Here is a 144179-nt window from a genome sequence, read left to right on the forward strand (position 1 = left end):
GGCTTTCTGAAATGCCATGGAACAACCATGCTGTTTTCTAACACCTTTCACTCAAACCACACGTCTCTCATACTTTTCTTTTCCACCCCACAAACATCCATTTTCACTGCAATGCAGAGAAAGCGGGAGAGAGAGAACATAAAACATCTACGAGCTGAGTCATTAGCTACCTCGTCATTAGATGTCAGTGTCATACAGTTTGTGGGTTAGTAATTATTTGCTCATTTGGTGCAGACAGACATTGAATTAGTCAGTTATATGTGTGGTAAATGACTGCCCAGCCACAGTGGGAAGGGAGTCTTCAATAACACTGCATGTCAATGAAATTCAAGCTGTATGATCTTTTACTGCAGAAGTGTGCTGCCTCCTCCTCTCTGTTCTCCAAATCAATCAGCAGGTTAACCAGGAAACAGCCTCTTAATGACATCCAAATACACACATTCAGGCTTTGATTTGTACTATTGACATCTGTTGTTGCATTTTCCATGTAGATCTTATCCTATGTCCAACTGATGCCAACTTTTCACATGGTACATTGACTATATTACAAGTGTGATCAGTGTGAATAGAGATAGATAGTGATCTTTCCTAACAACATCACTGAGAATTCCTTAGACCATCCATCATTGCCATGTAACAATCAGTTGATCTTGGGCACAACGGCACGGCACGGTCGATGCCAAGATATGACGTTCCACAGCAGGCATGTCCAATGTTTTGTTTTGTGGTGTTGGATTGTGTATTTATTGGATTTGTGTATTTAATTATTTTCCTATAATTTTTCTCTCTGCGTTGTTGGGTAGGTCCTGTAAGTAAGCATTTCACTGTTAGTTTACCCCTGTTGTTTACGAAGCATGTGACAAGTACAATTTGATTTGGATCAAATGGATGTGTTGAGAGCCCTCTGATCTCACAGACAATTAGGAAATGACTGGGGTTGTTACAGTAGAGCCGATTTAGACATATTTTAATAAAAGACAGGGCTCAATGTACAGTACTTGTGTGTAAATATATGAAATATGAATGAAATATTATGTACGTACCTTTATGATTTATATTTACCTGATTGAGATATATTCCTTTGTTATTAATGTAACTTTGTTTTTGCCCCTCCTCTTGCCCATTCATTGTACTGTGGGAAGAGTGTAGATATAACAAGAATAAACCTTTATGTTGCACCATATCCCTGGATCTCATTGAATGTTTTTGCTGTTTGGGAACTTCGAATGTGGACTGTATATATCCGAAACAACCCCACTTCAGGCATGGGCATGTTGACAAAAGCCCCCACAAGGCTTTAAAACAAGCAGGTTGTAATTTAGAGGCTCACAGTTTAAGATCATGCTTTGTGGTTCCTGTTTGCTATATTAAAAACAAGCTGTAGTCTAAATCATGCTGTCATTGCACTGGCTGGCACTACTCCACTTACCACGGCTATTTACAGCACTTTCACAATCAATTAGCATAATGTCTCCTGTCATAAAGACTTAGTTTAGATGTCATTTATTTCCCAGTGAATATAAAGAAACAGTCTCACTGCATGACATGTCTCTAGGCAGGTTAGTGAAATTGAAGCTTTATTCAGGTTTTGGCTGAGGGAAAATGGAACCATATGTTGTTCCAGGCAACATTGTGGAAACTGATGCTGATTAGCTTTTTTACCACCTTTTATGGCAATAATGGAAAAGTGAATACTTTGGCATGCAATATTCAGTTTACAGCATAGCAAGGCCCGTGTATTACAGTAAAGTTAACAGTATCTGTAGGTGTTGGTCTAATGTAGACTTTTTCACCACGCACCAGCTTTCACAAGTTAGAAACCAAGGTACTGGAACATCCAGGTTTTATAATGCTACCGCAGTATTCACTGGGGAGGTATTTTCAGTGGTTTGCTTGATACACTAATTCAGGTACACAGTACCTCAAGCATCTACAATGTACTCTTCCCACAGGGAGGCTATTTGTTTCTATTTACTTGATGGCAACATAAGCGAGGCCCTTAAGAGCCAGCATAAATAGCACTTCCGCTTGTTCTAAGAGTCAATGTGGTCACCAAAGCATCCTTTCACCAAACGGCTCTCACAGCTTGCAGAAGAAAGCTGTACAATGGGATTCAACGCCTACATGGTGGCACAGTACATGTACTGTATACTGCTGAATCAACTGCAAGGCCAACCATCTGAAATGTTTAGGATATTTTACATTTCTTATTTGGTACTGAAAATGTAATTTCTTGCATTCATTTCAATGCATTTCTTGCTTTTATTGACCAGTCAAAATGTCTTCTCCACTGTGGAAATATTTGACCAGTCTAGAATGTTTAGTTTTAAGGGGTGACAGAGTGGTGACATTGACATTAGGCCAATTTGACCAATTATGAGGCTTGGCTTAATCCTGACGTCCCTGCAGTTGGAAGACTGGCATGGTGACATGAGCTGGTAAACCAGACAATAGCATGCAGTTATAGCAGTCACCTCAATGTCAAGGGCCTTTTCAATTAGAGTCAGGCAAATGTCAGACAGGTCATATTGTAGCTCAGAGTAGCATCTCCATTGTCAGTTACAGAGATTCATTGTGCTAGCTGTCCCTGTATGTCTGTATGTGCAGAATGGCAAGTGTTTAGACAGTCGAGGCAGAGCCTAAGTCTGGTGTGGCTGGTGGGCCATTTGGTTTGGCAACAGCCAAATCTGTGTGTTTCCAGTAGGTGGTTTGGTACACCATTGTTCCTCATCATCTCCCTGAGACCAGTAGAGGTGTGTGCCCACATTGGACTGTCACAGTCTGTCACCTAGGAACCTGGGCGATGCTCGCTGCTGTGGGGAATATCCTTCTTTTATCATATCACTGGTACTACTGAGCTAACCCTGAGACGTGGCTGTAAACTCCTATGGCGATACCAGGGTTAATACTGAGCATGATGGAATGCATCTCTCTGAAGGGTGTGGATACTGGATAGGGCAGTTATGGTGGACTTCTCTTCTCCACTAAGATTCTCTCAAGGCTAACATGTATCAGAAAGCGCTGTTCTGCTTGATCAGAGAACAAGACTAGACAGACTGAGACTGTCACTCTCCACAGATCTTCTCTCCCCCCACCAGTCTTTTTAACCTTGACTGCTAGAAGCTGAGGGAATTGATTACATGCAGCATAGGTACTTTGTAGGGTTTGAATGTATTTTTCACGATGTGTTGCCAGGAACAAAGGGACACCATCAAAGAGCTTTTATATCATCCTCCAAAACTTTTAATTGAAACCCTCTGAGGAGAGAGACGAGTGTTGGAAATGAACGGATCGGGAAGTAATTGGCAGCGTGTCAGAAAGCGTATTTACATTTTGTTATTTTAAAGACGCAATTAATTACAACAGATGAAGAAATCTGTGGAGAGATGAAACATGTTGCACTTGTTCACTTATCCCCCCATCCTCCTCTCCCTCCTTCCTCTCCTTTCAACACTCCTTCGGCGTTGTGAGGGGGTGTATTCAGGCTTGCCAATTAGCATTCAGCCTAAAAAAAGATCCAGTGCTCCACTGTTTCAGCAGGTAAAGGCCTGAGATTTAAATTGGCTGGGAAGAAATGTGAGAAGTGCCATAACAAGCAGACGGCTAGGTCCTACTAGTTCACATGCTCTTTTCCATGTGGTGCTCTAAGCTTCAAATAAATGAAAGCATTCTTTTTTAAGGGTTTAAAACTCAGAAAGAACACAGTCTAAATCGAATCAAATTAGTTGCCTTTATCTCCCAAATAAGTACTTTTTCTCTGAAACTTTTGCACTGCACAAACTTTTGAATGTTACTGGTCAAATAATGTATACACTAAAATCTAAACCGATAACTTCATGTTTCACCCTGAAGTCATCTTACTGCTTCCTTAAGACATGATGGCTAATGGGAGTTGCCCTTCAGAGCCCTGAAGTAACCAATAAGATCCATAACCATGTATTATATTCACATATTGTATTGGGGGGAATGTGATGTCGGTGTACAGTTGTATTATGTGGAGGTGAGGATCCCCCTGAAGCCATAGAATGATGAGGGGACTTTTAAGACGTTTCCACCCTCTTTCCCCTCCAGCATCCAAAAACAGAGAGGCAGATTCTAGAGTTGCTGTGGAGAAACTTTGAAAAGAAACGGTAACATATGCTTTTGTACTGGAAATGCATTAGTCATAAGAGAAGGCAAAAGGAAGAAGGGCCCTGATTGAAGTTTAGGAATAACAACTTTAATGCCCCATATTTCCACCCCAGTGACTATGGAAAAGTTGGGAGAATAAAGAGAAAGTTTGATGGCGGAACATAAAAAATAATAATGTAAAATACCTAGAGAGCTCTTGTTTCTCTGCTTGTGTTTTTGTGTAGAGGACCAAAGAGGGTATTTTAAAAACCTTGTATAATTGAAGGCATTTACAATCAACTTGGTAACCCAAATTCATGGAAAGGGGTTGCGCATTTATTTATGATAAGGACTTTTTGTACCTCTGAATGATTTTGAATAGCTACATGTGTTATGACGGTTGTTATGAATGCCTTATGTATACCCCCTTCAAGTAAGGTGTTATTCTATTCTTCTTTAACCCGTTCTGCAGTCTTTGCCATCACCTGGACAAATAATCCTTTGAACAATTAAATGACAGAGAGAGAAGCAAAGCTGGATAAACACTGACTAAATTAAGAGATTGATGGGTCAATTTGGGTCCCACATCGTCCACATTGTTGGTGGTGGCATTCACATTGATTATGTTCACCATGGACAGCGTCCAAAACAGTCTTTGAAATGAACACGTCGTTTGGAGTGTTTTCCATTAGTTTCCCCATCCTAGCCCAACAGACAGATGGCTCCCAATGCTGGAGAGATCCATATTAATAGCATGATTACAATGCATTACATTAAGGTCTCGTCATTAACGCAGTGATTTTAAAAAGCTATTATGGTTTTTGATTATCATCAGCCAGTGGGGCTTTAGAAAATCAAAACGGCAGATTGATTTCCTATTTCCTCAGTGAAGATGCTGCTCGGCGTTTTGAATAGCTCTCCTCAACTGACTAACACTTAATGAGCTGAAATAGCATTAGCATAATGTTTTGAGGATCGAAGAGGGGAAAATGGCTCCAAGGAGAAGACTAAAAAGTAAATATGGTTAGGCTCATGAATGCATTTCTATGTTACAGATGGAGCTGGAGTCCTACATGGAGGTATTGTGAGGGCTTCTAGCCCCAGGTCGGCCCAAACTGTCCCATTGGCAGCCTGCATCCATCTGGCTGGTGGGGTTGAATCCAGACGCGCCTCTACCATTGGAGCTGTCTGCACTGTATGGAGCATGACCAAGCATTGGATTCACAGGTACATCCATTTGATAATGACATTGCTGATAAGGGTTACATATTACATTAGTGCTAAAGTAGTTATATGATTATGATTTAAAACTCCTTGTCCTACTAGATTATAACGCTCTTCCAAAATCTCTAACACTAGCAACAACAGAGTGACCCACAAACAGAGCATGAGGATTTGAATTCAGCCTTCACCAAAATTCAAAGGCACTCGCACATCTGAGTCATCTCTGTTGCAGGTGCATGGTAACAGTAGAATAAGATGAGAACAAGAAGAAACCCGCACACTGCTCTTGATAGTATCACTGCTCTTTAATAAGCTTTATGTATCGGCCTCAAGGCCTTCGTCAGAGCTTTTGAGCCTTCACCCCAATGTAATTCCATAAGTAGGAGGATAAAAGGATAAGAGATGAATAAGGAGTAAGTAAATGTAAGATATTTTGTTGCTGTGTTAGACCTGGTGTTGGTTTAAAACCCAGCTGAGGGGCATAGCCCACTTCCTAATGAAGAGAATCAGCTTCTCTGTGCGTGAGAATTTGATCCCAGCTTTGATGTGGTTGGTTATTATCTCAGATGTGAAATCCTCTCTTCCAAACACTGTCGAACCGGGTGGGCGTGCTCAGCTGTGAAATTGTATATTTTCTATACCCACTCCCTCCCTCCCTCCGTCCCCCTCTACCCCTCTCCTCTGACAGTGAGGTAAACTGCTCTCCCCTCGTAAAAAAAAGACATATACCGCTGCGATACTAAGCTATTGCATTCCCTCCCACCACTCCTATCACAAACTATGAAACACCCGAGGTGCGTCAAAACCACAACCACTTCAAACTGCCGGACACAGTGTCAATGGGTGATGTTTTCACCTTTACAAGTGGATGGGTTGATCTTGCATGTGCTCATGGGAAATGAAGTCTTGAGCATAGGTGGTGAATTGATCAGATAATCCATCCATTACTTTCAATGGACATTGATAGATATTGTTTATATGGAGTCCCTCCATCATGGAGGATGTATTCTGGCCATATCAACAGAATGAGGTGTGAAGCCTATATACTCTGTTCATTCTGGAGGCCATTTGGTGGTTTCCTATCTTGACGACAACAATGTCCTACTATCTCTGTGTAATCCACCAAGAGGCCCAGCAGATTGCCCACACACCCTCACAATGCTGCCAGCAGGGCAGAGAGGCAGTATGTCTGGCCTGCAGCACTCTGGCTCTGTGGCTCAGAGACTGTTATGTGCTGGTGAACAATGACATACCAGCCTAGTGCAGCTTCAACCATGGCTGAACAACCATGGGCATTGGCTTTACAATGCTTGTGTTCTAGCTGGTAATTCAATATTTATAACAAGCATACATAGTTATATTCCTTGGTGAAGAGACACAGGTTACCAATGGCCCTATGACCAATAGCTAATGCTTCTAAAATGATAGTGAAAGTGAGTATTTTCCGCAAAGAGGATTTCATTTTCTGTTGCGCGTGCTGTAATTTAACGCTCATCAAATTAGAGATGGAATTAAATGAGAAAATGAAAAATAATGCATTTATCAAAAGCAGGTGTTTATTTTCTGAAACCCAATGAAACACTTATGAAGAGAAAGGGTCGAGAAGATATTCTGCACGAGCTGTTTGTGTACTGTAATACCACTGGGCTATATTTCATAGTCTACTCACATAACCATAACAGGTCAGTCCATGAAGACATCTACTATCAATATTTAAGATTCATTCATTGATTTTATTTTTCCAGACACACTCTCTATCAAACTATAACATTTTATTTTGGAGAGAGTCAGGTTACGAGAGCCACCCCACTGGGCACAAAGTTGTTCAGTCAAAGTTGATTCAACATAATGTACATTTTAATGTATTGTGATGTTGAAACTATGTTTGAAAACACATTTGGATCTGCAAAAAGTCATCAACCAGTTTTCATATAATTTCAACCACTGTTACAAATATTGAAATGAGGGTAAAACTTCAACTTAAATACAATGGCTAAACCTGACTGACAGGTTGTTACATCAATCTAATTTCAACGTAATCATCAACACTATGTATATGTTGAAACCTGCCTCCTACCCTTCATCTACACTGATTGGAGTGGATTCAACAAGTGACAAGTCACCTGAATTCACCTGGTCAGACTATGACATAGAATAGAGGAGGTGTTCTTAATGTTCTGTATACTCAGTGTATATTGAATATTGGATGAAAAACAGATGTTGATTAAACAGTGAGAATATGCGAAAATGTCAACATCTAAAATATGATGAAAATGCGACGTGGATCTGATGTTGCATGTTCACATATTTACAACACCACATGACATGAATTGTGTTGCAATTTCCACTTAGATTCTACGTGAGATTTTCTTAACCATTCTACGTGACATCAATAAGGGATCCCGGACGACGCTAAGCCAATTGTGCGCCGCTCTATGGGACTCCCAATCACGGCCAGATGTGATTCAGCCTGGATTCGAACCAGGAACTGTAGTGTTGCCTCTTGCACTGAGATGCAGTGCCTTAGACTGCTGCGTCACTCGGGAGCCCACAGTTAAGGAATTCAACCTGAACGAGACAGAGGAAGATTTACTAAAGATGGAAGAGCAGCTAATTGAGAATGATTTTTTAAAATAAATGGTGAGAAATTAATGTTTCATTGGTATGAGTTGAATGACATTATATTGCCATGTAGTACTGGATAAAAAAATCCTGCACATATGTAATGCATTAGTCCTTTTGTAAAATTACAGATATCTCAGATCTCAAAACCGGTGGAGAAAGACATCCCGGACCAGGTCAAGAGAGCAATGCACCGGTAAACTACCATATTTATTTAACTTTTAAATTAGATCATGGTGTGTTGCTTGTAAAGTACATATGTTGTGTTCTATACAGAACCCTGACAAACAGCCTCATGTCAACGATGAATATGAAAGGAAACAAAGGCAAGAGGACCTTACAACGTCATTATAGGTACAGTGCAGTCCAAATCATGACATTTTCCATGACATTTGAATACGTTCTCTAGCTAATATTTGTCTTCCCCTTTTACAGCCGGTGTGTCTTTGACGAATCAAAGGCATAAAAATATACATCTGAACGCAAGGAGGGCAGTGGAAGAGGACGAAAGAGTTCTTAAGAAGTTAAAAGCATCAAAGCCTGTCCCTACAGTGCCTTTTTTTGTTGGTTTATTGTATATCTGATTTGTGTTTCCAGAAGCCTGTGCCAGAAAGGGTATTTATTTATTGGGCTTGTATCTATTTTGTGGTGTAATACATTTTCATTTCAACTGTTCTTGACTTTTTACACAAAGGTTTACACAATGCTGTTCCAAGTTACTACTCTAATTGTGTTAAACAGAATGACAATAGCCAACCGTAGTCTAGACCCTGAGTCTGGAAGATACAATTTGCACAATGAGTAGAATTGTATTATACATATCAAATCAAACTTTATTTGTCACATGCGCGGAATACAACAAGTGTAGACTTTACCGTGAAATGCTTACTTACAAGCCCTTAACCAACAGTGCAGTTCAAGAAGAAGAAAATATTTACCAAGTAGACTAAAATAAAAAGTAATAATAAAAAGTAGCACAATAAGAATAACAATAATGAGGGGGCACCGGTACCGAGGGGGCACCGGTACCGAGTCAGTATGCAGGGGTACAGGCTAGTTAAGGTAATCTATACATGTAGGTTGGGGGCGAAGTGACTATGCATAGGTAACAAACAAACAGCGAGTGGCAGCGGTGTACAAAAGGGGGGGGGGGGGGTCAATGTATTTTGTCTGGTGGCGATTTTATGAATTGTTCAGCAGTCTTATGGCTTGGGGGTAGAAGCTGTTGAGGAGCCTTTTGGTCCTAGACTTGGCTCTCCGGTACCGCTTGCCGTGCGGTAGCAGAGAAAACGGTCTATAACTTGGGTGACTAGAGTCTCTGACAATTTTATGGGCTTTCCTCTTACACCGCCTATTATATAGGTCCTGGATGACAGGAAGCTTGGCCTCAGTGATGTACTGGGCTGTACGCACTACCCTCTGTAGCCCCTTATGGTAATATGCAGAGCAGTTGCCATACCAGCCGGTGATGCAACCAGTCAGGATGCTCTCAATGGTGCAGCTTTAGATCCTTTTGAGGATCTGGGGACCCATGCCAAATAATTTCAGTCTCCTGAGGGGGAAAAGGTTTTGTCGTGCGTTCTTCACAACTGTCTTGGTGTGTTTGGACCATGCTAGTTCGTTGGTGATGTGGACACCAAGGAACTTGAAACGCTCGACCCGCTCCACTACAGCCCTGTCGATGTTAATGGGGGCCTGTTCTGTCTGCCTTTTCCTGTAGTCCACGATCAGCTCCTTAGTCTTGCTCACATTGAGGGAGAGATTGTTGTCCTGGCACCACACTGCCAGTTCTCTGACCTCCTCCCTATAGGCCGTCTCATTGTTGTCGGTGATCAGGCATGTTGTCAGCAAACGTAATGATGGTATTGGAGTCGTGTTTGGCCATGCAGTCGTGGGTGAACAGGGAATACAGGAGGGGACTAAGTATACACCCCTGAGGGGCCCCAGTGTTAAGGATCAGCGTGGCAGACGTGTTGTTGCCTACTCTTACCACCTGGGGGCGGCTCGTCAGGAAATCCAGGATCCAGTTGCAGAGAGAGGTGTTTAGTCTCAGAGTCCTTAGCTTAGTGGTGAGCTCAGTGGACACTATGGTGTTGAACGCTGAGCTGTAGTCAATGAACAGCATTCTCACATAGTTGTTATTTTTGTCCAGGTGAGAAAGGGCAGTGTGGAGTGCGATTGAGATTGCGTCATCTGTGGATCTGTTGGAGCGGTATGCGAATTCGAGTGGATCTAGGGTGTCCGGGAGGATGTGGTTGATGTGAGCCATGACCAGCCTTTCAAAGCACTTGGCTACCAACATGAGTACAACGGGGCGGTAATCATTTAGGCAGGTTACCTCGCTTCCTTGGGCACAGGGACTATGGTGGTCTGCTTGAAGCATGTAGGTTTTACAGACTCGGTCAGGGAGAGGTTGAAAATGTCAGTGAAGACACTTGCCAGTTGGTCCGTACATGCTTTGAGTACACGTCCTGGTAATCCGTCTGGCCCAGCAGCTTTGTGAATGTTGACCTGTTTAAAGGTTTTGTTCACATCGGCTACCGAGAGCATTATCACATAGTCATCCAGAACAGCTGGTGTTCTCGTGAATGCTTCAGTGTTGCTTGCCTTGAAGCAAGCATAAAAGGCATTTAGCTCGTCTGGTAGGCTCACGTCACTGGGCAGCGTCTGGGTTTCACTTTGTAGTCTTAATAGTTTTCAAGCCCTGCCACATCTGACGAGCGTCAGAGCTGGCATAGTAGGATTCAATCTTAATAATCCTGTATTGACACTTTGCTTGTTTGATGGTTCATCTGAAGGCATAGCAGAATTTCTTATAAGCGTCCGGATTAGTCTCCCGCTCCTTGAAAGCGGCAGCTCTAGCCTTTTAGCTCGATGTAGATGTTGCCTGTAATCCATAGCTTCTGGTTGGGATATGTACGTACGGTCACTGTGGGACAACATCATCTATGCACTTATTGATGAAGCCGATGACTGAGGTGTTGTATTCCTCAATGCCACTGGATGAATCCCGGAACATATTCCAGTCTGTGCTAGCAAAACAGTCCTGTAGTGTAGCATCCGCTTCATCTGACCACTTCCGTATTGATCGAGTCACTGGTACTTCCTGCTTTAATTTTTGCTTGTAAGCAGGAATCAGGAGGATAGAATTATGGTCAGATTTGCCAAATGGAGGGAGAGGGAGAGCTTTGTATGCATCTCTGTGTGTGGAGTAAAGGTGGTCTAGGATTAGTTTTTCCCTGGTTGCATGTGACATGCTGGTACAAATTTGGTAAAACTGATTTGTTGCCTGCATTAAAATCACTGGCCTCTAGGAGTGCCGCTTCTGGGTGAGCATTTTCTTCTTTGCTTATGGCCTTATAGAGTTGTTTGAGTGCGGTCTTAGTGCCAGCTTCACTTTGTGGTGGTAAATAGACGGCTACGAATAATACAGATGAAAACTGTCTTGGTAGATAGTGTGGTATACAGCTTATCATAAGGTACTCTACCTCAGGCGAGCAATACCTCGAGACTTCTTTAATATTAGACATCACGCACCAGCTGTTATTGACAAAAAGACACACCCCCACCCCTCATCTTACCATAGGTAGCCTCTCTGTTCTGGCGGTGCATGGAAAATCCCGCTAGCTCTACATTGTCCGTCTCTTCGTTCATCCACGTCTCGGTGAAACATAAGATGTTACAGTTTTTAATGTCCTGTTGGTAGGATAATCTTAATCGTAGGTCATCAATTTTATTTTCCAATGATTGCACGTTAGCAAGAAGAATGGAAGGCAATGGGAGTTTACTCGCTAGCCTCCGGATTCTCAGAAGGGTGCCAGATCTGCGGCCTCTTTTCCGGCATCTTTTCTTCACGCAAAAGGCGTGGATCTGGGCCTGTTTCAGTGAAAGCAGGATATCCTTCTCGTTGGACTCGTTAAAGGAAAAGGTTTCTTCCAGTTCGTGGTGAGTAATCACAGTTCTGATGTCTAGAAGTTATTTTTGTTCACAAGAGACGATAGCAGCAACATTATGTACACAATAAGTAAAAAATAAGTTACACAAAACGCAAAAAAAAGAACAAAATAGCACAATTGGTTGGGAGAATGTAAAACGTCAGCCATGTTCTTCAGCGCCATCAGGGTGCTTTTCAAGTGTAAAACATCAGAAAGCACATGGGTGATAGTTTGATTTCCTGTTCTTAGCTCAGGCTCTTATTCTTGTTTAATGTAATGAAGCCTACATCACAAAATGGCAACTACTTCTATATATCTAGTCAACAAACTTCATGAATTGGTGATAATCCCTGTTGAATTCATGGTGTGTTTTGGTCAAATTAGATCACAATGGGTTCTCAACCTCCCTCCAATATTTAAATGTAGTTGATTATTAGTCAAGTATATAGTTTTCAAACTAGATAGTAATGAAATAAAATAACAGTTGGCTGTCTCCTTGAGTGGGTGAATTAAGGTTGAAATCTCATTGATCAACGTCTCAACCAAATATTTCCACCTTGAAATGAAGTGATGTGCTCAGTGGGAGAGTTGATTAACAGTGTGTTTGATCCCCTCCTACTGTCTGTCGAGCTGTGTGGGGTAAGAAAGAGAGGGGATGCTTCTAGAATAACTCAACAGAGCCAGGGAGAGAGAGGCTATAGCGAGAAGAAAAGACAGAGCCCTCCACTAGAATCCTGGAGGGCCCTGTAACTATCCACTGTTGTCCTTCCGACACCACCCTTACTGACAATAGATTATGGGCCTCTGAGTGATTATACAATTCAGCTCTACCCATCAAACCAAGGTGCAATCACTCAAGCACTCTCTTTTTTGTAATAAATGATAGACTGTCTAGGAAATAAACAAGCACATGAGAATGGACTTAGAGAGAAATAGGAAGAGGGGGAGGAGGGCAGAGAGAGCTAAATAAATATGGCACAGCTACCTTTTCATATACTCTGAAACATTTACATTGTCCTCATATTAAAGTGCTGGGCGTGGTGTCAGCTTTTGATGCGGCAGGGCATGGAGGAGACATGAACAAGCCATAATGGAGTACCACAGTATCATAATACCCATAAAACCTAGCAGTCAAACAAGGAAATGGTTTCAATCATTTTTATACCGTTCATTTTTCCTATAAGGGATTTTAGAAACACTTAAATGAAGGGCTGTGTTTCATGTAGACTTACCCTTTTGTGACGTTTTGATAACCGTGTAAATCTTTCTAGGACAAGGTGACTTTTATCAATATATTATCGACTGTATTCACCCCCAAAAATGAAATGCTAATTAGCTGCTAATGTGGCTATCATAAAGAACTACAAATACCATAATGATCTGGACGAGACTGCCAAATCGAGGAAAAATGAAGAATCTCTGGATTAAGTATCTAATGTTAGCTAAATTTAGTCATGAATAAATTGGCAATTTTCTTTCAATTGACAATTCTGTGAACTGTCTTGTGCAAGTTTTAAATTGACTCAATACCTGTTAGAAAATGTGTCAGCTGGAGATGACGTGCAGGAGCTCGCAGGGACTTGTAGTTTTGCATGATGTCTACTTTTATGCTAATTGGCTTTTCGAATCTGAAAGTTAAGAGAGCCGAATATATTGATAAAAATGACCTTGTCCAAGAGAGATTTACACGGTTATCAAAACGTCACGCCAGGGTAAGCCTACACAAAACACAGCCCTCATTTTATGTGTTTCTAAAATCCCCTATGGGAAAAATGAATGGTGGCAAAACGATTGGAACCATTTCACTGTTTGACCGCTAGGTTTTATGGGTATTATGACTCCTCCACTGTGGGGCTCTATTGCCTCGTAGGTCGCTTGAATTTGTAACTAGGCAGCCTGACATTTTCTAACAGCCTTGATTCTGAAGCGATCAGGACACCCAGGCAGGCGCACCAAAGGCTTTTTATTCTAAGCAGCATTTAAGTAAGAAAGCTTCAACCTTTGGGTGGAATAGAAAAACAATATTTTTATTATCATCTCATGTATGAATAGAAATCTGATGTACGCATCTGTCCCTTGTAGACATGCAAGTGCACATAGACACACACACACACACACACACACACACACACACACACACACACACACACACACACACACACACACACACACACACACACACACACACACACCAGGTGGCCTTCTTGATTTAATTAGCACTGCTTCCAATTAGCTGCGATGCTAAATCAGATGGAGAGGTTTCATCACAGCATGGTGCGTTAGATAGGATAGATAGATCTGTATCTCTTCTGTCTGCACCAGGGTGGGTAGATGATTACAGAGGTAATGGATGGATAAAGGTTGTGTAGATGGCCTAGATGAGGCCTAAGTATCTCCAGATCCACCATGCATCTGTGCAGTTCAGACACACCTCCATCTCCCCCCCCCCAATTTTGTGGCATCCAATTGGTAGTAGTTACAGTCTTGTCTCATCGCTGCAACTCCCGTACGGACTCGGGAGAGGCGAAGGTCGAGAGCCATGCGTCCTCCGAAACACAACCCAACCAAGCCGCACTGCTTCTTGATACAATGCCCATCCAACGTGGAAGCCAGCCGCACCAATGTGTCAGAGGAAACACCATACACCTGGCGACCTGGTCAGCGTGCACTGCGTCCGGCCCACCACAGGAGTCGCTTGTGCGCGATGAGACAAGGATATCCCTGCCAGCCAAACCCTCCCTAACCCGGACGACACTGGGCCAATTGTGCGCCGCCCCGGCTGCGACAGAGCCTGAACTCAAACCCAGAATCTCTAGTGGCACAGCTAGCACTGCAATGCAGTGCCTTAGACCACTACGCCACTCGGGAGGCCCAGACACACCTCCATCATGACTCCAGTTGGCAAATCCTGGTAAAGCATTTAGACATTTTCCAGAACAGAAATAGTCTGAAAGACTATCCAGAACCAAAATGACTGTTTCAGTCCTGGATCATCTTGTGCATGTTGCTTGGAGTAAGGAGGGTTCAAGGAAGAGGAGGTTTGTGGTGTTGTAAAGGTTCAGGAAAGCAGACTAGCTAATTCAATTATTGTTGTTGGTGTAATCAAACTCTGTTAATCAGGTTCCTAACCATGCTTGGCATTTGTCTTCATGAATCCGTCCAGCGTGTAATTGCTATTTTCACACAGACCTCGCTGCAGTGAGCTTTAATTCTCTGCTCCTTCCCTGACTGCACCTAAAGTATACCGAACAAAAATATAAATGCAACATGCAACAATTTCAATGTGTTTTACTGAGTTACAGTTCATATAAGGAAATCAGTCAATTGAAATAAATTCATTAGGCCCTAATCTATGAATTTCACATGACTGGGTAGGGCGCAGCCATGGGTGGGCCTGGATTCCAAGTGGATGGGCCTATGCCCTCCCAGGCCTACCCATGGCTGTGCCCCTACCCAGTCATGTGAAATATTCCCACTGGGGAGCCAGGCCCCAGCCAATCAGAATGAGTTTTTCCCCACAAAAGAGCTTTATTGCAGACAGAAATACTCCTCAGTTTCATCAGCTGTCTGGGTGGCTGGTCTCAGATGGTCCTGCAGGTCAAGTATGGATGTGGAGTCAAGGATGTGGAGATCCTGGGCTGGCGTGGTTACACGTGGTCTGCGGTTGTGAGGCCGGTTGGACATACTGCCAAATTCTCCAAAATGACATTGGAGGCAGCTTATGATAGAGAAAGGAACATTATATTGTCTGACAACTCTGGTGGACATTCCTGCAGTCAGTATGCCATTTGCACGCTCCATCAAAACTTGAGACATCTGTGGCATTGTGTTGTGTGACAAAATTGCACATTTTAGTGGCCTTTTATTGTCTCCAGCACAAGGTGCACCTGTGTAATGATCATGCTGTTTAAACAGCTTCTTGATATTCCACACCTGTCAAGTGGATGGATTGTCTTGGCAAAGGAGACATGCTCACAAACTGCACAACATTTGAGAGAAATAAGCTTTTTGTGCGAATGGAACATTTCGGTGATCTTTTATTTCAGCTCATGAAACATGGAACAAACACTTTACATGTTGTGTTTATATTTTTGTTCAGTATATTTTTTTACAGCTTCTCATATCCCAAAGCCCTGCAGTTGGGAATGGGAATGACAAAAAGAGGGAAAGACTAATAATCATAATCTTACCAAATTATATCGGTAAACAACAATCTATTTACATTGTTGTTGGCCTTTTCTTTCAAATGTGTTGAGGGAAAATGTCTGAAATGCTATTACGGATTATATTATTGTCTAATTATTGGAAGTGACACTGTTGTGCTAAGGAGTTATCCTGAAAACCACTGGAAACACATGATGTTCCAGGAGGTAGCAAAGGACACACACCCACACGCACACGCACACACACACACACACACACACACACACACACACACACACACACACACACACACACACACACACACACACACACACACACATACAGTGAAAGCATAGGGGAGAGGTAGTTATATACTTGTCAGTGGTGCTTTAGTGTACTGGCTCTATGTGCCCTCTGGGGTGTGATGAATATATCAGGATATGTCAAAACCCACCTCCCCACAGTATCCAGGTAACCCCGACTTGGCCCCACAGCGGCCTATCAAAGTAGGCCAGATGAAAGCCTGACCCGGGGAGGCGTGCTCACTTAACCAAACAGTGGCATATGCTGCTGAGTCTCCTCACCGTACAGAGGAGATGAATGCCTAGCAGATGGAGGCCAGGCTGGCTGGGTAGTAGGGGCTATGGCAGGGGGGTTAGAGAGGGCTGGGCAGTAGGGGCTATGGCAGGGGGGTTAGAGAGGGCTGGGCAGCAGGGGCTATGGCAGGGGGGTAGAGAGGGCTGGGTAGTAGGGGCTATGGCAGGGGGGTTAGAGAGGGCTGGGTAGTAGGGGCTATGGCAGGGGGGTTAGAGAGGGCTGGGTAGTAGGGGCTATGGCAGGGGGGGTAGAGAGGGCTGGGTAGTAGGGGCTATGGCAGGGGGGTTAGAGAGGGCTGGGTAGTAGTGGCTATGGCAGGGGGGTTAGAGAGGGCTGGGTAGTAGGGGCTATGACAGGGGAGTTAGAGAGGGCTGGGTAGTAGGGGCTATGGCAGGGGGTTAGAGAGGGCTGGGTAGTAGTGGCTATGGCAGGGGGGTTAGAGAGGGCTGGGTAGTAGGGGCTATGGCAGGGGGTTAGAGAGGGCTGGGTAGTAGGGGCTATGGCAGGGGGGTTAGAGAGGGCTGGGTAGTAGGGGCTATGGCAGGGGGGTTAGAGAGGGCTGGGTAGTAGGGGCTATGGCAGGGGGGTTAGAGAGGGCTGGGTAGTAGGGGCTATGGCAGGGGGGTTAGAGAGGGCTGGGTAGTAGAGGCTAGTAGAGGGGGCTGGGTAGTAGGGGCTATGGCAGGGGGGTTAGAGAGGGCTGGGTAGTAGAGGCTATGGCAGGGGGGTTAGAGAGGGCTGGGTAGTAGGGGCTATGGCAGGGGGGTTAGAGAGGGCTGGGTAGTAGAGGCTATGGCAGGGGGGTTGGAGAGGGCTGGGTAGTAGAGGCTATGGCAGGGGGGTTAGAGAGGGCTGGGTAGTAGGGGCAATGGCAGGGGGGGTTAGAGAGGGCTGGGTAGTAGAGCCTATGGCAGGGGGGGTAGAGAGGGCTGTTTAGTAGGGGCTATGGCAGGGGGGGTAGAGAGGGCTGGGTAGTAGAGGCTATGGCAGGGGGGGTAGAGAGGGCTGGGTAGTAGGGGCTATGGCAGGGGGGGGTAGAGAGGGCTGGGTAGTAGGGGCTATGGCAGAGGGGTTAGAGAGGGCTGGGTAGTAGGGGCTATGACAGGGGGGTTAGAGAGGGCTGGGTAGTAGGGGCTTTGGCAGGGGGGGTTAGAGAGGGCTGGGTAGTAGGGGCTATGACAGGGGGGTTAGAGAGGGCTGGGTAGTAGGGGCTATGGCAGGGGGGTTAGAGAGGGCTGGGTAGTAGGGGCTATGGCAGGGGGGTTAGAGAGGGCTGGGTAGTAGGGGCTATGGCAGGGGGGTTAGAGAGGGCTGGGTAGTAGGGGCTATGGCAGGGGGGTTAGAGAGGGCTGGGTAGTAGGGGCTATGGCAGGGGGGTTAGAGAGGGCTGGGTAGTAGAGGCTATGGCAGGGGGGTTAGAGAGGGCTGGGTAGTAGGGGCTATGGCAGGGGGGTTAGAGAGGGCTGGGTAGTAGGGGCTATGGCAGGGGGTTAGAGAGGGCTGGGTAGTAGGGGCTATGGCAGGGGGTTAGAGAGGGCTGGGTAGTAGGGGCTATGGCAGGGGGGTTAGAGAGGGCTGGGTAGTAGGGGCTATGGCAGGGGGGTTAGAGAGGGCTGGGTAGTAGGGGCTATGGCAGGGGGGTTAGAGAGGGCTGGGTAGTAGAGGCTAGTAGAGGGGGCTGGGTAGTAGGGACTATGGCAGGGGGGTTAGAGAGGGCTGGGTAGTAGGGGCTATGGCAGGGGGGTTAGAGAGGGCTGGGTAGTAAAGGCTATGGCAGGGGGGGGTTAGAGAGGGCTGGGTAGTAGGGGCTATGGCAGGGGGGTTAGAGAGGGCTGGGTAGTAGGGGCTATGGCAGGGGGGTTAGAGAGGGCTGGGTAGTAGGGGCTATGGCAGGGGGGTTAGAGAGGGCTGGGTAGTAGGGGCTATGGCAGGGGGGTTAGAGAGGGCTGGGTAGTAGAGGCTAGTAGAGGGGGCTGGGTAGTAGGGGCTATGGCAGGGGGGTTAGAGAGGGCTGGGTAGTAGAGGCTATGGCAGGGGGGTTAGAGAGGGCTGGGTAGTAGGGGCTATGGCAGGGGGGTTAGAGAGGGCTGGGTAGTAGAGGCTATGGCAGGGGGGTTGGAGAGGGCTGGGTAGTAGAGGCTATGGCAGGGGGGTTAGAGAGGGCTGGGTAGTAGGGGCAATGGCAGGGGGGTTAGAGAGGGCTGGGTAGTAGAGCCTATGGCAGGGGGGGTAGAGAGGGCTGTTTAGTAGGGGGCTATGGCAGGGGGGGTAGAGAGGGCTGGGTAGTAGAGGCTATGGCAGGGGGGGTAGAGAGGGCTGGGTAGTAGGGGCTATGGCAGGGGGGGTAGAGAGGGCTGGGTAGTAGGGGCTATGGCAGAGGGGTTAGAGAGGGCTGGGTAGTAGGGGCTATGACAGGGGGGTTAGAGAGGGCTGGGTAGTAGGGGCTTTGGCAGGGGGGGTTAGAGAGGGCTGGGTAGTAGGGGCTATGACAGGGGGGTTAGAGAGGGCTGGGTAGTAGGGGCTATGGCAGGGGGGTTAGAGAGGGCTGGGTAGTAGGGGCTATGGCAGGGGGGTTAGAGAGGGCTGGGTAGTAGGGGCTATGGCAGGGGGGTTAGAGAGGGCTGGGTAGTAGGGGCTATGGCAGGGGGGTTAGAGAGGGCTGGGTAGTAGGGGCTATGGCAGGGGGGTTAGAGAGGGCTGGGTAGTAGAGGCTATGGCAGGGGGGTTAGAGAGGGCTGGGTAGTAGGGGCTATGGCAGGGGGGTTAGAGAGGGCTGGGTAGTAGGGGCTATGGCAGGGGGTTAGAGAGGGCTGGGTAGTAGGGGCTATGGCAGGGGGTTAGAGAGGGCTGGGTAGTAGGGCTATGGCAGGGGGGTTAGAGAGGGCTGGGTAGTAGGGGCTATGGCAGGGGGGTTAGAGAGGGCTGGGTAGTAGGGGCTATGGCAGGGGGGTTAGAGAGGGCTGGGTAGTAGAGGCTAGTAGAGGGGGCTGGGTAGTAGGGACTATGGCAGGGGGGTTAGAGAGGGCTGGGTAGTAGGGGCTATGGCAGGGGGGTTAGAGAGGGCTGGGTAGTAAAGGCTATGGCAGGGGGGGTTAGAGAGGGCTGGGTAGTAGGGGCTATGGCAGGGGGGTTAGAGAGGGCTGGGTAGTAGGGGCTATGGCAGGGGGTTAGAGAGGGCTGGGTAGTAGGGGCTATGGCAGGGGGGTTAGAGAGGGCTGGGTAGTAAAGGCTATGGCAGGGGGGGTTAGAGAGGGCTGGGTAGTAGGGGCTATGGCAGGGGGTTAGAGAGGGCTGGGTAGTAGGGGCTATGGCAGGGGGTTAGAGAGGGCTGGGTAGTAGGGGCTATGGCAGGGGGGTTAGAGAGGGCTGGGTAGTAGAGGCTATGGCAGGGGGGTTAGAGAGGGCTGGGTAGTAGGGGCTATGGCAGGGGGGTTAGAGAGGGCTGGGTAGTAGAGGCTATGGCAGGGGGGTTAGAGAGGGCTGGGTAGTAGGGGCTATGGCAGGGGGGTTAGAGAGGGCTGGGTAGTAGGGGCTATGGCAGGGGGGTAGAGAGGGCTGGGTAGTAGGGGCTATGGCAGGGGGGTTAGAGAGGGCTGGGTAGTAGTGGCTATGGCAGGGGGGTTAGAGAGGGCTGGGTAGTAGGGGCTATTGCAGGGGGGGTTAGAGAGGGCTGGGTAGTAGGGGCTATGGCAGGGGGGGTAGAGATGGCTGGGTAGTAGAGGCTATGGCAAAGGGGTTAGAGAGGGCTGGGTAGTAGGGGCTATGGCAGGGGGGTTAGAGAGGGCTGGGTAGTAGAGGCTATGGCAGGGAGGGTAGATGGGGCTGGGTAGTAGAGGCTATGGCAGGGGGTTAGAGAGGGCTGGGTAGCAGAGGCTATGGCAGGGGGGGTAGAGAGGGCTGGGTAGTAGAGTCTATGGCAGGGGGGGTAGAGAGGGCTGGGTAGTAGAGGCTATGGCAGGGGGGTTAGAGAGGGCTGGGTAGTAGGGGCTATGGCAGGGGGGGTAGAGAGGGCTGGGTAGTAGGGGCTGTGGCAGGGGGGTTAGAGAGGGCTGGGTAGTAGGTGCAATGGCAGGGGGGTAAGAGAGGGCTGGGTAGTAGGGGCTATGGCAGGGGGGTTAGAGAGGGCTGGGTAGTAGGAGCTATGGCAGGGGGGTTAGAGAGGGCTGGGTAGTAGAGACTATGGCAGGGGGGGTAGAGGGGGCTGGGTAGTAGAGGCTATGGCAGGGGGTAGAGTGGGCTGGGTAGTAGGGGCTATGGCAGGGGGTTAGAGAGGGCTGGGTAGTAGAGGCTATGGCAGGGGGGGGTAGAGAGGGCTGGGTAGTAGAGGCTATGGCAGGGGGGTTAAAGAGGGCTGGGTAGTAGAGGCTATGGCAGGGGGGTTAGAGAGGGCTGGGTAGTAGGGGCTATGGCAGGGGGGGGTAGAGAGGGCTGGGTAGTAGAGGCTATGGCAGGGGGGTTAGAGAGGGCTGGGTAGTAGGGGCTATGGCAGGGGGGTTAGAGAGGGCTGGGTAGTAGAGGCTATGGCTGGGGGGTTGGAGAGGGCTGGGTAGTAGAGGCTATGGCAGGGGGGTTAGAGAGGGCTGGGTAGTAGGGGCAATGGCAGGGGGGTTAGAGAGGGCTGGGTAGTAGAGCCTATGGCAGGGGGGGTAGAGAGGGCTGTTTAGTAGGGGCTATGGCAGGGGGGGGTAGAGAGGGCTGGGTAGTAGAGGCTATGGCAGGGGGGGGTAGAGAGGGCTGGGTAGTAGGGGCTATGGCAGGGGGGTTAGAGAGGGCTGGGTAGTAGGGGCTATGGCAGGGGGGGTAGAGAGGGCTGGGTAGTAGGGGCTATGGCAGAGGGGTTAGAGAGGGCTGGGTAGTAGGGGCTATGACAGGGGGGTTAGAGAGGGCTGGGTAGTAGGGGCTTTGGCAGGGGGGGAGAGGGGGCTGGGTAGTAGAGGCTATGGCAAGGGGGTAGAGAGGGCTGGGTAGTAGAGGCTATGGCAGGGGGGGTAGAGAGGGCTGGGTAGTAGGGGCTATGGCAGGGGGTTAGAGAGGGCTGGGTAGTAGGGGCTATGGCAGGGGGGTTAGAGAGGGCTGGGTAGTAGGGGCTATGGCAGGGGGGTTAGAGAGGGCTGGGTAGTAGAGGCTAGTAGAGGGGGCTGGGTAGTAGGGACTATGGCAGGGGGGTTAGAGAGGGCTGGGTAGTAGGGGCTATGGCAGGGGGGTTAGAGAGGGCTGGGTAGTAAAGGCTATGGCAGGGGGGGTTAGAGAGGGCTGGGTAGTAGGGGCTATGGCAGGGGGGTTAGAGAGGGCTGGGTAGTAGGGGCTATGGCAGGGGGTTAGAGAGGGCTGGGTAGTAGGGGCTATGGCAGGGGGGTTAGAGAGGGCTGGGTAGTAAAGGCTATGGCAGGGGGGGTTAGAGAGGGCTGGGTAGTAGGGGCTATGGCAGGCGGTTAGAGAGGGCTGGGTAGTAGGGGCTATGGCAGGGGGGTTAGAGAGGGCTGGGTAGTAGAGGCTATGGCAGGGGGGTTAGAGAGGGCTGGGTAGTAGGAGCTATGGCAGGGGGGTTAGAGAGGGCTGGGTAGTAGGGGCTATGGCAGGGGGGTTAGAGAGGGCTGGGTAGTAGAGGCTATGGCAGGGGGGTTAGAGAGGGCTGGGTAGTAGGGGCTATGGCAGGGGGGTTAGAGAGGGCTGGGTAGTAGAGGCTATGGCAGGGGGGTTAGAGAGGGCTGGGTAGTAGGGGCTATGGCAGGGGGGTTAGAGAGGGCTGGGTAGTAGGGGCTATGGCAGGGGGGTAGAGAGGGCTGGGTAGTAGGGGCTATGGCAGGGGGGTTAGAGAGGGCTGGGTAGTAGTGGCTATGGCAGGGGGGTTAGAGAGGGCTGGGTAGTAGGGGCTATGGCAAAGGGGTTAGAGAGGGCTGGGTAGTAGGGGCTATGGCAGGGGGGTTAGAGAGGGCTGGGTAGTAGGGGCTATGGCAGGGGGGTTGGAGAGGGCTGGGTAGTAGGGGCTATGGCAGGGGGGTTAGAGAGGGCTGGGTAGTAGAGGCTATGGCAGGGAGGGTAGATGGGGCTGGGTAGTAGAGGCTATGGCAGGGAGGGTAGATGGGGCTGGGTAGTAGAGGCTATGGCAGGGGGGTTAGAGAGGGCTGGGTAGCAGAGGCTATGGCAGGGGGGGTAGAGAGGGCTGGGTAGTAGAGGCTATGGCAGGGGGGGGTAGAGAGGGCTGGGTAGTAGAGGCTATGGCAGGGGGGTTAGAGAGGGCTGGGTAGTAGGGGCTATGGCAGGGGGGGGTAGAGAGGGCTGGGTAGTAGGGGCTGTGGCAGGGGGGTTAGAGAGGGCTGGGTAGTAGGTGCTATGGCAGGGGGGTAAGAGAGGGCTGGGTAGTAGGAGCTATGGCAGGGGGGTGAGAGAGGGCTGGGTAGTAGAGACTATGGCAGGGGGGGTAGAGGGGGCTGGGTAGTAGAGGCTATGGCAGGGGGTAGAGTGGGCTGGGTAGTAGGGGCTATGGCAGGGGGGGGTAGAGAGGGCTGGGTAGTAGAGGCTATGGCAGGGGGGGTAGAGAGGGCTGGGTAGTAGAGGCTATGGCAGGGGGGTTAAAGAGGGCTGGGTAGTAGAGGCTATGGCAGGGGGGTTAGAGAGGGCTGGGTAGTAGGGGCTATGGCAGGGGGGGGTAGAGAGGGCTGGGTAGTAGGGGCTGTGGCAGGGGGGTTAGAGAGGGCTGGGTAGTAGGGGCTATGGCAGGGGGGTTAGAGAGGGCTGGGTAGTAGGGGCTAGGGCAGGGGGGGTAGAGAGGGCTGGGTAGTAGGAGCTATGGCAGGGGGGTTAGAGAGGGCTGGGTAGTAGGATCTATGGCAGGGGGGGTTGAGAGGGCTGGGTAGTAGGGGCTATGGCAGGGGGGTTAGAGAGGGCTGGGTAGTAGGAGCTATGGCAGGGGGGTTAGAGAGGGCTGGGTAGTAGGGGCTATGGCAGGGGGGTTAGAGAGGGCTGGGTAGTAGGGGCTATGGCAGGGGGGGGTAGAGAGGGCTGGGTAGTAGGGGCTATGGCAGGGGGGTTAGAGAGGGCTGGGTAGTAGGGGCTATGGCAGGGGGGTTAGAGAGGGCTGGGTAGTAGGGGCTATGGCAGGGGGGATAGAGAGGGCTGGGTAGTAGAGGCTATGGCATGGGGGTTAGAAAGGGCTGGGTAGTAGGGGCTATGGCAGGGGGGTTAGAGAGGGCTGGGTAGTAGGGGCTATGGCAGGGGGGATAGAGAGGGCTGGGTAGTAGAGGCTATGGCAGGGGGGGTAGAGAGGGCTGGGTAGTAGGGGCTATGGCAGGGGGGTTAGAGAGGGCTGGGTAGTAGGGGCTGTGGCAGGGGGGTTAGAGAGGGCTGGGTAGTAGGGGCTATGGCAGGGGGGTTAGAGAGGGCTGGGTAGTAGGGGCTATGGCAAGGGGGTTAGAGAGGGCTGGGTAGTAGGGGCTATGGCAGGGGGGTTAGAGAGGGCTGGGTAGTAGGGGCTATGGCAGGGGGGTTAGAGAGGTCTGGGTAGTAGGGGCTATGGTAGGGGGTTAGAGAGGGCTGGGTAGTAGGGGCTTTGGCAGGGGGGTTAGAGAGGGCTGGGTAGTAGGGGCTATGGCAGGGGGGTTAGAGAGGGCTGGGTAGTAGAGGCTATGGCATGGGGGTTAGAAAGGGCTGGGTAGTAGGGGCTATGGCAGGGGGGTTAGAGAGGGCTGGGTAGTAGGGGCTATGGCAGGGGGGATAGAGAGGGCTGGGTAGTAGAGGCTATGGCAGGGGGGGTAGAGAGGGCTGGGTAGTAGAGGCTATGGCAGGGGGGGTTAGAGAGGGCTGGGTAGTAGGGGCTATGGCAGGGGGGTTAGAGAGGGCTGGGTAGTAGGGGCTATGGCAGGGGGTTAGAGAGGGCTGGGTAGTAGGGGCTATGGCAGGGGGGGTAGAGAGGGCTGGGTAGTAGGGTCTATGTCAGGGGTTAGAGAGGGCTGGGTAGTAGGGTCTATGTCAGGGGTAGAGAGGGCTGGGTAGTATGGGCTATGGCAGGGGGGTTAGAGAGGGCTGGGTAGTAGGGGCTATGGCAGGGGGGTTAGAGAGGGCTGGGTAGTAGAGGCTATGGCAGGGGGGTTAGAGAGGGCTGGGTAGTAGGGGCTATGGCAGGGGGGTTAGAGAGGGCTGGGTAGTAGGGGCTATGGCAGGGGGTAGAGAGGGCTGGGTAGTAGGGACTGTCTGTCTGTCTGTCTGTTTCTCTCTCTGGTCTGTCTGTCTGTCTGTCTGTCTCTCACTCTCATCTGTCTGTCTCTCTCTTTCGTCTGTCTGTCTCTCTCTTTCGTCTGTCTGTCTGTCTGTCTGTCTGTCTGTCTGTCTGTCTGTCTGTCTGTCTGTCTGTCTGTCTGTCTGTCTATCTCTCTCGTCTGTCTGTCTCTCTCTCTCTCTTCGGTCTGTCTGTCTGTCTGTGTCTCTCTCTCTCGTCGGTCTGTCTGTCTGTCTCTCTTTCTCTCATCTGTCTGTCTCTCTTTCTCGTTGGTCTGTCTCTCTCTCTCTCGTCGGTCTGTCTCTCTCTCTCGTCTGTCTGTCTCTCTCTCTCGTCTGTCTGTCTCTCTCTCTCTCGTCTGTCTGTCTGTCTGTCTGTCTGTCTGTCTGTCTGTCTGTCTGTCTGTCTGTCTGTCTGTCTGTCTCTCTCGTCGGTCTGTCTTTCTGTCTCTCTCTCGTCGGTCTTTCTGTCTGTTTGTCTGTCTCTCTCTCTCGTCAGTCTGTCTCTCTCTCTCGTCTGTCTCTCTCTCTCTCTCGTCGGTCTGTCTGTCTGTCTCTCTCTCTCTTCGATCTGTCTGTCTGTCTGTCTCTCGTCAGTCTGTCTGTCTGTCTCTCTCTCGTCAGTCTGTCTCTCTCTCTCATCGGTCTGTCTGTCTGTCACTCTCTCTCGTCGGTCTGTGTCTGTGTGTCTGTCTTTCTCGTCTGTCTGTCTCTCTCTCTCTCTTCGGTCTGTCTGTCTGTGTCTCTCTCTCTCGTCGGTCTGTCTGTCTGTCTCTGTCTCTTGTCGGTCTGTCTCTCTCTCTCGTCGGTCTGTCTGTCTGTCTCTCTCTCTCGTCGGTCTGTCTGTCTGTGTCTCTCTCTCGTCGGTCTGTCTGTCTCTCTCTCTCTCTCGTCTGTCTGTCTGTCTGTCTGTCTGTCTGTCTGTCTGTCTGTCTGTCTGTCTGTCCCCCAGATAAGGGGCTGTGGTTTGCCAGATGTTGTACTTACTGTAGCATAACTGTAAGGTTGTAATGAGGTCTGCTCTTCTCTCTCTAGACCTGTTGGCATGCTGAGCTGAACTAACTGGTCATTGATATTCATATCTGGTTTCTGCTGGACCAAGGTGATGATGTCCTGCTTAACGACCCCAACATTATAATCAGGTCCTACTCACTGTATGGTTCCAGTCCGAGCGGTTGCCGTGGCAACAACCAGTCTACCCACACAACGTTGCATCACTGTGGAACATTTATGACTGGATGAACTGTAGATCAAATGTCTATCCATGATATTCCTTGTAGGAGGATAGTGACCCTTTGTTACATCAACACTTACAGAAATAGACTTAAAAAACATTTGCATGTCAATCAATGGAAAGAAATGACCCTTTCATCAGATAAGGTCAAGGGTTCGTTTGATCTTTCTGTCTGAACAGTGAGAAGGATGAATAGTGTCTGAGTTCAACAGTGGACGGAATGAGAGGAGAAGGAATGGAGAACGTGAACAGGAGTGGAGGAAGGGAGAGGGAAATGGAGGAATACACTGAATTTTACCGTGAGTTAGCTGAATGTTGACATAGATGGAGTCCTTGTCTATAATTCTACTGCTGATGAATATACTGCCAGAGGCTAGTGTTGTTTGGAAGGATGTCCTTGATACATTTGTCCATGACACAAACACAAGGTACACTTTATTGTGACACAGCCATAGGGCCAATCCAGAGAACAGGATGTGATGTAAATACAAATGTGGATATCTACAGTGTCTTCAGAAAGTATTCACACCCCTTAGTTTTTTCCACGTTTTGTTGTGTTACAGCCTGAATTTAAAATGGATTACATTGAGATTTGTATCACTTATATTCACCCAGTTCCCCATAATGTCAAAGTGGAATTTTGTTTGTTGAAAATGTTCGATATAATACAAATTAAAAGCTGAAATATCTTGAGTCGATAAATATTTAACCCTTTTTAAGCCTAAATAAGTTCAAGAGTAAAATTTTTTTATGTGCTTATCAAGTCACATAATAAGCTGCATGGACTCATTCTGTGTTCAATAATAGTGGTTAACATGATTTTTGAATGACTACCCCATCTCTGTACCTCACAACTACAACTATCTGTAAGGTCCCGCAATCGAGTAGTGAATTTCAAGCACAGATTCAGCAACAAAGACCTGGAAGGTTTTTCAGTGACACGCAAAGAACGGCACCGTTTGGAAGATGTGAAAAAAAACTGCCGCTGAATATCCCTTTGAGCAAGTTATTAATTAGGCTTTGTCAATACACCCAGTCACTACAAAGATACAGGCATCCTTCTTGCTATGTAACTACTGTGAAGAAAAGAAAGAGAAGTGCCTTGTATGTCAAATGTGAGTTTAATGGTTGTGATGTAAGAAAAGCGAGGATGGATCAACAACATTGAATTTACTCCACAATACTAACCTAAATGACAGAGTGAAAAGAAAGAAGCCTGTACGGAATACAAATATTCTCAAACATGCATCCTGTTTGCAACAAGGCACTTAAGTAATACTGCAAAAATAATTCACTTTGTGTCCTGAATACAAAGCGTTATGTTGGGGGCAAATCCAACACAGCACATCACTGAGTGCCACTCTCCATATTTCCAAGCATGGTGGAGTCTGCATCCTAGAAGGAAACCTGGTTCAGTCTGCTTTCCAACAGACACTGGGAGACAAATTCACCTTTCAGCAGGACAATAACCTAAAACACAAGGCCAAATCTACACTGGAGTTGCTTACCAAGACAACATTGAATGTTCCTGAGTGGCCGAGTTACAGTTTTGAGTTAAATCGACTTGAAAATCTATGGCAAGACTTGAAAATGGCTTTCTAGCAATGATCAGCAACCACCTTGACAGGGCTTGAATATATACAAAAATAAAATAATTGGCACATATTTTACAATCCAGACGTGCAATGCTCTTAGAGACTTACCTCAAAAGACTGACACCTGTAATCACTGCCAATGGTGATTGTAACGTGTATTTTCTCAGGGGGTGAATACCTATCTAATAAAGAGCTACTGTATTATTCTTTGATTTTCCATAATTTTTTCATAAACGTTAGAATTTTTCATCTACTTTGACAAAGTATTTTATGTAGATTGTTGACCAAAAATTACAATTAAATCCATTTTAATCCCACTTTGTAACACAACAAAGTGTGGGAAAAGTAAAGAGGTGTGAATACTTTCAGAAGGCACTGTATTTGTATTTCATATTCAATTATTTTTGTGGGTCTGCTGGGTCAAATAGTATTTGAGGAATCTGCAAGAAATGTGGACAAATAATTTCTGGCATTTGGATAAAATAACCAATATGGCAAGAATAGACTTTACCTGATGTGTCACAGTATTTTCCTGTCCTGTGGTATTCTGGGAGTTTATTTAGAAAGAAAGGCTTACAGAAGTGGAAATTATGTCATGCTCCATTTCTCTCAGCCAGTGAAAAAAGCAATTTAAGTGGGCACACATTTCTTAAAATAATTTGTAATGTTTTTCCAGCTCCTTCGACCTGTTTTCTCAGTCTGCTGAGGCTGTGTGGGCTCTGATTCAGAAGAATAAAAAATGATATTCCTTCCACTTTTTCTCTGTGTAAATTAAACACTATCAGAATGACAGGGTGGATTATTTTCCCTCAAAATAAGTTTTGTGACCCAAGGATATCCTATCTGTTTTTACCTTGTTTAAACCTCCACTTTCTTGTTGCAGGCTCCAGTGAGCTGGCAAAAGAGAGGGGGGATTGTATTTGTGTGATTTGCCTTTTCAAAGCTGCCTGTTTCCTTTGGCACAGCCACAGAGTGGTTTTTTCTCTACTTATTAACTGCCTCCTGGGTCTCCTAACTTTTTCTTGGAGCCCTGTTTCGCCAACTTTAACGATCTCGTTTTTCATCAACATGATTTTGTTTCCAGAGGTTACAGTGTGCCGGGGGACCTCAGGGCCTCCTCTCTGTATCGCCAGGGTTCCTTCCTGCTGGTGGAATTTCAACGCTCTGTCTATACATTGGGTATTTAACAATGCTATTTCAACACTTTTCACTGTTGAAAAGGGAGGAAGGAGTTTCCACTCAAGTGTGGTTTCAGTAATGTTATTACGCTATCATAAACGGGGAATATTTGAAGCTTTAGGAGTTGTTACTTACAGGATGGTTGGAACTCAGCCAGCCAGTAGAATGGAGTTTGTAGTTACAAGCTGATGAAACTTGCAGTTCCATGACCATGTGTAAAATGTAATGCATAGAGGACATACCAGCATACAGGCATGAACTCTCCCCACAGATGTTCCTCTGCACAGTCACAGTCACAAGCACAACGCCAGAGAGACATGCACCGTGTATATGTACAACATCTCAGCTATTCCGATTAGAACCAGATGCAAAGTACAAGCTGTTTCCACAAAGAACCTTCTGTTCACTGGAGACATCCAGATGAAGGATATCAGATAACAAGACTAGAACACACAAACCAACTCCCAACTTCAGAAAACAAACCGACTACAATAATCCTTACATCTGTGACTGGTTACATTTACATAGCCATCCGTCTTTGATATGAGGCATTGAGGCACAAAGCAGTTTGATTTGACCAGAAGGAGCGGAAAACATTTCTATCAGTCTCAGTCTCAGCTCTGCTTTCTAAACAAGGCCAATTAGGATGACAAATAACTTGCACCTTGGCAAGCATCCCACGAGAGGGTAAATCTACAACTGGGATAAGAACACAAACAAACAAAAACACAGACAGACTGGCAAAGAACTGGAATGATTCAGCTTTGGAATCCCCCTTCAGTTTATCATCTCCGACACAATGTTCTATTTGAGGAGATTTCTAGCAGGGGGTTTAATGTATAATGGATGACGGCTGAATGGAAGCAGTGTGTTATGGGATGATTGAGGCGAGAAGGAGAGGAGCAATGCTTCTGCTGATTGCCTCTTATTGAGCACAGCTGCCTCTGGGACAGTAGTGACGAGGCGCTCTGCCGTGCTCCAACCAAAAGTACCCCCTCGGGGCCATACTACCACTTGCCCATACAACCCAGTCCCACGCCATGTGACAGCATCACCCAATCCCCATACACACCCACCAGTCCCGTGCCATCGCTCCATACCCAGTTCCCCAAACATCCAGGGTATAACCCATGGGACCACGAACCCATCCCCATACACCATCACCCAGTCCCATGGTATTCCCTCTGAATTCCCAAGGTTCATGTATGGAACCTGAAGTAGATCAAAATGGAACAATGTCTTCTCTCACATTCACAATCTACTCTATTGGCTATATATGGAGTGTGAAAATGAATTCATTTATCTTGCCACATTGTTCCATTATGCTCAATTATGCTATGACCCTCATCTGTGCAACAGTATAATGTTCTCACATATACCATTAATTCATTACATCTAAACAGACAGAAAATCCAATATAGCATAACGTAGCTGAGAGTACTTTATAAATCTGTTAAGAAAACTCATTAATAAGCACATACCCTGAGGACAGAATTAAGATATCATTATCTTTTTTTGTGAGTCTATATTTATAAATTAATTTCCCCTAGGTCAAACGCAGCCTTGGGGCTCACTAATTTGTTTCCTCTGTTGTAAATCAGGATGATAATTATGTTGAATGGCAGCAAAATTCATCATCATTTTTTAGGACTTGTATATTATGTGTATGTGATAGACATCATTAATATTTGTTCAGAATTGTAATTAAAAATCCTCCCTTTGTCTCTCTCTTGCTCTATCACTACCTTGCCCTCTCCCTCCCTTCTTTCCTCCCCCCGCTCCCTCTCTCCATCGTTCTCTGTCTCTCTCATTCTCTTTTTATTATGGTATGGTATGTGGTTATCAGTGGTTGAGTGGCCCGTAGCCTACGCAAGGTCTACTGAACCCAGGCTCTGATAAAAAAAAAGAGTTATGGTCAGTGATGAAAATAATTGATTTCCAATTTCCTCCACAATGACTGCATCATTGCCAACGACTCAGGCAATTTGGCCTACATTACGGTGCCAGCACGGGGCCGTAGATCAGGATGACAGCTGTCTTAACCTGGAGGGGTGCTTACATTGAGGAGAAATTAAGAGAGATATTCAGTGGGAGATATCCTTTCACTGCTGGTGTGGATCTTGGAAATAGGCCCTGTTCTGTGGAGAATTGCTTGGTTATCACAAAATAAAAATAAAGAATATGTGTGCTGCTACTCTCGTGTTTAGATTTTAGCTTGTATTTCTTTGTGCTGACTGCCCTGTGATGTGGGGACAGAAGTGTTTTGTAGCTCTGACCGTGCTTTCCTACCTTGGAATGCGTCTGTTTTTATTCCTCAATAAATCAATAGAAATCCATGGAGCTACAGTATTTTCTGCTTTTTAATACATGAAGAATAGCATTTCTTCCCAGTCTAATGGAGTCTCACTCTGACCCTTGCCTTAGTCTGCTACAGTGGGCTTGTGTGATACCTGGGTTACATTAATTAGGACACATCGTAGCAAAACGTTTTGCAACGAGAAAGGCTTTGTTCAGGTAGCCCCTCCCCATTTCGTGTCTCTAGCTGGAGGTTCCTGATGACACAGGGGCCTGTCGTGTGTGTGTGTGTGTGTGTGTGTGTGTGGGTGGGGAGGGTTGCGTCGCGAGAGACAGTGAAGCAGGTCAGACAGACTGACAGGACCCAGGTTGGTGGTGGGGAGGAGAGAGCCTTTCATCATCATGCCTCCTTCCTTCACCCGTCAGCCCTGTCTGTGTGTGCCCGCCAGCTCCTGCCACCGCTGTCATCACTATAAATGTCACCCTGGCCACAACGCTGGGAGGACGAGGGCTGTTTGTTTTTACTCAGACAGACCTTACACACACTTGGTTTGTTTTTACTGGCTGTCTTCCTGGTAATTGACACCAGGGATGGAGGCTTGTTTATCTGCTGCTGAAAAAGCTGCTTCTCAGTGGCACCTCACTGTTGGATGGTGTTGGGTTGCTCCCAAGTTTTCGGGGTTGTGCGCGTGTGTGTGTGTGTGTGTGTGTGTGTGTGTGTGTGTGTGTGTGTGTGTTTAAGAGGTTGGGGTTGCCTACGAGCTGCTTTGAAAGCAATAGCATTTTACAAAGCCACAGTTCTCCTGCAGGTCACAGTATACAGTGATTCCAATGAGAGACTATCGACACGCCGATCAGATCGTGACAGTGGGAATAGAAGTGGTCTTAGACTTAGGTGTTGCCTGTTTGAAAGCTATCATCAATTCTTACCTCACATCATGCACTTATCCCCAAAATCTATTTTCTCTCTCTATTCATTATCTGTAAAATGGAGTCTATTAGCTGACAGGTTCCTATTACACTGAAAAACAATAAACACGACATGCAACAATTTCAAAGATGTGACATATAAGGAAGTCAGTCAATTGAAATAAATTCATTAGGCCCTAATGTATGGATTTCACATGACCGTGAATACAGATATGCAGCACCAGTCAGTATCTGGTCTGACCACGATTTACCTCATGTAGCACAACACATCTCCATCGCACAGAGTTGATCAGGCTGTTGATTGTGGCCCGTGGAATGTTGTCCCACTTCTCTTCAATGGTTTCTGGATATTGGTGGGCCTCAGGATCTCGTCACGGTATCGTTGTGCATTCAAATTGCCATCAATAAAATGCAATTGTGTTTGTTGTCCATAGCTTATGCCTGCCCATACCATAACCCCCCCACCACCATGGGGCTCTCTGTTCACTAAGTTGACATCAGCAAACCGCTCGCCCACACAACGCCATCTGCCCGGTACAGTTGAAACCGGGATTCGTCTGTGAAGAGCACACTTCTCCAGCGTGCCAGTGGCCATCGATGGTGAGAGTTTTCCCACTGAAGTCGGTTACGACGTCGAACTGTAGTCAGGTGAAGAGCAAGCAGATGAGCTTCCTGTTCATGCAGATTATGCGGTTTTATATTGGGGAGTTTTTGTTGAGTAGGCTACTAGCATTGTGATTACTGGTCTAATGAAGCCAGAGAGTTGATGTGTTTGTTTCATGCATGTGCATGTTTTGTATTTTTGCATTAGTGCGGCATCGACATTGTATATTAGCCTATAGATTGTTTGGCTGACAACGTCACGAAAACGATGTGCGTGCTTCCATGGGGTAGAAGTCAGCCTGTTGTTGTGTTTCTGGATGGCCAGATTGCTAGCAAGAGTGACAAGAAACTGCCATGTGGAGCTTGTTTCAGCTTGTTTCATCATGTTATTGATACCACGTCTTGTTTTGAGGTGTTTGACTGACTGTTTTGACTGTAACAATGTATTTGAGAGACAACATGTGGTTATTGTGCAAATGTAAACGTTTTCAATAAACAAAATATAGCATACATTGTTGTCAACAATCTAAGCCAACCTCAGGAATCGGGAAGGAGCTAAGTCTGGAAATCTCGGGATCCCTGTTATCGCCGTTAAACCCTAGATAGGAAGGTACTGCCTCAACATCTGTAGATGGACCTGAAATGAAATAAAACCCCAAATTCCAAAATTAAGACTTGGTAGAGGATCCATATTGGGACATCCTCAGCCCTCGCTGTCTCACCTGTGCACTAGTGAAGCAGAACTGAGGACAGATGATATCCTAATAGGGATGCCGTACACCAGTGGAAATTAGTTTTGGTTCACACATCACCTGGTCCATGGAGGGAGGTGTGATTAAACCAGTCCCAAGGTAGCCATCACCTTTTATATTACTTCCATCTAACTGCCAATAGCTTTACACATTATTTAAATTAGGCCAAAGTGGTAGTTAACCGCTCCATGAAATGCTACCTTTTAAACCCCGTCATAAAAAAGCTGTTCCCTAAATGTTGCTTTGTTACATCTACTTATATAAACCATACACACGCTAGACAATCTGAACCCACCCTTACTATAATCTTTTCACCATAAATATTCCAGAATGCAAATGTTTAACCCCACATCCGCTCCACATCAAAATTCACATTGTTGCGATTCTCTATTCCTAATTGACTGGTGATTTAGCTCATCTCCAGCACATGGCGGATCGATGTAGAATAGAGTCTCTGACTGTTTGGGGATAAATGAGACTGCGCTCCTCGCTGCTCAAAGCTTCTTTGGCTGCTGGCTGAGAAGAGATCCGCCAGCAGCCATTAGAGCCCTGTGATTAAACAGTAGAAAAAAGAAAAGAGAAAATCAATGGTTGAATCCCTCAGATCCCTAAGCGCGATGTATTAGTGTTGTTAAGCACATTCCACTCAAGGTGGCAGATGAACGCTCTCTCAGATGCATAAAATGACTCATCTTTTAAATCCTCTTTAATGGTGTGTCTCCAATAGCCATTAAACGCTGCCTGCCAGATCGTCATTAGGCCACATCTCATTTCTTGTCAAATGGGCTTGTCAATGGCATTGATTCATACCTATAGACTTCAAGTGAGAACTTTTATTTTCCATCCGGGAGCGAACAAGGCAAGGCTAGATTCACATAAAAGGCACTACAGGGTCTTCAACATCCATTCAAAGTTTCAAAGCCCCTTTTTCTCCCTCTTTGTTCCGGCAAAATGTATTTTACAGTTTAATGAAAGCGCATAACTCACACTGCGAGCAACAGAGTGCCTCTATCACTAAACAAGATTATGCAGTCAAACTGAGGAAATGATCTCATGTCTTATTCAGAGGCCTGCTCCATGAAGGACTGTTAGGATTAATTGAATAGATTTGTCTTATTTTTCGTAAAAAGATGTTGCGCACGTCTGCATTTATGCTGCAGGCCAGTGAGAGCTTTTACAGCCAAGATCTACATAGATTGGCTTAAACCATGAAAGCCAGTGTAGTCTAGATCTAGTGCTCAATACTTAGCAACTACTGAGTAAGCCAAGATGTACAGTATGATGTCTTTGGTGTTTTCATGAGAGTGTCACGACTGGTGGATTTGTCCATCCGGTTGGATAACCTGCTGGTCACCCACAGACATCCAGAGGGGGCTTTGTCGGTTCCATCTTCCAGCATCCCCGCTCCGGTGCCCGTGGAGTTGGGAGGGGCTGCGCGTAGGGAGGCTGGAGGAGGGGCCATCATGTGCACCATCTGTGGCCGCAGTGGGCACACTGCCGGTCGGTGCCGTGTCAGTCCCTCTGGGAGTTGAGGCAGCAGGCAAGGCACTCTGGCGTCACCCCAGGTGAGTCTGCACCACACTCATCCAGAGTCCTATGTTGACCACCTGTTTGTACCTGTTTCCCTGAGTTTTCCCCGCATTCCCAGCATATGGCGCTCGTCAATTCAGGCGCAGCTGGGAATTTTATCGACAGAGCGTTACCCCTTAGTTTAGGGATCCCCATTATTCCTGTAGTTAGACCTTTCCCGGTACACGCTCTGGATAGTCGACCATTAGGGTCCGGGCTAATCAGGGAGACCACCATCTCCCTGGCCATGGAGACGCAGGGGGGGTCACGAGTAGAAAATCAGTCTCTTCCTCATTGACTGTCCTGCATTTCCCGTGGTACTAGGCCTTCCCTGGTTGGCTCATCATAACCCCACCATTTCCTGGAAACAGAGGGCTCTCACGGGGTGGTCGCGAGAGTGCTCGTGGAGGTGTGTAGGAGTTTCTGTTGGTGCTACCACAGTGGAAAGTCCAGACCAGGTCTCCACCGTGCGCATCCCCCCAGAATATGCCGATTTGGCTCTCGCCTTCTGTAAAAAGAAGGCGACTCAATTACCACCTCATCGACGGGGGGATTGTGCGATAAATCTCCTGGCAGACGCTGCGCTTCCCAGGAGTCACGTGTATCCCCTGTCACAAGCGGAGACGGTGGCTATGGAGACATATGTCTCTGAATCCCTGCGTCAGGGGTACATTCGGTCCTCCACTTCACCCTCCTCCTCGAGTTTCTTTTTTGTGAAGAAGAAGGTTGGAGGTCTGCGCCCGTGCATTGACTATCGAGGTCTAAATCAAATCACGGTGAGGTACAGTTACCCGCTACCTCTTATCGCCACGGTGATTGAGTCAATGGATTGGGCGTGTTTCTTAACTAAACTGGATCTCAGGAGTGCGTATGACCTGGTGCGTATCCGGGAGGGAGACGAGTGGAAGACAGCGTTTAGTACCACCTCAGGGCATTATGAGTCCCTCGTCATGCCGTATGGGTTGATGAATGCTACATCAGTTTTCCAATCCTTTGTAGACAAGATTTTCAGGGACCTGCATGGGCAGGGTGTAGTGATGTATATCGATGAAATTCTGATATACTCCGCTACACGCACCGAGCATGTGTCCTTGGTGCGCAGGGTACTTGGACGACTGTTGGAGCATAACCTGTATGTCAAGGCCGAGAAATGCCTGTTCTTTCAGCAGGCCGTCTCCTTCCTAGGGTATCGCATTTCCACATCAGGGGTGGAGATGGAGATTGACCGCATTGCAGCCGTGCGTAATTGGCCAACTCCCACCACGGTAAAGGAGGTGCAGCGCTTTTTAGGGTTTGCCAATTACTACTGGAGATGTATCTGGGGTTTTGGCCAGGTGGCTGCTACCATTACCTCACTGTTGAAGGGGAATCCTGTACGGTTGCAGTGGTCGGCTGAGGCAGACAGGGCTTTTGGGCACCTAAGAGCTCTGTTTACCTCGGCTGGCCCATCCGGATCCCTCTTTGGCGTTCATAGTGGAGGTGGACGCCTCCGAGGCTGGGATTGGAGCCATGCTCTCACAGCGCTCGGGTACGCCACCGAAACTCCACCCCTGTGCATTCTTCTCGAAGAAGCTCAGCCCGGCGGAGCGTAACTATGATGTGGGGGACCGGAGCTGTTGGCTGTGGTTAAAGCGTTGAAGGCGTGGAGACATTGGCTTGAGGGGGCTAAACACGCTTTCCTCATCTGGACTGACCACCGCAACCTGGAGTAGTGCCGGTCATGTGGGAGCTGGACGCGGACATTGAGCAGGCGTTGCATACAGAGCCCGCTCCACTCGTGTCCCGTCGGGCGTAGGCATGTTCCGTCTGCTGTCCGTGATCAGTTGATCTATTGGGCCCACACGTCACCCTCCTCTGGTCATCCGGGGATCGGTCGGACGGTGCGCTGTCTGACTGGGAAGTACTGGCCCACCTTGGCAAAGGACGTGAGGGTTTATGTTTCCTCCTGCTCGGTGTGTGCCCAGTGTAAGGCTCCGAGACACCTGCCCAGAGGTAAGCTACATCCCTTACCCGTTCCACAACGACCTTGGTCACACCTGTCTGTGGATTTTTTAACCGATCTACCTCTTTCACAGGGAAACACTACTCTCTTGGTTGTTGTGGATCGTTTCTCTAAGTCCTGTCGTCTCCTCCCTCTGCCCGGTCTTCCTACGGCCCTACAGATTGTGGAAGCCCTTTTTACTCACGTCTTCCGGCACTACGGTGTGCCTGAGGATATAGTGTCTGATCGGGGTCCCCAGTTCATGGTGAGAGTCTGGAAGGCGTTCATAGAACATCTGGGGGTCTCAATCAGCCTCACCTCAGATTTTCACGCCGAGAGTAACGGGCAGATAGAGAGAGTCAACAAGGATGTGGGCAGGTTTCTGCGGTCCTATTGCCAGGACCGGCCAGGGGAGTGGGCGGCGTTCGAGCCCTGGGCCCGAGATGGCGCAGATCTTCGCCACTACTCCACTAACGTCTCCCCCTTTCAGTGCGTATTGGGGTACCAGCCGGTTCTTGCACCGTGGCATCAGGGTCCGACTGAGGCTCCTGTGGTGGACGACTGGTTCAGGCACTCGGAGGAGTCATGGGAGGCCGCTCATGTTCACCTCCAGCGAGCCGCGCTGCGCCAAAAGACCAGCGCGGACCGTCACCGCAGTAAGGCCCTGGTGTTTGCACCGGGGACCGGGTCTGGCTCTCGACCCAAAACCTGCCCCTTCGCCTGCCCTGCCGAAAGCTGGGTCCGCAGTTTGTGGGGCCATTCAAAGTCCTGAGGAGGGTGAACGAGGTGTGTTACAGTTTACAGCTTCCCTCCGATTACCGTATTAACCCCTCGTTCCATGTGTCTCTCCTCAGGCCGGTGGTGGCTGGTCCGCTCCAGGAATCTGAGGTGCGGGAGGTTCCTCCGCCCCCTCTGGACATCGAGGGGTCTCGGCATACTCCGTTCGTTCCATCCTGGATCCGTGGAATCGGGCGTGTGGCCTTCAGTACCTCGTGGAGTGGAGGGGTACGGTCCGGAGGAGAGGTGCTGGGTTCCGGTTGCGGATGTTTTGGACCCTGAACTGCTGCGGGAGTTCATCGTCGCTGGCCGGATTGCCCTGCGCCTCGCCCTCCGGGTTGTCCCCGAGGCCGGTGTCGGTGCGCCGCTGGAGCCGTGCATCAAGGGGTGGGGGGGGGGTACTGTCACGCCTTCCGCCGAAGTCGGCTCCTCTCCTTGTTCGGGCGGCGTTCGGCGATCAACGTCACCGGCTTTCTAACCATCGCCGCTCCATTTTTCATATTTCCATTTGTTTTGTCTTGTTCCATACACACCTGGTTTTCATTCCCTAATCACACTGCATGTATTTAGTCCTCTGTTCCCCTCCATGTCTTTGTGTGAAATTGTATTTATGTTATGTGGGTATTGTTACGCGCTATACTTTTGTCTATGTTCCGTATTTGGGCACATTTATGTACTTTTGTGCTTTCGTTGGACTGGAATAAAAAGGGTGCCTGTTCACTACACTCTGCTCTCCTGCAACTGACTTCGCCTCCAGTACACACCCTAAACAGAGAAAGTATTACCGTGTATTGCTCTAGCGTTAATCTTGAATCTCACTAGTTCATATCCTCAATTCCAATCGTTTATATTCTTGTCATTTTTGTGTGGTCTAACTTTCCATTACAACCATCCAGAAAAGCCTTTGACACCTCAACCCCAGCTGGCAATTAAGCGACCGTTAAAATGTGTATCATTCCAGTTGTGAAGGTTAATTCATTTCACAAGTAATTGCACTTCAAGGTCCTTAATTTTAACGAGATCATTTAATCATTCAATTCCACGGCCATATCAATAAAGGCTGTCAGAATTTTTCTTTATTAACCTTATAATCGTCAAACGTCATTACAGTCAATGGGCTCTAATGACGAGTTGAACACAGGTAATGATGGGCAGGACATAATGAAAGGATAGAGCGTTTAATTCCTCCTTTTGTGCTCGTCACAAAGTCAATTATAGGCCTCAGGTGGAGCGAGAAAGCTCTGTCGTTTCCCTCCTCTGCCACAGAGACAGACTGCAGTAAATCCTCATCAAAGTCAGACTGAAAAGCTGCAAACCTTTGAATGAGTCACAGTGTGATAAGAACATTCTCCTATCTGCGGCCTGCTGTTTCTCTCTCTGTAATGGTTGGTTAGTCTATGGGCTTTTGATGCACTGCTATATTATTTTCTCAGAGCTAAAATGTTGATAATATTAATATTATTTTGGTTGATTTAATCTCACCTGATATACATTTAATGGGCATTTGGCATTCGTCATAGGACATTTTGTGGAATGTCCTACTCGTCACATTCGAGGAAGCGCAATACAGACCATGCTCTGGTAAAAGGTCAGCTGTGTCGAAACCACTGTCAGTAATGCCATTTTATATTACGTGTGGAGAAACAAAGTCTTGGTTCAGTTAGAAAGACTGTGTATTACTGAGCCCTATAGCTATTCACATTCACACACACACACACGCACACACGCCCGCACGCACGCACACACACACGCACACACACAGACACACACACACACACACACACACACACACACACACACACACACACACACACACACACACACACACACACACACACACACACACACACACACACTGAAGTCTAGGCCTATCCCTGACAGATATTGTGTTTACCTCTCATGACAGTAGAGAAAAAACAGCTTGTGACAGTTTCTGATCAGCGCTGGTTCTGTGTTGTGAATATTTTAGTATTTAGATTACCTTCCGCAGGCTTGACTGAAGATTTGTCGGAATAGCTCAGACATGAGTCTAACGCTAAAACAGAGCAGGTGGGTTTTAAATAAAAGATGAGCAGTGAGTCTTTAGATAAGGACTTCAGCATGCATTTTTGATCAGAATGCTGTAGCTGAGCTGACACTGTGGGAGTGCTAGTAGTGGGCCTGTGGAATAACCAAGCTCGAGCACCGGGTGGCGCTGTTTGCCAATCAATGTGCTCCAATGGCCTGCACACACCAACCTCAGCCCTGCCTGCCTGCTTGGGTATTCCTGTTATGTTCATAATGAAGTAACTAGCTACTGAGCCATATGGGGCTATTTGTGCATTGCAAAGATAGAATCAGTCAGCGAGATTATGATCACCAGTATATCTGTCACTCCTGTCTTGAACTAATATCCTCACTGGATATGGATCTATTATGGTGTTGTGTGTGATGATGAGTCTGAGGAATATAAAAAGGTAACAGAAGGTATCCTTCAACCTTTATGCAACTCCAATAACACTCCTGTTTAAATATCAGAGTTGATGTCATCAATCAGGGAAGTACTGATGTGTCCTTATGAGAAAACTTCATCAAATTTCTCTGCTTTGTCTGTAGACTAAAGCCACAACCACCACACTCCTCTTTCCTCCACAGTCTTCTTTAGGGGTTTATTGGGACTTTATATGGACTCCGCTCATGTCTGTTGGCAGAACAGACTGCAGTGTAGTAGGTAAGGGGTCATCCAGTGGAGAAGCAGGGGCCTGGGAAAAGGATGGATGGTTGCAGGGCTGTTGAGCTGCTTGTCTTGGCAATGCCTGGGAAGTTTGTGTTGGACAGAAAAGTGGTATATCAGACACTCTATTAACCAGTTGTGTGCGTGCTGTACCATCTCATGTTAGTTCAGGGAATTTTTCAAACAGGACACAGACAGATGAGCATGCGCTGCACCTGCCATTCCTGTCCCATTCGTCTGGCTCAGTTTCACTGATTCCCTCTTTTCTACCTAACACGCACACGTGCACAAGCACATGCCCACACAAACACATGCCCATACACACGCACACGGTCTCCTCCATCTTTCAATTGCACTCGCTCATTAAATCCCGCTCAGCCTGAAAGCTGAATGTAAACAGACACGGTTGGATAAGCCTCTCTAAATCCACATTAAATCCAGCCGTGTGAAGGAGCTTCAGTCTCACCGTATGTTGTTCTTCTACTCCCCTCTCGGTGCACTAACCTCCATCACAGTGGCTTCATGGGGAGATTCTCATCAACTCCATTCTAAGTTAAATGCATTGATCAACAATAGGGGGATAAATTATTATATATATTATTAATATATATATATTATTACTGATTATTAGTTTATAGATAGTTTATAAATTGGAAGCATCCACCTCTCTGTGCTGTGTGTATATATGATGGAGCCAGCAGCAGTCCCAGGGCTCTGCCCCACCAGGAGAGCTCAGACCCAGGGCTCCCTTCTCCCAGCTCTGTGATTAACTGACTCCAGTGTGTGTCTGGAAGCACTCCCTAAAAGCAGCCCCTCTCCCAGGCTGCTCTGCAACATGCCAAACCACGCTCTAGCTCTCTCAACACAGCGTGACAACAGCCCTTGATTTAGGTGCTCGGTTGCCTTTTCCGGGCACATTCTTTCTTTGGCGCGGCAGCGCTTTTTGTGTTGTGTGTGTGTGTTGTGAAGTCCCCCTCTGCTCGTAAGTTTTAAGTATGGCATAGCATTAGCATTTGTACATTTGCTCATGCAAGAGAGTCTGTTGGAACGTATTCCCCAGCAGTGAACTAACGCTGTGGATCTTTCCCATGGTGCAGTTCAAAGAAAAAGAGAGAAGCGGCCAGATGGACTGTGGAGAAGTTCAGGCCTGCCAAAGCTGTCTCTCAACCACCTGCCACCACCTCTGCCAACACAGTACATCTCCATATGCATCCAGCCATTTTAATTTGCATAGTCAAGCAACAGAGATGGCTGCTTCACTGTGGCACAGCGTTGACACAGTAAGGTGTCTTTTCTGGGATGCACTTTATTTTGCTGTACAGAAATGATCAAGTATGTACGAATAAATTGCATGGTAAAATTGTAGCTAATTAAACTGTAATAATATTTTTTTGTGTGGGGGGGTCTTGTAAGTATCTTCCCAATCATGAAAATCTTCCTGTAGTGACTTAACAGTGCATGCCAATGTGGTTTGAGAGATGTTAAAGAGAGAGTGAGAGAACGAAAGAAACATATTTATTTATCACAGTGCCGACAGATTTGATGTTCAAACAGACTACTTTATTTTAGAGATGGGCTCGATCTGCCTGCCAAGCCAGGTCTTTACAAACTCCGCTCTAATCGAGAAGTGCTTTTCAAGCCAGACGAATCAATACACACTGTGAAGATTTGGCACCAACAAGGATTCAACGATTACTGAGGATCACACAGCAGATTTTTGTCCACTGTTAAATTTAATAAATATTTCTTACTCTGGTCCTTATTTTAAAATCTGAAACCGTATTTGGTATTTCATATATATGTTTCATGTAATGATTTGTGCAACAAGAAAATGTGTCTTGTTTCTGTTGTCAGAAAAGAGACATGACTCAGGAGTGCTCTGTTATCCTCAATGCCAAACTTGTCAATTCAAATCTATGCTATTGAGTGAATGTTTAGTTTGCAAACACATCAGGCTTGGTACACTAAGGTCATCAGTCAGACTTTATTACCTAGCAGTTCCTGGAGAACATGGTAATCGCTCTCTCTCTCTCTCTCTCTCTCTCTCTCTCTCTCTCTCTCTCTCTCTCTCTCTCTCTCTCTCTCTCTCTCTCTCTCTCTCTCTCTCCCCCCATGTGCCCCCTAATCTAGCTGTTTGTACATGAAATGAATCTCCTGGGTCTTATTGATGAACTGTAAGTTGTTCTGGTAACAGTAGCAGTGCTCTGTGGCCTCCCTGAGCCAGGCACTCATAAATCAGTCATCTCCAAATCCCTCTGCATAATGTCTGTCATCCCATCCAGTTCAGTTCCATGGACATCTAATTGATATTGAATGAGTGGCGATGTACTGGCTGGTACTAAGCAGCAGAACAGGTCCAGTGGAGGCTACTGTTCTGTACCACCACCAGGCCAGCCCTGTGGCTCTGGCCCTGGCTCCACTACAGGCAGAAGGCTCATCAGCTTTGTCCAAAGGCAATTCTTCAGGCGTATAGAAAGGGAAAAAGAGAGGGAGAGAGAGATAGAGGAAAGGAGGTGTGGAGGGCTTTAGGACTGGATCCAGCCACCATCTAAACATAATTCATTGTTGGTCCTCTCTGCTTATGAATGCAGTTCCCTTCCAGGATAAATGTTATTTCCACCCCCGGGCTGTGTGAGGCAGTGAGTGAGTAGAAAGCAGCAGCCGGGAGGAGGCCAAAGCTGTTGACAGACTGAGCTAACAAAGCAGAGCCACAGCTGGGATCTGCAGATCCAAATACTATGTTGTTACACTGGAGTATTTCAAGAAATAGCCAGTCAATGGTTGTAAGCTTGTAACGCTAATGTCATGGCACATGCAAACTACTCATTTTCGAAATGCACTCATTGAAAATATCCCCTGCAAGCTCCTTTTAGCTAGCTACCGGAAATGTTTATGGCAAAGCTCTGGATGGATTTTCCAGCGCCCAACTCCACCCTTTTCTCTCTGCCAAACTGACGTTGGTTTTAGTACAGGCATGTATGCTGCATCTGGAACATTGGTGCTTTGTGGGAGGCAACCAATGATTTAAATATACACACTAGATAACAGACATGGGGTGGTGTTTTGAAGCCACAGCGCCTCCATCTTGGCACTCCCCCATCGTTGTACAAATATTTTGGAAGCTATAGAAATGTATTTATTAATGTCTACATTTGTTTTTGCCACATTTATTATATTACAGACACTTTAATGCATACTTTATTTTATTTTATGCTGAACAAAAATATAAACAGAACATGTAAAGTGTTGGTTTCATGAGCTGAAATAAAAAATGGCAGAAATGTTCCATATGCACAAAAAACGTATTTCTCTACAATTGTGTCCAATTTCTTTTACATCCCTGTTAGTGAGCATTTCTACTATCCACCTGACAGGTGTGGCATATCAAGAAGCTGATAAACAGCATGATCATTACAAAGGTGCACTTTAAAATGTGCAGTTTTGTCACACAACACAATGCCATAGATGTCTCAAGTTGAGGGAGAGTGTATTGGCATACTGACTGCAGGAATGTCCACCAGAGCTGTTGCCAGAGAACTGAATGTTAATTTCTATACCATAAGCCGCCATAAAGTCATTTTATAGTATTTGGCAGTACGTCCAACCAGCCTCAAAAGTGCAGACCACGTGTAACCACGCCAGCCCAGAACCTCCACATCCGGCTTCTTCACCTGCAGGATCGTCTGAGACCAGCCACCCAGACAGCTGATGAAACTGAGGAGTATTTCCGTCTGTAAAGTCCTTTTGTGGGAAAAAAATAATTCTGATTGGCTGGGCCTTGCTCCCCAGTGGGTGGGCCAGTCTCCCAAATTGGTGGGCCTATGCCCTCCCAGGCAGTGCCCCTACCCAGTCCATAAATTAGGGCCTAATGAATTTATTTAAATTGACTGATTTCCTTATATGAACTATAACTCAGTAAAATATATTTTTGTTCAGAATATTATGTGAGCTAAACATAAAACCTTTAAAATAAAATAAAATGTATTAAAACAAATCCTTGAAGTATATATTTTTAGTATATATACTAATGTTATTTTCCCCACTACAACAAAATAATACTTAAATACATGCAATTTTGTCCTTGAATTTAACTGAAATAATGTAGAAATCAATGTATTCCTATTGAGGACTGCTTCTTCTGAGGAGTGCCAATATGGCCGACCGGTGGCTTCAAAGTCTCTCATTGGCCAATTCATAGTATCAGCAATCCAAGGTTTCTATACATCATTGGAGGCAACCCATCTGTCTAGAGAGATTAATATGACACAGAGACCGAGACAGACCAAGACTGATAGTGGTGTTTGGATTCTGCTCAGTGCTTTTCAATATCATATCATATCATTAATCATCTGCCTTTGGCAGCTGATGTGCTGTTGTTTCGTGTGCTGCACTAATACAGTGAGGGAAAAAAGTATTTGATCCCCTGCTGATTTTGTACGTTTGCCCACTGACAAAGAAATGATCAGTCTATAATTTTAATGGTAGGTTTATTTGAACAGTGAAAGACAGAATAACAACCACAAAAATCCAGAAAAACGCATGTCAAAAATGTTATACATTGATTAGCATTTTAATGAGGAAAATAAGTATTTGACCCCCTCTACATCAGAAAGATTTCTGGCTCCCAGGTGTCTTTTATACAGGTAACGAGCTGAGATTAGGAGCACACTCTTAAAGGGAGTGCTCCTAATCTCAGCTTGTTACCTGTATAAAAGACACCTGTCCACAGAAGCAATCAATCAATCAGATTCCAAACTCTCCACCATGGCCAAGACCAAAGAGCTCTCCAAGAACGTCAGGGACAAGATTGTAGTCCTACACAAGGCTAGAATGGGCTACAAGACCATCGCCAAGCAGCTTGGTGAGAAGGTGACAACAGTTGGTGTGATTATTTGCAAATGGAAGAAACAAAAGAACTGTCAATCTCCCTCGGCCTGGGGCTCCATGCAAGATCTCACTTCGTGGAGTTGCAATGATCATGAGAACGGTGAGGAATCAGCCCAGAACTACATGGGAGGATCTTGTCAATGATCTCAAGGCAGCTGGGACCATAGTCACCAAGAAAACAATTGGTAACACACTACGCCGTGAAGGACTGAAATCCTGCAGCACCCGCAAGGTCCCCCCTGCTCAAGAAAGCACATATACATGCCCGTCTGAAGTTTGCCAATGAACCTCTGAATGATTCAGAGGACAACTAGGTGAAAGTGTTGTGGTCAGATGAGACCAAAATGGAGCTCTTTGGCATCAACTCAACTCGCCGTGTTTGGAGGAGGAGGAATGCTGCCTATGACCCCAAGAACACCATCTCCACCGTCAAACATGGAGGTGGAAACATTATGCTTTGGGGGTGTTTTTCTGCTAAGGGGACAGGACAACTTCACCGCATCAAAGGGACGATGGACGGGGCCATGTACCGTCAAATCTTGGGTGAGAACCTCCTTCCCTCAGCCAGGGCATTGAAAATGGGTTGTGGATGGGTATTCCAGCATGACAATGACCCAAAACACATGGCCAAGGCAACAAAGGAGTGGCTCAAGAAGAAGCACATTAAGGTCCTGGAGTGGCCTAGCCAGTCTCCAGACCTTAATCCCATAGAAAATCTGTGGAGGGAGCTGAAGGTTTGAGTTGCCAAATGTCAGCCTCAAAACCTTAATGACTTGGAGAAGATCTGCAAAGAGGAGTGGGACAAAATCCCTCCTGAGATGTGTGCAAACCTGGTGGCCAACTACAAGAAACGTCTGACCTCTGTGATTGCCAACAAGGGTTTTGCCACCAAGTACTAAGTCATGTTTTGCAGAGGGGTCAAATACTTATTTCCCTCATTAAAATGCAAATCATTTTAGAACATTTTTGACATGCGTTTTTTCTGGATTTTTTTGTTGTTATTCTGTCTCTCTCACTGTTCAAATAAACCTACCATTAAAATTATAGACTGATCATTTCTTTGTCAGTTGGCAAACGTACAAAATCAGCAGGGGATCAAATACTTTTTTCCCTCACTGTAATGCATGAGAGGCTGAGTGATCTGAGCCTCCCCTTTATAATACACAGTAGTCCTGTTGACGGCTGACAGCTGCTTTCATCTCCCGGAACATTCCGCCACGTTGTGTTACTGTCAGAGGAAGCTGAGAAAAGCCTGTTTGATTTCTCATTTACTACAGAGAGGGTATCTGGAACCCAGAATGGAAGTCATTAATTCCAGAGATTTGCCAGTCAACGTTTTTTCTCTCCAAACCAGATGGAACATAAACAAACACAATCACTCGCAAATGAGTCCAAATGAGATGTGACAGTTGTATTGAGCTTCATTTATTAGCAGTGATTATGTGGGCCCTGCTTTTCCCTGGCAGCACGCGGGCACAGCAGAGATGACTAAGCCTAAATAAAAAAGGAAATCAGTGGGTTTATGAAAAGTGGATATTATTAATAGTGATGGTAGAGCTGGTGGCATGATGAGATTCATGTAAGTGCTTTATGCAAGACATTGTTATTTTGTGTTACACTGAGCACTAAATTCAAGCTTCTTGGGCCCTATATTTTCCAAGCACTGCTGCTCCCATAGACTTCATAGACTATTGTGACAGCATGGCATTAATGTACACAATGAATTTTAATGTGCCATTTTGGGGGTTTGGTAATAACCATAATGAGAAAATATGAGGACAGTCGCTGGTATGTTTTGATCTACAAAATGTTTATCTATTTGGAGTTGGTGTAGAAAGATCATTGGAAAATATACTTTATCCAAATCCCTTATAAAAATGCATGAAATTACTTCCTTTAATCAAGACACAGGGGACATTGTATAGAAAGGAAAATGTAATGTCATGGCTTAAATCAATCCTTGCCAATACATCACTTTCATCCACCATCACCCTAGTGACGTCACGATCTCTTTAAAATGGAATCTGCATTGCTTTTCCATGTCATTAACTAGCACACTGACACTCACAGATTGCAGGCAGTAACACAACATCGGCCCTGTTTCTATAGGTCTTGACATAGCCTCAAACACAAGCACACCAGTGTGCGCGTGAAGCTATGAAAGGAAAACGCAGTAGCTCAGTGAGCGCATCCTCAGGCACATACTGCAGTCTGCAGAAGCTTTTGAGCCGTTTCCCACACTCCACTTGAGCTGAGTCCTGTTTACCACCTCAGCTAAGCTAGTCACCCTCTACACACACGCCTACACAGTTCCTCGGGAAGGAAGACACTGATTGACTGGCTGACTGGTGGTAGAGCAGTCAGACATGATGCCAGTTTGCTTTGCCTCAGTCTCAGCATGGACTCAAGCGGTTAGGCTAGTTGTTCCCTCTGTTAAGCAGCTATATTTAGAACTGAATATAAATAGTCAATCTAATAGATTATCTTGGTTATTTGCAGGCGCCACAATGTTGACTCATAGTTGAACTAACCACATTTCTAATAAGGCCAACAGCATGATGATCTGATAATGGAAAGGTTATTTAATGAACGTGAACAGCATGATTAGCCTACTTCTTATCAACAGTGCAGTACAAACCATGCTACTTGATTATCAAGTACAGGTTTGTACAGGCTCTCACCATTTCTCATCTCCTGAGGTGCATGTTTGATGACTGCGATCATATACCAATAACCTGCATTTTATGCATCTGCATGTATGAGGGAGCGAGGGAAAGACGAAGAAGGGAGAGAGACTGAGGAGAGAGAATGGCATTGATGTTGATCTCTGTTTACACCTGGCTGACAGATTGTCATTAATCTTGTGAGGCAGCGTGGAGAACATTGAGGAACCAGATTTCATAGCACATTAGCATGGAGGGGTTCACCTGTCACCTGAGTGAGGCAGAGCTGTATAATCATGGAATTCGTTTAAATGCCTGGATCAATATTGAAAGCCTGGAATGGCTGATGGCTGGGGGTGAAAGGGCTGCTCCTAGTGATTAAATTAGTTGCTTGGTTGGTTCCTTCGTCCTGGGTTTGTCAGTGATTCCCTAGGAGTACGGTGAAGTTGCCCATATAGATGCTGATCTATAGGGGCAACTTTACACACTAATGGTGAAGGTTAGGATTGGTGGAGGGAAAGCTTATCCTAGATCTGTACCTAGGGGAAACTCGAGATACAATACACAGAGGTGAGAGGTCAGAGGTCAGAGGAGAAAGGGAGGGAAACTGGGCAGAATGGCTGATATCAATAATTAAACTTGTTATCCCATGTGCTCCAGTCTATGACCTGTGTGGCATTTTTTATGCAGGTTGGCATTTATTGAGAGGCAGCACTGCAGAGTGGTCATTAGCTGGCACAGCCGCAAACAGGGTTGGGTAGGTTACTTTCTAAATGTAATCTGTTACAGTTACTAGTTACCTGTCCAAAATTGGATTACCCAAACTTTGGATTACCCAAACTAAGTAATGTAATCGAATTGGATTACCTTACCCTTAAGAACCATTAGAAGAAGACAAAAATGCCTAGCCCTAACCTTCATTTTTGTCTTCATTAGTTTTTACGATATAGCATATTTTGACTTTGCAGCTGGCCCATTTAGCGTAAACGGCTCAGTTCTGCCTCCAGGACAAGACTCATGACTTGAACGTCAACCTGCATTCTTTTGGTATTGCTGATGCCATTATATCTAGCGTAGTGGTGAAAAAATATTATTGATAAGCGTTTCTCTATTAGATAGTTGAGAGCCATGGATAAACGATTGGAGGGTTGAAGCTTATTGACTAAGCTTCATTAATCAGTGAAACCACTTCCGTTTTCAACAATCTTGGTCTTTTTCCAACTTTTACTACTCCACATGATCCGTCCTTTGCACAGGTTTGTTTTGCAAGCTGTGTAATGGCCTCGATTACCATAATTTGCATATTCAAATTGAAAACAATAGACAAGAACAACAGATGAATAGTGTTAATTAGGCTGTTTGAAGAAGCTCTGTAATTGTGTTAGCTGTAGCGTTAAGCAGAGTAGCGTGTTCAGGGTTGTGTGAGGCAAGCTGTCAGCCTGCCAGGCTGGTGCTCAGGGCCCAGTTTTTCTAAACTTTTAATCAGGATCAGAATGATCCGGATTCTCTAATCCTCTTTTTTGCTGTCCAGGATCAGATCGATCTGGCTGGTTTTTGAGCCGTTTTTTTCCAGAAAATAATCGGATAGGATCCCCCTGATTCAGATCCCACTATCTGAAGATCACAGGATCCGGATTTTCAGTCCTTTGAATAGGCATACACCTTGCCATCTACTGGACAGGTTGTGGTACTACTTCTACACTTTCATTGTGAAACAGATATGAGACAATCTACATTAATAAATGTACCTAGATTAAAAAGAGTCTGCATATCACTTATAAGTAAGTATATGCATTTATTTGACACTTCTCAATATAACAATTGACCACATATGGTCAATTTAACATACTGAACCTTTGTTTTTTTTTAACCTTGTCACCTTAGTTACATTGAAATGTATTGGTTGTAGTGCCTTTCACCGTTCTAAATCCACCCTGAATCCACCCTTCCAGTGGGATCAACATAATCCTGATTTTCAGCATCAAAACTATCCTAATCACCTTTGAAAAACGCAAAAATAAAATTGTATCCTGATTAAAGTTCAGATTGGATTACAAATCTGATCCCCCCCCCCCTATCCGGAGGATCAGAATCAAATTGTTCAGTTTTGAAATACCCAATTCTAACATTTAATCCTATGTGATTGCCAAAATCCGATCAGATAACTTTTGAAAAACTGGGCCCTGCGGTGGAGATATCAGGTGGAGATTGGGATCAAGATCCAGGATCAGGATACATGATCAACACAGGTAAATAACAAGTCAGGATCAACACAGCTCAATGACGATCCAGTATCAACACAGCTCAATGACGATCCAGTATCAACACAGCTCAATGACAATCCAGTATCAACACAGCTCAATGACGATCCAGTATCAACACAGCTCAATGACGATCCAGTATCAACACAGCTCAATGACGATCCAGTATCAACACAGCTCAATGACAATCCAGTATCAACACAGCTCAATGACGATCTAGTATCAACACAGCTCAATGACAATCCAGTATCAACACAGCTCAATGACGATCCAGTATCAACACAGCTCAATGACGATCCAGTATCAACACAGCTCAATGACGATCCAGTATCAACACAGCTCAATGACGATCCAGTATCAACACAGCTCAATGACGATCCATTTGTATTACCTACCCGGTTGGTATAGTTCATTATTTTCAAGTCATTTGCTCTCAAGTCACTGACGAGTGCGTCACTACAGCCTTGAAATCCGTGACACGATCTGATTGTGTCAATCTAATACGCTAATTGAAAGCAACCCGTAGCCACTTTTCATCAGTGAAGAGAGACTGCACCCGTGAACTGATTCTCCTATAATTAGAAGGCGGCTTCAATCACAAGAGGCAAATATTTTCCCTCTCATTAAAGTGTGCATTAAAGATAGACACTGTGGCATTGAACGAGACAATCTCTAAGATTTTCTAGAAGTGGTACACAGCACAATTCCCTTCCTGTGATCCAGGGAGACCTCTCTCCTCTCTCCTCCTCCTTCTCCGCAGTAAAGTGAGTCTAAAGAGACCCCTTTGATATCACATCATTTCTTCAATCCTCCAGCCTGAATTTAAATCGAAAGGCCTGACTATTTTTAAGAACAAAGCTCGGTTCTTGCTGATCAAGGAGAAATAATAATTTGGTTTTCTTTCTCTACTATTATTCAGTGTGAATAAAGTTGGTTGCACCGAAGGAAGGGTGCCTGTTGGGATGTGTGTGCTGTGTGGATAAAATGGGGTTTATTAAGGGCTGAAGGATGTTTTCCATAGCCGATTCATCTGGATATACTGTGTTTAGTGTGTGGAGAAACTCTCATATGCTTAGCATTGGTTATAAATATAGCCTTCACTGTAGCTCAGTTGGTAGAGCATGGTGTTTGCAATGCCAGGGTTGTGGGTTCAATTCCCACGGGGGGCCAGCCCAGGAAAGAAAATGTATGAAATGTAAGTCGCTCTGGATAAGAGTGTCTGCTAAAATGTAAATAAATATATACAGTTATATGCATATACAGTGTAGCTTCTTAGCTAGACTAGTAGTACAACTTGCATGCAGTTAATTTCTTCATCAGCACAGTGAACGCTAGTTGGAGTTGGACAGTTCACAGTTTTAGCCTTGGGATTGTTCAGTTGGACAATGTAGAAAGATGCTTGGTGTTTGGTGTCTTTTAGCTTTCCAGGCCAGATCTAACATGAGCTACATTTGATGAGGCAGACAAACACCTCCTCATCCCTGCATATCTATCTTGACACACAGTGGCAGTTACAACACTGAAGTAAAACTGACTGGGAATGGGTCACACCCCAACCTCCACCCACACGCACACACCTACTAGCCTTTGGGAAATAGGCACACACATGATAATAACTTGTGAGCGCATTTCCCCAATCCCCATCTCTCAGAGAGGAAATGCGATAGAAAGGGACAGCGAGCGTCAGAGCTATTTCCACTGAGGGTGTGAGACATGCAGCCATAATAACATGGAGATGTCACTTAGGCACTGAGGAGGGCTGTGGGGCTGAGGGAATGCTTACTGGGCGCCTGGGTGGTCTGGAATACAGTATAACAGTCACCACCATGTTCCTATTGAAGCAAAGGTCTCTCCCCCCATTTACAGTGTAGTATAGTATTAATGATATAGACCGGTTAGCTGACGAAGTTACGAAAATGATGTGCGTGCTTCAATGGGGGCAGAAGTCCATGTTATTGTGATTCTGGATGGCCAGATTGCGAGCATCAATGACAAGATGTGAGGAATCATAGGTGGCTCATTTCAGCTTTTATCTTGTTGTTGATACCATGTCTTGTTTCGAGGTGTTTTGACTGGTCAGTTCTATGCTAATATGTTTAAAATTCACTAGCTAGCTGAACAACAATAATGTATTTGAGAGACAAGTGCTCATTGTGCAAATGTATTTACTTTTTTAATAAACATTGGAGATGACACACAGTATATACTGAACACAAATATAAATGCAACATGAAACAATTTCAAAGGTTTTACTGGGTTACAGTTCATATAAGGAAATCATTAGGCTAATGTATGGATTTCACATGACTGGGAATACAGATATGAATCTGTTGGTCACAGATACCTTTAAGAAAAAGTAAGGGCGTGGATCAGAAAACTAGTCAGTGTCTGGTGACCACCATTTTCCTCATGCAGCATGACACATCTCCTTCGCATAAAGTTGATCTGGCTGTTGAATGTGGCCTGTGGAATGTTGTCCCATTCAATGGCTGTGCGAAGTTGCTGGATATTGGTGTGAACTGGAACACATTGATCCAGAGCATTCCAAACGTGCTCAATGGGTGACATTGAGCATGACAAAATTTGGACTTTTTCAGCTTCCAGAAATTGTGTACAGGTCCTTGCAACATGGGGCCGTGCATTATCATGCTGAAACATGAGGTGATGGCGGTGGATGAATGGCACGACAATGGGCCTCAGGATCTCGTCATGGTATTTCTATGTATTCAAATTGCCATCGATAAAATGCAATTGTGTTCATTGTTGGTAGCTTATGTTTGCCCATACCATAATTCCACCGCCACCATGGGGCACTCTCTTCACAATGTTGACATCAGCAAACCACTCGCCCATACGACACCATACACGTGGTCTGCGGTTGTGAGGCTGATTTGACATACTGCCAAATTCTCTAAAACGACGTTGGAGGTGGCTTATGGTAGAGAAATTAACATTAAATTCTCTGGCAACAGCTCTGGTGGACATTCCTGCAATCAGCATGCCAATTGGATGCTCTCTCAAAACTTGAGACATCTGTGGCATTGTGTTGTGTGACAAAACTGTAGATTTTAGAGTGGCCTTTTATTGTCCCCAGTACAATGTGCACCTGTGTAAAGATCATGTTTAATCAGCTTCTTGATATGCCACACCTGTCAGGTGGATGGATTATCTTGGCAAAGGAGAAATGATCACTAACAGGGATCAATTCATTGAAATAAGCAAACCAGGTTTGAATCTGAAATCCATTTAATGGACTATATTTTCATGGCATAAACTGAGCATTAGTTGGAATTTCCCTCTTAGTCTCTTTTGTTCTCTAATTACTGTAATAGTGTGCTATTGTAGAGATGTTTCTGGAGAGTAATTCCCCAGGAGGATGTAGAATAAAACAAACACCACATGAGATATATTCACATCAAGCATACAGTAGTCTTCCACTGTTACAGTCAGAGATATTAAATCCCTGGCTTGTCCCCCTTCAGCAATAGCTTTCATATATAGCTGGATGATTATCCTTCCAGTTACACCCCCTCTGCTGTGTGCTTGAGTGCATGTGTGACCAACCTTGGATGGTCACGGTTATTTGGGACTATGATTGGGGTAAAACTGAAAGAACAGAGTAGCGTTCAGACTCCGCATTGTTTTCTCTGCTCTGACTGGGTCATGGCTTGCTTCCAGCAGCTTGTCAACATGAGTAATCTCCTGAACGCTCCACTCTGAGGACCTCAGGAGGAGGATGTGGTATTTTGTTGATGTTACTGCTAAGAGGTTTTCAAGTGCTCCCAGGACATGCATGAACTTGCGTCCACATCTCTTTCTATGGCTGATCCTGTCTGCCTGCCTGTCTTGCATTTGTCTATCTATCCTGCTTTCTCTCGGTCTCTCTTTACTTCCTCATGTTCAGCTATATTACCTCCTTTACTGATGATTTTTCAATGTCAAATTACATTAAAAGTTGTTACTTCACTTTTTCCGGATTACCATGGTTATTCTCATTTCGACGCCAAACCCACCACTGTCAAGGGTGTGTACGGGAGGCGAAGTCAGGTGCAGGAGAGCAGAGTGTAGTGAACAGGCGCACTTTAATTCCGTTCCACAAAATACAGCACATAAAAACAATAACGTGTCAAAAACACGGAACATAGCAAAAGTAAAGCGCTGACAATAATCCACATCACAAACAACCAATTACACACAAAGACATGGAGGGGAAACAGAGGACTAAATACATGCAGTAATTATGGAATGAAAACCAGGTGTGTAATGGAACAAGACAAAACCAGTGGAATATGAGAAATGGAGCGGCAATGGCTAGAAAGCCGGTGACGTCAATCGCCGAACTCCGCCCGAACAAGGAGAGGAGCCAACTTCGGTGTAAGTCGTGACAGTGCCCCCCCTTGACGCTCAGCTTCAGCGGCGCGCCGACACCGGTGACGGTGAAACTCCCGCAGCAGTTCGGGGTCCAAGACATCCGCAACTGGAACCCACACCTCTCCTCCGGATCATACCCCTCCCACTCCATGAGGTACTGAAGGCCCCCTGCCCGATGCCTCAAATCCAGGATGGAACGAACGGAGTACGCCGGGGCCCCCTCGATGTCCAGAGGGGGCGGAGGGACCTCCCGCACCACACACTCCTGGAGCAGACCAGCCACCACCGGCCTGAGGATAGACACATGAAACGAGGGGTTAATACGGTAATCAGAGGGAAGCTGTAATCTGTAACACACCTCATTCACCCTCCTCAGGACTTTGAATGGCCCCACAAACTGCGGACCCAGCTTCCAGCAGGGCAGGCGGAGGGGCAGGTTTCGGGTCAAGAGCCAGACCCGGTCCCGGTCTCACTGCGGTGACGGTCCACGCTGTTCTTCTGGCGAAGCGCAGCTCGCTGGAGGTGAACATGGGCGGCCTCCCATGTCTCCTCCGCTCGCCTGAACCAGTCGTAAACCCCAGGAGCCTCGGTCTGACCCTGATGCCATGGCGCCAGAACCGGCTTGTACCCCAATACACACTGAAAGGGGGAGAGGTTAGTGGAGGAGTGGTGAAGCGAGTTCTGTGCCATCTCGGCCCAGGGAACGAATACCGCCCACTCCCCCGGCCGATCCTGGCAATAGGACCGCAGAAACCTGCCCACATCCTGGTTGACTCTCTCTACCTGCCCGTTACTCTCGGAGTGAAAACCCGAGGTGAGGCTGATTGAGTCCCACAGACGTTCCATGAACGCCTTCCAAACTCTCGATGTGAATTGGGGATCCCGATCAGACACTATATATCCTCAGGCACCCCGTAGTGCCGGAAGACGTGAGTAAACAGGGCTTCCGCAGTCTGTAGTGTGAAGGTGAACGGAAAGGCTGGAGCAACGAACCGCCCTTGCTGTCTCTGCCTTGCCGGTTCCCCTCTTTCCACTGGGATTCTCTGCCTCTAACCCTATTACAGGGGCTGAGTCACTGACTTACTGGTGTTCTTCCATGCCGTCCATGGGAGGGGTGCGTCACTTGAGTGGGTTGAGTCACTGACGTGGTCTTCCTGTCTGGGTTGGCGCCCCCCCCTTGGGTTGTGCCATGGCGGAGATTTTGTGGGCTATACTCGGCCTTGTCTTCGGACGGTAAGTTGGTGGTTGTAGACATCCCTCTAGTGGTGTGGGGGCTGTGCTTTGGCAAAGTGGGTGGGGTTATATCCTGCCTGTTTGGCCCTGTCCGGGGATATCATCGGATGGGGCCACAGTGTCTTCTGATCCCTCCTGTCTCAGCCTCCAGTATTTATGCTGCAGTAGTTTATGTGCCGGGGGGCTAGGGTCAGTCTGTTTCATCTGGAGTATTCTCTTGCCTTATCCGGTGTCCTGTGTGAATTTAAATATGCTCTCTCTAATTCTCTCTTTCTCTCTTTCTTTCTTTCTCTCGGAGGACCTGAGCCCTAGGACCATGCCTCGGGACTACCTGGCATGATGACTCCTTGCTGTCCCCAGTCCACCTGGCCATGCTGCTGCTCCAGTTTCAACTGTTCTGCCTGCGGCTACGGAACCCTGACCTGTTCACCGGACGTGCTTGTTGCACCCTCGACAACTACAATGATTATTATTATTTGACCATGCTGGTCATTTATGAACATTTTAACATCTTGACCATGTTCTGTTATAATATCCACCCGGCACAGCCAGAAGAGGACTGGCCACCCCTCATAGCCTGGTTCCTCTCTAGGTTTCTTCCTAGGTTTTTGGCCTTTCTAGGGAGTTTTTCCTAGGGAGTTTTTCCTAGCCACCGTGCCTCTTTCACATGCATTGCTTGCTGTTTGGGGTTTTAGGCTGGGTTTCTGTACAGCACTTTGAGATTTCAGCTGATATACGAAGGGCTATATAAATAAATTTGATTTGATTTGATTTGATTTGATTTGTAGGGCCATAGGAAGACCGGGCAGAGGGAGGAGACGACAGGACTTAGAGAAACGATCCACAACGACCAAGATAGTAGTGTTTCCCTGTGAAAGAGGTAGATTGGTTAAAAAATCCACAGACAGGTGTGACCAAGGTCGTTGTGGAACGGGTAAGGGGTGTAGCTTACCTCTGGGCAGGTGTCTCGGAGCCTTACACTGGGCACACACCGAGCAGGAGGAAACATAAACCCTCACGTCCTTTGCCAAGGTGGGCCACCAGTACTTCCCAGTCAGACAGCGCATCGTCCGGCCGATCCCCGGATGACCAGCGGAGGGTGATGTGTGGGCCCAATAGATCAACTGGTCACGGACAGCAAACGGAACGTACATACGCCCGACAGGACACTGGAGGGGAGCAGGCTCTGTACACAACGCCTGCTCAATGTCCGGGTCCAGCTCCCACACGACCGGCGCTACCAGGCAAGAGGCCGGGAGTATGGGAGTCTGATCCATGGGCTGCTCCTCTGTGTCATACAGCCGGGACAGTGCGTCTGCCTTCGTATTCTGGGAACCTGGTCTGTAAGACAGGGTAAACACAAAACGGGTAAAGAACATGGCCCATCTTGCCTGACGAGGATTCAGTCTCCTCACTGCCCGGATGTACTCCAAGTTGCGGTGGTCAGTCCAGATGAGAAAAGGGTGTTTAGCCCCCTCAAGCCAATGTCTCCACGCCTTCAACTCTTTAACCACAGCCAACAGCTCCTGGTCCCCCACATCATAGTTACGCTCCGCTGGGCTGAGCTTCTTCGAGAAGAAAGCACAGGGGCGGAGTTTTGGTGGCGTACCCGAGCACTGTGAGAGCACGGCTCCTATCCCAGCCTCGGACGCATCCACCTCCACTATGAACGCTGTCATGACGTTGGCCTGTGGGTAAGGTTTATGACCCCCCCATAAATATCTTTCTCCCTTCCCTCTCTCTCTGACTCTACTGAAGGACTCTTGAATAGCCTTTGTTAAACATAGAGACACAAATACATGGAGGGAAAACAGAGGACTAAATACATGCAGTAATTATGGAATGAAAACCAGGTGTGTAATGGAACAAGACAAAACCAGTGGAATATGAGAAATGGAGCGGCAATGGCTAGAAAGCCGGTGACGTCAATCGCCGAACGAACAAGGAGAGGAGCTAACTTCGGTGTAAGTCGTGACAACCAGTGTGTGGGTGGCCAAAGAGCTCTATTTTCATGTAATTTGACCAAAGCACCAGTTCCAATCCAAGTTCCAATGCCGTTTAATAAACTCCAGGAGCACACCAGTGGTGGATTTGGCGTCGAAATGAGAATGTATGAGCAGAAAATTACCCCATACCTATTAGAAAATATGGTGGTGGATCTTTGATGTTATCGGCCTATTTTGTTTCCACTAGTCCTGTGGCCCTAGTTAAGGTCAATGGCATCATGGACTTTACCCAGTACAAGGATATTTTAGCCAAAAACCTATTTGCCTCTGCCAGGATGCTAAATTTAACCGAAAGTGGATCTTCCAGCAAGAAAATAACCCTGTTATCTCGCAAGGTGAGGTATTGAAAATAGAGGTGTCAAAATCTCTTTCTCTGAACAATTACATTAGTGTAAAATAGTTTAATAAAAAAAACTAAAATATACCTTACTGCCCTTTCCCACTTGGACAAAAGGAACACCTACGTGAGAATGCTGTTCATTGACTACAGCTCAGCTCACCTCTAAGCTAAGGTCCATGGGACTGAACACCTCCCTCTGCGACTGGATCCTGGACTTCCTGACGGCCTGCCCCCAGGTGGTGAGGGTAGGCTACAATATATCTGCCACACTGACCCTCAACACTGGGGCTTAGTCCCCTCCTGCACTTCCTGTTCACCCACGAGTGTGTGGCCAGGCATGATTCCAACACTATCATTAAGTTTGCAGGCGACATGACGGTGGTAGGCCTGATCACCGACGAATAAGAGACAGACAACTTATAGAGAAGAGGTCAGAGATCTGGCAATGTGATGCCAGAACAACAACCTCTTTGTTGGTAAGACAAATTAACTGATCGTGGACTATTCTCCCATTCTTCTCTGCAGATCCTCTCAAGCTCTGTCAGGTTGGATGGGGAGCGTCATTGCACAGCGATTTTCAGGTCTCTCCAGAGATGTTCAATCGGGACATTCAGACTTGTCCCGAAGCCACTCCTGCGTTGTCTTGGCTGTGTGCTTAGGGTCGTTGTCCTGTTGGAAGGTGAACCAAGTCAGAGGTCCTGAGTGCTCTGGAGCAGGTTTTCATCAAGGATCTCTTTGTACTTTGCTCCGTTCATCTGTCCCTTGATCCTGACTAGTCTTCCAGTCCCTGCCGCTGAAAAACATCCCCACAGCATGATGCTGCCACCACCATACTTCACCGTAGGGATGGTGCCAGGTTTCCTCCAGACGTGACGCTTGGCATTCAGGCAAGTTCAATCTTGGTTTCATCAGACCAGAGAATCTTGTTTCTCATTGTCTAAGAGTCCTTTAGATGGCTTTTGGCAAACTCCAAGCGGGCTGTCGTGTCTTTTACTGAGGAGTGGCTTCTGTCTGGCCACTCTACAATAAAGGCCTGTTTGGTGGAGTGCTGCAGAGATGGTTGTCCTTCTGGAAGGTTTTCCCATCTCCACAAAGGAACTCTGGAGCTCTGTCAGAGTGACCATCCGGTTCTTGGTTACCTCACTGACCAAGACCCTTCTCCCTCGATTGCTCAGTTTGGCCAGGCAGCCAGCTCTAGGAAGAGTCTTGGTGGTTCCAAACCGCTTCTATTTAAGAATGATGAAGGCCACTGTGTTCTTGGGGATCTTTAATGCTGCAGAATCTTTTTTGTACCCTTCCCCAGATCTGTGCCTCGACATAATCCTATCTCTGAGCTCTACAGACAATTTCTTCGACCTCATGCCTTGGTTTTTGCTCTGACATGCACTGTCTGTCACACCCTGATCAGTTTCACCTGTCCTCGTTATTGTCTCCACCTCCTCCAGGTGTCACTTGTTTTCCTCAGTGTATTTATCCCTGTTTTTTCTGTCTCTCTGTGCCAGTTTGTCTTGTATGTTCCAAGTCAACCAGCGTTTTACCCATAATCCTGCCTTTGCTATTCTCTTTTTCTAGTCCTCCCGTTTTGACCCTTACCTGTTCTGGACTCTGTACCCGCCTGCCTGACCATTCTGCCTGACTTGACCACGAGCCTTTCTGCCACTCTGTACCTCCTGGACTCTCCTGTCCACGACTATTCTCTTGCCTACTCCTTTTGGATTATTAAACATTGTAAGACTCTGCCTCCTGTGTCTGCATCTGGGTCTCGCCTTGTGTCATGATACTGTCAACTGTGGGACCTTATATAGACAGGTGTGTGCCTTTCCAAATCATGTCCAATCAATTGAATTTACCATCAATTGAATTTACCACAATCAAATTGTAGAAACAATGGATACAGGGTTCACCTGAGCTCAATTTCGAGTCTCATTGCAAAGGGTCTAAATACTTATGTAAATAAGGTATTTCTGTTTTATTTTTAATAAATGTGTCAACATTTCTAAAAACCTGTTTTATTATGTGGTATTGTGTGTAGATTGATGTGGGAAAAAATTATGTAATCAATTTTAGAATAAGGCTGTAACGTAACAAAATGTGGGAAAATGGGTCTGAATACTTTCCGAATGCTTAAGAATACTTCCGTAGATTATTTTAGTAGGTCTACGGTACATGGCTAATTCTGTTATAGGCCTATTCATTTACAGCGGGGTGCTACTTAGTGGTCAACAGTATTTACTCAAGTCTTTTCATGGAAGAAACAATTTTAGCATTATAAAGGCTTATTCCTGCCTGGGTTTTAGCCTGTATGGAAAAGCCTGCTCTTTTTTTTTCATTGTTGCCCTTTTCAAAAAGACATCACACGTCAGAGGAAAGGTCATTTAGCTCTAAATAACATTAGAGATCCTCACAGCCTCTCCCCTCCTCTACCCCCCCTTCCTCTTCTCTCCTCTTCTCTAGTTTTGTATGAAAGGCGACCCCCAGCTCTCGTCATCCAAACAATACATATTTCAACGGATGTAGATAACCTTCCCCATCAACTATATCACAAACTGCAATGAACACAGAGGGAGAGAGAATGAGAAAGAAAACCTTGTCTCATCTCTCCTCCTCACACGGGGGCAGTGTTACTCTGCCTGACGCTGCACACCCACCACCACATCCCTCTCTCCATCGACTGTCTCCTCCTCTGGCATGCTTTTCATTTACTATTACTGTAGAGCAGAGCAGAGAAGAGGCTTGCAGCAGGCTGCAGCGCAGCAGCCCTCCTCCCCACCATTCCCTACACGCTGCCTCCTATAACACTCAACCACAGCGGTTATGACAGGAACCCCAGAGTGTCATATAGCACACAGCCCCAGGAGTGTAATAAGTGTCTGTGCAGTAATGTCCCACTCTTCCCTAATCACCTACATGTACATCGACTCCCCCCTCTCCCTCTCTCATTTTAAGAGGGGTAGGGTTTGTCTAACTTCCTCTTCTCATATTGATACATCTACCCCCCACATCGATCCCCTCGTTATGTAACTTAATAGCACAACATGTGGGAGCATTGGGCTCTCCTGCTGTTTTGTTCAGTGTGTGTATCTGTGTAATGCAATGGGCTACCTGACTAGATCTCACAGTGGTTCATGACACCCATTGATTTGTGAGGGCATTGATGCCCTGCCGTGGTGTGGTGATATTTCTCAGGCAGCCCAGCCTGCACCACAGACAACTGGAGTAAATTGTCTGCAGCATCTTGTCGCTGGTGGGCAGTGTGTTCGATGAAACGGGACTTCACAATAACCCTTCTTAGTGAGGATTGTGGAACATGGATTTACACGGAGGGTACAAAACATTAAGGACACCTGCTCTTTCCATGACATAGACTGACCAGGTGAATTCAGGCTAAACCATGAACAGATACCGATGCACAAAGACATTCCTTACGGACAAATTCATTACAATAGGGATATTGAAACAGGCTAGACCTTTGTTTACAGCCTCACGAAGGCACAAAATCTCATCCAGATTTAATTTATTTTAATTTAGACAGGCAGAGCTCTAAAAAGCTCAATTTCCACCAGTTTGTAGGAAATGTTCTGTTCCCTTTCTCCTTCTTCAGCCTTACTATCTACAGCAGTTGGCAGTTAACTCTCGTAAATCTATTGGGCATTAAAAAGAGGGGACTGATTCAAGGACATGATGGGAGTAAGACTTTTAAACAGGTTAACATTCACAAGGCCGCAGGGCCAGATGGATTACCAGGACGCATGTGCTGATCAGCCGGAAAGTGTCTTTACTGACATTTTCAACCTCTCCCTGACCCTGTCTGTAATACAGCCTATAAGGAGCAGGTCAGTGACCTGGCAGCAAGACAAAGGAACTGATCATGGACTACAGGAAATGGAGGACCGAGCACACCCCCCATCCACATCGACGGGGCTGTAGTGGAGCGGGTTAAGAGCTTCAAGTTACTTGGTGTCCACGGTGACAGGTAACCTGGCGGTTAAGAGCTATGGGCCAGTAACTGAATGGTCACTGGGTCGAATCCCGAGCCGACTAGGTGAAAATTTGCCAATGTACTGTTAAGCAAGGCACTTGACCCTAATTGCTCCTGTAAATCGCTATGGATAAGAGTGTCTGCTAAATGACAAAAACATGTAAATGTAAAATCACTAAGGAATTAACATGGTCTACACACATCAACACAGTCGTGAAGAAGGCACAACAACGTCTCTTCCCCATCAGGAGGCTGAAAAGATTTGTCATGGGCCTTCACATCCTCAAAAAGTTCTACAGCTGCACCATTGAGAGCATCTTGACTGGCTGTGTCACCACTTGGTATGGCAACTGCTTGGCATCCGACCGCAAGGCGCTACAGAGAGTAGTGCGTACCCTCTGTAGCACTACCCTCATCATTTGGGCCATACTCCCTGCCATCGAAGACCTCTATACCAGGCGGTGTCAGAGAAAGGCTGTAAAAATTGTAAAAGACTTCAGCCCCCCAATTCATAGACTGTTCTCTCTGCTACCGCACGACAAGCGGTACCGATGCCCCAAGTCTGGAACCAGCAGGATCCTGAACAAGCTTCTACCCCCAAGACTTTTAACCAAATATCTACCCGGACTACCTACATTGATCCCCCTTTGCACTAATTTGACTCATCACATATGCTGCTGCTAATGCTTATTATCTACCCTGTTGCCTAGTCACTTTACCCCACTTATATGTACATATCTACCTCAATTACTCCGGACCCCTGCACATCAACTCGGTACTGGTACCCCGTGTATATAGCCAAGCTGTCGTTACTCATTGTGTATTTATTCCTTGTCTTATTATCTTTAAAAAAAATAAGTTAATAAGCATTTCACTGTTAGTCTACACCTGTTTAAGAAGCATGTGACAAATTAAATGTGATTTGATTTGACGGACACGCAAAGCCAAAGATTATGCAACTTAATGAAATATGTTTTATTTTAATGAATGACTGTTTAAACTCTATAAGACTGTCAGAAGTGTTATGGTTGAAATGTAGTACTGGTAACCACTTTAAGAAAGAAGTGAGTTTTCTTTAAAGGAATGAATCTTTAACTAAGCTCTAGGAGACTTGTCAGAAGTGTTGCAGTTGAGAATGAGTAACGGGTAACCATTTCTTTACCCCCGTCTCGGTCCCCCTCTCCTCTCTACTCCTGGTCCACCAGACCCTAATTCATCTCCTTGGGGACCCCTACATTCCTGTGGTGAAAAGTCACTTCTGGATCCCATTTCCTGCAGCCTCTGAGAACACATGCAGACAAACACACATGGAGATTGTTATTCGGTCAAAAGGCCATGTAATCCATCCGACTTCCCTTTGAACCACTTTTTTCCTCTCTTTAAACTCCGACAATGAAACATACTTGGTTCAATAAAGATGAATTTCCTTTGCCCTGTAGATACTGTGTTTTCTCTGAGTTTCCTCCATGGTAATCTTCTTGGAGCACAATTAGTAGGTGTAGTTTATCAATTCAAACAGATTAGTGAGCTTGACCCTTTACCTCCTCAAAGCATACCGATGTATGGGTTGGGTTCATAGACCGTTGCTGTGTTGGGGTGCTGACTGGAAAATATCACATGGGACTAACACATATACTCTATACATAGGCAGACTGACCTCTCCATCTGAGGGAACACATTTTTTTTTTGGGGGGGGGGGCAAAATAATGACCATTGTTCTATTTCATTTCCAAGCCCACAAAAAACCCAACAGTGTTTTCCATGCTAGCTCTAGAGGAGACAGTTCTGCTTCAGTCAGAGCTCCTGTCCAGGCCAATTATCTGCCTCTTCACAACTTGATCACCTGCTCAGGTCACTTTACTTCCTGCCGGCCTGCCCACTAAATCCCCTTCAATGGAACCATTAGGAGGTGGAGTGAAACCCAGCCGACCCTGCAGTCCTTCAGGACACGACTGGACCATCTGCATCATAAAAGAGACTATAACCATTTAATCTGTTCAACAATGCTGCAGTCCAATGCCTATTATTATCCACAATATCCTGCCTAATTAAAAACAGCTGTTGTTATGAAAACTAGAATTGTGTAGGCGGTTAGTGTAAACAGTTAAATTATGTGATCGTATTGCAGTTTATATGGATGCAGATAATCATCAGCAATCCAATGGTTCACGCAAGCACAGACGTGCACACGGTCACATACACCTACACATACACACACACACACACACACACACATGCACACACATACACATCAATATGTGTACATTAGTTGTAAATCATCTCTCCTCCAGGGCTTTCCTCTCATTGAGCCAATGCAAATGAGTCCATGACTGTATCGGATTTCAATCACAATCGCTTCAAGATCATTCGTGTGTGTATGACTGAAACACAACATTAACAAGCAGTAAAATGTGATTTACGATTTCAATTTTTCTCAGGCTGAGTGTTGCCCTGACATATCTATTCATATGCAGTCTCTTCGCTCTCTTTCTCTCTGAGCCCATTCTTCCGAGGCTACGGTATGTTCAGGCATCTCCAGCCTAATCCCTCACACCTCAAGGGGCGAAGAGGAGGCTTTTCAACCTTGAACCTTCCCAATCAGATAACCCCAGGGCTTAGGTTCCCATCGCACTCCTCACACCCCTCCCCTTGCCCCAGCAGGACATACTCATGGAATGTTCAGATCACATCAACCCTCCATCCTGTTCCAGTGACTTAGTCCCCCTCCAGGGACTGAAGAGGAGAGGATTACAGTTTATTCTCCTGGAGAGAGCCTAAGGCTCTTGTTCTAGCTTGTTTACCATTAGGATCTCTATCCTTCAATTGGAGCCAAGCACTTTCTTTACTTCTTTCTTTGGCAGCAGATCTTGTTACTGCGTGGCTTTTCATGAGAGGAAAGGAAGAAAGGAAGAAAGGAAGAAAGGAAGAAAGGAAGGAAGAAAGGAAGAAAGGAAGAAGGAAAGGTGGGAGCAGGTTTGGGACTCTGCGTGCTGAGGAGGAGTTGCTCGACTCGCCGTCCTATTCATCACCTCTCTGTAATCACTTCTTTCTGAATGAATAGCAGCTTGTAGATGCAGTGGTGAAAAGGAGCACTGTATGAGGACACTCTTTGTCTTAACTGTTCCCATGGACTTCGTGGTTGTCTCCACTTACAGTTGTAAAATAGGTCAAATCAATGTCATAGTTTTACTCTCTTTTTCACTTGTCGATCATCTAACTAGCAGGAAAAATACTGGTCAGAAAAGAGCACCCTTCCTTTTACAGATCATAGATTCAATTAATCTGTGAGAATTAGCATTGAGCTTAACTGAAAGTTTGTAAGAAGCTGTAAGATTGCATATTCAGCCTTCCGTCGACTGTGGGTGTGTGTGTGTGCACGGACTTGCTGTTGGGATCTGTAGAGATGCGTGGATGTGTGTTGTTTTGGTGAAGAAGAAAAAACTGCAAGATATAAAGTATTTAGAGGGTGTGGCAGTATTGAAGCTTTCAGTCTTCCCTCAACTCTGTGTATCTGCGCACGCGTGTGTGTGCGTGTATTATGTTCCAGACAGTGTATGCAGACAGCCTCGCCCGACCCCCCCTCAGCAGACTGTCGACCTATCATCTCCTGCATTTTTATGCTCCCTACAACAGATTAACTTGCAAACAACATCCCACCATGTCACAATTTGGACTGCTGTTCGCAGAATAATGAGCACTCTCTCTCACTCTCATTCTCTCCTTTCTTTGCATAAGTTATTTTGTTGAGTTTCTCCTTGAGTGACTGTTAGAGGGCTCCTAAGATATTTTCAAAGGCCCTGTGCAGTCATAAACATGATTTTCCTGTGTTTTATATGTATTTGCACACTATAATACTGTAAAATTGTGAAAATTATGATAACACTCTGTTAGTGTAAGAGCTGTTTGAAAAGACCGCCTGAAATGTAAGCCTGTTTTGGTGCGATAGAGTTAATAGACCAATAAGAAAGAGAGTTCCAAACCTCTCTGCCAACAACAGCTAGTTTTCAGTTTTTTCCTCCCCACTCAGACCACTCCCAGATAGTCCTAGTAAAATTGAGTAAGAAATTGCTCTTTGCTAAGTATTCAACAAAAAAAGCCATTTTAATTGAAAACACAGTAAGGTACTTAATTGTTACCCAGACGTTATTTGATACTGAGATAGAAATGGCTGCCTTGGACCTTTAAAGACATAAGTACCTTTTTTATATTTGGAAATTAATGCTTTCCCAAATTATTAAATGGCAGGCAGGCACCAAGCACAGTGACAGATTTTCTCTCTCTTTCTTTCCAGATGAAAAAAATGAACACAGTTTTAAGCACTCAGGACTTGCTGTTGGGATCTGTAGAGATGCGTGGATGTGTGTTATTTTGGTGAAGAAGAAAAAACTGCAAGATATACAGTATTTAGAGGGTGGGGCAGCACACACACACACACACACACACACACACACACACACACACACACACATACACACACACACACACACACACACACACACACACACACACACACACACAGTTGAGGGAAGACTGTGTGTGTGTGTGTGTGTGTGTGTGTGTGTGTGTGTGTGTGTGTGTGTGTATTATGTTCCAGACAGTGTATGCAGACAGCCTCGCCCGACCCCCCTCAGCAGACTGCCGACCTATCATCTCCTGCATTTTTATGCTCCCTACAACAGATTAACTTGCATACAACGTTCCACCATGTCACAACTTGGACTGCTGTTCGCAGAATAATGAGCACTCTCTCTTTCTCTCTCTCGTTTTCTCTCGTTCTTTTTATTGTTATCTCCCTCTCTCTCACTCTGTCGAGATGTTTTTTGTGTCCTTGATGTCCTTCTTTGTCTTTTGAAAAAAATACATGTTTTCTTACCTCACCCCTGTCTGCTGTAATGTGATACAGAAGAATGCCTAGTGCTCAACAAGCTGCTATAACAAGTGCATTTCCCATTGGCATTTATTTAGTCACAGAATAAAATGTCAGAAATGCAACTGTGCCCAGACTTCAGTTTTCCCTTCCCCACTCAGACCACTCCCTGACAGTCCTAGCAAAATTCTTGCTTAAGAAATTGCTCTTTGCTGAGAACCAAAGACCATTTTAAATGAAAACAAATGCAGTAAAGTACTTAATTGTTACCCAGAAATGATATTGAGATAAAAATGGCTGCATTGGACCTTTTTTCACTGTTTCACTATGGTTCTAGTCATCAATCTAGCAAGAGGGCAATATTTTATTAATATGGTAGTGTGTGTGTGTGTGTGTGTGTGTGTGTGTGTGTGTGTGTGTGTGTGTGTGTGTGTGTGTGTGTGTGTGTGTGTGTGTGTGTGTGTGTGTGTGTGTGTGTGTGTGTGTGTGTGTGTGTGTGTTTGTCCCAGAAAGCTATGACCTTTGGCTTTCACCTGGAATTGTTTATTTATGTCTGAGAAAAACTTTTCAACCAATATGATCTTGTACACTGTAAAAGTTGAATAAAATATATACAAAATATGATGGTATTATAAAAAAGTTATAAAAATGTGGATGAATACGCCCTTTCATACTTTATAATATGTCCATATATGTACTGAACCAAAATAAAAAAAAGCAAAATGCAGCAATTTCTAAGATTTTACTGAGTTACAGTTCATATAAGGAAATAATTGAAATAAATTCATTAGGCCCTAATCTACAGATTTCACATGACTGGGCAGGGGTGCAGCCATGGATGGGCCTTGGAGGGCATAGGCCCACCCAATGTGGTGCCAGGCCCAGCCAACCAGAATTAGTTTTTCCCCACAAAATGTCTTTATTACAGAAATAAATACTTGTCAGCTCCCCCCTCAAATGATCCCACAGGTGAAGAAACCAGATGTGGAGATCCTGGGCTGGCGTGGTTACACATGGTCTGCGGTTGTGAGGCAGGTTGGACGTACTGCCAAATTCTCTAAAACAACATTGGAGGCAGTTTATGGTAGAGAAATTATCATTAAAATATCTGGCAACAGTTCTGGTGGATATTCCTGCAGTCAGCATGCCAATTGCATGCTCCCTCAAAACTTGAGACAACTGTAGCTTTTTATTGTCCCCAGCACAAGGTGCACCTGTGTAATAATCATGCTGTTTAATCAGCTTCTTGATATGTCACACCTGTCAGGTGGATGGATTATCTTGGATAAGGAGAAATGCTCACTAACAGGGATGTAAACTCATTTGTGCACAACATTTTACAGAAACAAGCTTTTTGTTACATATGGAACATTTCTGGGATTTTTTTATTTCAGCTCATGAAACATGGGACCAACACTTTACATGTTGTGTTTATATTTGTTCAGTGTAATTATAATCTGTTTTAGGAACATCTACCCAAAATATTTCCCCTTCTTTATTACTTTATCAAACACATCATGACAGTAGTGATAGTCAAAATCTGTTACATTTGTGAACGTCTAAATCAACATTTGGGCCATTTAAACGGTGTACGTCCCTCATATAGACAAGTGTTCTGGAAAGGGGTCAATTTTGTTGTTCTTAGCATATGCAATGTGTCTGATTCTGACGTAAAACAAATGTTTGACTTCCACACAAAATTAACTATTTACTTATTTTAGGTTTAAGGAAGTGTGTAGGTCGCATCTTTATCATAAAGAAGTTATGTATACAAATTACAAGATTGCTTTGCCATGTGTCTGCCGTGAAACAGTCGAGCTGGTTTAAAGTTTTTCTAAGGACCGCCACTCTGATGTAACGTTGCAGTGAAATGATATAAATGGATCTAATGATGCAGCCGACCACCAGAGGGAGGCAAATACACGTTTATTTGACAGAGCACGTTACCATGGTCCTAGGAAGGTCTGGATGTCTGTTTTCTGACTTATAAAACGGTGGGAAATCAATAAAATTAGTACTAGCTTCAGGAACTGTCATCTTAAGAGATTTTAAGATATAAGTACTTTTATAGGTTGGGAAATGAATGCTTTCCCAAAGGAATACATGTCAGGTATGGGTCAGCCTTGCGCCAGGCACAGTGAGATATTTTTTCTCTCTTTCCTCCCAGATGATACTATGCTTAAAACTATCACAGTTTCAAGCACTCAGGGCTTGTTGTTGTGCTCTGTAGAGATGCGTGGAAGTGTGTTGTTTTGGTGGAGAAAAAAAACAGCAAGGGACAACAAGATATATTTTGAGGGTGGGGAAGCATATGCGTGCATATGTATGTGTGTGCCTACGTGGGCGTGCATCCTTGTGTGGGAACTGTGTGTGTTTTCTCGCTTGTTGCTCACAGTCATAGCCAGGTGCAATCTGGTAGCACTTTGTAGAATGGCAGCATGGAGAGGAGAGATAACAGGAGGTTGAGTGGAGGAGGAATAAACACACATTTTCAATGGCACCTCTTACCGCAGCGGCACTGCCACAGACAGACAGACAGACAGCTCCCTGTCTGTTGTTCTCTGGGCCTCATTGTGTCTGTTGGCAACTGTGTCTTTGCCCATAAATTGCTTGGCACCTCAAACATAAAACAAATGGCTTCTCAAAGAGACAGTTTCCCCTTGTTGTGTTCCCTTTCCTTTGTATCTCAGACTAGTGCTGCGTTCGTAACCAAGTGCGAGGTGGGAATGTACCAGTTGTGAAATTGTACCTGTTGGATGCATTCACGTGCTTTGAATTTGTTGAAAAACGATGATTGGCTAATGGCCAACAAGCTGTGTAAATCATGAACTAAAAGTTCCGCTACCATGCATGTAAACAAATTATAGTGTTCAAAAACAATATTAATAAACAGCTTTTTAAAAATAATGATTGTTGTTGCATTTAACTGCCGAAAATGCTGTTATCAAGTTAATTTCCTTTTTAGGTGATGAGGTCAGCATGTGGGAGAAGTGGGAGCACAGGATGATAGATGAGATTCCCACTAGTAATTACCAGTTGGAAGGCCGCTCAGGTGGATTTCTTCCAGTCGTACGTGGTAAATTCCCACTTCCCACTTGGTTATGAACGCAGCATAAGGCTGAGACAAAGTGACACGGGCCCTTCCATGTTTAGTTTAGTTTTGTATGTGTGGGTTGTGTGTATGCGTGCCTGTGTGTGGTTGTTTGTTTGTATATATTATTGTATGTATGTACAGTATCAGTGGAGGGTCCTCAGAGGAGGAAGGGAGAACCATCCTCCATAGTGAATTTCAGTGAAACATTTAAAAATGTATCCTTTTAAGATAAAACTATACTAAATATATTTACGTCACCAAATAATTGATTAAAATAAAGTGTTTTGCCATAAAGGTCTACAGTAGCCTCAACAGCACTCTGTATGGTAGCACCATGGTGTAGTAGGAGGACAGCTAGCTTCCGTTCTTCTCTGTGTACATTGACTTCAATACAAAACCTAGGAGGCTCATGGTTCTCACCCCATTCCATGGACTTACACAATAATTATGACAATTTCCGGAGGACGTCCTCCAACCTATCAGAGCACTTGCAGCATAAACTGACATTTTGTCCACCCAATCAAAGGATCAGAGGACGAATCTAGTACTGAAAGCATAAGCTACAGCTAGCTAGCGCTGCAGTGCATAAAATGTGATGAGTGGTTGACTCAAAGAGAGAAAGACAATAGTTTAACAGTTTTGAACAAATACATTTTTTCAAAAATGAAGGAGAAGCAAAAGAGAGAGAGAGAGATTTTTCATATTATCTGTTTCGTCGAGATTCTACCTCCAAGCCATAGGACTGCTGAACAATTAAACAAAATGGCCACTGAACTATTATATTGATCCCCTCCGTTTGTTTTGTACACTGCTGCTACTCACTGTTAATTATCTATGCAGTCACCTCACCCCTACCTACATGTACAAATAACCTCTAACCTGTACTTCCGCACACTGACTCGGTACCGGTACCCCCTGTATGTAGCCTCGTTATTGTTATGTTATTGTGTTACTTTTTATAATTTTTTTTACTTTAGTTTATTTGGTGAATACTTTCTTAACTCTTCTTGAACCTCACTGTTGGTTAAGGGCTTGTAAGTAAGCATCTCACGGTAAGGTCTACAGCTGTTGTATTCGGCGCATGTGACAAATAAAGTTTGATTTGATTTTAGAAACTCTTGTTTGCAACTGTTGGACTCATGATTGCATCCTAGATCAGCCAGATGCAGGCAAGGGTGTGCAAGGAGGTATTGAATGTGTCACTGTCTGTCACCTCAACATTTTCTCCCGACCTGGGTACAATTACGTTGTAAACTGTCATTCATAGGCTATGTTGTAGCAACCTCATGATGGGTATAGGGACAATTTGGAGTATTATTCATGTGGTTGCCTAAACCTATCGCTGTTACATTGAACTGGGTGAATGGAATATGAATGACAGTCATCCAATATGCTGTAATAGAAATAAGGCCATGCTCATGAAAATAAAAAATCGTCCTCCCTCATCTTATATGACACAGACCGCCACTGGTATGTATGTGTATGGGCACGTGAGTATACTCCACCCATCACTCTCTAACACTGTCGGGAGGAAGTGACCTGGGAGCATTTCATTTGCCGTTTATTTCTAACCTGCTGTGACTGGTCATGGGTAAAACCAGTTACCGGTGGAGTGACACCAACCCCCAGGGTGTTAGTGGTGTGTCTGGTGATGTCACACAGCTCACACAGCCCAAATCACATCACCCTATTCATTACTACTGACCTTTCTTCTCAGAGGTTAAAGAGGTCCAGGTGCACTGAGGGAGGAGAGGAGAGGAAAGGAGTATTCACAAGGTGAGGTGTGGGCTTAGTGGATGATGTTAAGGCTGAATACATATTTTTACATCCCACATTTTCTTCTGCCTTTTTATGGTAGACTCAATTACACACCAATCACAGGCATTAAAAGCTGCTGAAGGGAATGGAAAATGCAGCTGATTTGACATGTGATGGTTCCTCCTTGGCACAGTGCTGGCTGGTGGACTGGACACATGCCTGGGCCCACTGCAGAGACAGGCCAGCTGTGGCAGTGGAGGAGAGCGAGGCTAGGGCAGCCTGACCACAGCTGTTGCTGCTATCACAAAAGAGGGGGAAGGGAGGAAGAGAAGGAGGACTTGGCCCTGCTTAATGGCCTTGACCCAACCACCTGGCCTGAGTTTGCAACACTGAGTCAGGAGAAGAGAGAGATCAGAAGATGGAGCGGGAGAGAGAGAGAGAAGGAGTACAGGCCAGGCAAGGCCAGGTAGGGTGTGAAGGAAGGACGGGGTGCTAATTGAGGGTAATGAGTGAGAGATCTCCTCTGTCTCAGGCTGGGCTAATGGGAGTCAGGTCAGGGAGCTCAGGCTCTCCTTGTGCTGTTCATCTGACGTGATTTGTGGGGCCTGGCTCTCTCTCTAGACTAGATCACTTTTATCAGCCGATAGAGGTGCCTGCCTGCCTGCCAGCCAGAACAGATGGAGAGAGCAGTGGACATGTTCATACAATGGGTATAGTAAGTGATGAATCTACTGAATCAAATGTTTATTTATTGCTGTTATACAGTATCACATTAGCACAACTAATGTGTGTGTGGGAAACCTGTTAACTAAGTGACACATTTAACAATTGTGAATCATTTACTGTAACAAAACCCCAGTTCAAAGTGTTGATGTCCCAAGTGAGTAAAGTGAACTGAACAGGGAATGGAGTTAGTTTGTGGTTACACAGGCAGCCCAACCAGAACATCACTACTCACTCTGACTGTACATTTCTCTTACCTCAGAGGCGACGACACTTTTGCATTTTTTATCAGCGAGTGTGTTGAGCATTCCACTCCTGTCGCATACTATTAAGAGAACAATTCATTTGCTCCGCAAACCTAATCTGGGCTCTGAGGCTGCGGGTGAAGGCGCCATATGCCATCACTGAGTACTATATATCACCACAACATTGATACAACGTCTGCCGCGGGCCCACAGCCCGCGGCCACACATTCTGCATTCTCCCCAATTCAGCAATTTTCTTGGGGAGAATGGGACACTTTATTCAGTTATACTTTACATATCACCAGGGGCTCCAAACAAGATCATTCTGGCACTACTGTTCCTATAATAAGTACTTGAGTCCTCAATATCTTGTGTCTGTTTAGCCCTGTGGGAATGTTCTTTGTTCCGTAATATGTTGGGCTAAGATATGGTTAGCATTTTTTTTATCAAGCCCTAGCATTTAAGTCATGCCCTACAGCATCTTTGTCAGAGCAAAGCATCTTAACTACTCTCTGGAGCTGGTCCACACGGTTGGGGAGGATGGGAGACAGCACATCCCAGGGCCTCCCTCCCTCCCTGGACCCTTTGGTGGGGGACTCAGAGGAGCAGGCTGAGGGATCCAATGACAACCCTGTGGAGGATTCCAGCTGTGCTCAGCAGCCAGGGAGCCAACCAATGTCCCATGTGACCGTCAGTGTAATAGCCAGCCGGTTAGCGCTCTTTCCCAGCTACATCCCTCAGACCCACTGGGATGGCTTGGACTGAATGGAGAGAGAGAGAGAGAGAGAGAGAGAGAGAGAGAGAGAGAGCGGGAGAGAGTGAGTGAGTGGGGGAGGGAGGGAGGGAGGGAGGGAGAGTGAGAGAGAGTGTAAAAAGAGACTAAAAAGTGAGAGATTGGAAGGCCACAGTGGAAGCAGACCTCTCCTCTCTGGGCCTGGAGAGATTGGCCTGGTTTGGGGGAACGTGGCCTCAGTACTCTCTCTAAGTTAACTGTGTCATCTGTATGCAGGAGAGCTGTTCTTTCTCACTAGGCCTGTTGATGCTCGACTGTTGGTATAAGGTTCTTCCTGTGGAATGCATATCCGTCGCACAATTTTGCTGCTAACCTTGTGCGACAGCAAACCTTTTCCTTTTGGACAAAAATTGCAAGAATATGGAGAGTTGTGAAGTTACGAAAACTGGGTGTTTTGCAAATGTTGAACTTACAATATGCCTACTAATACTGGAAAAGCTAAATCAAAGTCCAAGTATACAGATTTGACGATATACTTGCAGAAAAATGTAATGTAAATGTAAATGTTTCCTTCACGATTTGTCCAAATGTATCTGGGTGACTTCACACTAAATGTGATGTAGCTTGCTCATACTTTAAGTTATCAGTCTGAAACTTTGCACATACACTGCTGCCCACTTGTGGACACCATCGGAATTACAACCAGAGTGATGGCTAGATCTGGGACCTTTCTGTTGCATTTCAAGATGGTGATATACCAGATCTATTGTGTTGTATTCTCCTACATTCAATTCACATTTCCACAAACTTCAAAGTGTTTCCTTTCAAATGGTACCAAGAATATGCATATCCTTGCTTCAGGGCCTGAGCTACAGGCAGTTAGATTTGGGTATGACATTTTAGGCGAAAAATTGAAGTTCTGCATGCAAGAGTGGGCCAAAAATTCTCCACAACAACGTGAGAGACCGATCAACAACTACAGGAAGTGTAGGGCGGCACATAATTGGCACAGCGTCGTCCGGGTTAGGGGAGAGTTTGGCCGGGGTAGGCCCTCAATGTGTAATTTGTTCTTAACTGACTTGCCTAGTTAAATAAAAAAAGAAATACAAGTGTTTGGTTGGAGACATTGCAGTTAAAGGTGGCACAACCAGTTATTGAGTGTAAGGGGAGGATTACTTTTTCACACAGGGGCATTGGATGTTGCATAACTTAGTTTATGAAATAAATTAAATAAGTATGTAATTGTTGTGTTATTTGTTCACTCAGGTTCCCTTTAGTTGAAGATCTGATAACATTCAGTATAACAAATATGCAAAAGTAGAGGAAATTAGAAATGGGGCAAATTATTTTTCATGCCACTGTAGCTAACCACAGGAGAGAACACTCCAGATTGGCGTTCAGGACTTCCACACATAAATTTAAGATTTAAGCACTACTTATTAATAGCAATGCATTGTTCCTGTTGAGGAAAGTATTAGTATTTCCCCAAAAAAAACATTAATACATCTCTACCAGGTTCATCGTTCAAGCAGACGGGAACAGAACAGCTGATCATGAAATAACTGAAAGACCCAGACAGAACAATACTCTTAAGAATAGAATACAACCTACAGTATTTTCCCCCAAATAAAAATGTCTTAATGTTCACCACAGCAGACTTCAGTTTGAAAGGGATCTATCATTAAGATGTTAGCTACCCAGCAGACCCAGCAGTAGACTCCGGGGATTCTGCTTCAGCCAGCTGGAGAAAGATTCCTCTCCTCTAGAGTGACCCTCCCTACTGCCTGCTGTCTGGAGCCTGCTGCCTGGAGCTTTTTGCCTGGAGCTTTTTGCCTGGTTCCTGGAGCCTGCTGCCGGGAGCCTGCTGCTTGGTTCCTGGAGCCTGCTGCCTATAGCCTGCTGCTTGGTTCCTGGAGCCTGCTGCTTGGTTCCTGGAGACTGCTGCCTAGAGCCTGATGCTTGGTTCCTGGAGCCTGCTGTTTGGTTCCTGGAGCCTGCTGCCTATTGCCTGCTGCTTGGTTCCTGGAGCCTGCTGCCTAGAGCCTGCTGTTTGGTTCCTGGAGCCTGCTGCCTATTGCCTGCTGCTTGGTTCTTGGAGCCTGCTGCCTAGAGCCTGCTGCTTGGTTCCTGGAGCCTGCTGCTTGGTTCCTGGAGCCTGCTGCCTGGAGCCTGCTGCTTGGTTCCTGGAGCCTGCTGCCTAGAGCCTGCTGCTTGGTTCCTGGAGCCTGCTGCTTTGACCCACATCTTATCTGATGAGGAGGCAGATTTTCTGTTACCTCAGAGTTCATGACAGGCTACATAGAGTAAGGCTAGTAGAGCACTGTAAAATGTTGAGGGCAACTGAGAACTTTTGATTTATCCAAATTAATCGAAATTACACAAAGACAAATAACATGCCTGAATGCTTAAAAGGTCTCTTCTTAAACACAGTTAAGAAATATCAAATCATATTTAACACCAGATACAGGGCAATCAACAGCTGCTTTGTACGAGGGAAATTAATAGCACCAGGGGCAACATGGCCAGCACGGCCACTACTCATTAACACAGGGGATTCCTTTCTAGACCCAGTGTGGTAGTAGTGTGATGGTTTTGGGATGCTTTGCTGCCTCAGGACCTGGACGACTTGTCTTACTAGAAGGAACCATGAATACTGCTCTGTATCAGAGAATTCTACAGGAGAATGTCAGGCCGTCTGTCTGTCTGTGAGCTGAATCAAGTCTACATGAAAATGGTTAAGCAACACATTTGAAGTTTTGTAATGGCCTAATCAAAGTCCAGACCTAATCCCAATTGAGATGTTGTGGCAAGTCTTGAAATGAGCAGTTCATGCTTGAAAACCCACAAATGTCACTGAGTTAAAACAGTTCTGCATGAAAGTTTGGCCCAAAATTCCTCCACAGCGATGTGAGAGACTGATCAAGAACTACAGGAAGCATTTGTTTGCAGTTAAAGGTGGCAAAACCAGCTTTGAGTGTAAGGGGGCAATTACTTTTCCACACAGGGGAATTGGGTGTTGCAGAACTCTGTTAATTAAATTTAAACATTTTTTTTTGTTATTTGTGAACTCAGGTTCCCTTTATCTAATATCAGGTTTTGGTTGAAGATCTGATAACATTCAGTATCAAGAATATGCATAAAAAGTGACATTCAGAAAGGGGGAAAATACTTTTTCACGACACTGTAGCTGTTAATGGTAGTAGTTAATGTCATGGGAACTACCTCTGCTGTTTTGAGTTGCTGTGTGTTTGCGTGTTCTTCTGTTTGTGTCTGTGGGATTAGTGAGACAATTACTACTGTAATGCAACTTTAAGAGCCATTTTATAATTTAAACGGCAACCGTTTAACGTTCCCAGCATGCTGCCCATCGCACAATGGCAAGCTGGAAATTCCGATATCACACTGCTGGAAATAAAATGTTAAGTGCAATGATCTTTTCATATTTCTTTCACAAAACAGCTTCATAGGGAAATGAACTCTAGCTAGCTAGCTAGCGTGTGTGCGTGTGCGTGTGCGTGTGTGTGTGTGTGTGTGTGTGTGTGTGTGTGTGTGTCCAGCAGCCAGACTTTAAACTGTTCTCACCCTGCTCCCATCCATGGCCTGGGATGACACACTTGTCATCCCAGGCCAAGTTAGCTACAGCTAAATCAAGGAACTCACTGGGCTACAATGCTGTACCATCTGAGGAAAATTCAATTGGCATTCTGGATTGAGACTAAACACGGTTAGAGAAATGACTAAATAAATGAAGTGAAGACTGGGAGACTTCACACTAACCTGGGAGACTCTCCATCTGTTTAAATCAGTCTCATTATGTCTAACACAGGGCCAGAGCTGATCCTCTATTTGCAAGCAAGTACGCGCACACACACACAGCACCAGCATTCGTCTTGTACACTACAACACGCTCTCTCATACAGTACAGGCGAAGATGATGATTACATGAAGCCTAACCTTGTGGAAAATGACATTAGCAGAATGCAAAGGGGTGGTAATGTTGCTTCGCTCCATGGTTGACTGGCCACAGCTTAACCGTGAGCTAACAGAAACCATGAGCTAACATGTGTTGGTACTTTAGTTAATGCAGCAGTGCTCAGTCTGGCTTTATTCAGCCAAGTTGATTTGTTTAGGTACACTGTCAGACTGAACGCATGATTCATGATATTGTCAGTGTTGCAGCACGTGTATGCGTGTGTGCGCGTGTCCACTGTGTTTTTCCTTTTGTGGAATGGCTGCCGTGGCAACAGTGAGTGTGTGTCTGTAGGAGCCTTGGGGGATAGATGATGTAATGGAGGGTGTGGGTGTGACGTGATGGACTATGCACTATGCAGGACGTGCTGTGATTGAGGATGGCGTCACTGTCCTGGCGTCACTGTCCTGTCCTTGCCGGAGTCTACATCCATCATAGCATTAACCTTGTGAAACAAATCAGGAGAACAAGAGAGAGAGCACATGAAATCAAGTGAATGAATACACACTAGATCGTGAATGAATGGAGAAGGAAATAGCTCAGACTATAAAAAGCAAGCTGAATGTAGCAGTTGGTGGAGCTACTAGCTGACAAAAGGGAAACTTACATTGTTGAGGTTCTTTGATTTCTTTCTCGCAACAGATATTATTCTGACCCCAGGGGCCTCCTTGTCAAAAGTAGTGCACTATAAAAGGGAATAGGGTACCATTTGGGATGCAACCCAAGACTGTCCTCTTAGCTATTTCAACCTGCCACAATGTAAGGTCTTGTAGTGTTACGCTGTTTCACATTGGTCGAGTGCCTTTAGTGTACTTAAGTGTAGTACTTAAGAGCAGTGGAAAGAATGTGAGCGTGAGGAGAGGGAGCTCAGTGCTCAGGGTTCCCCAACTGACGGCCCACAGGCCGAATTTGGCCCTCTGGGGGTTTTATTTGCCCACCCAACTTTTCTGAGCAATTTTTTAAAAATATATATTTTTATAAAAAAAATTATTTAATTGTTGGGCAGAAAAGACTGTAAAAACACCAGGACATCAGCTCCAAGGGATTTTAAATTAAGAAATCTGTTCCCAAATATTTCCATGCATAATAGAGAGACGTGATCATATACAAATGTAAGTAAGGTTTAAAATGATTATGTTTTAGTCAAATATTATATCTGTTTGGGATCATTGCAGTCATTTTGCAGTCAAATGATTTGTAATTATGTTCTGACCCCCGACCATCCATGCTATCAGCACACTTACTGTACACCTTGGGCCCTGCCAGGTTTTTCACTCTGTGTAACGCAGCAGGGCAACAGGGTGAACGCTCTTGGAGACTCAGTGGGCATGGTCAAGGTTTTTGTATTACGAAATACCCAACAGATGATCCACTCCCCTGGGTTTCTCCACAGGGCTACTTTAACCAGTCACACAAAATGGTATTGGGCTAATTATCATGAGATTTAAAAAATATTTTTTTTACTAGGCAAGTCAGTTAAGAACAAATTCTTATTTTCAATAACAGCCTAGGAACAGTGGGTTAACTGCCTTGTTCACAGGCAGAACGACAAATATTTACCTTGGGGATTCGATCTTGCAACCTTTTCATTACAAGTCCAAGGTACTAACCACTAGGCTACCTGCCACCCCACAGATGAACTGTTCTTGACTTTTGTTTTCATGACATTTGATATCTGCCACTCATTCATGCCATGCTTTAGCGCCTGTGCCTTCAGACCTCCGCTTTATTTTTAGTGAAGTGGCAGGCAGACTAGAGGAAGAGTAGAAGGGCCTTTGATGGCTGCTTGTACTGTAGCTGTAGAGACAAGCTCCACCCCTGCAGGCGCCAATGGCAGGTTTCAGCAGCAGCATGTCTCTAACCCCCGCTCTCCTCTCCCTTACCCGCAACTGACGATGTCTCTTCACCCCGAGCTCAGAGCTGCACAATAAAGGTTTAATTAGTGAAGGGAAGCTTTGCACTTCCCTCTCAACGATCGGCGGAGCCAAAGCCAGAGCCGGTAAATTGTCAGGCCTGCCTGCGGAGCCTGTAATGGGGAACGTTGAGGGGGCTTAGGGTGAGGGTGATACTGCCAATGCACCAGCGTATGTTAGTTTACAGGCCCTGAAAGGCAACACTGCTGTGCCATGAGTTCTCACTCAGAAAAACAATTACAGAATGCTCTGCAGGGATGTTCTCATTCTCACCATCTATACCCATAAAAACAGAATGTGGAATTGATCCCTATGTGGTTCGTGTAACTGTTATTTCAATTGCCTCAGTGGTAGACTGTTTTTATGGATGCCCAACCTCTTCCATCATTGGTATGCTTGTGCCAGTGTGCCTTTGTGTGTGTGTGTGTGTGTGTGTGTGTGTGTGTGTGTGTGTGTGTGTGTGTGTGTGTGTGTGTGTGTGTGTGTGTGTGTGTGTGTGTGTGTGTGTGTGTGTGTGTGTAGGCGCATGTGTAGGCGAGGCTGGTTGAGTGAGAAGGAGGCTGCTGTACTGTAGTCCTTCTTTTGTTGAACACCCAGATGAAATAATGTGACAGATACGGTAGCTCCGTCGCCGAGGCTAATGCCCGCTGAATGCCACTGCATTTTGGTTAATGCAAAGTAGCCTGACATTTTAAGGAGCTTGGACTTCATGTAATTGGAGCTGTGGCCTTTCTGAGGCTCCTCTCCTCCCCCTCTGTCAGGACAAAGCATTGGAACACGCTTCCTCCTCTTCTTCTTCCTCTCCGTGACATGAAAAACGCCCTGCACACAGCTCGCTGTCTAGCGTCTACTGCAAATTGGTCACAGTTTTAAAAAGAGAGGAGGAAGAAAAGTATTTGGGACTTTGAGCGGTAAATACAGTATAGTCTATTGCCTGCCTAGCAGCTATCCTACCTGGGTCTACAAGGTGTTTTATGTAAACGCCTCTCCTGCTCTCTGTATACATTATTGAGATCAACTGGGAAGTCAGAGGAGATAGAGAATGCTCTACTAGTCTGTGTACAGTCTCTGTGTTTTAAGTTGAAAGACAGTACAGGGCATTTTTCCAACTAAACCCTGTTGCTCTTTAAGGAGTATAAGTCATCCACAAACTTCCTCCAGCAGACTCGGTGTTGTGTGGTTTCCTCCACTTCTTTCTTGGATGTTCTTTCCTTTTTCAGCTCTGAAAAAAACAAGCCGTGTATTTGAAGTCTGTAGTACTGTAGTTATGCAGGTTTCACTAGACTTTAGGAAAGAGAGAGGGGGATAGCAGGGGAGGTGTGGATAGGGAGAGAGAGGATGATGGAGGGATATTAAAGAAAGAAGGAGATAGGGGGGTCCAAGGCTTTAATGACCTTTTTGCCAAGACAATCTCTGGGTGCATTTTTTCTGTGCTTTCATAAAGCATTTACACAGTCGAGTGAGCAGGAGGCCGCTGCGCCACTGCACCGCACATAAAAGCAGAGCAATTATTAATGTCTGCTGATAAGGTCAAGTAAGTGAGGGAAACCTTCTACATCGCTTGAGTGTAGGGATGCCACTTGAGGAGAGAAGGAATCTGGTTACAAGGACCATTGATAGTGATACAGAAGCTGCTGCACATGTGGATGGATACAGTAGGACGTAGTACAACTATGTGCATGAATACATGACCTATACAATAAAAGAAACATACAATAGAAAAATGTATTTAGCCTCATTCTTAGCTAAATTATAACAGGTACTCTGAAAATAATTCATTTCAACTTCTGTGCTGAAGTGTGGATGAAATAAAGTGCTACAAGGTGAAATAGTTGCTGTTGATATCACCATCGTTGTCCTTGATTTGTTAACTTGACACTTCCTACATCTTCACTGCAGCCTGCTGGTGGCCCGCGGACAGGGGGAAGAGAACAGTGTTATGTCACCTTTATCACTAAAGCACTATATCCTCCTGTCCTCTGCTGGCTTGTGCCCTTTCTCCCTGCCGTGCCGCGAAGGATCCCATTTCTATGCCCGTTTTACAAGCAATATTAGATCTAAATATGCTGTTTAATGCCGTTTGGAGAGTACTTTTTTTTACTCTTTGGAGGACACATTGAGAGGGGTTGAAAGGAGGTAACCGTTACGTGGCCTCAGGGTGTCATACTGTACCCAGTCTTATTGGGCACGTTAAGACTATTTTCCCTTCGTGTTGGACAGGTCACCCTGTTGATTTCTGGAGGACTTGCAGTACTTTGACTAGCAAAAACTGGTAGCATGAAAGAGTTAAAACCTCTACAAGATTGGTGGGTCCCCCGCGGGACGGTTGAGCTAACGTAGGCTAATGTGATTAGCATGAGGTTGTAAGTAACAAGAACATTTCCCAGGACATAGACATATCTGATATTGGCAGAAAGCTTAAATTCTTGTTCATCTAACTGCACTGTCCAATTTACAGTAGCTATTACAGTGAAAAAAATGCCATGCTATTGTTTGAGGAGAGTGCACAGTTATGAACTTGAACATTTATTAATAAACCAATTGGGCACTTTTGGGCAGTCTTTTTTTGTTACTTTCCCCCCCTTTTCTCCCCAATTTTGTGGTATCCAAGTGGTAGTTACAGTCATGTCTCATCGCTGCAACTTCCGTACGGACTCGGGAGAGGCAAAGGTCTAGAGCTGTGTGTCCTCTGAAACACAACCCAACCAAGCCGCACTGCTTCTTGACACAGCGCCCACTTAACCTGGAAGCCAGCCGCACCAATGTGTCGGAGGAAACGCCGTACACCTGGCGACCGTGTCAACGTGCACTGCGCCCGGCCCACCACAGGACATCCCTGTCGGCCAAACCCTCCCCTAACCCGGACGACGCTGGGCCAATTGTGCACCACCCGATGGGTCTCCTGGTCGCAGCCGGCTGCGACAGAGCCTGGACTCAAACCCAGAATGTCTACTGCGATGCAGTGCCTTAGACCACTGCGCCACTCGTGAGCCCTTTGATACAAAATGTCGAACAGAAATCAAGTAAGTCACTGTCTTTCTCCAGTCTGTCAAAGAGCTGAAACCACATGGTCTCTGGCAATCAAAAGCAAATAGGTCTACGCAAAGCATATCAAATTACTGTTACAGGACAGAGTTTATATGTTGCCTGTCAACAAAGCATTAATTTTGTCGCTGCAGGACTGTCACTTGCGTAAATGAGTCTAAGGGGACTCTTAACAGTGTCAGGATAGATGAACTGTGTAAACCAAGTAATGAGAAGCTCTCTACATGAAGCTCAGTGCTTTCACTCTCTAGGATTCTTCACTCCATAGCTAGGCTACACATCTTCACCATCAAATCAAATACACTCCCTAATAAATTAAAACACCCTCCGTGACCAAATTGATGGAACTGCCAATCCAAAAGCGATATTAATAAAGTAATGGGCTGCCGTGTGAGGCATGGTAATGATTCTGCTAGACACAGATGTCAATAAGAAATCCAATAGAGGCAGTTGAGGAATGTCCGAGCCTCTGTAGGTATATTGTCTGACTAAGATTCTCTGGTGTACCTAGATATAACTGACCTGACTGTGTAGACTCGATCTGGTCATTGTGCTATGGAAGCAGAGGGTGCTTTTTCACTCTGTTGCCTTTGGAAACCAATGACTGGTTGTTGGAAACTCTAAAATCTAATCTGTTTTTATTGTCTCCAAAGTGGGCCAGTTAAGTGATTGATTAAAGGTGCTACACATAACATTTCTCCCCCATGTAGAAGCTAGGTGAATTGCAAGAACACTAGGTTGCATTCAAAACAAATCTCCCCCTCATCCCATTTCACCTTAACATGGAGACTCCCGCTTCAGTTTTTACGTCCACCAGTTTTAAACAGCTATAAAAACAATTTTAGCAACCAGGAAATGACAACGATTTATACATTGTCCGCTTGCTCCGGTTTCCACTAGATAACACAACCACAAAGTCAAAACAGCTTTCCCATTTGACAACATAAGCCAGGCCGGCCGGAGAACTCAGTAGGCGAATAGCACAGCCAATCACAATACTGTAAGTAATATCGTTTACATTAGTTACCACAGCCACAAAGTGGCTATATTGTAGCGACCTGCACAGACAGCTGTGTGTTATGTAGTTTGTTGTTTGTGTAGTACTTACTGTACCAGTACCCAGTGTTTGAGGGGTCCGACATACCAGTCAACCGACTATCTGCCAACCACAGGAATGCCTGGAATGTTCTGGTGCCGGGCATCCTGGAGGTTGGTGGAACGGCGGGGGAGTTTGGCAGTTAAGACCATGTTTAGCCATTGCTCTCTCTTACGTCTGGTCTTAACAAGAGATGGCCATGGTTGTTTTATAAGGGTATCCTTGATTTATTTGGCGTGTTCTACGGCCAAAGAGTAGTCTGTGTTGACTTGGGTTAATAAACCGGGAATAGTAAACTCAACCCTCTGGACAATTGTTAATTTATGATCTAGCCAGGTCATTACAATATTGTAAAAATTAATCAAAACAAAAATGTGCTTTTTGGTCATAATTTAAGGTTAGGGTTAGGCATAATATTAGCCGTGTGGTTAGGGTTAAGGTTAGAGCTAGGTTTAAAATCTTTTTGGAAGAGAAATTGTAGAAATAGGCAGGGTTTATGACTTTGTGGTTCTGGTAACTAGTGACAACAAATGAGGGGGTTCGTTTAATTTCGCCCGGGCGCCCATGTAGGCGTGTATTGCACCGGCTGCATTTGATTGGTGGAGCAGGTTGAGAGCTTCAAATTCCTTGGTGTCCACATCAACAACAAATTAGAATGGTCCAAACACACCAAGACAGTCGTGAAGAGGGCACGACAAAGCCTATTCCCCCTCAGGAAACTAAAAAGATTTGGCATGGGTCCTGAGATCCTCAAAAGGTTCTACAGCTGCAACATCGAGAGCATCCTGACCGGTTGCATCACTGCCTGGTACGGCAATTGCTCGGCCTCCGACCGCAAGGCACTACAGAGGGTAGTGCGTACGGCCCAGTACATCACTGGGGCAAAGCTGCCTGCCATCCAGGACCTCTACACCAGGCGGTGTCAGAGGAAGGCCCTGAAAATTGTCAAAGACCCCAGCCACCCCAGTCATAGACTGTTCTCTCTACTACCGCATGGCAAGCGGTACCGGAGTGCCAAGTCTAGGACAAAAAGGCTTCTCAACAGTTTTTACCCCCAAGCCATAAGACTCCTGAACAGGTAACCAAATAGTTACCCGGACTATTTGCATTGTGTGCCCTCCCCCTGCTACTCTCTGTTTATCATATGCATAGTCACTAACTATACATTCATGTACATACTACCTCAATTGTCCCGACCAACCAGTGCTCCCGCACATTGGCTAACCGGGCTGTCTGCATTGTGTCCCACCACCCGCCAACCCCTCTTTTTACGCTACTGCTACTCTCTGTTCATCATATATGCATAGTCACTTTAACCATACCCACATGTACATACTACCTCAATAAGCCTGACTAACCGGTGTCTGTATATAGCCTTGCTTCTCTTATTTTCAAATGTCTTTTTACTGTTGTTTTATTTCTTTACTTACCTACACACACACACACACACATACCTTTTTTTTGCACTATTGGTTAGAGCCTGTAAGTAAGCATTTCACTGTAAGGTCTACACCTGTTGTATTCGGCGCACGTGACAAATAAACTTGATTTGATTTGATTTGCCTCCCGAGCGATAGCCAGGAACCCCACCCTGTCCGATGGATGGCGAAGTCGGCCCAAGTGACGTAATTAAGCATGTGTAGTATTTAGTAGGATTCTGTTTTTTCCCTTGCAAAAGTGATTGCTTTTGATAAAAACGCTTTATCTGCCTTCCCAATGAAAACTAGTTTCAACTAGTTAACTATCTTCTACGGAAAAGATATGTTGTATGCTTCTGGACGATGCACCATGGTGACTTGATGACAACATGACCTACCAGTGACTGTTCGATTTGAGAAGGGCGCTCCTCCCTCCCCGCCTTCGCCCAATGACGTGACGGGCCATTTTCCAGTTCAACCTGGCCAGCGTAAAAAAACTCCTGTGAAACAATGGGAGAGTTCGTTTTGCATATTTTAACCATTCCATTGGTCCTTAAGTTTATTTGTATTTGTATTTTTTTAATTTAACCTTTATTTAACTAGGCAAGTCAGTTAAGAACAAATTCTTATTTAAGTGAAGTGAAGCACCCGGGGCACCGGGTCATGCAAAACAAACTCACCGACTATCATTCCGCCATTACACAAAAAAAATTACAAATTCTATGTGTAGCACCTTTAAATGACTGCTTATTTATACACTGCTCAAAAAAATAAAGGGAACACTAAAATAACACATCCTAGATCTGAATGAATGAAATAATCTTATTAAATACTTTTTTCTTTACATAGTTGAATGTGCTGACAACAAAACCACACAAAAATAATCAATGGAAATCCAATTTATCAACCCATGGAGGTCTGGATTTGGAGTCACACTCAAAATTAAAGTGGAAAACCACACTACAGGCTGATCCAACTGTGATGTAATGTCCTTAAAACAAGTCAAAATGAGGCTCAGTAGTGTGTGTGGCCTCCACGTGCCTGTATGACCTCCCTACAATGCCTGGGCATGCTCCTGATGAGGTGGTGGATGGCTTCCTGAGGGATCTCCTCCCAGACCTGGACTAAAGCATCTGCCAACTCCTGGACAGTCTGTGGTGCAACGTGGCGTTGGTGGATGGAGCGAGACATGATGTCCCAGATGTGCTCAGTTGGATTCAGGTCTGGGGAACGGGCGGGCCAGTCCATAGCATCAATGCCTTCCTCTTGCAGGAACTGCTGACACACTCCAGCCACATGAGGTCTAGCATTGTCTTGCACTAGGAGGAACCCAGGGCCAACCGCACCAGCATATGGTCTCACATATGGTCTCTGGCAGTCAGGCTACCTCTGGCGAGCACATGAGGGCTGGGCGGCCCCCCCAAAGAAATGCCACCCCACACCATGACTGACCCACCGCCAAACCGGTCATGCTGGAGGATGTTGCAGGCAGCAGAACGTTCTCCACGGCGTCTCCAGACTCTGTCACGTCTGTCACATGTGCTCAGTGTGAACCTGCTTCATATGTGAACAGCACAGGGCGCCAGTGGCAAATTTGCCAATCTTGGTGTTCTCTGGCAAATGCCAAACGTCCTGCACGGTGTTGGGCTGTAAGCACAACCCCCACCTGTGGACGTCGGGCCCTCATACCACCCTCATGGAGTCTGTTTCTGACCGTTTGAGCAGACACATGCACATTTGTGGCCTGCTGGAGGTCATTTTGCAGGGCTCTGGCAGTGCTCCTCCTGCTCCTCCTTGCACAAAGGCGGAGGTAGCGGTCCTGCTGCTGGGTTGTTGCCCTCCTACGGCCTCCTCCACGTCTCCTGATGTACTGGCCTGTCTCCTGGTAGCGCCTCCATGCTCTGGACACTACGCTGACAGACACAGCAAACCTTCTTGCCACAGCTCGCATTGATGTGCCATCCTGGATGAGCTGCACTACCTGAGCCACTTGTGTGGGTTGTAGACTCCGTCTCATGCTACCACTAGAGTGAAAGCACCGCCAGCATTCAAAAGTGACCAAAACATCAGCCAGGAAGCATAAGAACTGAGAAGTGGTCTGTGGTTACCACCTGCAGAACCACTCCTTTATTGGGGGTGTCTTGCTAATTGCCTATAATTTCCACCTGTTGTCTATTCCATTTGCACAACAGCTTGTGAAATTTATTGTCAATCAGTGTTGCTTCCTAAGTGGACAGTTTGATTTCACAGAAGTGTGATTGACTTGGTGTTACATTGTGTTGTTTAAGTGTTCCCTTTATTTTTTTGAGCAGTGTATAATTGTAAAGCAAGTTTGAGTCCTTGAAAAGCACTATATAAGTCCCATGTATTATTATTATTATTTGTATTATTATTATTACATAGGATTTTGTTGCCTTTGAATGAATTTCAACTTAAAGTGCCTTTATTCATATGTGTGCTATCTATGTTGCCTGTAGAAAAACAACCTGGGCTGGCCTGAAAGTAACAGAATGCTTACCTGAGAATTGACCTGAAAAATTCCTAATATTTAATTAGCTAACATTTAGACTCCATGACATGGATCACAATGAGCCTAAAAGAAACTCTCTCTACTCCGTTGTGTTTATCTTTTCTCTGTACCTCAGGGACATTAAAGCAAGGTGCGATGGATTAAGGCGCCACATCATTAATACGATTGGCCCTCCTCGGAGTTGGCCAGGCAGATAAAAGCAAAGCGGAGGAGGGTTTAGCAGGCAATAGAGGTTTACTCATCCTCCCTGCTGCCCCATGCCAAACCTGTGTTTGTTTACGTTGCGTCTGCTTTTATTACAGCCTCTCTGCATTGTTCCGCTCCAATTAATTCCATGCTAATTCTATAAATACAACAACCGCTTCAATTATACCTGTCTGTAATCTGCCGTGAAACTGATTGCCACAGAGAGAGAACACACTCCAGCATAATGATACCGTATCCTGTTGAGGGGGAGAGAGTGCGAGAGAAAGAAAGAAAGGGAAAGAAGGAGGCAGAGAGAGAGAGGATAAGGGAGAGAACTGGGGGTGGGGGTGGGGGTGGGGGGGGATTTGATGGAAGGAAATGAAGCGGATCTCTCCAATTGAAATATGATCCCTTTGGAAATTAGAATGTTAGTGTGCTTGAAAATGTTTATGATCTTCAGAGATGCAAACAGCGTGCACACACACACCGCATCCCCTCATGGAAATCGATCATTTCTAGTTGAATGCTGCTAATGCAACCAGTCTCTCAAGATTGACATCTGATTCCCCATTAAGAGAAGGAGGCACTTAACAATTCAGTCATAGTGCAAGTCTGTTTAATTCTGATATTAACATGCATGGCGAGCCTGGTACGAGCCTGGTACATACACTATTGCTAATAACATGTCATCTTATTGTAATGTATTGCAGCAATAGTAATAACCACATATAGAGTAAATACATTTTAAAGGAGAGTTTATATTGGCGCATACCCTGTGTGGTAGAGGTTGTCGTTACCGTTTCCTTTCGTGAAAATCCTGCTGTAGTGTAGCTGTATGGTAAACAGAGTATGTGGTCAGTGACTTGGAACATATTTCACAAGGTGAATTAGGCCTTGTGGCGGCATGGGGCCTGCGGGCCTGGAATCAACGGTGTTACCTGGCACTCTATGCCTAGGGCACCTCATTCCTGTGTACATATTTTGTGTTTGTTAGCCCATGGGCATCTTGTGTTGTATCAGGGTGTGTGTGTGTGTGTGTGTGTGTGCATATATTTTCCTAGTATCACTGCATTTCCCCTGCTACTGACTCCAGACGTACCCAGGGACCGTTGATATGTTTCGATACACAGGGCATGATAATATTCTCCTCTCTAATTGCCCTCTGCTTTCTCCATGATAATTCTTCAAGGTCAGATTGGTCAGGAGCATGTGCTATTTTGATCCTATTCCTCCAGACAAACAGAAAGGTGTAATGGGTTCGCACTCAAAACAAAATGTCGCATGAAACTGACTTTTTATTATATTTTTTATTGAATTTTTTCCACTGCATCAGGGATAGTGTACACATAGATTTGGGCTTTAAAGCCTTCTTCATTGTGTAGGTACACTTTTCTTTTCATTCAAAACAGCATTTCTAAAGAAGAACTGATGAACAGCAGAAAGAGAGTGTGAGAGAGAGAGTGTGAGAGAGAGTGTGAGAGAGAGAGAGTGTGTGAGAGAGAGAGTGTGAGACAGAGTGAGAGAGAGAGCAATAGAGAGTGAGAGAGTGTGAGAGAGAGAGAAGAAGTGTGTGTGTGAGAGACTTTTACTTTTGACTTTGTCTTTTTTTACTGAAACATTCTCATTTCATTTAAAACTCACCACCCCCCCTTAAAAATAAAACCAAAAATATATCCTGTAATGCATACATGTACCATACTCACCTTTCCAGCTACCACATGATACAAACCAACATCACAATACTCAAAACAATACCCACTCCTACAACCGTATATCCAAAACATCTTCCCCAGCTATACAGACAGCCCCCCAACACACCATGTCTCCTGAAACATCTTCCCCAGCTATACAGACAACCCCCCAACACACCATGTCTCCTGAAACATCTTCCCCAGCTATACAGACAGCCCCCCAACACACCATGTCTCCTGAAACATCTTCCCCAGCTATACAGACAGCCCCCCAACACACCATATCTCCTGAAACACCTTCCCCAGCTATAGACAGCCCCCCCAACACACCATATCTCCTGAAACATCTCCACACTTTTTATCATTTCATAGAACTCAAACTCAACACTAAGGCGTGCAGAGACCATCCCATTAAACAATAATAAAGGGTCTGTTATCCCTCCACCTTTGACCCTGTTCCTCCTTGTTAGCCAGATGGCTAACTTTGCCTGAGCAAACAGAAAATTCAACAAAACACATTTTTCCTTCTCCTTACTTGAATACCTGTATCCCATTATGAACTCCCAACAGTAAAACCCACCCCCAACCTCTCACACAGACATTCCAACAGAGACATTAGTGACATTAACCTGGTGCACACAGAAAACACATGAACCCCTGCCCGATTCCCGGTTCAACCCATGCCAGCCAGCTTTTAGTGGCCAGGGCTCCATGTAGAACCCTCCACTGGAGGTCTCCTGACCTCTTTGGTACTGGGGGTTTGTAGAGCCCCTTCCATCTAAAACCCACCATACTCTCTGCCCCACATTCCGCCTGCCACTGCTGTGCCTTCACTCCTGTTAGGCTCCTAATGTTCCAAACCTTAACGCAGAGGTTGTAGAGGGCTTTACCTCCCACCCCTTCAAACTCTCCCAGGCTCGGAGTGTTAAGATCTAACAAGTCTTCCAGACCCCCTTGCCAGTCTCCAGTCTCTGTCGTCACCTGCAGTGGCGGAAAACTTGGTGGCCCCTCTCCCTTTGGCAGCTCAAACATCCCCCTTACCGGCTCAGACAGTGCCTCCTGGACCTCCTCCAGGAATCTCTCCAGCAGCCTAAGAGACGTTATTCCTGTTTGCTGTGCCAAGACTTCCGGGCTTTTCCACCCCTCCTCTCCCAGCAGTCGCAGGTCACCCAGCCTTTGTACACCCCCTGCCATCAGTTGCCTCTGCAGGGTGGCCGACTGGACCGATCTCAAAGGAATGGCTGGGTTGTGGAAGATAGGCTCCTCCCACACCCACAGCCCAGGCTCCACACACCCTTCTCGTGTGGGCCTTAGCAGCTGCCAGGCCCTCAGCACTGCAGAGTAAAAATCTGAGAGACCTGCTGTACTCAGCCTCTCCAGCTTCATGAGGAACAGCTGCCGGTCCAACCCTAATCCGCCAGCTCTCCTCAGCAGCGCGCATGCTGGTTCCCTCCAGCCAACATCAGTATGGTACAGCAGTCTCTGCACCGCCTTTAGCCAGAAAGCAGCCACCCTGCTCTCCAGTTCCACCAGGACCTGTTCTCCTTCGTGGACGGTCATATACAACACTGCCGCCCTCAGCCAATGATGGCCTGACCAGAAGAAGTCCACCAGCTTGCGTTGCAGGTCTGCGAGCAGACTAGCAGGGGGGAGGGGACAGCCAGTTTATGTCACAGGGAAGATGCCACCAGGTTGTTGATTATCAGCACCCTCCCTCTATATGACACTTGGGACAGGAGCCACCTCCACCTGGCCAGTCTTGACACCACTACCTGTGACAGCCCCTCCCAGTTCTTCCTGACCCACTTCTCCAAGCCCAGATACACCCCCAACACTTTAAGCCCTTCACAACCCCACTGCAAACCCCCTGGAAGCAGAGGAGGAGCCCTATCCCCCCATGCCCCACATAACAGAGCTTTGCTCTTGCCCCAGTTTACCTTTACTGATGAAGCTCCCTCGTACACCTTCAGACTAGTCTCTAGTGCCTGCATATCTTGACCATCCCTGACCATCACAGAAACATCATCTGCATATGCTGACACTGCTATTCCTGTCATCATTTCCATGCCTGTCCAGCACACTCCCTGCAGTCTCCTGCGTAGAAGTCCTAAAAAAGGCTCAATGGCTAGTGTGTATAACTGCCCAGATAGAGGGCATCCTTGTCTAATGCCCCGCCTCACCCAGACTGGCCTACTGAGCCCCCCCTCCCACCTTAACCATACATGACGCCCCAGCATACAATAGCTTCACACATGTCAAAAAACTCTTCCCAAACCCAAAGACAGACATCACATTAAACAGATACTCATGGTCCACTCTATCAAAAGCCTTCTCTTGATCTAAAGAGACCAGTCCAAAGTTCACATTAGAACCTCTCGACAAGTCCAACATGTCCCTAATTAAGAACAAGTTGTCCGTGATTGAGCGTCCCGGTACACAATATGTTTGGTCCTTATGTACTATCGAGTCCAAATGGGACTTCAGTCTGTTGGAGAGGACCTTGGCAGATATCTTGTAGTCCGCACAGAGTAATGCCACAGGCCTCCAGTTCGAAAGTTCACACAAGTCCCCTTTTTTGGGCAGGAGAGTCAGAGCCGCCCGACGGCAGCTCATCGGCAACTTTCCTACCCCGACGCATTCACGCAACACGCAAAAGAAGTCCTGTCCAATTATTCCCCAGAATTTTTGATAAAACTCCACTGGGAGTCCATCAACCCCCGGTGCACGACCGGGGGACATCTGGGTTACGGCCTCTGCCAGTTCATGGGACAACAGAGGAATGTCCATTTCATCCCTCTGTGCCAGAGAGAGTTTAGGGAGTCCTGCGAACAAGACCTGAGCACACAAAGGATCACACACTTCTGCCCTATACAATTCAGTATAAAACTCCACAGTCCGCTCCCGCATCTCACCCACCACAGAGGTCACCCGCCATTCAGACAGCCGTAGACAATGCATGCCCTTGGCTTCACTGCTCTGTCTTTCCAAACCAAAGAAGAAGGAGCTGGGAGCATCCATCTCCTTGAGCATGGAGAACCTAGCTCTTACAAGTGCTCCCTTTTGCTTTAACCTGAAAAAAACTGCCCAGGTCCCTACGTAATTCAGCTAAATTAGCCTGGAGGCCTACATTGCCTTGCCCCACCATATCTACCTCCATCTCGCTAATACACCGCTCTAGTTCCCCCAATACTCTCCTAGCCTCTGAGGATGAGGGAGCTGTGTACTGTTGACAGAAAAGCTGAATTTGGACTTTCCCCACATCCCACCATTGACTCAGAGACTCATACTCCTCTCTTTGCTGCCTCCACCTTTCCCAAAAGGTCTGGAAACCTGCGCAAAAAGTGGCATCTTGTAAGAGCTTTACATTGAACTTCCAATAGGATGCCTGCCGGGGCCCTGGTGAAATAGACAGCCGAGCCATGGTTATATGATGATCGGAAAACCCCACCGGGAGAATGGTAGCGCCCAACAGCCTATTGCTCCGATTCCTAGACATATAAAAACGATCAAGTCGGGCTGCACTCACCCTAGCCCCAAAAACCTTCACCCATGTGTACCGTCTTGTGTTTGGATGTTTAGTTCTCCAAACATCCACTAGGTCGAACTGATTAATAATGTCCCTTAACACTCCCACTGACACTGAATGAGGCTCTTCCCCATTTCTGTCTTTTGTAAAATCCATTGTGCAGTTCCAGTCCCCTCCGACCACCAGCGTCTCCTCAGGCGCTACCTGTGAGAGTTCCTGTCTAAGACTGCCAAAATAGAACCCCTCTTTCTCTCCCTGTGTTAGGCGCATACACATTTATAAAGACAAAACCCATGTTGTTAATTTCTGCTTTAACAACAAGGAGCCTACCCCTACACACCTCCTTTGAGGAGCAAATCTTTACAGACAGACCCAGTGCAAAACGGACTGCCACTCCTGCACTAAGATTTGTCCCATGGCTCAACACACTTGCCCCTTTCCACCAGAGCCCCCAATCGACTTCATTCAACACATCACTATGTGTCTCCTGCAGAAACAACACCTGTACTTTTTTTTGTTTTACATATTCACCCAACACACTCCTCTTTCCCGCATCTCTGGCGCCATTTATATTGAGCGAGCCTACCCGTAGAGTCTCCATAAGAAGTGTGAGAAAAGCCAGCAGAGAAAAAGACCAATAGCAAAGCTCAAAAAGCCCCAGTGTCAGAAATAAGTTATACATCTAAACAGTGTCTGAAGGTAAACCCTTACGCACTGTTGTGACCCACTTTCTCAACCTAAACCGTTTCCTGGGTGATAGGACACCATGCCCCTCATTTTTCACAGCATGTTGTACTGATCATACAAACTTTATTGGATCAGAGAAGAAAGCCTCAAGATTGACTTTTTTCCCTTTGGTCTCATTCAGGAACCTTGTCAGTTCTCTCAATGTGTACTTAGACCCCTCTGCTTGACTGGCTGTCAGCTCCGGGCCCATTGAAGAGGAGTCTGAAAAAAATAACTCCTCATCCTCTTCCTCAGACTCACTTTCCTCCTCATCTCTATCTCCCACCCTGAACACTTGCCCTTCCTCTCTTGTCAGGGCATCCCCCCCAGCAACAGGCAAAGTTTCCTTGGTGCCTTTGACCACACCCTTTTTCCTTTTCCGCTTGGCACCCTCCTCCTCCCCTAGTCTCTTACACTTCCCCACTATACTATCCTCATCCACTAGCATAACCTGACTAGACCCAGCATCATGTACACCCCCCTCCATAGCATGACTAGGCCCAGCCTCAGCTACCCCACCCTCCATAGCATAACTAGGCCCAGCCTCAGCTGCCCCACCATCTCTAGCCTGACTAGGCCCAGCCTCAGCTACCCCACCATCTCTAGCCTGACTAGACCCAGCCTCCGCTACCCCACCATCTCTAGCCCGACTAGACCCAGCCTCCGCTACCCCACCATCTCTAGCCCGACTAGACCCAGCCTCCGCTACCCCACCATCTCTAGCCTGACTAGACTCAGCCTCCGCTACCCCACCATCTCTAGCCCGACTAGACCCAGCCTCCGATACCCCACCATCTCTAGCCCGACTAGACCCAGCCTCCGCTACCCCACCATCTCTAGCCTGACTAGGCCCAGCCTCCGCTATACCACCATCTCTAGCCTGACTAGACCCAGCCTCATCTACACCTCCATCTCTAGCCTGACTAGGCCCAGCCGCCGCTATACCACCATCTCTAGCCTAACTAGGCCCAGCCTCATCTACACCACCATCCCTGGCATGACTAGGCCCAGCCTCTGCTGTCTGCATCTCCTTACCCCCTGCACTTTGACCTCGATTTCCCCCACTGGCGCTTTTACCCTCACCTTGTCTACGGCCTTTATGTGGGCACGCAAAGCTCTTATGCCCCAAATCCCCACACTCAAAACACCGTAGACTATCTGTGCTGGCAAACCCTGTGTAGAGCCCCTCCCCATGCCTCACTTTAAACTGCACATTTAGCTGTTGCTCATTGTTATTCAGGAACATGAACACTTGCCTTCGGAACGAAACAACGTGCTTAACGGCATCTGCCTGAAAACCTGCCGACAGTACACGAAACCCGCTAGCAAACTTACCAAAACGACTCAGCTCTTTCCTGATTTGATCATCCGTAACAAACGGAGGCAAATTTGCAACAACCACTCTTGTCGAAGGGGTAGAGAGGGGCGAAACTGTCACCAACCCATCCCTTACAAATATTCTGCTAGCAATTAGCCTACCAACCAAATTAGCTCTTTTCATGAACACAACCACAGCTTTGTTCATTCTAGAAGCAGAATGTATAAATTCAGCTCCTACCTGTTCACCGACCGCGAGCAGAACCTCCTCCACCTTAACTCCATTCTCAGGAACACACCTGAATCCATGCCGTATCGACAGCATCTCCTCCACCTTAACTCCATTCTCAGGAACACACCTGAATCCATGCCGTATCGACAGCATCTCCTCCACCTTAACTCCATTCTCAGGAACACACCTGAATCCATGCTGTATCAACAGCGTCTCCTCCGCGCTAGGCTGAGAAGCCATCGCACAAACCACACCTTCCAAACCCCAGGAAACTTACTCTGTCCTCTTCCACCCTAACTTTGAAAAAAAGACTGTGGATACCGCTAAAACAAATATTCCATTAACCGTACACCATAGAAAAGAAAAGACCAAGAAAATAATCTAGAAAGTTAGTTAGGACAGAGCCCTCCACACCAAACACTCAAACTCCAAAAAACTCCCAGCATGCACTGAGAGAGAGAGAGAGAGAGAGAGAGAGAGAGAGAGAGAGAGAGAGAGAGAGAGAGAGAGAGAGAGAGAGAGAGAGAGAGAAAGAGAGAGAGAGAGAGAGAGAGAGAGAGAGAGAGAGAGAGAGAGAGAGGCGCATCAGCATGCTTCAGTTCAGCTGGCGGCTAGCCAAAGTCGGCTCGGCGAACTAAACTAGTGTGCTCGCATACTCTCTTAAAATACATTCGCTTGAAAAACTAGAAAAAAGTGGCAGAAGTACTGTTTGTCCTTATAGAGGCGCTGTAGGTAGTATACGCTTCTTCAAAATAGTCAGATGTAATCTAAGATAACTCAAGAAATCTGTATTTGATTTTGACGTTTTTGAAGAGGAGATCTTAGTAGCACAATTTTTCATCGAACTAACATGTTTGGTGCAGTACTTATAAATGAAAAATGTGCATGAAAACGAGTTATCTCTCGTTGAATAACAACAAAGACTTCACTGAAGAATTCCTACTGTTGACCATATCGAATCTCCATAGACTTCGCCTACCGACTTTGGCTTGCCTCAAGAAAAAATGTTTTGTGCCCGAACAACCCGGAAAAACCCAAACAACAAAAAACGTAGTCATAATATATGCACACACTCTTCCGAAATGTTTTGACTGGGAAGCATTTTGACACCTTTAGGCTCCTGCGATCATTTTCTAATTAATATTAATGAGCTGGAGAAGCCAGAGCACCAGCAAGAGCACCTTGCATCAGCAAGGCGCTGTACTACACGCCAGCAGCTATCCTACCTGGGTCTACAAGGTGTTTTATGTAAACGCCTCTCCTGCTCTCTGTATACATTATTGAGATCAACTGGGAAGTCAGAGGACATGTGCTCCCCAAAGTCATAATGGGAATACTGCTTAAGGTCTCTGCCGTCACATTAGTTTTGCCTGTGTGTACTGTAACAACCATATCACGTCCTTAGCTGTAGCATATGTCTTAAAACTAGTGAAGGGGTATATCTAGCTAATATCTCTCTTAAGCCAGCTCACTACTCACTACTCACTACTTACTGATCCATGAAGCTAGTGCTCATTGTACCGTGTGTGCACACGACAGGCCATTAAGATTTTCTTTTACATGCAGACTCTATCTTAATTGCACTAAATGCTTCACTCTATCTCTTGATAAGATATTGATATCCAAACTGCCTAATATGAATGGCTTAAGGCCCTCATCAGAAAATTAAGAATCTGTCTTCATTTATATTGAATAATATAGATCTCCTCAATTTTAAATGTAACCTTTATTTAACTAGGCAAGTCAGTTAAGAACAAAATGTTATTTACAATGACGGCCACCGGGGAACAATGGGATAACTGCCTTGTTCAGGGGCAGAACGAAACCAGGGGCAGAACGAAACCAGGGGCAGCCCCAAATGATCCAAGGTTCTTCTCCTGTGAACGTCATCGGAGTTTAATGGCAGCTTATTTAAATGCAGCTTTCAGTGACGGTTTTAACATTTTAAACCCTAACCTTAACCCTAACCCTTTTTTCTCCATCTTCCTTAAACCGCTGAGTTGCTGAGTGATACGAACGTGCCACGTCATTGCATTTCCATATGAACCCATTACAAGTGCACATCGTATTTCCTAATCAGCTCCACTACCTTTTTCTCCCTGGCTTCACTCTGTGCTGATATGGCTGAATGGGGCTTTTTTCTCAATTGTTTTTGTAATTGTTGTTGTTGTTGTCATCTGTGCTGCAGTGGAAGTTAATATGAAGCCGGGGATGCCGTGTCTGTTTGTCTCTCTCTCTCCCCTGACGTCTCTCTTTTTCTGCTCTGTGGAGTCACCTTCCATTAATCACGGAAGACCACGGACATCTCTCTCTCTTTCCTCAATCTCTCTCTCTCTCTCTTTCTGCTCCTTGCTCTCTACTCTTTATCTCAACCTACCTCCCTCGCCCCTTTCTCTGTCCCTCCCTCCCTAAGTGCCTCTGTCTTTTACACAGGAGAAGACACTTCTTATGTTTAGTTTATTGTTCATTGAGAAATCTTTGTGAACATACACTACATGACCAAAAGTATGTGGGCACCTGCTTGTAGAACATCTCATTCCAAATTCATGGGCATTATGGAGTTGGTCCCCACTTTGCTTCTATAACAGCCTCCACTCTTCTGGGAAGGCTTTCCACTAGATGTTGGAATATTGCTGCGGGGACTTGCTTCCATCAGCCACAAGAGCATTAGTGATGTCGGGCACTGATGTTGGGCGATTAGGCCTGACTTGCAGCCGGCGTTCCAATTCATCCCAAAGGAGTTTGATGGGGTTGAGGTCAGGGCTCTGTGCAGGCCAGTCAAGTTCTTCCACACCAATCTCAACAAACCATTTATGTATGGACAGGAAAGGGTATTGTCATGCTGAAACAGGAAAGGCCTTCCCTGAACTGTTGCCACAAAGTTGGAAGCACAGAATCATCTAGAATGTCATTGTATACTGAAGCGTTAAGATTTCCCTCCACTGAAATTAAGAGGCCTAGCCCGAACCATGAAAAATAGCCCCAGACCATTATTCCTCCTCCACTAAACTTTACAGTTGGCACTATGCACAGGGGCAGGACATTAGCATTTTCCTGGCATCCATCAAACCCAGATTCGTCTGTTGGACGAGTCCAATGGCGGCGAGCTTTACACCACTCCAGACAACACTTGGCATTGCGCATGGTGATCTTAGGCTTGTGTGTGGCTGCTCGGTCATGGAGACCCATGTCATGAAGCTCCCAACGAACAGTTATTGTGCTGACGTTGCTTCCAGAGGCAGTTTGGAACTCGGTAGTGAGTGTTGCAACTGAGGACTGACAATTTTTACGTGCTATGTGCTTCAGCACTCAGCGGTCCCGTTCTGTGAACTAGTGTGGCATACCACTTTGCGGTTCAGCCGTTGATGCTCCTAGACGTTTCAACCTCACAATAGCAGAACTTACAGTTGACCGGGGCAGATGTAGCAGGGCAGAAACTTGACGAACTGACTTGTTGGAAAGGTGGCATCCTATGACGGTGCCACGTTGAAAGTCACTGAGCTCTTCAGTAAGGCCATTCTACAGACAGTGTTTGTCTATGGAGATTGCATGGCTGTGTGCTCAATTTTATACATCTGTCAGCAATGGGTGTGGCTGAAATAGCCGAATCCACTATTTGAAGGGGTGTCAACATACTTTTGTATATATAGTCATTTTATGGTTGCTGCATGCTTATGTGAGTATTTATGCCCTGGGCAATGAATTATTGTTTTTTGAATTTACAACTAAACTCTCTCTCTCTCTCTTTTCAGACTATTTTCTTACTTTTCGTGCCTACTGAACACGAATCAGCAGTATTCATTCTAATCTCTCTACAATGCCCCTCCTGTCCACTAGACTAACAAAGACTATCACATTTCCTTTGCTCCTGTTATGTAATAACACAGAGTTGATTAGTTATATCCATTATGATACGAGACAGACAGATGCAGCACATCAGAGATGAACAGTGAGGCTGACATGTTTGACTATGTCAGAATTCTCTATTTCCCGACAGCGTCCCTCTCCCCGTCTGTGTGCATCCGTGGTGCCAATGACACGGGTCTTTAGTCAGGGTTGTGTGTGTGTGTGTGTGTCTGTTTGTATGCGCCCGTGTGTGTGTATGGGTACACAGCCAGGTTCTCTGTCTCTGATTCTGTACACCTGCATCCAAATCCATCCATAAATCCATTGTTAATCATTTCATCATCTATATGCATTCTATTTAATTTTATTTTTTTTACAATCGGCTGACGTTACAGTTATCTGAAAAGCTCTGAACCATTTCTCTTGAAGGCAACTTGTACCAAACGTATTGAAGAGGGTATGTCTTTTGTTCTATTAAAGAGAAATCCCACCTCTGTGGGTACATGGATCTCAAAATGCACAATTAGTAACCCTGTAACTACAAAGCCTTGTGTTTTTGTTGTTGTTTTTCTAAAGAAACCAACGGTGATACCAGTCTGGGTCTAATTAAGCCTTTCTAGAATGTATTTGGCTGTGGTGCCATTTGAACATTTCACCTCCCTTCCTTTTCTATTAGCACGTCTATTAATGTCGTGCTCAGGGTTAAATGATAATCATCACACTCTCACATTTATGCCATCACTGGCAGAATTAAAAATACCCAGTCAGGAAGTGCCGCACTTCGGTTAATTAACCTTTGTCTACTACGCCATTAAAAAGTGTCAACCTCGCTGCTAAGCTGTCAGGTTTTTTTTGCCTCCCTCGACACATGTTCAGTTGGAGCAGCAAGCTAAATTATGCTTCATTTCAGCTATACGCTAAAGGAGGATTTTATTGCCTCATGATTTACTTGATAATAATGTTGACCATACAGTGCTTGGTTACTGATGCTCAACATAACAGTGTCTACTGCTATATAATAGCATATATAAACACTTGTAAACATTTATCGTAGTAATTACTAAGGGGGGAAAAGATTTCAGGAGGGATAATATGTTTTTATGGTGTATCCCTTGACATTAGTGTCTATGGTGATGGGTGGAGGTGTACTAAATGCAGACTGAGGACTGGGGTGGCAGGTGGCAGGAGGTAAGAGACAGCTGGCACAGTGCCAGGCCCAGGAGGTGCCTGGGGGGCCACCTCAAACTGTCATCTCTGTGGGGGTGGGGTTCCACCTCTGTTGTGTTCTGGGGGACATTTGCCTCTCCTTCTCCCCTTCTCTCCATCTCCCTTAATCTGTTATCACTGCTCAGCTGTCGTGCCTACCATCAAGAAGTGTTGCCAGGTGTTGATACTGTCAGCTGGTTGCATGATGAGATCACTATGAACTGTCTATGATCTCAGATGTAGAGGTTTTGGGAGGTTTTAGATGCCAATATTATCATATCATAAAACCCTCAAGCTAAATACACTGTAATCATCACTCTGTTATCCTCACATAGCCTGTGTGTGATTCAGCTACCAGCCCTATCAGCTCTACTCTGATTGACAACTCTGTCAGAGACTGAGTGACACACTGGTACTCACCTTACAATTTCACTCTGATGATATCTGACAGATGTTAGCTAGCTGAATGACTCACGTGCACACCGTGCGGCAGGTAGCCTAGCAGTTAGAGCTTTGGGCCAGTAAATGAAAGGTCGCTGGTTCAAATCCCCGACCTGGCAAGGTGAAAAATCTGTCGATATGCCCTTGAGCAAGGCACTTAACCCTAAATGCTCCTGTATGTCGCTCTGGATAGAAACCTCTGCTAAATGTACAATATGTAAGGATAACACAGTAGAGTGCCATGGTTACAGTGCATTCAGGGTTCTATGATAATGATATATCAAAACATTAGCATGGATGCACAAAATAGTGTTTGCAGACCTCTGAGCAAGCAAGTCTGTCATGCTTTGCAGAAGATTTTTTAGAGGAGCATTTGAACTGCACCTGTAGCGGACTCTATAGTCAGGGGCTTTAGTCTAGTGCACTCGTGTTCCTTTATTTCCTAAACAGCTACAGCAATGGCTATAGATTGTTTCCCAAGGGTTCATTGCCTTGCATATATACATGCATAGCCCAACATACCACATCCCTCCGAGGTTCCACCTCCAACCGATAGTCGTGGCAGAATCAAGAAGGGGACGTCCAAAATTGGTCCAATTCTCATTTTATATAGTGGCTTTTCTTTTCCATTGTATTCCATTATGGGAGGCTTGCTTTCGAGGCTCAATGGCCACTGATTTCCTGCCAGAGCCCATCAGATTCAATATGTTATCCCCTCCTCTCTCCTCCAGATAACAGCCTAGCCCCTGCACTGGGCTTTTAAACACTATCTACCACCAGCATAGCCTGTCCACAGTAATCCATTTCAACCCCACTCCTCTCTCTCACCCTTCAACCCTGTTATTGATAAAGTGCTGCTGTTTTACATGAGACGCGAGGCCAGAAAAACAGGTCTGAAGGGAAAAATATATATTTTTTGAAGATGTTATAAGGTATGGGGAAAGTTTTATTTTATAAGGAGGGCCAAGATAATTTACTCTCCATTTCACAACTTTCCCACAACATATGTCAATGCATTACACCCCCGTACACAGATTAAATATGTTTTTATAGGTTCTTTACAATGTGGGTTCTCTCTAATGTGCTACAGAGAGCACAAGGCCGGGGTCTCTAGCTTTTCATCAAATACAGAAGACCTTTATTAACATTTTGCACTGGCAGTCTAATTGGGCTGCCGTGGAGACTGGAGAGAGAGAGAGGCTGTAATCTAAGGTGTGTCAGTTCAGTGCCATATGAAATCCACCTGCCCCTTTGATGAAGAAGAGCCTGGAGGTTGATCTCTAATATAAACTACTGTTCTGATCTGGGAAAGACCTGCAGGGTCAAGATTGTTTCAAATCGGTTGGAGCTAGAAACTCAAGCATTTCGTTGCACCTGGGTTTACATCTGGAAATCTGTGTACTCGAACTAATAAACTTGGATTAGATTTTTTATTTGACTTTACCCAGGGCTCCACGGTAGTGTAGAGGAGGGGGAGGGGGTTACGGGATAGTTGTAGGAAAGTGTAAGGTATAAGAACTCTCCTCAGCACCACTTTAAACTGTAGTCAAGTTCTTACAAATAATAACATTCAGCACAAGCTTGTCATCCATGCTTGTCATCCGTGACAGGCAAATCTCATGCAAACTCTGTTACACAAAACGGGTCCTGTGGAGAGAGAATGAGACAGGGAGAGAGAGACAGAGACAGGCAGGGGTGTAGAGGTTGTAGGGGGTGGAGGCTGGTTGAGGTGAGGTTGTCCAGTGCCAGCAGGGCTGTGCCTTGGAGCAGATAATGTTGTTTTCTGGTAGAGATGGAATAGATGTACCTGCCGCTAATCTGATTGTGGCCCTTTTATTCCCTGCAGCAGATTGATGTTGAATAATGGATGGTGGACCAGCCTACACAAAGCTACACAAAGCCCATGCCATGGTATACTGGCTCTCCCTCAGATGACATTGATTTGGCTTTAATACCCACAAATAATGATGGACTGGGCTCTGCATGGGGAGTGGTGGTGGGGACTAAATGGAAGGGGAGTGTAGAGCCTCTTAGGTCCTCCATCTGCTCTCCTATTGGTGTTTCTCTTGTTCTTGAACCAAAGAATACCACAGAAAGAATCCAATAACAGTGTGGCCAATTGCCACTCAGACATCCATGGCAAACGAACACCACATCTAATGCCGTCTGCCTGCTTGATGGTGGGTGGCCATTGCCGGCAGTCAGAGGAGTTGGGGCTGTGCCATGTTTGCACCCTGGCAGTGGAGCGGGTACGCAGGGGTAAAGATCTTTGATGATCAGTGAAAGCCCCCCCAGAGGAATGCCTTTCAACCTCTCACTCTTGTCGTAATGAGAGACGGTGGCAACACAGCGCATGCGGAAGCATTTGGGCTCAATGGCACGCTGTACAAAAGAGGTTTTGTATTCACTGCGTAGGAGCAAGCTGCACATCAATGGCACTCATTCAAAATAGCTCATTCGAGCTTTCCGCCCGCAGGCCATGCCTTTGTGTTTTTGTGCGTGTGTTACCTGTGCATGTGTGCTCGAGTGCGTGTGTCTGTGTGTGTTTGCGGGGGGGGGGGTGTACTTTTGTTTCCCCCTCTGTTGTGGAGGCGGACCGCCAGGCTGCCTGGGGAAACCAGTGAGGCATCAAAGGACCGGGGCAATGTAGGTCACTCTCAGGGAAGATCTGATGCTTCATAGAGACAGGCCGTTCTGTTTATCCTCCTCCCTTACTACCCCATCCACCTCTTCCCTGGATTCACTTTAGCCCAGTCAGTCAAGCCACAACACCTCCAGGCAACCTCAACATGGTTGTGCCCCAGGCGAGGCAGTGTTTAACCTGGGAGGAAATTAATCATTACTGTAGATTTGCTTCTCGTTTCCTCCAAGCATGCCTAATGTTATTACTGCATGTTCCAGTTCCTCCCTTTCTCTCTCCCTCCCTCCCCCCCTCACCACAACCCACTACGAAGCTGCGCTTTTATTTCCAGAGAGAGAGAGAAAGAGAGAGAGAGAAAATACACTAGTCTATTCTCATGTCCCAGGGTGTCAGCTTTTAATTCTAATGATGACTTGGAGGATCAGGATCTGATGACTAATGTCTGTCAAGCTGCCTGTGAATTTGATCGATGGAAAGCAGCTGTCGAGTCAGTGTGGGATGAATTTAAAGTGCACTTTTAACGCTCAGCCTGGGAAACAAGGGCCCACTGTAATCGAAATTGATTGCCAAGGAATATATCACTTTCTTTTCATGTGTGCACAGCAGTTGGTTGCACTAAAATGTAAAAAAAAAGAAGAAATGGCTATATTTTTCCGTTGCATTTTTATCTCCTCTGGCAGCTGGCGGAGATGGAAGAGAGAGAGAGAGTAGAGAGAGAAAGGTTTTTCCTCAGTTCCATAAACTGTGTATTAGCATGCAGATTATTCACTCCTCCCATTCCTGATGAGACGAGGCACACCAGTAAATTACATTGCTTTTGTTTCCCCGTTGTTGTTTTTATCCTTTTCCTCCAGACTCCATTTAACATGGAAAGTCTAAATCCAAAGACAAGCTAAATGAGCCTTAAGAACAGCTGATAGATCTATGCCTTATCTTTATCACGTTTAGGTAAGACCCAGATACAGACTGTATTGAAGTAACAACAGTTTATTACAACAGGGGAAGGCAAACGACAGGTCAAGACAGGCAGGGTTCAATAATCGAGAGAGGGGGTAAAGGGTCAAGAACGGCAGGCAGTCTCAGGGTCAGGGCAGACAGAACGTTCAAAACCGAGAAGGACTAGAAACAGGCAGGAGCAGGGAAACAACGCTGGTAGGTTTTACGAACAAAACGAACTGGCAACAGACAAACAGAGAAAACAAGGACATTTATAAGTGACCCCAAACTTTTGAACGGTAGTGTAGGTCTCCATAGCCTTAGTCTCCGGAACCGACAGAGAGTACAGTCGTCCCCGGGGCAGAGTGGTGCCTGGGAGCAGATCAATCCCGCAGTCATAGGGTTGGTGCGGCAGCAGCGAAGTGGCCCGGGCCTTACTGAACACCTCCCGGAGGTCCTGGTACTCCGCGGGAATGGCGGAGAGGTCCGGGGCAACCTCCGAGGCCCCAGGAAGACATCCCGGAACAGGCTGCGTTGACTTCAGGCAGTTGGCCTGGCAGAACGGGCTCCAGCCCATGATGGCACCGGCAGACCAGTCAATGAGGGGATTGTGTCACTGGAGCCAGGAGAATCTCAACACCACGGGAACCTGAGGAGACTTAATGAGCAGGAACTGGATCGTCTCGCTGTTATTCCCTGACACACGTAGGTTGATGGGGTGGTATTGTGGGTGACCCGGCCAATAGAGCGCCCGTCCTGTGCTCTATTATTGTTCTGAGAAATGAGGGGCTGAGTGGGGATATCCAGCCCAGAGGCCAGGGTAGCGCCCATAAAGCTTTCATCAGCCCTAGAGTCGATGAGTACCCAGAAAGATTTTGACTGGTTCCCCCAAAGCAACATGACATGAAAAGGAATGTGAGTAAGGGGAGAGGAAAAGTTCTCCATATGGCCCACCAGAGTACTCGCTCCTACCGGTGAGCCTGGTCTTTTAGTGGACAGGTGGAGACGAAATGACCAGAAGTCCCGCAATACAGGCAACTCTTAGTATAGCTGTTAGCCTGTATAACAGTTAAGCTGGAGACAGCCTCACTCTGCCTAGTTGCATGGGCTCAGGAAGAGGTGAATCATCAGTCTTCGGAGGCTCTCGTGGGAAATGGGTAGCCTCGGGTTCTCTCGGCGACGGAGCCAGTTCCATGCACTCTCAGCTGCCAACGTGCGGAAATCCACCGCGTAGTCTGCCACACTACGGGAGTCTTGGCGTAGCTGGAGCATCTTGCGAACAGCCTATCTCCCGGACAACGGAGAATCAAACACCTTCTGAACTTCCTCAACAAACACCTCTAGACTGAGGCAGACGGCGGATTGTTGCTCACACACCGCTATGCTATCCTTGAGCGGTCTGAGGGGAACAAAGAAGGATGCAGCTCAAAAATGAGGGAGCACTGGGAGAGGAAAGCCCATTAGGTTCTGGTATATCCATCGTAGCACTCCGGAGGAGGTAAGCAGGGTTCTCAGGACAATGGGGTGACCGGGGAGGCGGCGCTACTAATAGCCGAGTTACTGAGGGGCTGGGATGTTAACGACGTGGTAGGCTGCCTGACAGACAAGCCGCGGAATTGCTCCAGCAAACTGTTCAACGCATGGTCATGGCGTTCGGCCAAGGTCTGGAACCCTTCCATAAGACCGCAAAGCAACTCCTCGTGCCTTCAATGGTGGCTCCTTGTGAAGAGATGGCGTTGTGGAGCGGGTCTGGGTCTGCTGGGTCAGTCATGGCCAGTTCATACTATCACGTTTAGGTAAGACCCAGATGCAGACTGTGTCAAAGTAACAAAAGTTTATTACAACAGGGGAAGGCAAACGACAGGTCAAGGCAGGCAGGGGTCAATAATCCAGAGTGGGGGTAAAGGGTCCAGAACAGCAGGTAGTCTCAGGGTTACGTCAGGCAGAATGGTCAAAAGGACTAGAAAACAGGAGCAAGACACAGGCAGGAGCAAGGAAACAAATGCTGGTAGGTTTTACGAACAAAACGGACTGGCAACAGACAAACAGAGAACACAGGTATAAATATACAGGGGATAATGGGGAAGATGGGCGACACCTGGAGGGGGGTGGAGACAATCACAAAAACAGGTGAAACAGATCAGGGTGTGACAATATTGCTCTCTCAATGTTCAAGTTGTTTTTCTTTACATAGAGGCTAGTGAGACATGCTAGATGACTTCATATGATCTGCCATGAACTTCCACTGCCATGAACTTCCACCTTTCCAAGATGGCATAGCAGTCAGACGTCCTTTGGCCTCCTCTTGTCGTGTCCCGTGTATATATATATATTTACATATTTTCTTTGCATATCTTTTTATATATTTTTTTCTAAAAACTGAACCTCAAAACACTCTCTTGCAACCCGCCTCACCAATTTAAAAAAAAGTATTATTTACCTTAAATCTGAAATCTTAAATCCACAACAGAAGCTAGCCAGAGGTTAGCCAGATGTCGGCCATTTCACTGGCTAACGTTGGAGTTCAGCTAGCCACGGTTGGCGGTCATCAGCTATCCCTTAGATCGAAAAGCTATCGCCTGTTTTGTACAGCCTGACTCCGACCAGAGCATACCGGACCTATTGTCTCTCCATATCCCCGGATTTCTACCGCAGGCTCTGGACATTTACACCTGGATCTTGCAGCTAGCTAGCTGCTACCCGAGTGACTATTGGCTAACGTCGTTCCTGGAGCTAACATCACTTATTTCGGAGCTAGCCAGCTGAAGAGTTCCATCAGCCACTCCTGGGCTACAATCACCTATCCGGACCCGTTTTACTGCCGAAGTGGAGCCCCATCGGGCCTTCATGACTGGACTACCGACGTTATCTGCCCGAGGGAGTTATTCAACTGGCCCCTCCGTCGCGATGTAACCTGAACGCCCATCTGCGGCCCACTAATCGTTAGCTGTCTTATCGGCTGCTATCTGAATAGGTCTATCGGACAATTTTCTTGGGCCACTATAACTATAACTATTTTGCCAATTGGACTGGTCCCCCCTACCACACGGAACCCCACTAATCTACAGACGGAAACGCACGAGGTGGCTAAAAACAGACCTCCCTCCATCTTCTGCCACCTTGCAACCTATGGCCCGGCTAGCTGTCTGTCACGTCCTGACCAGTAATAGGGGTTATTTGTTATTATAGTTTGGTCAAGACGTGGCAGGGGGTGTTTGTTTCATGTGGTTTGGGCTATGTATTTAGGTAGAGGGGTGTTCGGTTTATGTGGTCCGGGGTTTGTTAGTCTATGTTCTATGTTAGTATTTTTCTATGTTCTATCTAGTCTTTTGTATTTCTATGTTGAGTTAATTGGGGTTGGACCTTCAATTGGAGGCAGCTGGTTATTGTTGCCTCTGATTGAGTGTCCTATAATTAGGAGTTTGTTTTTCATGGGTTTTTGTGGGAGATTGTTCTTGTTTAGCTGTTTGCCTGACAAGACTGTGAAGTTCGTTTTGTTTTGTATACGTTTATGTGTTTTCCTTCTTCACCAAATAAAAAAAAGAAGATGAGTTTACATTTTGCCGCTGCGTCTTGGTCTCTACCCTACGACACCCGTGACACTGTCTGAATCTCACGGGACCCTTATGATCCCTCGGCTAAGCATGCCTCTCCTTAACTAGCGTCCCACCTGCGGGACACACTATTCAACAGCCAGTGAAATAGCATGGCGCGAAATACAAAACAGCAAAAATCTCATAATTTTATTTTCTCAAACAATCAACTATTTTACACCATTTTAAAGATAAACTTCTCGTTAATCTAACCACATTGTCCGATTTCAAAAAGGCTTTACGGTGAAAGCACAACATTTGATTATGTTAGGACATAAACTTCACAAGAAAAACCACACAGCCATTTTCCAAGCAAGGACATGCATTACAAAAAACAAAAATACAGCTAAAATATTCACTAACCTTTGATGATCTTCATCAGATGGCACTCATAGGACTTCATGTTACACAATACATGTATGTTTTGCTCGATAAAGTTCATATTTATATCCAAAAACCCCATTTTACATTGGCGCGAGATGTTCAGAAAATGTATTCCCACCAAAACTACCGGTGAATGTGCACATCAATTTACAAAAATACTCATCATAAACGTTGATAAAATTTACAACAGTTATTGAAAGAATTATAGATACACTTCTCCTTAATGCAACCGCTGTGTCAGATTTTAAAATAGCTTTATGGAGAAAGCACATTTTTCAATATTCTGAGACATAGCTCGCCATCAAAGCAAGCTATACAGATACCCGCCAAGTTCTGGGGTCAACTAAACTCAGAATTAGTATTATAAATATTCTCTTACCTTTGCTGATCTTCGTCAGAATGCACTCCCAGGACTCCTACTTCCACAAGAAATGTTCTTTTTGTTCGAAATACTCCATATTTATGTCCAAATACCTACATTTTGTTTGTGCGTTCAGATCACTATCCAAAGGCATAACGTGCGAGTGTAAATCCAGACACGAAAAGTCAAATAGTTCCATTACCGTTTGTAGAAACATGTCAACCGTTGTTGACAATCAATCCTTAGGGTCTTTTTAACATAAAACGTCGATAATATTCCAACAATAGCTTACTCATTCAAGAAGAAAAAGAAGGAACGGCGCGCTGGTGGGCTCGTGCATCACCAAGTCCTTTGTCCTCAGGCAGTCCACTCATTGACTGAGCTCCTATTTTCTGCCCAGTAACAGGAGAAGGATGAAACACATTTATAAAGGCTGTTGACAGCCAATGGAAGCCTTAGGAAGTGCAACGTGACACCACTGACACTGAAGTTTCGATAGGGATTCAAAAGAAGAACTACAATTCTCAGACTTCCCACTTCCTGGTTGGATTTTTCTCAGGTTTTTGCCTGCCATATGAGTTCTGTTATACTCACAGACATCATTCAAACAGTTTTAGAAACTTCAGAGTGTTTTCTATCCAAATCTACTAATACTATGCAAATATTTGACTCTGGGCCCGAGTATTAGGCAGTTTACTCTGGGCACGCTTTTCATCCGAAAATGAAAATACTGCCCCCTATACCTTAAAAGGTCTTAATGTCAATATGCCTTGTCCATTGCTGTTCTGGTTAATGTTTATTGGCTTATTTCACTGTAGAGCCTCTAGCCCTGCTCATTATACCGTATCCAACCTTTCAGTTCCACCACCCACACATGCTATGACATCTTCTGGTTTCAATGATGTTTCTAGAGACAATATCTCTCTCATCATCACTCAATGACTAGGTTTACCTCCACTGTATTCACATCCTACCATACCTTTGTCTGTACATTATACCTTGAAGCTATTTTATCGCCCCCAGAAACCTGCTCCTTTTACTCTCTATTCTGGACGTCATAGACGACCAATTCTCATAGCTTTTAGCCATATCCTTATCCTACCCCTCCTCTTTTCCTCTGGTGATTTAGAGGTGAATCCAGGCCCTGCAGTGCCTAGCTTCACTCCTATTCCCCAGGCACTCTCTTTTTATGACTTCTGTAACCGTAATAGCCTTGGTTTCATGCATGTTAACATTAGAAGCCTCCTCCCTAAATTTGCTTTATTCACTGCTTTAGCACACTCTGCCAACCCGGATGTCCTAGCCGTGTCTGAATCCTGGCTTAGGAAGTCCACCAAAAACTCTGAAATCTTCATCCCTAACTACAACATTTTCAGACAAGATAGAACGGCCAAAGGGGGCGGTGTTGCAATCTACTGCAGAGATAGCCTGCAGAGTTCTGTCCTACTATCCAGATCTGTACCCAAACAATTTGAACTTCTACTTTTAAAAATCCATCTCTCTAAAAACAAGTCTCTCACCATTGCCGCCTGCTATAGACCACCCTCTGCCCCCAGCTGTGCTCTGGACACCATATGTGAACTGATTGCCCCCCATCTATCTTCAGAGCTCGTGCTGCTAGGTGACCTAAACTGGGACATGCTTAACACCCCAGCCATCCTACAATCTAAGCTTGATGCCCTCAATCTCACACAAATTATCAATGAACCTACCAGGTACCACCCCAAAGCCGTAAACACGGGCACCCTCATAGATATCATCCTAACCAACTTGCCCTCTAAATACACCTCTGCTGTTTTCAACTAAGATCTCAGCGATCACTGCCTCATTGCCTGCATCCGTAATGGGTCAGCAGTCAAACGACCTCCACTCATCACTGTTAAAACGCTACCTGAAACATTTCAGCGAGCAGGCCTTTCTAATCGACCTGGCCCGGGTATCCTGGAAGGATATTGACCTCATCCCGTCAGTAGAGGATGCCTGGTTATTTAAAAAAAAAAGCCTTCCTCACCATCTTAAATAAGCATGCCCCATTCAAGAAATGTAGAACCAGGAACAGATATAGCCTTGGTTCTCTCCAGACCTAACTGCCCTTAACCAACACACATACATCCTGTGGCGTTATGCATTAGCATCGAACAGCCCCCGTGATATGCAACTTTTCAGGGAAGTTAGAAACCAAAATACACAGGCAGTTACAAAAGCCAAGACTAGCTTTTTCAAGCAGAAATTTGCTTCCTGCAACACAAACTCAAAAAAGTTTTGGTACACTTTAAAGTCCATGGAGAATAAGAACACCTCCTCCCATCTACCCACTGCACTGAGGATAGGAAACTGTCACCTCCGATAAATCCACTATAATTGAGAATTTCAATAAGCATTTATCTACGGCTGGCCATGCTTTCCACCTGGCTACCCCTACTGCAGTCAACAGCACTGCACCCCCCACAGCTACTAACCCAAGCCTTCCCCATTTCTCCTTCTTCCAAATCCAGTCAGCTGATGTTCTGAAAGAGCTGCAAAATCTGGACCCCTACAAATCAGCCGGGCTAGACAATCTGGACCCTCTCTTTCTTTATAAAAGTATCTACTGAAATTGTTGTACCCCCTATTACTAGCCTGTTCAACCTCTCTTTCGTGTCATCTGAGATTCCCAAAGATTGGAAAGCAGCTGCTGTCATCCCCCTCTTCAAAGGAGGGGATACTCTTGACCCAAACTGCTACAGACCTATATATATCCTACCCTGCCTTTCTAAGGTCTTCGAAAGCCAAGTCAACAACAGATTACCGACCATTTCGAATCCCACCGCACCTTCTCCGCTGTGCAATCTGGTTTCAGAGCTGGTCATGGGTGCACCTCAGCCACGCTCAAGGTCCTAAACGATATCATAACCGGCATCGATGAGAAACAATACTGTGCTGCCGAATTCATTGACCTGGCCAAGGCTTTCGACTCTGTCAATCACCACATCCTCATCGGCAGACTCAATAGCCTTGGTTTCTCAAATTATTGCCTCGCCTGGTTCACCAACTACTTCTCTGATAGAGTTCAATGTGTCAAATCGGATGGCCTGTTGTCCCGGCCTCTGGTATTCTCTATGGGGGTGGCACAGGGTTCAATTCTCGGGCCAACTCTTTTCTCTGTATACATCAATGATGTCGCTGGTGAGTCTCTGATCCACCTCTACGCAGACGACACTATTCTGTATACTTCTGGCCCTTCTTTCGACGCTGTGTTAACAACCCTCCAGACGAGCTTCAATGCCATACAACTCTCCTTCCGTGGCCTCCAACTGCTCTTAAATACAAGTAAAACTAAATGCATGCTCTTCAACCGATCGCTGCCCACACCTGCCCGCCCGTCCAGCATCACTACTCTGGACGGTTCTGACTTAGAATATGTGGACAACTACAAATACCTAGGTGTCTGGTTAGACTGTAAACTCCCATTCCAGACTCACATCAAACATCTCCAATCCAAAGTTAAATCTAGAATTGGCTTCCTATTTCGCAACAAAGCATCTTTCACTCATGCTGCCAAACATACCCTCGTAAAACTGACCATCCTACCGATCCTCGACTTCAGCGATGTCATTTACAAAATAGCCTCCAATACCCTACTCAATAAACTGGATACAGTCTATCACAGTTCCATCCGTTATGTCACCAAAGCCCCATATACTACCCACCACTGCGACCTGTACGCTCTCGTTGGCTGGCCCTCACTTCATACTCGTCGCCAAACCGACTGGCTCCAGGTCATCTACAAGACCCTGCTAGGTGGGCATTACCTTATCTCAGCTCACTGGTCACCATAGCAGCACCCACCTGTAGCACGTGCTCCAGCAGGTATATCTTTCTGGTCACCCCCACAGCCAATTCCTCCTTTGGCCGTCTCTCCTTCCAGTTCTCTGCTGCCAATGACTGGAACGAACTACAAAAATCTCTGAAACTGGAAACACTTATCTCCCTCACTAGCTTTAAGCACCAGCTGTCAGAGCAGCTCACAGATCACTGCACCTGTACATAGTCCATCTATAATTTAGCCCAAACAACTACCTCTTCCCCTACTGTATTTATTTATTTATTTATTTTGCTCCTTTGCACCCCATTATTTCTATTTCTACTTTGCACTTTCTTCCACTACAAATCTACCATTCCAGTGTTTTACTTGCTATATTGTATTTACTTTGCCACCATGGCCTTTTTTGCCTTTACCTCCCTTATCTCACCTCCTTTGCTCACATTGTATATACATTTATTTTTCTACTGTATTATTGCCTGTATGTTTGTTTTACTCCATGTGCAACTCTGTGTTGTTGTATGTGTCGAACTGCTTTGCTTTATCTTGGCCAGGTCGCAATTGTAAATGAGAACTTGTTCTCAACTTGCCTACCTGGTTAAATAAAGGTAAAAATGTAAAAATAAATAGATGCCGTGCATGCCAGTAATGCCTTTATACTATGCAATATCCATACTCCTTGCTTCCTCAACACATACTTCTAACTTTGAAGTATACCTTGCAATGATTCATTAAATGTATTTTTTTCCTCTTTCTCACCCTGTTATTCATATTTCAACTCTTGGAACTCACTACCAGGTTTTGTCACTTTGTCACGTCCTGGCCAGTATAAGGGTTAATTAGTATTGTAGTTTGGTCAGGACGTGGCAGAGGGTATTCGTTTTATGTGGTGTGTTTTGTTGAGTGGCCCGACAGCCTGGAACGACCGGAACCAGAGCCACCTCCAGATATAGGTGGGTTGGGGAGGGGGGGTGTGGCACAGTGCCGTCGTTGACGGCAGCCACCCTCCCTTCCCTCCCTTTAGTAGAGGGGAATTTTGGTTTTGTTGTTTGGGGTTGTTGTTTTTTTTTTTTTAGTTTTTTTTTTAAGGTGCTTCCGGGGTTAGCACCTTTAAGGGGGGGTACTGTCACGTCCTGGCCAGTATAAGGGTTAATTAGTATTGTAGTTTGGTCAGGACGTGGCAGAGGGTATTCATTTTATGTGGTTCGGGGTGGTGTGTTTTGTTGAAGGGGCATTTGGTTTAAGTATTCCGGGGTTTTTGGGCACTGTTTGGTTTTCAGGTATTCTATGTTTAGTCTAGTATGTCTGTTTCTATGTTTGGTTAATTGGGGTTGGGACTCTCAGTTGAAGGCAGGTGTTGTCTATCTGCCTTTGATTGAGAGTCCCATATATTAGGGTGTGTTTGTGTTTGTTATTTGTGGGTGATTGTTCTGTGTTTAGCCTTGTGCCTTACCAGACTGTTTTTTGTCGATCGTATTTCTGTTTGTTATTTTTGTGTTCATTTTTGATAGTTAATAAAAGTCAAGATGAGCCTGCACATACCTGCTGCGTTTTGGTCTACCTTTTCAGATGACGATTTCGCATTATCGTCAGAAGACGAAGATAGTTGTGACACACTTCACTGACTCTCTCTTGACACTGGATACAGGTACCTATCTGCTACCTAAGAAGATCCTTTGTATACTGTGTTCACCTAACCTACTCTGCAGACCTGAGTTCAAATACTATTTAGGGTATTTAAATGACTTCCAAATACATTTCAAAGTAAGCATTTAGATATGTTTTGTTTGAAAAGACAAGTAGTTGAATATTGGAATGTATTTGGAAATACACTTGGAAAGTATTTGAAAATAATCCCATGCATTAGGTATTTGAAAATAGTAGTTAAAAAAGTATTTGAAAATACTTTCAAGTGGTAGGCTATTTATAGGAAAGTATTTGAAAATACTTCCAATAGAAGTTCATTCGGGTCACATTATTTGAATATACTCAAATAAACAGAAAATAAGTAAGTATTTAAATAACAAATAATCAAATACAGGTGTATATGAAACCAGGTCTGCTACTCGGGCATCCAATAGTCTTCCCTTCATTTGCCTAATATTAGGTAAGACTTGCATACTTTGGACAAACATAAGGCCTTGAGTTAGGTATAGATGTTCCATATGCTGAACTCAAACATAAACATGACACTTCAGTACAACCTATTGAATCATTAGTGTACTGGGCCACTTGTCATCCCAGTAGTGAGTGTGCCTCTTTTCTCTTTTCTCTCATGCTAGTGAGTGCCATTAAATGAAAGCTTTAGCTGCCATCAAGGACAACTCCTTGTCAGATTGCTGTACCATTGATAGTGATAGTGTTTGAAGATAACATTTCTCCCACAGGAGAACATATTTATTTTTCATTTCTGCACAAACCCGTTTTTTTTCCATTGACTTTGGCACAATGAAATATATTTCTCTCTCTCTCTCAATTCAATTAAATTCAAGGTGCTTTATTGGCATGGGAAACATATGTCAACGTTGCCAAAGCAAGTGAAGTAGATAACATACAAAAGTGAAATAAACAATAAAAATGAACAGTAAAAATTACACTCACAGAAGTTCCAAAAGAGACATTCCAAATGTCATATTGTCATATTATGTATATTATATTAATGTCATATTATGTATATATACAGTGTTGTAACAATGTACAAATGGTTAAAGTACAAAAGGGAAAATAATCAAATTCTTTGTGGATGTGTGTAATCTGAGGGAAGTATGTGTCTCTAATATGGTCATACATTTGGCAGGAGGTTAGGAAGTGCAGCTCAGTTTCCACCTCATTTTGTGGGCAGTGTGCACATAGCCTGTCTTCTCTTGAGAGACAGATCTGCCTACGGCAGCGGCCTCTCTCTCTCTCTCTCTCTCTCTCTCTCTCTCTCTCTCTCTCTCTCTCTCTCATGGTTCCACCTGTCACCAGAGGGCATCAGAGACCGCCCTAGGGACATTAACGACACTCAGGTGTGTCCTTTTACTCATTATGATATCCCTGTTAAAAGAGGGGTGTTTTCTGTTGTCCTTTGTAGAAGCTTGAATTGTTTACTGTGTGCACACGCGTGTTAGTTCCTGAGTAAGTTTTCGAGACTTAGGCTGTGGTTCAAACTCATAAAAGACACACCCACGTCCACTTACCCTCACCTTATGCCCTTTGGGGAATCTCTGTTGCCATCTGGGAGGGCGGTCCAAATGATTCGCCAAGCAATGTAAGTTTGCAATATAAGCCCCTCAGCCCTCATTTTTATTTGAGTTTGCGAGTGTCAATTATGTTCACTCCGGGGCCTGAAACTCCCCATGACTCAATCTGCGATTATTGTACATCCGCTAGGAAAAGTCCGCAAAAACTTAAAAACAACATCAATGGAGAAATCAACATAAACGTGTAAGTAAAAACGAATGCAAATAAGTTAGAAATTGTGCTGCTAATGCACATGACGGCACAAACACGTCTCGTAACAAGTAAATATGTTTTTGTTCTTTTGGAAATTGTAGAAATAAAACATTTTCCTTCTTCAGAAGTTCCAGCTAGGCAGGCTAACGTTAGTTAGCTAACTAATTTGCTAGCTATGATAAAGTAGGTGTATATTAATAATTATATATTTAATATAAGTAGACATGCACTCATAATTGACTGTCACTCATATAGAGCACCCACAAGCTACCGGTGGCTGAAAACACAATCATCGCGGGATGAACGAGTGATGAGTTTCCGGCCAAAGGGTGGTCCATTTAAAAAAAAAAAATCCTTCCTTCCTCGCTCCTTGTCCTGCAAGTGTAAACTCATCAGACGTCATGATACGTCATCAGAAGTGTCCACTTAATTTGAGGGCTGAAGGGATAGGGTGTGTCTTTTAAGTGTTTGGACTGCAGCCTTAGTGTTTGTTGATTTTCAAGTGTACTGTGATCCTGAGGCTACTGTTCCTCAGGAAAGTAATATGTTTATCCTTAACCATTCCTGTCTGGTCTCTTCTCTGCATCTTCTCTCTGTTCCATAGCGCACATGTACAGTTGAAGTCGGAAGTTTACATACACTTAGGTTGGAGTCATTAAAACTCGTTTTTCAACCACTCCACAAATTTCTTGTTAACAAACTATAGTTTTGGCAAGTCGGTTAGGACATCTACTTTGTGCATGACACAAGTAATTTTCCAACAATTGTTTACAGACAGATTATTAAACTTATAATTCACTGTATCACAATTCCAGTGGGTCAGAAGTTTACATACACGAAGTTGACTGTGCCTTTTAACAGCTTGGAAAATTCCAGAAAATGATGTCATGGCTTTAGAAGCTTCTGATTGGCTAATTGACATAATTTGAGTCAATTGGAGGTGTACCTGTGGATGTATTTCAAGGCCTACCTTCAAACTCAGCGGCTTTTTGCTTGACATCATGGGAAAATCAAAAGAAATCAGCCAAGACCTCAGAAAAAAATTGTAGACCTCCACAAGTCTGGTTAATCCTTGGGGGCAATTTCCAAACGCCTGAAGGTACCACGTTCATCTGTACAAACAATAGTACGCAAGTATAAATACCATGGGACCACGCAGCCTTCATACCACTCAGGATGGAGACGCGTTCTGTCTCCTAGAGATGAATGTACTTTGGTGCAAAAAGTGCAAATCAATCCCAGAACAACAGCAAAGGACCTTGTGAAGATGCTGGAGGAAACAGGTACAAACATATCTATATCCACAGTAAAGCGAGTCCTATATCAGCATAACCTGGAAAAGCCGCTTAGCAAGGAAGAAGCCACTGCTCCAAAACCACCATAAAAAAGCCAGACTGTGGTTTGCAACTGCACATGGGGACAAAGATCATACTTTTTGGGGAAATGTCCTCTGATCTGATGAAACAAAAATTAGCCATAATGACCATCGTTATGTTTGGAGGAAAACTGAGGGGAAAAAATGTTTTAAAAATGAGGAAAAAGGGGGATGCTTGCAAGCCGAAGAACACCATCCCAACCATGATGCACGGGGGTGGCAGCATCATGTTGAGGGGTTGCTTTGCTGCAGGAGGGACTGGAGCACTTCACAAAATAGATGGCATCATGAGGAACACAAATTACGTGGATATATTGAAGCAATATCTCAAGACATCAGTCAGGAAGTTGAAGCTTGGTTGCAAATGGGTCTTCCAAATGGACAATGACCCCAAGCATACTTCCAAAGTTGTGGCAAAATGGCTTCAGGACAACAAAGTCAAGGTATTGGAGTGGCCATCACAAAGCCCTGACCTCAATCCTATAGAAAGTTTGTGGGCAGAACTGAAAAAGCGTGTACGAGCAAGGAGGCTTACAAACCTTACTCATTTACACCAGCTCTGTCAGGAGGAATGAGCCAAAATCCACCCAACTTATTGTGGGAAGCTTGTGGAAGGCTACCTGAAACGTTTGACCCAAGTTAAACAATTTAAAGGCAATGCTACCAAATACTAATTGAGTGTATGTAAACTTCTGACCCACTACGAATGTGATGAAAGAAATAAAAGCTGAAATAAATAATTCTCTCTACTATTATTCTGACATTTCACATTCTTAAAATAAAGTGGTGATCCTAACTGACCTAAGACAGGGACTTTTTACTAGGATTAAATGTCAGAAATTGTGAAAAACTGAGTTTAAATGTATTTGGCTGTGTGTGTAAATTTCTGACCTCAACTGTATATATTTCAGAATGTAATTCCTTTTCTGCAATAGGAAATCTTTGCTATTCTGATTGTGGTATTAATATTGATATCAGAGTATTGATTGACCTCATAGAAAACTGTTTAAAGTCAGTATGTGGTGTGTATTTTGGAGGGGAGGATAGGGGTGATGGATGTGAATGAACTTAACAAGATTCAGATAATAACAAGAGGTCCATTTAAACAATAAGTCATCTTCAATGAGATCATTATCGGCCTACCACTGTGTAGAGTGTTCTATTTCCCCCTCTCTCCTCCCTTCCTCCCTCTCTTTCCTTCCTCTCTCCTCCCCTCTCTCCCTTCCTTCCTCTCTTCTCCCTCACTCCTAAATCCTGTCAGACTTTGTTTTGTGGCAGGGAGCCATCACTTTATCAGACTACAAAACCATCTGTCCCACCAGTCATCATTAAACCCTATTGGCTGTATCCCCTGTGGGCCCCTGAGCTACAGTAACTCCACCAAATAGACATATGATGCGGATAGCTAGCAGACCTGGGTTAGAATACAATTTGAAATCTATAAAACACTTTAAATACTAGCCTGCCTGGAGTGCAAGATGGGCACTGGTTTACAGTGTTGGGACGATTATATTGGTCCATTAATCCAGACAAGCTCAATCAAGCACAGATAATATTAGTATAGTATTTGAACTCAGGTACGATAGCTAGGGCCACTCTGCTCTTGTCTCTGGTGAAAAGCCTTGACACATCCCATAACATAGCGGCTGTGGCTGGCCTGAAACTGACTGACAGTTTCATCATGAATACATTGTGTTGGAAGGTGCAGCACACTTCTTGACAGTTTCTGTCTAGGGTTCTGTAGTGAAGCTGTCAGCTGAAATGTCTCACCGTGGGAGAGTCTCTGCCAGAAGAGAATGATCTCTCCCACCACATCTAGCCTGGTAGTCATTCTGTATATAAAAGCTGTTGTTTTTGCCATCCCTGTCAAATCAATCTATTCTAATAATTATAACCTCATGTTGTTTATATTGATGTTTCAGATGTTATTACTGACAATCTTGATTGTGAGTAGATTGTTGGAACAAGTATCACATGGTGCAACAAAGTTGTATAGCATCAACACTGTATAAAAATGTTCTTCATTAGGTGTTTCTTTTCCCCAGACAGTAGAAACACTGATTTTCTTGAAAGACTAGAGCAAAGAATACGCTTTCTGAGATTTAATCAACAACAATCACGTTGCTGCCCTTTAAAATCATGTTGCGTATAATTTCCAGCGACTAATCACTAGCTAAGGGTCATAGGGAGTCCTTATTCTCCTGATTCTGCTAAATCTGTATGTGTGGGGTGTTAGACCATTTCTGACTAATTACTGTAGTTGTTATGAGCGACCCACCTAATTCATTACTCCTCTGAACATTTAATTAGTTGGTATGCCCAGCACAATTAAGCGCTAAATTAGGACAAATTTAACTGCAAGCCTAGCAGCTTGAAGGACACACCACATCACACCATGTCCAAATGGGATTTCAGCTAGGAAAACATTCAGACCACGTCATAGCTTGACTCAAAGTCATTTGAGCCAGATGGACTGTCTCCAGTCGCTTCATTTATCTGCTAATCTTTACATACAACTTTATTTTAAAATGATCTCTGAAAAAGTTATAACATTATCAGTTCAACAGTTATCCTGCGATTTATTACATTATCTGGATGTATTACATTACACAAAGTTCTTACATTATTGGAAGTTATTACATTATCTTGTGTTATTACCTCATCCGTTGTTATGAGATCAAATCTCTTACAAGAAAGACCTGGGCCAAGGTAGCAGCAGCATCTTTTGAATTGCATGATCCTTTCTTAATGAATAAAACCTCTCAAAGTGAAAGTGTTTAATAATAATACTGAAGAGATTCATCTGCAGCCTAAGTGAGTTGTTATGTGATTAACATTTAATGCGAAGAGAGATTGTTCTAGTCTCATTCAGAGGCAAGGCACAGAGCAAGATCTTAATTATTGAACCAGTCATTGATGTCTGCACAGCTGTCACGCCCTGGCCATAGAGAGGGTTTTGTTCTCAATTTTGGTTAGGCCAGGGTGTGACTAGGGTGGGCATTCTATGTGCCCTTTTCTATGTTTTGTGTATTTCTTTGTTTTGGCCGGGTATGGTTCTGAATCAGGGACAGCTGTCTATTGTTGTCTCTGATTGGGAACCATACTTAGGTAGCCTTTTCCCACAGGTTTTTGTGGATAGTTAATTTCTGTTTAGTGTTTGCACCTTACGGAACTGTTTCAGTATTCTCTTTGTTATTTTTGTTTTAGTGTTCAGTTATTAAAATAATCATGAACACTTACCACGCTGCGTTTTGGTCCGATGATTCATCTTCTTCAGACGACGAAGACTGTTACAACAGCAGAGATAACAGAACAAAATAGCCCATTTAGATTTCATGGTGCAAATAGAAAAGGTATGTGGAAAAAGGATAATTTAACAAGATTTACAGTAATTTCTGATCCTTTCGTTGGAAATTAAGCATATTTTGCGCCGTAACGGAGGCTGTCAGAGTGATCTGAAGCCTGGAGCAATGTTTGAAGAAACAAGGAGGCCAAATGCCCGACTGACTCCTCATATAGGAGGGAGAAATCAATATCGGTCATCCCCACATGGGAAAGGGAAGTGGATCCTCTACTATACATATTTATAAGGCCAAAAATAACAACTCAGACAGCCAATTGCATTGAACCCAGAGGGTTGAGGAATAAAAAGTAAGAGGGCCTGTTAGAAATTGTTCAATGAGCTAGGATACTGTATTATAACTGGATTAGTGTTGAACACTCAACCATGTCAGTAAGTGCTGGGCTGTGGCAGAGTAACCACGCCCTAAATCAGAATAAGTTGAGCTATCCACCACAAAACAACACCTCACTTCAGCACTCATTCAGAAAGTAGGTTTGGTTTTGCTTCATCACTTGCTCCTATCCCCATTGTGTCTTCGTGCACACAGAGTACAACCTGACAGTGGAGGCCAAATACAAAGCCTAATACAAAGCATGGCAAAGTAGATGAGAATTTTCCACACTGCTTAAATAAACTATAACACCTTGCTTGCCATTCATTCAACAATAATTATTTAAATGGATAAAACATGCCCTTGATTTCCTGCACAGCTAATTCTGCTCTCAGAATAAACAATGTGCCCGTGCTTAAGTTCAGCAAACAAACTGCGTTGGAAAATCTATATTTTAATCAGATGCTGCCTTATTGCCTGTCTTACAACATTCCCAACAATTCTACAACAATGAAATAGAGGGCGAGTTTGGCATCGTGCCCTGGTTGGCATTAAGATTAAGGAGTTCCAGAGCCCTCCCGGAGGCGGAAACTATCCCAGTTAATTCCCAGGGTTCCGCTGTGCTTGGAACAGGGATGGACTAATGAGGGCTGTGTGGAAATTAGTGTGGCCTAGCTGCTCTGTGGCCAACCACCAGGCCTGCTCAGGCCTTCAGGGTTCTGTGTGCTCCATGTTAGGCCCTCTGTTTGGCCCTGTGTGACTCTGTAGCCAGCACAGATTCCACAGCAGTTAGGTGCAAATCCACCAGGCCTTCCACCAGGGCTCCATGTTAGGCCCTCTGATAGGTGCTGTTAGGAGCCTCTGATAGGCCCCAGCCCGCCCAGCAGCCACAGCAGTTCCGTGATCAGGAAAGGGTAACAGGCTTGGTGAGAGGATGGCAGGGATCAATAGCACTAGCACGGCCCTGGGTGTTGATTATGTGGATGCACTGCACTGGCTGTGAGGCTTGAGTCTTGTAAAGTAGAGGACTACTGCGATTACTCAGTTTCCCCTAACCTGCTCTTTTCACAGAGGTACTAAAGGAGCACTGTATCACTGTCGTGTCTTCAACATGCAGTCAGTATACTTCTGTGATGATTTAGGGAAGTTGAAGGTGGGGATTCAGGTGGGGGGTAGCACGGTCTGATGGGCTGACGAGGTGTTGAGGTTATGATGGAAGGATGAGGAGTGGTAGAGGCTAGATAATTAATAAACTGTTAGCCTGTGGTGTCACTGTCACGTCCTGACCATAGAAAGCTTTTATTTTTCTATGGTAGAGTAGGTCAGAGCATGATAGAGGGTTTTGTCTAGTTTATTTATGTCTATGTTGGTTCTAGTTTCTTTTTTCTATGTTGGGGGTTTTGTCTAGTTTATGTAGTTCTATGTGGGGTTCTAGTTGTATTTCTATGTTGTTGTTTTTTGGGATGATCTCCAATTAGAGGCAGCTGGTCATCGTTGTCTCAAATTGGGGATCATATTTAAGTGGTTGTTTTTCCTACCTGGGTTTGTGGGAGATTATTTCGAGTTAGTGTATGTTGCTCCTCTTCGTCACGGTTTGTTGTTTTGTTTATTCGTTTATTTGTATGTCTTGCATAGTTTCACAGTTTAAATAAAATGTGGAATGAAACACACGTTGCGCCTTGGTCCCATTCTTCAGACAGCTGTGACAGTCACATGTACGTTAGTTCAAAGAGTTGTCATTCCACACTTCATTCCACACTTAAAGAGGATGCAGTCCAGTATTTGGGTCCATCTCAGCATAGTCCTCAACCCCAGTAGGACCTAAATTATCAGGCTGTGGTGGATACCAGTACCTACAGGTTTAACAACACAGAGACCCAGACAGTTGGTAAAAACAGTGGTAAAATACGTGATCCAAAAGTATAACTGGGTCATTCCACAAGAGTGACTTTTGTGTGCCTTTGATATTTTAGAAAGTGTGCACAAATATTGAATTTTTAAATCCTGTTATATTAAATTAAGTGCCTTTGTAATATAGATACAGTGCATTCGGAAAATATTCAGACCCCTTGACTTTTTCAAAATGTTGTTACGTTGAAAGCGTAATTCTAAAATTGATTAAAAAAACAATTCTCATCAATCTACACACAATACCCCATAATGACAAAACAAAAACAGGTTTTTAGAACTTTTGCAAATGTATAAAAAAATTAAATATCACAGCAGTATTTTCACGTCCAGATGAAAAGCAAGCCCAAAGTAAACTGCCTGCTACTCAGGCCCAGAAGCTAGGATATGTATACAATTGGATAGAAAACACTCTAACGTTTCTAAAACTGTTAGAATTATTTCTGTGAGTATAACAGAACGTATTTGGCAGGCGAAACCCCGAGGGCAAACCATCCAGGAATTTCTTTTGGGGGGGGTGACAGTGTTTTCAATGGGATTTCTATGTGGATCTAGATTTCTAAGGCATTTGCTTGCAGTTCCTATCGCTTCCACTGGATGTCAACAGTCTTTAGAAATTGGTTGATGTTTTTCTTTTGAGTAATGAAGAAGTTTGGCTGTTCAGAACGAGGGTCGAGTCTAGTGTACTGTTGTGGTTGGGGCGCACGACCTGAAAGCTCGCTCCACTTTGTTTTCCTCCTGTATTGAACACAGTTTATCCCGTCTTAAATTGTATCGATTATTTACATAAAAAAATACCTAAAGTTGTATTAGGAAAGTTGTTTGAAATGTTTGGATCAAGATTACAGGTAACTTTTTAGATATTTTGTAGTCATGTTGCGTGAGTTGGAACTGGTGTTTTGAGTCAAACATGCCAAATAAATGGACATTTTGGATATAAAACAACGGAATTTATCGAACAAAAGGACCATTTATGATGTTTATGGGACATATTGGAGTGCCAACAGAAGAAGATCTTCAAAGGTAAGGCATGAATTATATAATTATTTGAGTTTTGTGTCGCACCGGGCGGGTTGAATTATGTGTTTGTTTGATGGGGTGCTGTCCTCAGATAATAGCATGGTTTGCTTTCGCCGTAAAGACTTTTTGCAATCTGACATGGTGGCTAGATTAACAAGAAGTTAAGCTTTAATTTGGTGTATTGCACTTTTGAATGTATGAAAGTAAAATATTTCTAATAATTTATTGGGAATTTCGCGCTCTGCCATTTCACCTGATGTTGTGGAAACGTTCCGCTAGCGAAACCTCTAGCCATAAAAGGTTTAACCTCTTCAGATGGGAAAACTTTTTTTTTATGAAGTTGTTTTTATGACAGAATGTTACACTTCTCAAAAGGCACAGAATTTGTGGAACGACCCAACTATTAGATTGTGGTCTTGATTGGTTACAACCTTATTGTCAGAGTGTTTATCTCTTACACTGTGATCAGTGGTGTTCCATCCACCCATTGCCAGGTCCCCTCTTCATCTATGTCAGACTAAAACATACATTTCCTTCAACGTATTACACTGTACACTTAATGAAACAATACAGGCACAATCAAGCATGTGTGATTATTAATGACCGTTTATTGCTTTGGGTTTACTCAAATTGGTAAACCTCTCTTGCTAAGAGCATCTCTCTTAGTCTGTAGCTGGTCTCTGTTATCTGGAAAGGATTGATACATATAGCTACTGGTTAAAATGGCAATTCTTACTACTTCTGTAAGTGGCAGGCATTTATAAGAGCAATCTGTAATTGGTACATCCATTTTTGGACTTTTAAATCAATGATATATACGAATTGATTCTTATAGACCTTATAAATGCCTTATAAGATTAGTTCAACTGCCGTACCATACCCGAACCCACAATATAAGTTTTCTTTACTCCATTATTTGTAAACAAACACTGTAGTCTCAACATGATTAAAACAATCATTTTGGGCCTCCCACTGCATCGCAGTGTTGCGGCGTCACTACAGCTGGGGTTCGATCCCAGGGTGTGTCACAACCGGCTGCTACTGGGAGTCCCATAGGGTGGCGCACAATTGGCCCAGCATTGTCCGGGTTAGGGGAGGGTTTGGCCGGGGTGGGGTTTACTTGGCTCATTGCTCTCTAGCGACTCCTTGTGGCGGGCCTTGCGCCTACAGGCTGACTCGGTCGTCAGTTGAACGGTGTTTCCCCTTACACATTGGTGCAGCTGGCTTCCTGGTTAAGTGAGCGGGTGTTAAGAAGCACAGCTTGGGGGGTCATGTTTCAGAGGACGCATCTCCGAGCTCGTTGGGAAGAAAAAAGGGGGGTAAAAATGTCTAAAATAAAATGCTATCAGTTTGATCTCATGGATGGTCAGTCCTTGCATCCATAGCTCTCTCTATGAATTTGAGAGTGGTTATACTTCCCATCCGTCAGCAGGGTTGGCAGGGTGCCAACTTTGTTGTTGTAGATAAATAAAACAGACCTCTGGACAGTCTGCTAAAAAAGGACAGAATATCTTGGTTGTGGTTTGCAAGTTTCTTAATTTCCTGCTGTCTCATGTAAGTGTGTATGTGTATTCTGTGTTATTATTGAGTTAGTTAGTAAATAAATGATTAAATCAATTTGTGTAGTACTGAATAATAAGAAAGGCTGGGGTTCATGCGGATCCAAGGAAAATGCGACGTTGAGAATGAGACTGATATGAGGGACTGATTAATAAGTGACTGTTATCGATATATAGCCTATATTTATATATCTTTAGAATTTAATTCGGGAGATGGTAAGTCGTTAACTTCTTATGGGCAGGTGGGACGGTAGCATCCCACCTGGCCAACATCCGGTGAAATTGCAGAACTGTCACAACATCCACAGAAGGTGGCGCCTCTCCTCGGTCGAGCGGCGCTCGGCGGTCGTCGTCGCCGGCCTACTAGCTGCCACCGATCTGTGTTTCAGTGTCTGTTAGTTATGTCTGTTTTGTGATTGCACCTGTTTTGTGTTTGTCATTAGTGGGAGCTGTGCTTTCGCAGCGTTCGGGCGCTCCTCCGAAGCTCCGCCCCTGCGCATTCTTTTATAAGAAGCTGAGCCCGGCGGAGCGCAAATATGATGTGGGGGACAGGGAGTTGTTAGCTGTGGTCAAGGCGTTGACAGTGTGGAGACATTGGCTTGAGGGGGCACGTCACCCTTTTCTCATCTGGACCGACCACCGTAACCTGGAGTACATCCGGGCAGCGAGGAGACTTAATCCTCGTCAAGCCAGGTGGGCCATGTTCTTTATGAGGTTTCAGTTCACCCTTTCGTACATTCCGGGTTCTCGGAACCGGAAGGCCGACGCGCTGTCATGTCTCTACGACACCGAGGAGCGGACCATCGATCCCACTCCCATACTCCCGGCTTCCTGTCTGGTGGCGCCGGTGGTGTGGGAGGTGGATGCGGACATCGAGCGGGCGGGTCGGTTCGAACCCACTCCACCTCAATGTCCCGCGGGTCGGAAGTTCGTTCCGCTGGGTGTTCGCGATCGCTTGATCCGATGGGCCCACACTCTACCCTCCTCGGGTCACCCTGGGGTGGAACGGACAGTGCGAGGCCTGAGGGGGAAGTACTGGTGGCCCACCTTGGTAGAGGATGTAAGACACTATGTCTCTTCCTGTTCGGTGTGCGCCCAGTGCAAGGCTCCTAGGCACCTGCCTCGAGGGAAATTACAGCCCCTCCCCGTTCCACAGCGACCATGGTCTCACCTCTCGGTGGATTTCCTTACGGATCTCCCGCCATCTCAGGGAAATACTACGATCCTGGTTGTTGTGGATCGGTTCTCGAAGTCCTGCCGTCTGCTTCCGTTGCCCGGTCTTCCCACGGCCCTACAGACCGCGGAGGCCCTATTCACCCACGTCTTCCGGCACTACGGGGTGCCCGAGGACATCGTATCTGATCGGGGTCCCCAGTTCACGTCCAGGGTGTGGAAGTCGTTTATGGAGAGGCTGGGGGTCTCGGTCAGTCTGACCTCGGGTTTCCACCCCGAAAGTAATGGGCAGGTAGAGCGCATTAACCAGGATGTGGGCAGGTTTCTGCGGTCATATTGCCAGGACCGGCCAGGGGAGTGGGCGCGGTTCGTACCCTGGGCCGAGATGGCCCAGAACTCTCAGCGCCACTCCTCTACTAACCTGTCACCCTTCCAGGTCGTGTTGGGGTATCAGCCGGTCCTGGTGCCATGGCAACAGAGCCAGACAGAGGCTCCTGCGGTGGAGGAATGGGTCCAGCGCTCTAGGGAGACCTGGAATGCGGTCCAGGAGTGCATAAAGAAGGCTGGAGATCGACACAAGGAGAGCGCTGACCGCCACCGCAGTGAGGCCCCGGTGTTTAACCCAGGAGATAGAGTCTGGCTCTCGACCCGGAACCTGCCCCTCCGCCTGCCCTGCCGGAAGCTGGGTCCGCGATTTGTGGGGCCATTCAAAGTCCTGAGGAGAATAAACGAGGTGTGTTATAGGTTACAACTTCCTACATATTACCGTATTAACCCCTCGTTTCATGTGTCTCTCCTCAGGCCGGTGGTAGCTGGTCCGCTGCAGGACGCTGAGGTGCGGGAGGTCCCCCCGCCCCCCCTGGACATCGGAGGGGCCCCGGCGTACACAGTCCGGGCCATCTTGTACTCCCGACGTCGGGTGGGGGGCCTACAGTACCTCGTGGACTGGGAGGGGTACGGTCCGGAGGAGAGGTGCTGGGTCCCGGCGAGGGATATTCTGGATCCAGCCATGTTGCGGGATTTCCACAACCTCCGCCCGGATCGCCCAGCGCCTCGCCCTCCGGGTCGTCCCCGAGGCCGGTGTCGGTGCACTGCGGGACCCGCGCGTCAGGGGAGGGGTACTGTCACAACATCCACAGAAGGTGGCGCCTCTCCTTGGTCGAGCGGCGCTCGGCGGTCGTCGTCGCCGGCCTACTAGCTGCCACCGATCTGTGTTTCAGTGTCTGTTAGTTATGTCTGTTTTGTGATTGCACCTGTTTTGTGTTTGTCATTAGTGGGGGTATTTAGTCTGTCTGTGTTTAGCTAGGATTCGTGCGGGATTGTTCTGTGTTACGTGTGGTGTTACGTTTATTGTATAGGCATTAGGGTTGCCGGGCTGCGCCCCGTCTGCCTTTTGAGCGGAGCTTCGGTTAAGTCATTTTTTGACTGTTATGCTCTCAGCCATGTATGGATCTTGCCATGGAATTCTTAAATTAAGTTTGTTCCAACGGACCTCAGTCTCCTGCGCTTGACTAACTCCTTAAACGGTTCATCCCGCTCGTGACAAGAACGCGAATTTCAAATTACAGAAATATAAATATTTAACATTCATGAAAATACAAGTATTATACATCAAAATAAAACGTATCTTCTTCTTAATCCAGCCGCTGTGTCAGATTTCAAAAAGGCTTTACGGCGAAAGCACACCATGCGATTATCTGAGGACAGCGCCCCGCATACAAAAACATGAAAAACATTTTTCAACCAGGCAGGTGCGACACGAAAGTCAGAAATAGCGATATAATAAATGCCTTACCTTTGAAGATCTTCTTCTGTTGGCACTCCAAAAGGTCCCAGTTACATCACAAATGGTCCTTTTGTTCGATAAAGTCTTTCTTTATATGCATAAAAACTCTGTTTATCTGGCGCGCTTCATTCAATAATCCACCAGTTTCCCTCCTTCAAAATGCATACAAAATGAATCCCAAACGTTACCAATAAACTTATCCAAACAAGTCAAACAACGTTTATAATCAAACCTGAGGTACCCTAATACGTAAATAAATAATCAAATTTAAGACAGAGAATAGTATGTTCATTACCGGAGATAAATAACAAAGAACGCGCTTTCACCCACGCGAAATGGGAGCCACTTAGAAAAACTACAACTTCTAGCTCATTTTTCCAAAACCCAGCCTCAAACTCTTTCTAAAGACTGTTGACATCTAGTGAAAGCCCTAGGAAATGCAATCTGGGAGGACTTCACCTCATAATAAACATGAAAGCCATTGGAAACAGTAGAAGGCTGAATTATATATTTGTTGGGGTGGTTTGTCCTCTGGGTTTCACCTGCCATATCAGTTCTGTTATACTCACAGACATCATTGTAAGTTTTAGAAACTTTAGAGTGTTTTCTATCCAAATCTACCAATTGTATACATATCCTAGCTTCTGGGCCTGAGTAACAGGCAGTTTACTTTGGGCACGCTTTTCATCCGGATGTGAAAATACTGCCCCCTACCCAAGAGAGGTTAAACAACTTCTTCCGTGGTGCCCCAAATTCCTAATGAGTTGTTACATGATTCATTTAATCGAGTAACAATTAAACATAGTTAGTTGATTCGATAAATAATAGTCATCACATTAATGATAGTCACGTCACGACATATTACATTTACATTTTAGTCATTTAGCAGATGCTCTTATCCAGAGCGACTTACAGTTACTGCATTAATCTTAAGATAGCTAGGTAGGACAACCACATCACAGTCATAGTAAGTACATTTTTCCCTCAAAATAGCTATCAGCAAAGTCAGAGCTAGTAAGAAAAAATATATATTAAAAAGTTACGTGCGAGTGTTAGTTCACGAAGTGCATCCTTTTTTTCAGGTGAGAGAGGGAGGGAGAAAAGAGACTCTACTTAGGAGAAATGAGTAGCCCTGTGGCACCAGCGCGACGACCAGATGCTCTTGGAATATGAAAGAAAACGTAATCAGATGAAGAGAGAGCAGCTGGAGTTGCTGTGTTCTCTGGCTGCCAAAAAAATCAAGGGAATGAAGGGCAGCATAGGCTGAGATGAATTCGACGTTCTTGACCGCAGATCAGCAGTTCCAAATGCTGCCAGAGACCCGGAATTCTCACTACACTAAATTAGAAGGGTTGCAGCCAAGTGGTGGGGAGCGTCTGTAAAGCCTACAGGGAGAGGAGCGAACTGAGAGAGAAAACACACACATAGTTGCCAAAGCTACAAAAGAGAAACATTTGATCATCTGAAAATAACTAGGTATGATACTCAAGTGAGAGAGTGGTGTAGAGCCTTTCCTTCCTTATTCGAATAACTTGACAGAACCGTCTTTGTTTCGGCGACGGCCCTAGTTTTGCAACGAGACCGTCGCTTAAAGCTGCCGCTGAGAGTATAGGGGAGACTAATACTAATAATTTCCTTGCAAAGGTGAAGAACTCACCTCCCGGTACTAATTGCTGATTGCCTAGGAGAGGAGAAACCACTCCCCCTCCAATACAGCCACTGATTACCAAAACAACAACAGTCACAAATTGCCCAGCCACTTAATCCTGGTTTATGTGTCAATAACCATTTGCAAGTTAATAGCAGTTCACACACCAAGTAGGCTACTGGGAAGATAGACAGTACTTAAAGTAGATGGCCCTAGCTAGCAAAAAGACAGTACTAGACAACAACAGATAAAGACAAAAATTATACTTATCACTCCTGGAGATATCAGGTGTCCTCTAGCTGTAGAATGAAGTACTGTATGTACGGGAAAGAGGTGCGAATGGCTGGGAATGTCTAAGGAGAGATACATTTACAATGGATCTTTTCAAATAGAGACAAAAACAAGCTAGCAGATGTCTGATAAGAAACACATTTTCCCAATGAAGCATTCAACTATTCTGAGAAGCAATTTGAAGGAATGTGCGTGAAGCATCTGGGGAGGTAGCCTACAAGTTTTTATCTCGGTGGGAGAATAATGCCAATCTCTTACCAGCCATCTGTCTACTCTTCCCTCTGTCTATTATGTTTTCTTGGGACGCTATATCAAATCATTTCTCTCCAGTTGAATGATGGGGCAAAATGTAGATTCCCGCCTAAATAGACATACCTAAACATAATTATTTTGAATAAGATGGCCAACAACAATAACTCGTAATGTTGCATCGTTTTAGAAAAGTTCTGGAACTCACCTTTCTGGTAATTTTTTTTTAAACAAATTGCTGAGATGTAGTCACATTTGAGGACACAAGCTCAAGTACATAGTACAAATATTATGAAAATATGAAATATCATACATAAAAATGTTTTACAATTCAACAATAGTGCTACGTAACAGCACGAGGGGGCTACAAGAGACACTAGCTTGTTAGCCCCGGCCCGCTAGCTGTCTGAATCGCCGTGTCTCCAGCCCACCAAGCTACTCACTGGACCCCTATGATCACTCGGCTACGCATGCCTCTCCCTAATGTCAATATGCCTTGTCCTTTGCTGTTTTGGTTAGTGATTATTGCCTTATTTCACTGTAAATCCTCAAGCCCTGCTCAATACGCCTTAGCTAACCATTTAGTTCCACCTCCCACACATGCGGTGACCTCACCTGGTTTAAATGATGTTTCTAGAGACAAAATCTCTCTCATCGTCAATAAATGCCTAGGTTTACCTCCACTGTATTGACATCCTACCATACCTTTGCCTGTACATTATGCCTTGAATCTATTTTACTGTGCCCAGAAACCTGCTCCTTTTACTCTCTGTTCCGAACGTACCAGACGACCAGTTCTTATTGCCTTTAGCTGCACTCTATCCTACTCCTCCTCTGTTCCTCTGGTGATGTAGAGGTTAATCCAGGATCTGCAGTGCCTAGCCCCACTCACATTCCCCAGGCGCTCTCATTTGTTGACTTCTGTAACCGTAAAAGCCTTGGTTTCATGCATGTTAACATTAGAAGCCTCCTCTCTAAGTTTGTTTTATTCACTGCTTTAGCACACTCCTAGCCGTGTCTGAATCCTGGCTTAGGAAGACCACCAAAAACCCTGAAATTTCCATCCCTAACTATAACATTTTCCGACAAGATAGAACTGCCAAAGGGGGCGGAGTTGCAATCTACTGCAGAGATAGCCTGCAGAGTTCTGTCCTACTATCCAGATCTGTACCCAAACAATTTGAACTTCTACTTTTAAAAATCCACCTTTCCAGAAACAAGTCTCTCACTGTTGCCGCTTGCTATAGACCACCGTCTGCCCCCAGCTGTGCCCTGGACACCATATGTGAATTGAATGCCCCCCATCTATCTTCAGAGCTCGTACTGTTAGGTGACCTAAACTGGGACATGCTTAACACCCGGCCATCCTACAATCTAAGCTTGATGCCCTGAATCTCACACAAATTATCAATGAACCTACCAGGTACAACCCCAAATCCGTAAACATGGGCACCCTCATAGATATCATCCTAACCAACTTGCCTTCCAAATACACCTCTGCTGTCTTCAACCAGGATCTCAGCGATCACTGCCTCATTGCCTGTGTCCGTAATGGGTCTGTGGTCAAACAACCACCCCTCAACACTGTCAAACGCTCCCAAAAACACTTCAGCGAGCAGGCCTTTCTAATCGACCTGGCCCGGGTATCCATCAGTAGAGGATGCATGGTTGTTCTTTAAAGGTTCTTTCCTCACCATCTTAAATAAGCATGCCCCATTAAAAAAATTTAGAACCAGGAACAGATATAGCCCTTGGTTCATTCCAGACCTGACTGCCCTTGACCAGCACAAAAACATCCTGTGGCGTACTGCATTAGCATCGAATAGCCCCCGCGATATGCAACTTTTCAGGGAAGTTAGAAACCAATATACACAGGCAGTTAGGAAAGCAAAGACTAACTTTTTCAAACAGAAATTTGCATTCTGTAGCACAAACTCCAAAAAGTTCTGGGACACTGTAAAGTCCATGGAGAATAAGAGCACCTCCTCCCAGCTACCCACTGCACTGAGACTAGGAAACACCGTCACCACTGATAAATCCACGATAATTGAGAATTTCAATAAGTATTTTTCTACGGCTGGCCACGCTTTCCACCTGGCTACCCCTACACCGGTCAACAGCCCTGCACAGCAACTTGCCCAAGCCTCCCCCATTTATCCTTCACCCAAATCCAGATAGCTGATGTTCTGAAAGAGCTGCAAAATCTGGACCCCTACAAATCAGCCGGGCTAGATAATCTGGACCCTCTCTTTCTGAAAATGATTGTTGCAACCCCTATTACTAGCCTGTTCAACCTCTCTTTCGTATCGTCTGAGATCCCCTAAAGATTGGAAAGCTGCCGCGGTCATCCCCCTCTTCAAAGGGGGAGACACTCTAGACCCAAACTGCTACAGACCTATATCTATCCTACCCTGCCTTTCTAAGGTCTTCGATAGCCAAGTTAACAGATCACCGACCATTTCGAATCCCACCGTACCTTCTCCGCTATGCAATCTGGTTTCCGAGCTGGTCATGGGTGCACCTCAGCCACGCTCAAGGTCCTAAACGATATCATAACCGCCATCAATAAGAGACAATACTGTGCAACTGTATTCATCAACCTGGCCAAGGATTTCGACTCTGTCAATCACCACATTCTTATCGGCAGACTCAACAGCCTTGGTTTCTTAAATGACTGCCTCGCCTGGTTCACCAACTGCTTCTCAGACAGAGTTCAGTGTGGCAAATCGGAGGGCCTGTTGTCCGGACCTCTGGCAGTCTCTATGGGGGTGCCACAGGGTTCAATTCTTGGGCCGACTCTTTTCTCTGTATAGATCAATGATGTTGCTCTTGCTGCTGGTAATTCTCTGATCCAACTCTAGGCAGACGACACTATTCTGTATACTTCTCGCCCTTCTTTGGACACTGTGTTAACTAACCTCCAGACGAGCTTCAATGCCATACAACTCTCCTTCCGTGGCCTCCAACGGATCTTAAATGCAAGTAAAACTAAATGCATGCTCTTCAACCGATCGCTGCTCACACCTGCCCGCCCGTCCAGCAACACTACTCTAGACGGTTCTGATTTAGAATATGTGGACACCTACAAATACCTAGGTGTCTGGTTAGACTGTAAACTCTCCTTCCAGACTCACATTAAGCATCTCCAATCCAAAATTAAATCTAGAATCGGCTTCCTATTTCGCAACAAAGCATCCTTTGCTCATGCTGCCAAACATACCCTCGTAAAACTGACTATCCTACCGATCCTTGACTTCGGCGATGTCATTTACAAAATAGCCTCCAACACTCTACTCAGCAAATTGGATGCAGTCTATCACAGTGCCATCCGTTTTGTCACCAAAGCTCCATATACTACCCACCACTGCGACCTGTATGCTCTCATTGGCTGGCCCTCGCTTCATATTCGTTGCCAAACCGACTGGCTCCAGGTCATATATAAGTCCTTGCTAGGTAAAGTCCCACCTTATCTCAGCTCTCTGGTCACCATAGTAGCACCCACCCATAGCACATGCTCCAGCAGGTATATTTCACTGGTCATCCCCAAAGCCAATTCCTCCTTTGGCCGCCTTTCCTCCCAGTTCTCTGCTGCCAATGACTGGAACGAACTGCAAAAATCACTGAAGCTGGAGACTCATATCTCCCTCACTAGCTTTAAGCACCAGCTGTCAGAGCAGCTCACAGATCACTGCACCTGTACATAGCCCATCTGTAAATAGCCCATCCAACTACCTCATCCCCATACTGTTATTTATTTTATTTATTTTGCTCCTTTAGTATCTCTACTTGCACACTCATCTTCTGCACATCTATCCCTCCAGTGTTTAATTGCTATATTGTAATTATTTCGCCACAATGGCCTATTTATTGTCTTACCTCCCTTATCCTACCTCATTTGCACACACTGTATATAGACTTTTTCTATTGTATTATTGACTGTATGTTTGTTTATTCCATGTGTAACTCTGTGTTGATGTATGTGTCGAACTGCTTTGCTTTATCTTGGCCAGGTCGCAGTTGTAAATGAGAACTTGTTCTCAACTGGCCTACCTGGTTAAATAAAGGTGAAATAAATCAAAATAAAAACAATAGTGCTGCAATAGGAATTGAAATGACTGAAATGCTTTCTAAATATAGTAACAATCAAATTATAAATGACTTACTATACGATTTCAGTTGTCTTATAACTGTAAAATAAATATGATCATACTTAGTTACAGTACAATATTCTCATTATTTCATATAACCGCAACAAATAATTTTCTCCAAAATGTCCACTGAGCGGCACACAGATAGCATTCAAATGTGAACAGACTCGTTACAGCTTCAGCTTTAAGCTGTGACCAAGAGAAAATGAGTTCAATTCAATAAAATTATTTTGTATTTTTTCATGTTGAGAGCTCTAAATCCGGCTGAGAATATCACAGCGAGATTAAACTATTATTATTGCATTCGCTAGATTATCCCATTTCATATGAGCTACTTCAAGCACAGCTGTGAGTTTCACTGAAATCGTTCCTTTGTCTGGATAGGCCAGAAAATGTGACACGTTACTTCCTTTGCAAATGTGGGGTCTGAAACCTGACACTTCAAGTCAGCTCTGCTGGGAGAGTGGGAGCAGAGAGCAGAGACACACAAACAAACACACACACACTACATACGCTCACACAAACAAAACACACAAACACATGCATATTGATGCCACACACACACACACACACACACACACACATAGACACACTTTTACACTCTCAGTCTTTTTTTATTTAGCTAATTGTTCTTACTTTTTAACTCTGCGTTGTTGTTAAGGGCTTGTAAGTAAGCATTTCACGGTTAAGTCTACACCTGTTGTATTCGGTGCATGTGACATATACAATTTCATTTGATATGGATTTGATTTAAGAAATTAGGCTTTCTGGCACTATAAGACACAGGAACCTAAAATGTTCACAGAGCGCTTTGAAAACCAAAATAGGGGAATTAACATCTAAGAAGTTTTAACGCATGGTGCTTATGTTACTAAGTGTTAGTAAAACTTTGTTATAGAAGATTAAACAAAGATGTGTTCTAAGACCTCATCAGCTTTGTGGGTTTATTAAAGGTCATAGTTCATAATTACCCAAATGAATACAGATCATTGTTAGTATATAATCATGGCATGTACAGCTCTCTCCCGCTCAGCCCAGTCAAAACTCTTCTCTGTCCTGGCATCACAATGGTGGAACCATTGCAGGGACTGTATCAAGACAGCAGTCCCTGCCAATTTTCAGAAAATTTCTAAAACCCTACTTCCTCAAAGAGTGTATAAAAAATCCTACAAGCACTGACTTTGCTGATAACTACTTTTTTGAGAGAAAATGTACTTTCTACGACTTTGATATGTGTTTGTCTCACCCAGCTATCTTAAGATGTTGTAAGTCGCTCTGGATAAGAGTGTCTGCTAAATAACTAAAATGTTAAAATATGCCGTTTCGCAGAAGCTCTATCCAAAGAGACTTACAACAGTGAGTGCGTGCATTGTTGTATTGGTGGCCCCAGCTGGAATCCAACCTACAACCCTGGAGTTGCTAGCATCATGCTCTTACCAACTAAGCAACACAGAAACGGCATCCTACTTCACCCTAACAAGGGTGTGGCCACTGTCACAGGCCCGGGGCTCCCTCCCTGGGGAGCTAATTTATGATGTAAATGAAATGTAGGCCTGCTGATAGGCCATCAGAAACACTGTGATGGATATGCTAGGCTCAGAGACTCATCCATCATCCATGTATCCTAGTCCCTCATGCTGAGGAGAGCTGTCCCGACCACCACAGCGCATACACGCACACATGCACACACACACAGATCAGCTTTACTCTGCTCTGTCCTCCCGTTGATTCATGTTTGAGCTGATGCTCCACGATGATTATCTATTTTGATTATGTCATCCCATTGTTACAGTATGTGCACTGCAGTTCTATTTCAGATTAGATCATTGACTCAGGGCTTCCATTTTAATATAAAGTCATCACGGGAAACATTTGACGCTGCCTAAGAGGAGTTCATTCAAAGAGAGAAGAGCTCAGCACATGTGAGCCTGTGCCCTTGAGCACTATGAAAAGCAGAAGTTAAGTTATTAGATTTAAGTAGTCTAACTCTGCTCAATATTCCCCCTCACTTATTTTCATTTAGAAAAATGCTTAGTTATTTCGCTATTAGCATAGATAAGTACCATTGTTTAAATGCAGATTGAAGTTATTCGTTTTCCACAAAGCTAGCATATTTAAACAGACTGAAGGGAAGGCTTTCTGCAATTACATTTATCTAGGAAAGGTCAGTTGCTTTGTACACTGAAAAGTCATTTTCACTCAGAAGATTCAGTGCGGCTGCAGCTGTAGAATTTAAACGCAATCTTTTAGGTTTGTTTATAATGGCTTAAGTGGAGGGGTTTTTCTCAGGCTACTACTGAGAACCATGAGTCATTTTCACCGGCTTTTATAGTGAGCCTTTAATAGGTGATTCAGAAATATGCAAATACGCACTTCTCTTGCCCTCTGCAATACCTTTCAAATGCAAATCACACTCTGACCACTGAAATCAAGAGAAGGCACGTGTCAGATTGAGTTTATGCAGAATAAAGTCCTTTAAATATAGCAACATTCATGATTGCTGGGTTTGTGGAAGTGGTGTACCTTGCTGCCATTGACTTTCTGTCATTATTATCCACACACAATGTCCTTGATTTGTTGGGACAAATTGTTGCTGGATTCAAACAACCAACTTATGCCATTGTAACAAACAGAGAGCAATAACAATGCCAAAATGATCATTTTGTTATGTCTTAGATTAGCACACATTTTGGGTTGTAGAGATGATTTCCCAAAATACTATGTTCCGACCTGTAGAGAAAAGGAAAGGAAACAATCCCTTGTGTCTGGTATTACATACTTCGAGAGAGAACGTGAGACAAGTCACATACAATATAGGTCACTGTTTAGGAGCCTACATGTTGTTTTCTATCTGTACTTGGTCAGGCATTTGACCTTATCCTCTGCCTCTGTTCTTGTTATTCTGTCTCTCTAATCATCAACAGTCCTCTGTTATCTTGAAAGCTCTCATGTTTTTGTTCTTTCTTACATATGCTAATAATAATTCAGAAGATGGAATGAACGACCTTGAGGCTAGCGTTAGTATTGAAGGGAAACGAGGAATCAAAACAACATTGTTTCTCTTGTTAACTCATTTTAATGAATTCCTATGAAAATGAGACTTTGAAAAAAGATCTAGTCATTCATTATTCTGATTTCCCATTGGCTTTAAAGCTGGGACCCGTAGTGGTGAAACTGACATATCCGTTTGCAATATTACAACAACAAAGACATTACTTCAAACAATGAACACAGTTATTTTCCTCTGACATCATTGCAGATCATTGCACGTGCGATAGTACATACTCTGCTGTTCTATCATCCTTTTTTACCATAACGCTGGATGCTCCTCTCCTACTTTCATAAATAAACAAAAACAATAACAAATGCGCCTGGGCCGATCAGTTGCACTGTTTTACCTAATGCAGTGTTGTAAATCAATAATGTAGCAGACAAGGCGTAATCTACTTGAACAGTCATGATGGAGATGTATAATTACAGGATGGAGAGGTATAATTACAGTTGTTGTAGTTGGAATCACTAAACAGAGAGTAGTACAGGACTACTTTGAGCTCTAATCAAAGTTGTTATTTTGTAAGGTGGAATCAGGAGGTCCGAGGTGTTTCCCATATACTGTACGCATCACACACAGCATCTCAGAACCAGGGCAGTTGTCCAGCCTCTAGCAGCAGCCCAGTATTCATAACATGTACAGTAGATTTCTTGACAGCGCTTAAATGGTGATTTTCCCCACACCGATTTGTGGCATAACTCTATTTTCCAGCAGTCAATTACAGTCTGTCACCTTCCACGGAACAGCTCTGCTGTGTATGTGAAAATTACCCCCTGCCCCCCACACACACACACACACACACACACACACACACACACACACACACACACACACACACACACACACACACACACACACACACACACACACACACACACACACACACACACACACACACACACATCCACTCTAGATTTAAATTGATGCTACAATACACTTTATTTAACATTTACAATGCAGTTTACCAATTTCCTCCCCCAGCTCCCCTCCCTACCACACTTTTCACAGCGCTGCTTCGCTCAGCCAATTATTCCTGACTGAGCTTCCAGCCAGGCATCTGGGAGTGGGTCAGGAAAGTGTTTAACACATGTAAAGCAGGCTTGTCGCCCAGTTTGTGTGTGTGTGTGTGTGCATGCGCATAGGTTAATGTGATGAGGGCTGTCTTTACTCTCAGAGCCTACATTTAGCATTTCACATTTCAGTCATTTAGCAGGCACTTTTATCAAGAGCAACTTACAGTAGTGAGTCCGCCGTGGGAATCGAACCCACCACCCACTAACATATGGAATTGTTTTAGATCACTTAGCTATTTTATTTTGAATTTTAGGACCCCTGTAGGTATCCCAAAAATATTTAAAAAAAATGTTAGATAAAATATTGAATGTGGACTACTATTCTTAGATGGGAAAACATACAGTAAAAATACAAATCAGAAGGAATAAGGTTTTGAAGTGTCTTTCCTATATCTAGGAGATATATGAAAGCTCAGGAAATATATATTTTTTTGACACATATTTACCCCCTTTTTCCATACTTCCAATAATTTTCTTTTAGTTTGTAGGCCAAACCTTCGGCTAGTACAGATGTTTTGGCGATAAGACAGATTTTCGGGATGTCTCCTGGTCTGACAAACAGCGCTGTAGCTCTGCCACTTTCCACCGCAGATGCGAAAGGCGGTGGATTAAGACGCAGCCCATACAAAAAACAGATATCTCTAGCTTAAACAGAAGGATTTTGATGCAGATTTATTTATTTTTATGTTTTATTTAATTTAATTATGTTAATTCGATAGGTGCATCAATCGTCTCTTAAGGATAGGATTACATAGTACTTCCCATGATGGTGGCACAGTGGGGACATGGAGCAGCACAGTGTGAAACGCAGTGTGTGTGTGTGTGTGTGTGTGTGTGTGTGTGTGTGTGTGTGTGTGTGTGTGTGTGTGTGTGTGTGTGTGTGTGTGTGTGTGTGTGTGTGTGTGTGTGTGTGTGTGTGTGTGTGTGTGTACAGAAGTGCAGTGTCAAACAGAGAGAACAGAAAACAGCTGCTGCAACATACGGCCTCACGGACCTCACAGCTTTGGCCTGGCAATCACTTCTCTCCAACACTTTGTTACGGGTTTATAACATAACACATTTCATTGTCTTGTTGTTATTTTTCGTTAGTGTCTCGCTGACTGATTTTGTTGGTTCAGTGATGCTTAATTGCTTAGGTTAGGGTGATACATTAATAATTGTAGACCCTATTTTAACCCAAACCTTGCTTTCCATGCCATCTTGGTCTGTATAGTAAGTTATAGAGAAGGTTATTAATATAGACCATAGTTTAACCCAAACCTTGCTCTCTACGCTATCCCACCTCTGTCTACTAGCCAGGCCTTGCCAGAGAGAAGCTTACAAAGTGCAATACTGAGTCGTAGAGCCTCTGTTCCAGGCAGCAATCCACTCAAAGCTATGCAGCCCTCATGTGTGGCACTTTCTGTATTTTGATTGTTTTATATATCTTGTATTTTGAAAGTTATATATCTTGAAAACTTGATTGCTGACATGAAAAACATTTTTCGGACTCTATCAACAGTGAAACAAATACCAAAAGATTTTGAGTGGTATTTTCCTTTAAGTTAATACGATTACCCTCCGCTTTTTATCTTCCCTGGCAGGATTAGTGTGTTGGACAGCTGAGTAGAGGGAAACATATTTCAGCCCTTCTGATTGAGGAGATTAGCAGATCCAATCTGATCCAAATTTACTTCCACCCCGTCCCCCTGTCCCTCAACCCTGTGGGTAAGACGTTGACATGCAAGCAGGGTGCCTGGAGGACATGGGGGTCAAGGCCCTGATACTAGAGACATAACATCCTGTCAATCTGTTGCAGTTGTATTTCACAGTATTGGAAGGCTCTTGTGGTAATGGTAAAATGTAAAAAAAAAAATATATATATTTTAAGACATTATCACGCACACACACACACACGCCCGCACGCAAGCACACACACACAGTTTTGTATTGCTATCCTTATGGGGACCAAAGAATTGATTCCAATCTAAAATCCTATTTTCCCTAACCCCTAACCCTAAATCTAACCCTAACCTTAACCCTGAGCCTAACCTTAACCCCAAATCCCTAACCTTAACCCTAAAACTATACCTAACCCTTAACATAACCGTAAACCCTAACCCTAACCTTAATTGTATCACTAACCCTAAACTTGCTGTAACCCCTTAGCATAAAATAGCATTTTTTCCCCACTCCGACTGTTTTACTATCCTTGTGAGGACTTCTGGTACCCACAAGGATAGTTAAACACACACACACACACACACACACACACACACACACACACACACACACACACACACACACACACACACACACACACACACACACATACACACATACACACATACACACATACACTGGCCCTGTCCTTGCTCCCACTCCTCTATATTGGCAGTGAGTTTGGCCCCTGGTCCCCTCCCCTCCTCTCCTCTCCTCTCTCCCCTTGCCCTCCCATGCAGTGAGGCATGGCCATGCTCATTACTCACTTGGCTTGTGGCTGAGACTAGAGCAGAGCAGAAGCGGAGTTATAGACAAAGCTTTACACACACGCTTGCATCTGCAGTCCACTGGGCCCGGCCATAACATTTACCGTTTAATAATCAACAGCCCACAGGGAGCCCCGGCTTATTCAAACTCCAACGGCTTTCTGCTGATTGCACACATTCTGGCCTGGCAAGAAAGAGGAGAGAGGAGCGAGAGCCAGCTTGAGTTAGTTTAGTCAGCTGTGGCACTTCTAGCCCCAGTGTGAGGGACGTAGGGTATATGGACACAGTTTGTGTGTGTGTGCGTGCATGCGTGCGTGCGTGCGTTGGGACAGGGGATTGGCTTCCTGGATTGGCTGTGGTTGTTATGCTTTTGTGCCAGAGTCTCAGATGTACCAATGATGTCACCATTTGGCATTATACTCTGAAAGAGAGGAGTTGGTGCTCTGTACTTTATGTTGTTGTATCCAATCATTAGCCCTGGGGGTTGCATTTTAGAAACTACCTCACCCACACACAATATTCACTTCAGTGTCAGTGAAGAATACAACCCATTATGCAGAAGTCATGTAATTGCGGTGAGGCTCTGAGAATAAGAGAGGAGTGTGGAGAGGGGAAATGATTGTGTTCTAAACTTGAAAGCTGTGAGATATTTCTCTCAAACATACAAAGCTTGATTGAAGTTCCACTTAGACACTGAATCACTTCCTACAACATGACAGGTGTAATTTATGAGTTCAGAAAGATATACCTGAATGTTCCTAATGAAGCCTACATGTATATTTAATAATGATAGTGAGATAGATCAATGAGACCAATAAATAAACATAAACAGTCATTACATTTGATGGCCAACACCTCTCATTGAGCAATAGATATCAACTTGTCTCTACACTTCAGATACCTAGTGTGCATCCTAAATGGCACCTGGTTCCATATATACTGCACTACATTTGTCCTGGTCAAAAGTAGTGCACCATATAGGGAATAGAGTGCCATTTGAGTCACAGATGCACAGTAATAATGCTGTAAAGATTTATCCTCAGAGCGAATCTCTCATCCTGGTATCTGGCATCAGCCATCCCAGGGTGCAGGGAGGGATGTCTGTTTACCATTGACAGATCAGGTTCATTTGCCTTATTCAATTATTAATTTTGGAAAGCCACAGTATTATGTGACCCAGCGAGCTTGAATGTCTCTTTTTCCCACAGTTACCTCTCTCTTTCTTTCACTCTCTCATTGATCTCCTCTCCTTTCCGCTCTTTTTTTCTCAGTGTTGCTCTAGGCAACCCATTCCTCCCAGGACAAGGATATGCTGGACAAGAGAAGGGTTGAGAGGCGATGGAGGGGAAGACGAGAATGAGAGATCTTTCGCTAAACAGAACATAATAATGGAGAATGAAGCGCCTGTCACAGAGGATGGTCTTTCTCCTTCTTTACAGATGAGGATCTGTTATCTGTCACAGAGGATGGTCTTTCTCCTTCTTTACAGATGAGGATCTGTTATCTGTCACAGAGGATGGTCTTTCTCCTTCTTTACAGATGAGGATCTGTTATCTGTCACAGAGGATGGTCTTTCTCCTTCTTTACAGGGCTTCTGTCTTCATATCACAGGCAGGAAAGATGGTTGTTGTCAGACTCAGAAAAAAGTTAAGGGATGCCATGCTCTTATTCTTCACCAGGGGGCGTTGTGCTGAATACTCACAGTGGATAACAGAAAAGTACCATTATCACCTCTCTCTTCTCTCTCCATTTCTCTCTCTCTCTCTCTCCATTTCTCTCTGTTTCTCTTTTCATTATCTTTCTCTCTCTCTCTCTCTCCACCTTCCTCTGTTTAAATAACCTCTCTTAATAGCTGGTCTCTACTTTACTCTGCTCTGGCTTGGGTTAGCTTGTCAGAGGAGAGATGATCAATTTGCACGCTAGAGCAGGTAATTAGGCCCTTTCACTTCTGGGGCATGAGACAAGCTGTTATCTCCCAGCACCTGAGCATCCTCCACACACCCCCATCACCCTTCACCCTCCCCTAGCTCCCCTCATCTCCCCCTGGTAATACCCAGGGCCGTCAAGCTGCATGTCACCAAATTAGACTCATTCCTCCCACTGAGACACTTTATAAAGGTCTATGCCTTCAGTTATAGCTACAGTTATATTCACCACTACCGTTACAGTACATCCTCTTACAAGCTTTCTACCTCTCATTTTCCCAATTATAGCACTATATACACTATATACATTCTCATATACATGAGAAGATAGGCCTAGGCCACTCTCTCTTAGACCCCTTCAAATACAATTAGTTATGTGAATTACCTAAGAGGAAAGAAATTACAGAGTACATTTTTGTGTATCTGCTGCTTGTAAGTGTTATTTACCACACCAGCCTTTGGAATTAGCACTGCATTATGTCAGAGGTCTGAACAGCAAATTCACCAAGACAACCACACTCCCTACAGCATCAAGCTATTAATTGTATGTATTCATTTGCTTGCATTCCTCTGCCCATTTTCTCATTATGATGGAGAGAGGCTCTATAACCTATGTTTAAGGAGCATTATGTATCGCCAGCATCCCATACACACCTTCATTAGTATTCTAGTGTTGGGCCAAATTCTGACCTCTCTTGGTAGGGGGCAGTACATTGACATCCGGATGAAAAGTGTGCCCGTAGTAAACTGCCTGCTACTCAGGCCCAGAAGGTAGGATATGCATCTTATTAGTATATGTCTGTGATGTCTGTGAGTATAACAGAACTCATATGGCAGGCAAAAACCTGAGAGAAAAATCCAACCAGGAAGTGTGGAAATCTGAGGTTTGTAGTTTTTCAAGT

Source organism: Salmo trutta, chromosome 15 (genome assembly GCF_901001165.1).
Source record: "Salmo trutta chromosome 15, fSalTru1.1, whole genome shotgun sequence".
In the NCBI taxonomy this organism is placed as follows: Eukaryota; Metazoa; Chordata; class Actinopteri; order Salmoniformes; family Salmonidae; genus Salmo; species Salmo trutta.